The sequence below is a fragment of the Lolium perenne genome, chromosome 1 (genome assembly GCF_019359855.2).
Source record: "Lolium perenne isolate Kyuss_39 chromosome 1, Kyuss_2.0, whole genome shotgun sequence".
Classification (NCBI taxonomy): Eukaryota; Viridiplantae; Streptophyta; class Magnoliopsida; order Poales; family Poaceae; genus Lolium; species Lolium perenne.
The window spans coordinates 11,500,212-11,644,390 of record NC_067244.2 but is presented as its reverse complement, the minus strand read 5'-3'; the positions used below and the strand labels follow the sequence as shown (position 1 = coordinate 11,644,390).

General features: G+C 44.4%; 1 protein-coding gene across 1 annotated transcript; it reads left to right on the top strand.

The window, feature by feature from the left end:
* The first annotated feature begins 46,854 nt into the window (after positions 1-46,854).
* LOC139831400 (uncharacterized) lies at positions 46,855-48,138 on the top strand. The gene has a single exon (XM_071820669.1). The coding sequence runs from the start codon at positions 46,855-46,857 to the stop codon at positions 48,136-48,138; it is 1,284 nt and encodes a 427-aa protein (XP_071676770.1).
* The last annotated feature ends 96,041 nt before the right edge of the window (positions 48,139-144,179 follow it).

Here is a 144,179-nt window from a genome sequence, read left to right as displayed (position 1 = left end):
AGGAGTGGAAAAAAGGAAAGGCGGACAGGTCCGGAGAGGAGAGCAAGCGTCCATGGAACGTAGCTCTGTTGCGTCCTTTCTACTCTTGAAGTTGTGGTGTAAGAAGTTCCTTTTTGTACCTTAATTGCTATGAATAAAAGATGCCGGAACCTTGAATGAATCTCTGGGACTACCCCGATAAGGTTGCATGTAACTTGTTTATTTTTTTCAGTTTACCGGTTGCTTATTGAACATTTTTCTTTCCGGTTTAATAGTGTGCTAAACCCTACCGGAGTCTTCGACTCTGCTGCTGTCCGTAACCCGGCTTCATGGCAAGCAAGATAAACCGGTAGGGGATAAGCACATGAACTGCGGAGAGGGAGAGCAGGAAAGAACAATCCGGAAAATTTAACTAACCCCGGTTAAACCGGTTTTTTGCAAAATTTCGAAGTTATTTCTAAGTTCAAGAAAATGCTTGTTTGGTGAAAGAACCTTGTGCTCATACGCCAAAGAACGCCCAGAGAAGGCAGGCAGAGCCAAGGCAAAAGAACCAAGTGTGCATCGAATTGGATGCGGAAACAATTTAGAAATCTTTGCGGTGCAAGATAAAAGCAAAACCAGAAGCAAATATGCTAAGGCAAACTTAAGATAATTAACTACCGGTATAACTTACAGGCATAAAATGTTGTGCAGCAACCAAAAGTAGACTTTAAGTTTTACATCATAAACCCCGGCATACCGGGGTAGAATTTAATGGGACATTGTTTTGAGACACGCAGGACCAAATGGCATAGCACAGGTAAATCTTCAGGCAGTGGGGGCTTCGGGAGGGGCATCGCCAGCACCGGCATCGCCCAGAGGCTCCTCCTCGGCTTCATCCTCCTCCTCGTCGAGATAATCTTGGACGTCAGGAGGGGGAGGGATGAAGGTGCGCATATCGGCGTACTCCGCGATGTGGTACGCGCGATCCTGCCGCTTAGCGGTGAGAATCGGGTCCAGATCGGTTTCCGCGCCTTCGCGCACTCCGGTGAGGGCATCCAGGTTCAGCTCCGGGTACCATGAGCAGGCAACCCGGAGGGTAGAGTCTACTCCGGCGCGGGCAGCGGAGCACTGCCACTCGCGGATCCTCTTGCCGGCGCCCTTGAGACGGTCGCTGATGAGGGAGAAAGTATCCGGCACCTCCTCGCCAGGCCACAGAGTCCTGAAGAGCTGGGTAGCTACATCAGGAATATCAGATAAGTTGCAATCTATGGCGCGCATATGAGACACCCGCGCACTCAGCGCGACCAGATGGTCATAGGGGGTCCATGGCACGGCAAGATTCGCTTGGCCCTGGGCAGTGCGGCGCTCGTCAACCTTCTTGACAGCAAACCTCTGAGAGTCCGGGAAGAGGCCTATGCAAAGAAAGAAAAAGGCTAAGGAAAAGAATCCGGAAGAAAAGGAAACCGAAAGGAAAGATAACGAAAAGAAAATGCGGTCGGAAGAAAAAAGGCTCGTGTGCAGTAGTCAGAAAATGCAAAAGGAAAGGACTTACGGTAGGCAAGTGTATCAGTTTGCAGGACCAGCCGGTTGCACTCCTTCTGCTCCTCCTCCAGCCGTGCAGCTTTCTCCTCGGCACCCTTCCGGGCTTTGGCCAGCTCCTCCAGCTCAGCTCGCAATACCACGGTGGCATTGCTGGCATCTTCAAGAGCCTCATCCATCTTGGCCGCTGCATCAGCTTCAGCAGCTTTGAGGGCCTTGTCATGATCAAGCCCCAGATGGATGAGCTGGGACTTGAGCTCCTGGTAGCTGGTCTTGTGGGCGCTCAGCTCCTCCTGATGCTGCCGGATGAGCTGGTCCTTCTCCCCTGAAACCCGGAAAAGAGGAAGTTAACAAAATTGTGCTGGTTAAGATGAACAAGAAAATCAGGCCAACAGGAAAGAGGGAAAATTGTACGTTGGGCGGCGGCGAGCTGCTCCTTGAGAGCATCGATGGAAGCTTCCGGGATCACTGTTAAGCAGAAATTACAAATGTTAGGAGGAAAAAAGGTTTCCGGTAAGAAAATGCCGGTAGAACAAAAACTTACCTTGGCACTTATCATGTGCCTCAGCAAGCTCCCGATGTTCCCATAGAAGCTCCTCAAAGAGGGCCTTCCGAGCGTCAGCCGTGAGCTGTTCAAGAAAAAGAGATTAGTTAAGTTTTGCGCTAAGAACAGGGTTCTTAACCCGAAACTCGGGGACTGGCAGTGCTAGTTTCGCGCGTTTCAAGCTAAGTTTTGTGCTAAGAACAAGGTTCTTAACCCGAAACTCGGGGACTGGCAGTGCCGGTTTCGCACTAAGTTTTTAAGTTAAAGTTTTGTGCTAAAAGCTGCGCTCTCACCACAAAACTCGGGGACTGGGAAGATAGACAAGAGAGAAACCAGCATCAAACTAAAGAAAAGATAGAAAAAACCCGGGAGCAAGGAAACCAGAAAAAGTTGAAAAAAGTTAGTAAAACGTACCATCAAGTTGTTCGTGGCGTCGTACCACGCGCTGTCGAGCTCCTTCACGGCGCTGCGGAGCCGCATGAAGTGCTCCTCGGAAGACCGGTCCCCAACAGGGTCAGGTGCCGGCAGCCTGTCCTTGCCCAAACCGCGGGTCGCCGGAGTCATATCTGCGGCGTTCCACTTCTGTGCGTAGGGCAGTAGATGCCCCAGGTCCCGGCCCCTGCGCTGGAACTCAGTGATACGGCCAAGCAGGCCGGTGGCCTTCGTGGCGGTGTCCCTGGCAGCCTTAGAGACGTGCAGCACTGATACGTCTCCGACGTATCGATAATTTCTTATGTTCCATGCCACATTATTGATGTTATCTACATGTTTTATGCACACTTTATGTCATATTCGTGCATTTTCTGGAACTAACCTATTAACAAGATGCCGAAGTGCCAGTTGCTGTTTTCTGCTGTTTTTGGTTTCAGAAATCCTAGTAACGAAATATTCTCGGAATTGGACGAAATCAACGCCCAGGGGCCTATTTTTCCACGAAGCTTCCAGAAGTCCGAAGACGAAACGAAGAGGGGCCACGAGGCAGCCAGAGCATAGGGCGGCGCGGCCCCTGCCCTGGCCGCGTGGCCCTATGGTCTGGGCCCCTCGCGCCGCCTCTTGACCTACCCTTCCGCCTACTTAAAGCCTCCGTGACGAAACCCCCAGTACCGAGAGCCACTATACGGAAAACCTTACTGAGACGCCGCCGCCGCCGATCCCATCTCGGGGGATCAGGAGATCGCCTCTGGCACCCTGCCGGAGAGGGGATTCATCTCCTGGAGGACTCTACGCCGCCATGGTCGCCTCCGGTGTGATGTGTGAGTAGTCTACCCCTGGACTATGGGTCCATAGCTGTAGCTAGATGGTTGTCTTCTCCCCATTGTGCTATCATTGTCGGATCTTGTGAGCTGCCTAACATGATCAAGATCATCTATCTGTAATTCTATTTGTTGCGTTTGTTGGGATCCGATGAATAGAGAATACTTGTTATGTTGATTATCAAAGTTATATCTATGTGTTGTTTATGATCTTGCATGCTCTCCGTTACTAGTAGATGCTCTGGCCAAGTAGATGCTTGTAACTCCAAGAGGGAGTATTTATGCTCGATAGTGGGTTCATGCCTGCATTGACACCGGGACAAGGATGTAAAAGTTCTAAGGTTGTGTTGTGCTGTTGCCACTAGGGATAAAACATTGATGCTATGTCTAAGGATGTAGTTGTTGATTACATTACGCACCATACTTAATGCAATTGTCTGTTGCTTTGCAACTTAATACTGGAAGGGGTTCGGATGATAACCTGAAGGTGGACTTTTTAGGCATAGATGCAGTTGGATGGCGGTCTATGTACTTTGTCGTAATGCCCAATTAAATCTCACTATACTCATCATGATATGTATGTGCATGGTCATGCTCTCTTTATTTGTCAATTGCCCAACTGTAATTTGTTCACCCAACATGCTGTTTGTCTTATGGGAGAGACACCTCTAGTGAACTGTGGACCCCGGTCCAATTCTCTTTACTGAAATACAATCTACTGCAATATTGTTCTACTGTTTTCTGCAAACAATCATCTTCCACACAATACGGTTAATCCTTTGTTACAGCAAGCCGGTGAGATTGACAACCTCACTGTTTCGTTGGGGCAAAGTACTTTGGTTGTGTTGTGCAGGTTCCACGTTGGCGCCGGAATCTCTGGTGTTGCACCGCACTACATCCCGCCGCCATCAACCTTCAACGTGCTTCTTGGCTCCTACTGGTTCGATAAACCTTGGTTTCATACTGAGGGAAACTTGCCGCTGTACGCATCACACCTTCCTCTTGGGGTTCCCAACGGACGCGTGTTGAACGCGTATCAAGCACCAGGGGCTGCTGGCCGCCGGAAGGAGCGTTGGAGGCCGTCGCCTTCCCCTTGATAAGCTTGGAGATCTTGGGCGGCGGCGCAGTCGGAGCGGCCCCGGAGGGCTTGGTGCGAGGAGCACCTGGCGGTGGCATGAGAATGGTTCGTGGAGAAGGGGGAGCGCTAGGCGCGTCACCCAGGTTGGAACTTTCCGGCGCGGAAGACTCCGGCGCGGAAGTTGTCGTCTTTTCAAGGACGGGAGGAGCCGAACGCTCCGCCCGCCCGGTAGCTTCTTCTTCTTCGGCGCCGATGTTGCTGGCGCCGGTATCCTGTTTCTCCGGAAGGAAGGAAAGATCCTCCTCCGTGCGGTGATTTGGAGATGTAGGGGCCGCACGCCCCGAACTTGTTGTGCCCCCGAAGGGGAGGCAGAGATGTTGCCGGCACCAGATGATGCTGGGCTTGCGCGAGGAAGAGAGGTTGAGGTCCTTGGAGAACCTTCAGAGCCCGCTGGCCCTGAGCCAAGCTTGAGTGCAGGGCTGAGAAAAAGAAAGAAAAACAGTTGGAGAAAAGCAACCGGAAAAAGAACTTGGCAAAAAGAGGCAAGCAAGAAAACAAGAAATTTACCCGGAGGCAGTCGGCATCTGCTTGCGCTTGTAGCGACGCATGCCCACTTCCTTCTCCCCCAAGGGCTCAGTCCGGAAGCGCTTGGAGGGAGGGGCCTGGCTGGAACCGGCATCAGATGCCGGCTGCTTGTTCTTTTGGCCCTGGGCCATGAGTTTGTCCACAAACTCGGAGCCGGCCTCGGCGCGCAGGGGCGGCACGTGCTCATGGATCTGTGAGTTGAATATGGCTAAGAACCAATTCGCGAGAGAGCAACAATGAAAGAAGAAGAAGAGGCCGGAAAAGAAAAAATACCTCAAGCATGGTCAGATCATCCGAAGAACCGGTTGGCTTCGGCGGAGACCTGCCGAGGCGCGAGGCTGGGGTCTTGCCCATCTTCAGATCTTTCCAAAAAATGTAGGGGTCCGGGTCGACGGAGTCAAGGGCGCGCTTCCGGCAAGGGCCTCGCCGCTCTGCTTCGATGAGGGGGAAGCGGTCCTTGGCCTGAAACACGAAAAAAGAGGGTTAACAAGAGCAAAAAGTTACCGGCAAAACCGACCCTAATTGCGTAATCTCTTACTTCTTGGGTCGGAGGGTTAGTAGTGCTGAGGGGAAGGAGGCCCCATTCCCAGTGAAATGGCATAGCAGTTTGGCAGATCTGCTTAGCCTTGCGAACGACGTCCTTCTTGCTAAGGGGACGGCCTGTGATCTTGGTGGGATCGCCAGGACCGTACATCTCGCTCATCCTATGCATCCGGCGCTTGAGAGGAAGCACCCGGCGCGAAATAAACGTGCGGATGATATCATCCGAGCAGATGTTGGTCTCCTTCTTCAAAGAGGCCATGAAGCGTACCACCCGGTTGGTTTCGATATGATCAGTCTTCGGGTTGTAACTCCAATTGGCTCTACTGGGAGGCCCCACCTTGAATGGAGGAAGATCAATGAGATTTGCGCGGCCATTGTTCTTCACGTAAAAGAAAGTTCCCTGCCAGGCGCGACAGGACTCGAGGCCGGTAAACTTAAAGAAAGGACTCCCCTGACGGGAGCCAACGATGCAAGATCCGCACTCCACAGGCGGCTTGGGCTTAGGGATTTCCTTGCCCTGGACGGAATTAATCCGCAGAGAGAAGAAGCGAGCAAACGTCTCACGAGTGGGATGAATGCCGATGTAGGCCTCCATGAAGGTGGCATAGCAGGAAAGGTAAAAGATGGCATTGCCAGGAAGGTGGTGAGGTTGGAGTTCATAGAAATCTAAGAACTCCCGGAAAAAAGGAGAGGCAGGAAGGCCGAAGCCACGCTCAAAATGAGCAAGAAAAACAACATGTTCACCGGGCTGGGGCTCCGGTACAATTTCGTCACCGGGAAGCCGGCAGGTTACTCCTTCCGGAATCCTGCGGGACCGGTATAGCCAATCGATCTCATATTCAGTAATATTGGAGCCCATCCAGGCTCCACGAGTGATGGGGGAGGGCTCTCCGCCAGATGATTCGCCAGAACTACTCGTTTCTAGGTGGCTACCGGATGCTTGGCTAGAGCTACCGGATTCTAGATGGCCACCGGACTCTTGGCGGCTACCGGATCCCTGCTGGTTGCCGGAATCGGTATCCATCGGATCTGAAGCCTTAGATTCGCCGGGAGATTGTCTACGCCGGCTAACGGAAAGGGAAGAAGACGAAGCAGAGGAAGATTCCTCGCCAGACATTGGTTGGGAGGCGAAAAAACAGAAATCCCACAGTTGAACCCCGCGCGAAGATCTACGAGTAAGAAGAAAATCAAAGAAAAAGAGAAAATAAGAACACCATCGACCCAAGATCTAGAAAGCAAGCAGATGACAAGCAAAGTGAGATTGGCACTAACCTCGAGCGGCGCAGTCGCTAGGGAAGACGTTCGCCGGTGAAGGAGCGGACCTAGTGTCGCCGACGAGCACCGCCGACGGCGAGGCGAAGAAGGAAGCAAAGAAGCGAGAATGCTGCGGGCGCGACGGAGAAGTTGCGGAAGATTTCCGCACGGCGAAGTCCGGCGGAAATGCGGCGTAAGTTCACCGGGCGACGGAGCTCAAGCGGACGACGGTGGACGAAGAGCGGCGAAGGCGCAGAGGCGAGTAGCACTGTGCGCGAAGGTTGGGGAATGCGAGAAGAGGAAGAAGAAAGGGCGGTTGTCCTTATAAAGAAGAGAGGAGGTGGGCCGAAAACCGCCGGGCCGCGGCGGTTCGCCTCGCGGCCCGCAACGGTTCGCACCACGGACCGCCACGTGGCGAGGAAGTACACGCGAGAAAGTGAGAAGCCACACGGAGGCACACACAGGATCCAAAGTGGCTAGTGGGATCCGCAGTGGTGCATTTAATGAGCGCGCGGGAGTCGAAGCGAATTGACATCTGACACTGGCGCGCCAGTGGACAGTGCGCATGTCACTGACAGGCGCGGGGCCCGAAATATTCTCGACTTCGCCGAGGAAAGAGTAAATGCAAATGATACCGGAGAAAAGAGATGCCGGGAGATGCCTTGCAAAGAGAGAAGAGACGAACAAGGGAAAAGATGCCGGAACCAAGCTCAAAGTCGGAGAGATTAAACCGGTATCCTAAAAACATGAAAACCTGGCATAGTCTGTAGGATAGAATCCGCCAGACTATACCAGCTTCGGGGACTAATGTTGGGGGGATAACCCCCGGTATGCCAAAGGCATGCCAAACCGGATGGTTTGGGCCATCAAGATACCGGTTTAATATTCTTACCGGAACACAAAGGTAGGAGTTTGGGCTAAGTGAAGCTAAGCCGGTATCCCCAAGGGGGTATGCCGGAACCCGGTAAAGAAGATACCGGAGAGAAGGGCCTGTCGGCAGGACTGGTCAAAGATTCCCTTCAGAGCAAGAGGACAAGGATGAGCTAAGCAAAGCGGCTTTAATCAGAGCCCTGGCGCCAAAGAGAGAGATGACGCTGAAAGAAGCCGGAGGACGTCAGCGTCCCTGATTAAAGAAGACCCCGGCGTCATCTATGATTAAAGTAGCTTTGTAAAGTAGTTTGTCCAGTCAAAGATGCCATTAGGGTTTCTTGTTCTGTAAGCCACCCTCTCCCCTATATAAGGAGAGGGGGTACTGCCTCTTACATGCGCCTGTCCACAGAGGAGATTAGACGATAGAACCTGTATCCAAGAACCTGTAATCGTGTTGAGATCAATGAAGCAAGCGATCTAGTAAAGAGTTCTTCCTCTTGTCTCTCTTCTTGCATACCGGCCTTTGGTTGTGTTCTCGAGGAAAGCATCCGGAAGTTCATCCCATCTAGTCGCAAACCCTCCCCCGAATCCTCTAGCGTCCATTCGGCCCCAATCTAAGCCATCCTATGGCATCTATCTGTTCACCACGACGACAGCTTTGTTTGCTGCATTATATCAAAACACAAAAAAAATTAGTTACTATTTTTACTTTATTTACTGTCTTGTTCTCTATATCAAAAACACAAAAAATTAGTTACTTGCATTTACTTTATTTAGTTTGCTTTATTTACTACTGCTAAAAATGAGTAATCCGGAAGTTGAAGTTCGTTCCTTTAAGCAACAAGGGGGAGAAAGTTTTAAAGATGCTTGGTATAGAATTAGTGATGCTCATCATAGGTGCATTAAGAAACACTCCACTATTATACTACTTAGGAACTTTTATGTTGGTATCTCTAGCTGGAATAGATATGTTCTTGATACTCTTGCGGGAGGTAATTTCCTAGGCACTCCGGCTTTAGAAGCTAGTTGCATTATTGAGAGTCTAGTTGGAATACCACCTGTTAATGAAGCTAAAATTGAAATCTCTCTTGAAGATGTCATGAAAAAGTTGGAGGCCATAGAGAAAGATCTTCCAAGTATTGAGACTAAATTGGGAATATTACTTAATAGCACTGATAAACTTGATAAATCTCTAGGAGGAATTAATGAGAGAATTGCTGTTTTAGAAACTTGTGCTACTCATGATAATCGAACCCATAGGATTAGTGAACTTGAAGAAGCTATGGGAACCTTAGGTTCAACTTTTTCTTCTCTTAAGTTTAAGGAGAAAGCTTATGTGGGTAAGTGATGTCTACGCCCCCTCCTTTTCCTGTAGACAGTGTTGGGCCTCCAAGAGCAGAGGTTTGTAGAACAGCAGCAAGTTTTCCCTTAAGTGGATCACCCAAGGTTTATCGAACTCAGGGAGGAAGAGGTCAAAGATATCCCTCTCATGCAACCCTGCAACCACAAAGCAAGAAGTCTCTTGTGTCCCCAACACACCTAATAGGTGCACTAGTTCGGCGAAGAGATAGTGAAATACAGGTGGTGTAAATAAGCAGTAGCAACGGCACCAGAAAAGTGCTTTGCCCAGGACAGTAACGCAGCAGTAGTAACGCAGCAATAGTAACGCAGTAAAACAGTAAACAAGCAGCGATAGCAGTATTTAGGAACAAGGCCTAGGGATCATACTTTCACTAGTGGACACTCTCAACATTGATCACATAACAGAATAGATAAATGCATACTCTACACTCTCTTGTTGGATGATGAACACATCGCGTAGGATTACACGAACCCTCAATGCCGGAGTTAACAAGCTCCACAATTCAATGTTCTTATTTAAATAACCTTAGAGTGCATGAAAGATCAACACGACTAAACCAAGTACTAACATAGCATGCACACTGTCACCTTCACACTATGTAGGAGGAATAGATCACATCAATACCATCATAGCAATAGTTAACTTCATAATCTACAAGAGATCATAATCATAGCCTACGCCAAGTACTAACACGGATGCACACACTGTCACCATTACACCGTGCAGGAGGAATAAAACTACTTTAATAACATCACTAGAGTAGCATGCAGATAAATTGTGATACAAAACACATTGCAATCATAAAGAGATATAAATAAGCACTTCACTATGCCATTCATAACAGTGAATAAGTATTCTGTGAAATATAGCCTAAGAGGCCCACACGGTGCACACACTGTCACCTTTACACACGTGGGACAAGGAGTCTCCGGAGATCACATAAGTAAAATTCACTTGACTAGCATAACGACATCTAGATTACAAGCATCATCATATGAATCTCAATCATGTAAGGCAGCTCATGAGATTATTGTATTGAAGTACATAGGAGAGAGATTAACCACATAGCTACCGGTACAGCCCCGAGCCTCGATGGAGAACTACTCCCTCCTCATGGGAGACAGCAGCGTTGATGAAGATGGCGGTGGTGTCGATGGAGAAGCCTTCCGGGGGCACTTCCCCGTCCCGGCAGCGTGCCGGAACAGAGACTCCTGTCCCCCAGATCTTGGCTTCGCGATGGTGGCTGCTCTGGAAGGTTTCTGCGGGTTTCGTCGAACGTGATAGGGTTTTCGCGACGGAGGCTTTAAATAGGCGGAAGGGCAGCCTCGGAGGGGGCCTGGGGCCACCACACCATAGGGCGGCGCGGCCCCCCCTCTGGCCGCGCCAGGGTGGCGTGTGGGGCCCCCAGGGCTTCCCTCTGGCGGCTCTCGGGTGTTCTGGATGGTTCCGGGAAAAATAGGGACCTGGGCGTTGATTTCGTCCAATTCCGAGAATATTTCCTTACTAGGATTTCTGAAACCAAAAACAGCAAAAAACAGGAACTGGCACTGCGGCATCTCGTCAATAGGTTAGTTCCAGAAAATGCATAAATATGACGTATAATGTGTATAAAACATGTAGGTATCATCAATAAAGTAGCATGGAACATAAGAAATTATCGATACGTCGGAGACGTATCAGCATCCCCAAGCTTAGTTCCTGCTCGTCCCGAGCAGGTAAACGATAACAAAGATAATTTCTGAAGTGACATGCCATCATAACCTTGATCATACTATTGTAATCATATGTAATGAATGCAGCGATCAAAACAATGGTAATGACATGAGTAAACAACTGAATCATAAAGCAAAGACTTTTCATGAATAGTACTTCAAGACAAGCATCAATAAGTCTTGCATAAGAGTTAACTCATAAAGCAATAAATCAAAGTAGAGGTATTGAAGCAACACAAAGGAAGATTAAGTTTCAGCGGTTGCTTTCAACTTATAACATGTGTATCTCATGGATATTGTCAATGCAAAGTAATATAACAAGTGCAATATGCAAGTATGTAGGAATCAATGCACAGTTCACACAAGTGTTTGCTTCTTGAGATGGAGAAATGGGTAAACTGACTCAACATAAAAAGTAGAAGAATGGCCCTTCGCAGAGGGAAACAGGGATAAATCATGTGCTAGAGCTTTTCAAGTTTTGAAATCATATAGAGAGCATAAAAGTAAAATTTTGAGAGGTGTTTGTTGTTGTCAACGAATGGTAATGGGTACTCTAACTACCTTATCAACCAGACTTTCAAGAGCGGCTCCCATGAAGGATGTTATCTCTACCAGCAAGGTAGATCATCCCTCTTCTCTTTTGTTTACACATGTACTTTAGTTTTTATTATGGGTGACACTCCTCCCAACCTTTTGCTTACACAAGCCATGGCTAACCGAATCCCCGGGTGCCTTCCAACATTCACATACCATGAAGGAGTGTCTATTTGCAAAATTAAGTTGCTTACTGATGAATCAGAGCAAAATATGTGAAGAGAATTATTAATGCAAGTTGTAATTAATTGGGGCTGGGAACCCCATTGCCAGCTCTTTTTGCAAAATTATTGGATAAGCGGATGAAGCCACTAATCCATTGTGAAAGTCTGTCAAAAGTAAATGACAAGATCGAAAGATAAAACACCACATACTTCCTCATGAGCTATAAAACATTGACAAAAATTAAGAAGCATTTTGAATTGTTTAAAGGTAGCACATGAAGTATTTACTTGGAATGGCAGAAAAATACCATGTAGTAGGTAGGTATGGTGGACACAAATGACATAGTGGTTGGCTCAAGTATTTTGGATGCATGAGAAGTATTCCCTCTCGATACAAGGTTTAGGCTAGCAAAGTTATTTGAAACAAACACAAGGATGAACTGGTGCAGCAAAACTCACATAAAATACATATTGTAAACATTATAAGACTCTACACTGTCTTCCTTGTTGTTCAAACTCAATACTAGAAAATATCTAGACTCTAGAGAAACTAATCATGCAAACCAAATTTTAACAAGCTCTATGTAGTTCTTCACTAATGGGTACAAAGTATATGATGCAAGAGCTTAAACATGAGCACAACAATTGCCAAGTATCACATTATCAAAGACATTATAGCAATTACTACATGTATCATTTTCCGTTTCCAACCATATAACAATTAACGAAGCAGTTTCAACCTTCGCCATGAACATTAAAGATAAAGCGAAGAACACATGTGTTCATATGCAACAGCGGAGCGTGTCTCTCTCCCACACAAGCATTTATTCAAACAAAAACAAAAACAAAAACAAAAACATACAGACGCTCCAAGTAAAGTACATAAGATATGACCGAATAAAAATATAGTTTCAGGGGAGGAACCTGATAATGTTGTCGATGAAGAAGGGGATGCCTTGGGCATCCCCAAGCTTAGATGCTTGAGTCTTCTTGAAATATGCAGGGATGAACCACCGGGGCATCCCCAAGCTTAGACTTTTCACTCTTCTTGATCGTAGTATATCATCCTCCTCTCTTGACCCTTGAAAACTTCCTTCACACCAAATTTCTCATAAACTTCATTAGAGGGGTTAGTACATAATCAAAAACTCACATGTTCAGAGGTGACACAATCATTCTTAACACTTCTGGACATTGCTCAAAGCTACTGGAAGGTAATGGAACAAAGAAATCCACCCAACACAGCGAAAGAAGCAATGCGAAATAAAAGGCAGAATCTGTCAAAACAGAACAGTCCGTAAAGACGAATTTTTAATAAATACTTCCGTTGCTCAAATCAGAAAACTCAAAACTAATGAAAGTTGCGTACATATCTGAGGAACACGCACGTAAATTGGCATATTTTTCTGAGTTACCTAGAGAGAAAACAGCCCAGATTCGTGACAGATAGAAATCTGTTTCTGCGCAGAAATCCAAATCTAGTATCTTACTTCTATTAGAGACTTTACTTGGCACAACAATGCAATAAAACTAAGATAAGGAGAGGTTGCTACAGTAGTAAACAACTTCCAAGACTCAAATATAAAACAAGGTACTGTAGCAAAATAACACATGGGTTATCTCCCAAGAAGTTCTTCCTTTATAGCCATTAAGATGGGCTCAGCAGTTTTAATGATGCACTCATAAGAAATAGTATTTGAAGCAAAAGAGAGCATCCAGAGGCAAATTCAAAACACATTTAAGTCTAACATGCTTCCTATGAAAAGGAATCTTGTAAATAAACAAGTTCAAGAAGCATAATGCAACAAGCATAGAAAGATAAAACAAGTGTAGCTTCAAAAATTTCAGCACATAGAGAGGTGTTTTAGTAACATGAAAATTTCTACAACCATATTTTCCTCTCTCATAATAATGTCCAGTAGCATCATGAGCAAACTCAACAATATAACTATCACATAAAGCATTCTTATCATGAGCCTCATGCATAAAATTATTACTCTCCACATAAGCATAGTCAATTTTATTAGTAATAGTGGGAGCAAATTCAACAAAGTAGCTATCATTATTATTCTCATCATCAAATATAGGAGGCATATTGTAATCATAATCAAATTTATCCTCCATAACAGGCGGTACCAAAAGACTACTATCATTATAATCATCATAAATAGGAGGCAAAGTATCATCAAAGTAAATTTTCTCCTCAATGCCCGGGGGACTAAAAAGATCATGCTCATCAAAACCAGCTTCCCCAAGCTTAGAATTTTCCATAGCATTAGCAACAATAGTGTTCAAAGCATTCATATTAATAACATTCCCATTAGCATGCATATAAAGTTCCATGGGTTTTTTAATTCTTTCTTCAAACACATCATGTCCTAATTCAAGATAAAGTTCATAAAGATCTCTCATATTTTTGTTGTTTTCCATTATGCCTAACTAGTGTAAACAAGAAACAAAAAGTTGCAATTGCAGGATCTAAAGGAAATAGCTTCGAGCACAAACACAATGGCACCAGAAAAGTATCATACACTGAACCGGAGTATGAGTGCCTTTTACCTTTCCTCCCCGGCAACGGCGCCAGAAAATAGCTTGACGCGTAGTTGACGAGGGAGGAAAAGTGCTTAGTTGCCGGGGTTGCCAGTGTGTGAGTGCCGTTTACCTTTCCTCCCCGGCAACGGCGCCAGAAAATAGCTTGATGTCTACGCCCCCTCCTTTTCCTGTAGACAGTGTTGGGCCTCCAAGAGCAGAGGTTTGTAGAACAGCAGCAAGTTTTCCCTTAAGTGGATCACCCAAGGTTTATCGAACTCAGGGAGGAAGAGGTCAAAGATATCCCTCTCATGCAACCCTGCAACCACAAAGCAAGAAGTCTCTTGTGTCTCCAACACACCTAATAGGTGCACCAGTTCGGCGAAGAGATAGTGAAATACAGGTGGTGTAAATAAGCAGTAGCAACGGCACCAGAAAAGTGCTTTGCCTAGGACAGTAAACAAGCAGTAGTAACGCAGCAGTAGTAACGCAGTAAAACAGTAAACAAGCAGCGATAGCAGTATTTAGGAACAAGGCCTAGGGATCATACTTTCACTAGTGGACACTCTCAACATTGATCACATAACAGAATAGATAAATGCATACTCTACACTCTCTTGTTGGATGATGAACACATCGCGTAGGATTACACGAACCCTCAATGCCGGAGTTAACAAGCTCCACAATTTAATGTTCATATTTAAATAACCTTAGAGTGCATGAAAGATCAACACGACTAAACCAAGTACTAACATAGCATGCACACTGTCACCTTCACACTATGTAGGAGGAATAGATCACATCAATACCATCATAGCAATAGTTAACTTCATAATCTACAAGAGATCATAATCATAGCCTACGCCAAGTACTAACACGGATGCACACACTGTCACCATTACACCGTGTAGGAGGAATAAAACTACTTTAATAACATCACTAGAGTAGCATGCAGATAAATTGTGATACAAAACACATTGCAATCATAAAGAGATATAAATAAGCACTTCACTATGCCATTCATAACAGTGAATAAGTATTCTGTGAAATATAGCCTAAGAGACCCACACGGTGCACACACTGTCACCTTTACACACGTGGGACAAGGAGTCTCCGGAGATCACATAAGTAAAATTCACTTGACTAGCATAACGACATCTAGATTACAAGCATCATCATATGAATCTCAATCATGTAAGGCAGCTCATGAGATTATTGTATTGAAGTACATAGGAGAGAGATTAACCACATAGCTACCGGTACAGCCCCGAGCCTCGATGGAGAACTACTCCCTCCTCATGGGAGACAGCAGCGTTGATGAAGATGGCGGTGGTGTCGATGGAGAAGCCTTCCGGGGGCACTTCCCCGTCCCGGCAGCGTGCCGGAACAGAGACTCCTGTCCCCCAGATCTTGGCTTCGCGATGGCGGCGGCTCTGGAAGGTTTCTGCGGGTTTCATCGAATGTGATAGGGTTTTCGCGACGGAGGCTTTAAATAGGCGGAAGGGCAGCCTCGGAGGGGGCCTGGGGCCACCACACCATAGGGCGGCGCGGCCCCCCCCTCTGGCCGCGCCAGGGTGGCGTGTGGGGCCCCCAGGGCTTCCCTCTGGCGGCTCTCGGGTGTTCTGGATGGTTCCGGGAAAAATAGGGACCTGGGCGTTGATTTCGTCCAATTCCGAGAATATTTCCTTACTAGGATTTCTGAAACCAAAAACAACAGAAAACAGGAACTGGCACTGCGGCATCTCGTCAATAGGTTAGTTCCAGAAAACGCATAAATATGACATATAATGTGTATAAAACATGTAGGTATCATCAATAAAGTAGCATGGAACATAAGAAATTATCGATACGTCGGAGACGTATCAGTAAGGAGCAAAAATTCATGTATGCCTCTAAAGTGCCTAAGCCAAAAAGCTATTATAGGCCTAAAATTGACAAAGCCCTTAGCACCACTGTGGATGGGGGAGCATCTAAGATACCTATTGATGTTGATGCTTCACCTTTTGATAATACTTGATTCACACTTTCTGCGCCTAGCTGAAAGGCGTTAAAGAAAAAGCGCTTATGGGAGACAACCCATTATTTTACTTCTGCACTTTATTTTATATTTGAGTCTTGGAAGTTGTTTACTACTGTAGCAACCTCTCCTTATCTTTATTTTATTGCATTGTTGTGCCAAGTAAAGTCTTTGATAGTAAAGCCAATACTAGATTTGGATTACTGCGCATGAACAGATTTCTTGCTATCACGAATTTGAGCAGTAGTCCCTGTAGAAAAATAAAAAAAATCTGCCAATTTATGTGCGTGAACCTCAGATATGTACGCAACTTTCATTAAATTTGGGTATTTTCATCTGAGCAAGTCTGGTGCCACTTTAAAATTCGTCTTTACGAACTGTTATGTTTTGACAGATTCTGCCTTTTATTTCGCATTGCCTCTTTTGCTATGTTTGATGGATTTCTTTGATCCATTAACTTTTAGTAGCTTTGTGCAATGTCCAGAAATGTTAAAAATGATTATGTCACCTCTGAATATATGAATTATGCACTGACCCTCTAATGAGTTTGTTTCGAGTTTGGTGTGGAGGAAGTTTTCAAGGGTCAAGAGAGGAGGATGATGCAATATGATCAAGAAGAGTGAAAAGTCAAAGCTTGGGGATACCCCCGTGGTTCATCCCTGCATATTTTAAGAAGACTCAAGCATCTAAGCTTGGGGATGCCCAAGGCATCCCTTCTTCATCGACAACTTATCAGGTTCCTCTAGTGAAACTATATTTTTATTCCGTCACATCTTATGTGCTTTACTTGGACCGTCTGTTTGTTTTTGTTTTTGTTTTTGCTTGAATAAATCAGATCCTAGCATTCTTTGTTTGGGAGAGACACACGCTCCGCTGTTTCGTATGAACACATGTGTTCTTAGCTTCATCTTTAATGTTCATTGCGAAATTTGAACTACTTCGTTCATTGCTATATGGTTGGAAACGGAAAATGCCGCATGTGGTAAATGGTATAATGTCTTGAATAATGTGATACTTGGCAATTGTTGTGCTCATATAGATCATGTTTAAGCTCTTGCATCATGTACCTTGTACTCATTAATGAATAACTACATAGAGCTTGTTAAAATTTGGTTTGCATGATTGATCTCTAGAGTCTAGATATTTTCTGGTTGAGGTGTTTGAACAACAAGGAGACAATGTAAAGTCTTATAATAGTTACAATATGTTCATATGTGAGCTTTGCTTCACCTTTTATACTTGAGTTTGCTTCAAACAACCTTGCTAGCCTAGCCTTGTATTGAGAGGAATTCTTCTCGTGCATCCAAATCCTTGAGCCAATAACCATGCCATTTGTGTCCACCATACCTACCTACTACATGGTATTTATCCGCCATTCCAAAGTAAATTACTTGAGTGCTACCTTTAAAATTTCTATTCTTTACCTTTGCAATATATAGCTCATGGGACAAATAGCCTTAAAAACTATTGTGGTGAAGAATATGTACTTATGTGTCTTATTTCTTAATAAGTTGCTTGTTGAGCGGTAACCATGTTTCTGGGGACGCCATCAACTTTACCTTTGTTGAATATCATGTGAATTGCTATGCATGTTCGTCTTGTCTGAAGTAAGAGCGATTTTCATGATCATATGGTTTGAGTATGCATACTGTTAGAGAAGAACATTGGGCCGCTAACTAAAGCCATGATTTATGGTGGAAGTTTCAGTGTGGAATACCAATCCTCAATCTCTTATGAGAATATTAACTGTTGTTGAATGCTTATGCATTAAAGAGGAGTCCATTATCTGTTGTCTATGTTGTCCCGGTATGGATGTCTAAGTTGAGAATAATCAAAAGCGAGAAATCCAATGCGAGCTTTCTCCTTAGACCTTTGTACAGGCGGCATAGAGGTACCCCTTTGTGACACTTGGTTGAAACATATGCTATGCAATGATAATCCGTGTTAATCCAAGCTAATTAGGACAAGGTGCGAGCACTATTAGTATACTATGCATGAGGCTTGCAACTTATAGGATATCTTATACATAACACATATGCTTTATTACTACCGTTGACAAAATTGTTTCTTGTTTTCAAAATGAAAAGCTCTAGCACAAATATAGTAATCAATGCTTCCCTCTGCGAAGGGCCAATCTTTTACTTTATTGCTGAGTCAGTTTGCCTATTCTTTCTATCCCAGAAGCAAACACATGTATCAACTGTGTGCATTGATTCTTACATGTTTACTTATTGCACTTGTTATATTACTTTGTGTTGACAAATATCCATGAGATATACATGTTGAAGTTGAAAGCAACTGCTGAAACTTAATCTTCCTTTGTGTTGCTTCAATGCCTTTACTTTGAATTTATTGCTTTATGAGTAACTCTTATGTATGTCTTATTGTTGCTTGTCTTGAAAGTATTATTCATGAAAAGTCTTTGCTATATGATTCATTAGTTCACTCATTATCTTCATCATTGCTTCGAATCGCTGGATTCATCTCATATGCTTTACAATAGTATGATCAAGTTTATAATAGCATGTCACTTCAGAAATTATCTTTGTTATCGTTTACCTACTCGAGGGCGAGTAGGAACTAAGCTTGGGGATGCTTGATACGTCCCAAACGTATCTATAATTTCTTATGTTCCATGCTACTTTTATGATGATACTCACATGTTTTATACACATTATATGTCATTATTATGCATTTTCCGGCACTAACCTATTGACGAGATGCCGAAGAGCCAGTTGCTGTTTTCTGCTGTTTTTGGTTTCAGAAATCCTAGTAAGGAAATATTCTTGGAATTGGACGAAATCAACGCCTAGGGTCCTATTTTTGCACAAAGCTTCCAGAAGTCCGAAGAGGAAACGAAGTGGGGCCACGAGGTGGCGACAAAACAAGGCGGCGCGGCCCAAGCCCTGGCCGCGCTGGCCTATTGTGTGGGCCCCTCGTGACGCCCCTTGACCTGCCCTTCCGCCTACTTAAAGCCTTCGTCGCGAAACCCCCAGTACCGAGAGCCACGATACGGAAAAACCTTACAGAGACGCCGCCGCCGCCAATCCCATCTCGGGGGATTCAGGAGATCGCCTCCGGCACCCTGCCGGAGAGGGGAATCATCTCCCGGAGGTCTCTTCATCGCCATGATCGCCTCCGGATCGATGTGTGAGTAGTTCACCCCTGGACTATGGGTCCATAGCAGTATCTAGATGGTTGTCTTCTCCTCATTGTGCTATCATGTTAGATCTTGTGAGCTGCCTATCATGATCAAGATCATCTATTTGTAATCCTGCATGTTGTGTTTGTTGGGATCCGATGAATATTGAATACTATGTCAAGTTGATTATCAATCTATCATATATGTTATTTATGTTCTTGCATGCTCTCCGTTGCTAGTAAAGGCTCTGGCCAAGTTGATACTTGTGACTCCAAGAGAGAGTATTTATGCTCGATAGTGGGTTCATGCCTCCATTAAATCTGGGACATTGACAGAAAGTTCTAAGGTTGTGGATGTGTTGTTGCCACTAGGAATAAAACATCGATGCTTTGTCTAAGGATATTTGTGTTGATTACATTACGCACCATACTTAATGCAATTGTCTGTTGTTTACAACTTAATACTGGAAGGGGTTCGGATGATAACCTAAAAGTGGACTTTTTAGGCATAGATGCATGCTGGATAGCGGTCTATGTACTTTGTCGTAATGCCCTGATTAAATCTCATAGTACTCATCATGATATATGTATGTGCATTATTATGCCTTCTTTATTTGTCAATTGCCCAACTGTAATTTGTTCACCCAACATCTGCTATCTTATGGGAGAGACACCACTAGTGATCTGTGGACCCCGGTCCTATTCTTTACATCTGAAATACAATCTACTGCAATTGTTCTTTGCTGTTCTTCGCAAACAATCATCATCATCCACACTATACATCTAATCCTTTGTTTACAGCAAGCCGGTGAGATTGACAACCTCACTGTTACGTTGGGGCAAAGTTCTGTGATTGTGTTGTGCAGGTTCCACGTTGGCGCCGGAATCCCTGGTGTTGCGCCGCACTACACTCCTCCGCCATCAACCTTCAACGTGCTTCTTGGCTCCTCCTGGTTCGATAAACCTTGGTTTCTTTCTGAGGGAAAACTTGCTACTGTACGCATCACACCTTCCTCTTGGGGTTACCAACGGACGTGTTGACTGCACGCATCAAGCTCTTTTTCTGGCGCCGTTGCCGGGGAGATCAAGACACGCTGCAAGGGGAGACTTCCACATCCAATCTCTTTACTTTGTTTTTGTCTTGCTTTACTTTATTTACTGCTTTGTTTGCTTCTTATATCAAAAACACAAAATAATTAGTTGCTAGTTTTACTTTATTTACTGTCTTGTTCTCTATATTGAAAACACAAACAAATTAGTTAGTTGCATTTACTTTATTTACCTTTAGTTTATTTCATCATGTTTCCTCCTAAGTTCACTCTGAAAGACATACCGGTAGGACGAGGGTCTATAATTGGGAGAGATAATATAGAAGATTTTTTCACTCATGTTAGTACCGCTGAAGATTTTGAAGATAGACACTTGGTAGAACTTGCTCCTACTTATGAAATTGCTGTTGCTTCTTTAGTACACATGTTGGAAACTAAATTTGTTAATCTCAATCCTATAATACAACACATGTTTCTTACACTCGGTGATATGGAAGAGGGAGAAAAGAAAGATTTTGTTTTAGAAACCCTTCTTAAAGAATTTGGTGGTGTAGCAAGAGAGGCTAGAAAGGTCTTTATTAAATATAAGATGCTTGGCTCTTATACCAACTATGCTAGTATCCTTGAAAAGATGGACATGGAGAGAGTAAGGTACACTAATAATATTAATGATGGTGGGGAGATTAAGACAACAATACCTTGTAAGCTCCTAGGAATGAATGACGCTCTAGAAAATAACTATGGTTGACTTGTTCCTGAAAATTTGTTTGACGAGGATAGCAAACCTAAGAATAATGAAAAGGGAGCCTCTGAAACTCACATAGATAAGATAAAATGCATAGTTGAGAAAACTCCCAACACCTATGTTGATGCTTCATCACTCAATAATACTTGATTCACACTTTCTGCGCCTAGCTGAAAGGCGTTAAAGAAAAGCGCTTATGGGAGACAACCCATTATTTTACTTCTGCACTTTATTTTATATTTGAGTCTTGGAAGTTGTTACTACTGGAGCAACCTCTCCTTATCTTTATTTTAATGCATTTTTGTGCCAAGTAAAGTCTTTGATAGTAAAGCCAATACTAGATTTGGATTGCTGCGCAGGAACATATTTCTTGCTGTCACGAATTTGAGCAGTAGTCCCTGTAGAAAAATCAAAAAAATCTGCCAATTTACGTGCGTGATCCTCAGATATGTACGCAACTTTCATTCAATTTGGGCATTTTCATCTGAGCAAGTCTGGTGCCACTTTAAAATTCGTATTTATGAACTGTTCTGTTTTGACAGATTCTGCCTTTTATTTCGCATTGCGTGTTTTGCTATGTTTGATGGATTTCTTTGTTCCATTAACTTTCAGTAGCTTTGTGCAATGTCCAGAAGTGTTAAGAATGATTATGTCACCTCTGAATATATGAATTATGCACTGAACCTCTAATGAGTTTGTTTCGAGTTTGGTGTGGAGGAAGTTTTCAAGGGTCAAGAGAGGAGGATGATACAATATGATCAAGAAGAGTGAAAAGTCAAAGCTTGGGGATGCCCCCGTGGTTCATCCCTGCATATTTTAAGAAGACTCAAGCGTCTAAGCTTGGGGATGCCCAAGGCATCCCTTCTTCATCGACAACTTATCAGGTTCCTCTAGTGAAACTATATTTTTATTCCGTCACGTCTTATGTGCTTTACTTGGAGCATCTGTTTGTTTTTGTTTTTGTTTTTGTTTGAATAAAATCGGACCCTAGCATTCTTTGTTTGGGAGAGAGACACGCTCCGCTGTTTCTTATGAACACATGTGTTCTTAGCTTTATCTTTAATGTTCATTGCGAAATTTGAACTACTTCATTCATTGTTATATGGTTGGAAACGAAAAATGCCGCATGTGGTAAATGGTTTAATGTCTTGAATAATGTGATACTTGGCAATTGTTGTGCTCATATAGATCATGTTTAAGCTCTTGCATCATGTACCTTGTTCCCATTAATGAATAACTACATAGAGCTTGTTAAAATTTGGTTTGCATGATTGATCTCTAGAGTCTAGATATTTTCTGGTTGAGGTGTTTGAACAACAAGGAGACAATGTAAAGTCTTATAATAGTTACAATATGTTCATATGTGAGCTTTGCTGCACCTTTTATACTTGAGTTTGCTTCAAACAACCTTGCTAGCCTAGCCCTGTACTGAGAGGAATTCTTCTCGTGCATCCAAATCCTTGAGCCAATAACCATGCCATTTGTGTCCACCATACCTACCTACTACATGGTATTTCTCTGCCATTCCAAAGTAAATTACTTGAGTGCTACCTTTAAAATTCTATTCTTTGCCTTTGCAATATATAGCTCATGGGATAAATAGCCTTAAAAACTATCGTGGTGAAGAATATGTACTTATGTGTCTTATTTCTTAATAAGTTGCTTGTTGAGCGGTAACCATGTTTCTGGGGACGCCATCAACTTTACCTTTGTTGAATATCATGTGAGTTGCTATGCATGTTCGTCTTGTCTGAAGTAAGAGCGATTTTCATGATAAATGGTTTGAGTATGCATACTGTTAGAGAAGAACATTGGGCCGCTAACTAAAGCCATGATTCATGGTGGAAGTTTCAGTTTGGACAATCAATCCTCAATCTCTTATGAGAATTTTAGCTGTTGTTGAATGCTTATGCATTAAAGAGAAGTCCATTATCTGTTGTCTATGTTGTCCCGGTATGGATGTCTAAGTTGAGAATAATCAAAAGCGAGAAATCCAATGCGAGCTTTCTCCTTAGACCTTTGTACAGGCGGCATAGATGTACCCCTTTGTGACACTTGGTTGAAACATATGCTATGCAATGATAATCCGTGTTAATCCAAGCTAATTAGGACAAGCTGCGAGCACTATTAGTATACTATGCATGAGGCTTGCAACTTATAAGATATCTTATACATAACACATATGCTTTATTACTACCGTTGACAAAATTGTTTCTTGTTTTCAAAATGAAAAGCTCTAGCACAAATATAGTAATCAATGCTTCCCTCTGCGAAGGGCCTATCTTCTACTTTATTGTTGAGTCAGTTTGCCTATTCTTTCTATCCCAGAAGCAAACACTTGTATCAACTGTGTGCATTGATTCTTACATGTTTACCTATTGCACTTGTTATATTGCTTTGTGTTGACAACTATCCATGAGATATACATGTTACAAGTTGAAAGCAACCGCTGAAACTTAATCTTCCTTTGTGTTGCTTCAATGCCTTTACTTTGAATTTATTGCTTTATGAGTAACTCTTATGCAAGTCATATTGATGCTTGTCTTGAAAGTATTATTCATGAAAAGTCTTTGCTATATGATTCATTAGTTTACTCATTATCTTCATCATTGCTTCGAATCGCTGCATTCATCTCATATGCTTTACAATAGTATGATCAAGATTATGATAACATGTCACTTCAGAAATTATCTTTGTTATCGTTTACCTACTCGAGGGCGAGTAGGAACTAAGCTTGGGGATGCTTGATACGTCCCAAACGTATCTATAATTTCTTATGTTCCATGCTACTTTTATGATGATACTCACATGTTTTATACACATTTTATGTCATTATTATGCATTTTCCGGCACTAACCTATTGACGAGATGCCGAAGAGCCAGTTGCTGTTTTCTGCTGTTTTTGGTTTCAGAAATCCTAGTAAGGAAATATTCTCGGAATTGGACGAAATCAACGCCCAGGGGCCTATTTTTCCACGAAGCTTCCAGAAGACCGGAGGACTTATGAAGTGGGGCCACGAGGCGCCGCCACAACAGGGCGGCGCGGCCAGCAAGGGGACCGCGCGACCCTGTTGTGTGGGGCCCCCGTGGCACCTCTTGACCTGCCCTTCCGCCTACTTAAAGCCTCCGTCGCGAAACACCCAGTACTGAGAGCCCCGATACGGAAAACCTTCCAGAGACGCCGTCGCCGCCAATCCCATCTCGGGGGATTCAGGAGATCGCCTCCGGCACCCTGCCGGAGAGGGGAATCATCTCCTGGAGGTCTCTTCATCGCCATGATCGCCTCCGGATCGATGTGTGAGTAGTTCACCCCTGGACTATGGGTCCATAGCAGTAGCTAGATGGTTGTCTTCTCCTCATTGTGCTATCATGTTAGATCTTGTGAGCTGCTTATCACGATCAAGATCATCTATTTGTAATCCTTCATGTTGTGTTTGTTGGGATCCGATGAATATTGAATACTATGTCAAGTTGATTATCAATCTATCATATATGTTATTTATGTTCTTGCATGCTCTCCGTTGCTAGTAGAGGCTCTGGCCAAGTTGATACTTGTGACTCCAAGAGGGAGTATTTATGCTCGATAGTGGGTTCATGCCTCCATTAAATCTGGGACAGTGACAGAAAGTTCTAAGGTTGTGGATGTGCTGTTGCCACTAGGGATAAAACATCGATGCTTTGTCTAAGGATATTTGTGTTGATTACATTACGCACCATACTTAATGCAATTGTCTGTTGTTTACAACTTAATACTGGAGGGGGTTCGGATGATAACCTGAAGGTGGACTTTTTAGGCATAGATGCATGCTGGATAGCGGTCTATGTACTTTGTCGTAATGCCCTGATTAAATCTCATAGTACTCATCATGATATATGTATGTGCATTGTTATGCCTTCTTTATTTGTCAATTGCCCAACTGTAATTGTTCACCCAACATCTGCTATCTTATGGGAGAGACACCACTAGTGATCTGTGGACCCCGGTCCTATTCTTTACATCTGAAATACAATCTACTGCAATTGTTCTTTACTGTTCTTCGCAAACAATCATCATCATCCACACTATACATCTAATCCTTTGTTTACAGCAAGCCGGTGAGATTGATGATACGTCCCAAACGTATCTATAATTTCTTATGTTCCATGCTACTTTTATGATGATACTCACATGTTTTATACACATTTTATGTCATTATTATGAATTTTCCGGCACTAACCTATTGACGAGATGCCGAAGAGCCAGTTGCTGTTTTCTGCTGTTTTTGGTTTCAGAAATCCTAGTAAGGAAATATTCTCGGAATTGGACGAAATCAACGCCCAGGGGCCTATTTTTCCACGAAGCTTCCAGAAGACCGGAGGACTTACGAAGTGGGGCCACGAGGCGCCGCCACAACAGGGCGGCGCGGCCAGCAAGGGGCCCGCGCGGCCCTGTTGTGTGGGGCCCCCGTGGCACCTCTTGACCTGCCCTTCCGCCTACTTAAAGCCTCCGTCGCGAAACCCCCAGTACCTTAAGCCACGATACAGAAAACCTTGTAGAGACGCCACCGCCGCCAATCCCATCTCGGGAGATTCAGGAGATCGCCTCCGGCACCCTGCCGGAGAGGGGAATCATCTCCCGGAGGTCTCTTCATCGCCATGATCGCCTCCGGATCGATGTGTGAGTAGTTCACCCCTGGACTATGGGTCCATAGCAGTAGCTAGATGGTTGTCTTCTCCTCATTGTGCTATCATGTTAGATCTTGTGAGCTGCCTATCATGATCAAGATCATCTATTTGTAATCCTTCATGTTGTGTTTGTTGGGATCCGATGAATATTGAATACTATGTCAAGTTGATTATCAATCTATGATATATGTTATTTATGTTCTTGCATGCTCTCCGTTGCTAGTAGAGGCTCTGGCCAAGTTGATACTTGTGACTCCAAGAGGGAGTATTTATGCTCGATAGTGGGTTCATGCCTCCATTAAATCTGGGACAGTGACAGAAAGTTCTAAGGTTGTGGATGTGCTGTTGCCACTAGGGATAAAACATCGATGCTTTGTCTAAGGATATTTGTGTTGATTGCATTACGCACCATACTTAATGCAATTGTCTGTTGTTTACAACTTAATACTGGAGGGGGTTCAGATGATAACCTGAAGGTGGACTTTTTAGGCATAGATGCATGCTGGATAGCGGTCTATGTACTTTGTCGTAATGCCCTGATTAAATCTCATAGTACTCATCATGATATATGTATGTGCATTGTTATGCCTTCTTTATTTGTCAATTTCCCAACTGTAATTTGTTCACCCAACATCTGCTATCTTATGGGAGAGACACCACTAGTGATCTATGGACCCCGGTCCTATTCTTTACATCTGAAATACAATCTACTGCAATTGTTCTTTACTGTTCTTCACGAACAACCATCATCATCCACACTATACATCTAATCCTTTGTTTACAGCAAGCCGGTGAGATTGACAACCTCACTGTTACGTTGGGGCAAAGTTCTGTGATTGTGTTGTGCAGGTTCCACGTTGGCGCCGGAATCCCTTGTGTTGCGCCGCACTACACTCCTCCGCCATCAACCTTCAACGTGCTTCTTGGCTCCTCCTGGTTCGATAAACCTTGGTTTCTTTCTGAGGGAAAACTTGCTACTGTACGCATCACACCTTCCTCTTGGGGTTCCCAACGGACGTGTCGACTGCACGCATCAAGCTCTTTTTCTGGTGCCGTTGCCGGGGAACGAAGAAAAGGTACACCACAAAGATTTTCAACTCCCACGTCAACAGCTCTTTTTCTGGCGCCGTTGCCGGGGAGATCAAGACACGCTGCAAGGGGAGTCTCCACTTCCAATCTCTTTACTTTGTTTTTGTCTTGCTTTACTTTATTTACTGCTTTGTTTGCTGCATTATATCAAAATACAAAAAAATTAGTTGCTAGCTTTACTTTATTTACTGTCTTGTTCTCCATATTAAAAAACACAAAAAAATTAGTTACTTGCATTTACTTTATTTAGTTTGCTTTATTTACTACTGCTAAAATGGGTACTGTTGAGAATACTAAGTTGTGTGACTTCACTAGCACAAATAATAATGATTTCCTATGCAGACCTATTGCTCCACCTGCTACTACAGCAGAATTCTTTGAAATTAAACCTGCTTTACTGAATCTTGTTATGAGAGAGCAATTTTCTGGTGTTAGTTCTGATGATGCTGCTGCCCATCTTAATAATTTTGTTGAACTATGTGAAATGCAAAAGTATAAGGATGTAGATGGTGACATATAAAATTAAAATTGTTTCCTTTCTCCTTAAGAGGAAGAGCTAAAGATTGGTTGCTATCTCTGCCTAGAAATAGTATTGATTCATGGACTAAATGTAAGGATGCTTTTATTGGTAGATATTATCCTCCCGCTAAAATTATATCTTTGAGAAGTAGCATAACGAATTTCAAGCAATTAGATAATGAACATGTTGCTCAAGCATGCGAGAGAATGAAATCTTTGGTAAAGAATTGCCCAACCCATGGACTGACTACTTGGATGATCATCCAAACCTTTTATATAGGATTGAATTTTTTTTCGCGGAACCTATTAGATTCAGCTGCTGGAGGTACCTTTATGTCCATTACTTTGGGGGCGGCAACAAAGTTTCTTGATGATATGATGACAAATTACTCTGAATGGCACACGGAAAGAGCTCCACAAGGTAAGAAGGTAAATTCTATTGAAGAAACCTCCTCCTTGAGTGATAAGATTGATGCTATTATGTCTATGCTTGTGAATGGTAGATCTAATGTTGATCCTAATAATGTTACTTTAGCTTCATTAGTTGCCCAAGAAGAACATGTTGATGTGAACTTCATTAAAAATAATAATTTCAACAACAATGCTTATAGGAATAATTCTGGTAACAACTATAGGCCATATCCTTCTGCTAATTGTAATAGTTATGGTAATTCTTATGGGAATTCTTACAACAATAATAGGAATGTACCCCCTGGTCTTGAATCCATGCTTAAAGAATTTATTAGTACACAAACTGCTTTTAACAAATCTGTTGAGGAAAAGCTCGATAAAATTGATATTCTTGCTTCTAAGGTTGATAGACTTGCCTCTGATGTTGATCTTTTAAAATTAAAAGTTATGCCTAATAAGGATATTGATAATAATATTGTTACTACAGCAAATGACATCCAAGTTCGAATTAATGAGAATATTAGATTGATGGCCGAATTGCATGCTAGGTGGGAAAGAGAAGAAAATGAAAAACTAGCTAAAGAGAATAATGTAGCTAAAGTTTGGACTATTACCACCACTAGTAATGTTAATGATTCACATGTTGCTACACCTCCTACTATCAATGGTAAAATAATTGGTGTTGGCAATATTACTACTCCTAGTGCAAAGCGTGCAAAATTGCCTGAAACTGCTAAAACTGCTGAAATTGATAAAACTGCTGAAATTTTTCAAAATATTGGGGACAATGATCCCATTGCTGTAGATCATAATGGTTTAGACTTTGATGATTGTCACATCTCTGAAGTCATAAAGTTCTTACAAAAGCTTGCTAAAAAGTCCCAATGCTAGTGCTATAAATTTGGCCTTTACAAAACATATTACAAATGCTCTCATAAAAGCTAGAGAGGAGAAACTAAAACTTGAAACTTCTATTCCTAGGAAGTTAGAAGATGGTTGGGAGCCTATCATTAAGATGAGGGTCAATGATTTTGATTGTAATGCTTTATGTGATCTTGGTGCAAATATTTCTGTTATGCCTAAGAAAATTTATGATATGCTTGACTTGCCACCATTGAAGAATTGTTATTTGGATGTTAATCTTGTTGATAATGCTATAAAGAAACCTTTGGGGAGGATTGATAATGTTCGTATTATGGTTAACAATAACCTTGTCCCCGTTGATTTTGTTGTCTTGGATATTGAGTGCAATGCATCTTGTCCCATTATATTGGGAAGACCTTTTCTCCGAACTGTTGGTGCTACCATTGATATGAAGGAAGGTAATATTAAATATCAATTTCCTATCAAGAAAGGTATGGAACACTTCCCTAGAAATAGAATTAAGTTACCTTATGATTCTATTATAAGAACAAATTATGATGTTGATGCTTCGTCTCTTGATAATACTTGATACACACTTTCTGCGCCTAGCTGAAAGGCGTTAAAGAAAAACGCTTATGGGAGACAACCCATTATTTTACTTCTGCACTTTATTTTATATTTGAGTCATGGAAGTTGTTACTACCGTAGCAACCTCTCCTTATCTTTATTTTATTCCATTGTTGTGCCAAGTAAAGTCTTTGATAGTAAAGCCAATACTAGATTTGGATTACTGCGCAGGACCAGATTTCTTGCTGTCACAAATTTGAGCAGTAGTCTCTGTAGAAAAATCAAAAAAATCTGCCAATTTACGTGCGTGATCCTCAGATATGTATGCAACTTTCATTCAATTTGGGGATTTTCATATGAGAAATTCTGGTGCCACTTTAAAATTCGTCTTTACGAACTGTTCAGTTTTGACAGATTCTGTCTTTTATTTCGCATTGCCTGTTTTGCTATGTTTGATGGATTTCTTTGTTCCATAAACTTTCAGTAGCTTTGTGCAATGTCCAGAAGTGTTAAGAATGATTATGTTACCTCTGAATATATGAATTATGCACTGACCCTCTAATGAGTTTGTTTCGAGTTTGGTGTGGAGGAAGTTTTCAAGGGTCAAGAGAGGAGGATGATACAATATGATCAAGAAGAGTGAAAAGTCAAAGCTTGGGGATGTGACACGTCTCCAACGTATCTATAATTTCCGATGTTCCATGCTTGTTTTATGACAATACCAACATGTTTTGTTCACACTTTATATCATTTTCATGCATTTTCCGGAACTAACCTATTAACAAGATGCCACAGTGCCAGTTCCTGTTTTCTGCTGTTTTTGGTTCCAGAAAGGCTGTTCGGGCAATATTCTCGGAATTGGACGAAATCAACGCCAAACCTCCTATTTTTCCCGGAAGCGTCCAGAACACCGAAGAAGAGTCGGAGAGGGGCCAGGGGGCCACCACACCACATGGCGGCGCGGGCCAGGCCTAGGCCGCGCCGGCCTAGGGTGTGGCGCCCCCAGGTGCCCCCCTGCGCCGCCTCTTCGCCTATAAAAGCCCTTTCGACCTAAAAACGCTGTACCAATTGACGAAACTCCAGAAAGACTCCAGGGGCGCCGCCGCCATCGCGAAACTCCAATTCGGGGGACAGAACTCTCTGTTCCGGCACCCTGCCGGACGGGGAATTGCCCCCGGAGCCATCTCCACCGCCGTCTTCACCGCCATCTTCACCGCCATCGCTGCCTCCATGATGAGGAGGGAGTAATCCACCCCTGAGGCTGAGGGCTCCGCTGTAGCTATGTGGTTCATCTCTCTCCCATGTACCTCAATACAATAATCTCATGAGCTGCTTTACATGATTGAGATTCATATGAGTTTTGTATCACTATTCATCTATGTGCTACTCTAGCAATGTTATTAAAGTAGTTCTATTCCTCCTGCACGTGTGTAAAGGTGACAGTGTGTGCACCGTGTTAGTACTTGGTTTATGCTATGATCATGATCTCTTGTAGATTGCGAAGTTAACTATTGCTATGATAATATTGATGTGATCTATTCCTCCTACATATGCATGAAGGTGACAGTGTGCATGCTATGTTAGTACTTGGTTTAGTCTATTGATCTATCTTACACTATAAGGTTACTTAAATATGAACAAATTGTGGAGCTTGTTAACTCCGGCATTGAGGGTTCGTGTAATCCTACGCAATGTGTTCATCATCCAACAAAAGTGTAGAGTATGCATTTATCTATTCTGTTATGTGATCAATGTTGAGAGTGTCCACTAGTGAAAGTGTAATCCCTAGGCCTTGTTCCTAAATACTGCTGCGTTACTACTGCTTGTTTACTGTTTTACTGCGTTACTACTGCTGCAATACTACCACCATCAACTACACGCCCGCAAGCTATTTTCTGGCACCGTTGCTACTGCTCATATATATTCATACCACCTGTATTTCACTATCTCTTCGCCGAACTAGTGCACCTATTAGGTGTGTTGGGGACACAAGAGACTTCTTGCTTTGTGGTTGCAGGGTTGCATGAGAGGGATATCTTTGACCTCTTCCTCCCTGAGTTCGATAAACCTTGGGTGATCCACTTAAGGGAAAACTTGCTGCTGTTCTACAAACCTCTGCTCTTGGAGGCCCAACACTGTCTACAGGAAAGGAGGGGGAAAGTAGACATCAAGCTACTTTTCTGGCGCCGTTGCCGGGGAGGAAAGGTAAAAGGCACTCATACTTCGGTTCCAGGTAAAGTACTTTTCTGGCGCTATTGTGTTTGTGCTCGAAGCTATTTCCTTTAGATCCTGCAATTGCAACTTTTTGTTTCTTGTTTACACTAGTTAGGCATAATGGAAAACATCTGTGAGCTCTTTGTACTATTTCCTGAGTCAAGACATGAATGGTTTAGTGCGAAAATTAAAAAACCCATGGAACATGTTAGCATGAATACTTTGAACACCATTGTTGCTAATGATATGGAAAATTCTAAGCTTGGGGAAGCTGGTTTTGATGAGCATGATCTTTTTAGTCCACCAAGCATTGAGGAGAAAATTTTCTTTGATGATACTTTGCCTCCTATTTATGATGATTATAATGATAGTAGTCTTTTGGTGCCACCTACTATGGAGAGTAAATTTTGTTGTGATTATACTATGCCTCCTACACTTGATGAGAATAATAATGATAGCTACTTTGTTGAATTTGCTCCCACTATTACTAATAAAATTGATTATGCCTATGTGGAGAGTAATAATTTTATGCATGAGACTCATGATAAGAATGCTTTATGTGATAGTTATATTGTTGAGTTTGCTCATGATACTACTGAAAGTTATTATGAGAGAGGAAAATATGGTTGTAGAAATTTTCATGTTACTAAAACACCTCTCTATGTGCTGAAATTTTTGAAGCTACACTTGTTTTATCTTCCTATGCTTGTTACTTTGCTCTTCATGAACTTGTTTATTTACAAGATTCCTATGCATAGGAAGCATGTTAGACTTAAATGTGTTTTGACTTTGCCTCTTGATGCTCTCTTTTGCTTCCAATACTATTTCTTGCGAGTGCATCATTAAAACTGCTGAGCCCATCTTAATGGCTATAAAGAAAGAACTTCTTGGGAGATAACCCATGTGTTATTTTGCTACAGTACTTTGTTTTATATTTGTGTCTTGGAAGTTGTTTACTACTGTAGCAACCTCTCCTTATCTTAGTTTTGTGTTTTGTTGTGCCAAGTAAAGCCGTTGATAGAAAAGTAAGTACTAGATTTGGATTACTGCGCAGTTCCAGATTTCTTTGCTGTCACGAATCTGGGTCCACCTCCCTGTAGGTAGCTCAGAAAATTAAGCCAATTTACGTGCATGATCCTCAGATATGTACGCAACTTTCATTCAATTTGAGCATTTTCATTTGAGCAAGTCTGGTGCCATTTTAAAATTCGTCAATACGAACTGTTCTGTTTTGACAGATTCTGCCTTTTATTTCGCATTGCCTCTTTTGCTATGTTGGATGAATTTCTTTGATCCACTAATGTCCAGTAGCATTATGCAATGTCCAGAAGTGTTAAGAATGATTGTGTCACCTCTGAACATGTGAGTTTTTGATTATGCACTAACCCTCTAATGAGTTTGTTTCGAGTTTGGTGTGAAGGAAGTTTTCAAGGGTCAAGAGAGGAGGATGATATACTATGATCAAGAAGAGTGAAGAGTTTAAGCTTGGGGATGCCCCGGTGGTTCATCCCTGCATATTTCAAGAAGACTCAAGCATCTAAGCTTGGGGATGCCCAAGGCATCCCCTTCTTCATCGACAAATTATCAGGTTCCTCCCCTGAAACTATATTTTTATTCCGTCACATCTTATGCACTTTACTTGGAGCATCTGTATGTTTCTTGTTTTTGTTTTTGTTTGAATAAATGCTTGTGTGGGAGAGAGACACGCTCCGCTGGTTCGTATGAACACATGTGTTCTTAGCTCATAATATTCATGGCGAAGTTCTTCGTTAAATTGTTATATGGTTGGAATTGGAAAATGATACATGTAGTAATTGCTATAAATGTTTTGGGTAATATGATACTTGGCAATTGTTGTGCTCATGATTAAGCTCTTGCATCATATGCTTTGCACCCATTAATGAAGAAATACATAGAGCATGCTAAAATTTGGTTTGCATATTTGGTCTCTCTAAGGTCTAGATAATTTCTAGTATTGAGTTTGAACAACAAGGAAGACGGTGTAGAGTCTTATAATGTTTACAATATGTCATTTATGTGAGTTTTGCTGCACCGGTTCATCCTTGTGTTTGTTTCAAATAAGCCTTGCTAGCCTAAACCTTGTATCGAGAGGGAATACTTCTCATGCATCCAAAATACTTGAGCCAACCACTATGCCATTTGTGTCCACCATACCTACCTACTACATGGTATTTTCCGCCATTCCAAAGTAAATTGCTTGAGTGCTACCTTTAAAATTCCATCATTCACCTTTGCAATATATAGCTCATGGGACAAATAGCTTAAAAACTATTGTGGTATTGAATATGTAATTATGCACTTTATCTCTTATTAAGTTGCTTGTTGTGCGATAACCATGTTCACTGGGGACGCCATCAACTATTCATTGTTGAATTTCATGTGAGTTGCTATGCATGTCCGTCTTGTCTGAAGTAAGAGAGATCTACCACCCTATGGTTAAGCATGCATATTGTTAGAGAAGAACATTGGGCCGCTAACTAAAGCCATGATCCATGGTGGAAGTTTCAGTTTTGGACATATATCCTCAATCTCATATGAGAAAATTATTAATTGTTGTTACATGCTTATGCATAAAAGAGGAGTCCATTATCTGTTGTCTATGTTGTCCCGGTATGGATGTCTAAGTTGAGAATAATCAATAGCGAGAAATCCAATACGAGCTTTCTCCTTAGACCTTTGTACAGGCGGCATAGAGGTACCCCTTTGTGACACTTGGTTAAAACATGTGCATTGTGATGATCCGGTAGTCCAAGCTAATTAGGACAAGGTGCGGGCACTATTAGTATACTATGCATGAGGCTTGCAACTTGTAAGATATAATTTACATGATACATATGCTTTATTACTACCGTTGACAAAATTGTTTCATGTTTTCAAAATAAAAGCTCTAGCACAAATATAGCAATCGATGCTTTCCTCTTTGAAGGACCATTCTTTTACTTTTATTGTTGAGTCAGTTCACCTATCTTTCTCCACCTCAAGAAGCAAACATTTGTGTGAACTGTGCATTGATTCTTATATACTTGCTTATTGCATTTGTTATATTGCTTTGCATTGACAACTATCCATGAGATATACATGTTACAAGTTGAAAGCAACCGCTGAAACTTAATCTTCCATTGTGTTGCTTCAATGTCTCTACTATGAATTTATTGCTCTATGAGTAACTCTTATGCAAGACTTATTGATGCTTGTCTCGAAAGTACTATTCATGAAAAGTCTTTGCTATATGATTCACTTGTTTACTCATTGCATTTACATTGTTTCGAATCGCTGCATTCATCTCATATGCTTTACAATGGTATGATTAAGATTATGTTGGTAGCATGTCACCTCAGAAATTATCTTTTATCGTTTACCTACTCGAGGACGAGTAGGAACTAAGCTTGGGGATGCTGATACGTCTCCAACGTATCTATAATTTCCGATGTTCCATGCTTGTTTTATGACAATACCAACATATTTTGTTCACACTTTATATCATTTTCATGCATTTTCCGGAACTAACCTATTAACAAGATGCCACAGTGCCAGTTCCTGTTTTCTGCTGTTTTTGGTTCCAGAAAGGCTGTTCGGGCAATATTCTCGGAATTGGACGAAATCAACGCCAAACCTCCTATTTTTCCCGGAGCGTCCGTAACACCGAAGAAGAGTCGGAGAGGGGCCAGGGGGCCACCACACCACATGGCGGCGCGGGCCAGGCCTAGGCCGCGCCGGCCTAGGGTGTGGCGCCCCCAGGTGCCCCCCTGCGCCGCCTCTTCGCCTATAAAAGCCCTTTCGACCTAAAAACGCAGTACCAATTGACGAAACTCAGAAAGACTCCAGGGCGCCGCCGCCATCGCGAAACTCCAATTCGGGGGACAGAACTCTGCTCCGGCACCCTGCCGGACGGGGAATTGCCCCCGGAGCCATCTCCACCGCCGTCTTCACCGCCATCTTCACCGCCATCGCTGCCTCCATGATGAGGAGGGAGTAATCCACCCCTGAGGCTGAGGGCTCCGCTGTAGCTATGTGGTTCATCTCTCTCCCATGTACCTCAATACAATAATCTCATGAGCTGCTTTACATGATTGAGATTCATATGAGTTTTGTATCACTATTCATCTATGTGCTACTCTAGCAATGTTATTAAAGTAGTTCTATTCCTCCTGCACGTGTGTAAAGGTGACAGTGTGTGCACCGTGTTAGTACTTGGTTTATGCTATGATCATGATCTCTTGTAGATTGCGAAGTTAACTATTGCTATGATAATATTGATGTGATCTATTCCTCCTACATATGCATGAAGGTGACAGTGTGCATGCTATGTTAGTACTTGGTTTAGTCTATTGATCTATCTTACACTATAAGGTTACTTAAATATGAACAAATTGTGGAGCTTGTTAACTCCGGCATTGAGGGTTCGTGTAATCCTACGCAATGTGTTCATCATCCAACAAAAGTGTAGAGTATGCATTTATCTATTCTGTTATGTGATCAATGTTGAGAGTGTCCACTAGTGAAAGTGTAATCCCTAGGCCTTGTTCCTAAATACTGCTGCGTTACTACTGCTTGTTTCTTGTTTCTTTGCGTTACTACTGCTGCAATACTACCACCATCAACTACACGCCCGCAAGCTATTTTCTGGCACCGTTGCTACTGCTCATATATATTCATACCACCTGTATTTCACTATCTCTTCGCCGAACTAGTGCACCTATTAGGTGTGTTGGGGACACAAGAGACTTCTTGCTTTGTGGTTGCAGGGTTGCATGAGAGGGATATCTTTGACCTCTTCCTCCCTGAGTTCGATAAACCTTGGGTGATCCACTTAAGGGAAAACTTGCTGCTGTTCTACAAACCTCTGCTCTTGGAGGCCCAACACTGTCTACAGGAAAGGAGGGGAAAGTAGACATCAGGATGCCCCCGTGGTTCATCCCTGCATATTTTAAGAAGACTCAAGCGTCTAAGCTTGGGGATGCCCAAGGCATCCCTTCTTCATCGACAACTTATCAGGTTCCTCTAGTGAAACTATATTTTTATTCCGTCACATCTTATGTATCCACCATACCTACCTACCACATGGTATTTCTCCGCCATTCCAAAGTAAATTACTTGAGTGCTACCTTTAAATTTCTATTCTTTGTCTTTGCAATATATAGCTCATGGGACAAATAGCTTAAAAACTATTGTGGTGAAGAATATGTACTTATGTGTCTTATTTCTTAATAAGTTGCTTGTTGAGCGGTAACCATGTTTCTGGGGACGCCATCAACTCTTTTACCTTTGTTGAATATCATGTGGGTTGCTATGCATGTTCGTCTTGTCTGAAGTAAGAGCGATTTTCATGATCATATGGTTTGAGTATGCATACTGTTAGAGAAGAACATTGGGCCGCTAACTAAAGCCATGATTCATGGTGGAAGTTTCAGTTTGGACAACTAATCCTCAATCTCTTATGAGAATATTAATTGTTGTTGAATGCTTATGCATTAAAGAGGAGTCCATTATCTGTTGTCTATGTTGTCCCGGTATGGATGTCTAAGTTGAGAATAATCAAAAGCGAGAAATTCAATGCGAGCTTTCTCCTTAGACCTTTGTACAGGCGGCATAGAGGTACCCCTTTGTGACACTTGGTTGAAACATATGCTATGCAATGATAATCCGTGTTAATCCAAGCTAATTAGGAAAAGGTGCGAGCACTATTAGTATACTATGCATGAGGCTTGCAACTTATAAGATATCTTATACATAACACATATGCTTTATTACTACCGTTGACAAAATTGTTTCTTGTTTTCAAAATGAAAAGCTCTAGCACAAATATAGTAATCAATGCTTCCCTCTGCGAAGGGCCTATCTTCTACTTTATTGTTGAGTCAGTTTGCCTATTCTTTCTATCCCAGAAGCAAACACTTGTATCAACTGTGTGCATTGATTCTTACATGTTTACCTATTGCACTTGTTATATTGCTTTGTGTTGACAACTATCCATGAGATATACATGTTACAAGTTGAAAGCAACCGCTGAAACTTAATCTTCCTTTGTGTTGCTTCAATGCCTTTACTTTGAATTTATTGCTTTATGAGTAACTCTTATGCAAGTCATATTGATGCTTGTCTTGAAAGTATTATTCATGAAAAGTCTTTGCTATATGATTCATTAGTTTACTCATTATCTTCATCATTGCTTCGAATCGCTGCATTCATCTCATATGCTTTACAATAGTATGATCAAGATTATGATAACATGTCACTTCAGAAATTATCTTTGTTATCGTTTACCTACTCGAGGGCGAGTAGGAACTAAGCTTGGGGATGCTTGATACGTCCCAAACGTATCTATAATTTCTTATGTTCCATGCTACTTTTATGATGATACTCACATGTTTTATACACATTTTATGTCATTATTATGCATTTTCCGGCACTAACCTATTGACGAGATGCCGAAGAGCCGATTCTTTGTTTTCTGCTGTTTTTGGTTTCAGAAATCCTAGTAAGGAAATATTCTCGGAATTGGACGAAATCAACGCCCAGGGGCCTATTTTTCCACGAAGCTTCCAGAAGACCGGAGGACTTATGAAGTGGGGCCACGAGGCGCCGCCACAACAGGGCGGCGCGGCCAGCAAGGGGACCGCGCGACCCTGTTGTGTGGGGCCCCCGTGGCACCTCTTGACCTGCCCTTCCGCCTACTTAAAGCCTCCGTCGCGAAACACCCAGTACTGAGAGCCCCGATACGGAAAACCTTCCAGAGACGCCGTCGCCGCCAATCCCATCTCGGGGGATTCAGGAGATCGCCTCCGGCACCCTGCCGGAGAGGGGAATCATCTCCTGGAGGTCTCTTCATCGCCATGATCGCCTCCGGATCGATGTGTGAGTAGTTCACCCCTGGACTATGGGTCCATAGCAGTAGCTAGATGGTTGTCTTCTCCTCATTGTGCTATCATGTTAGATCTTGTGAGCTGCTTATCACGATCAAGATCATCTATTTGTAATCCTTCATGTTGTGTTTGTTGGGATCCGATGAATATTGAATACTATGTCAAGTTGATTATCAATCTATCATATATGTTATTTATGTTCTTGCATGCTCTCCGTTGCTAGTAGAGGCTCTGGCCAAGTTGATACTTGTGACTCCAAGAGGGAGTATTTATGCTCGATAGTGGGTTCATGCCTCCATTAAATCTGGGACAGTGACAGAAAGTTCTAAGGTTGTGGATGTGCTGTTGCCACTAGGGATAAAACATCGATGCTTTGTCTAAGGATATTTGTGTTGATTACATTACGCACCATACTTAATGCAATTGTCTGTTGTTTACAACTTAATACTGGAGGGGGTTCGGATGATAACCTGAAGGTGGACTTTTTAGGCATAGATGCATGCTGGATAGCGGTCTATGTACTTTGTCGTAATGCCCTGATTAAATCTCATAGTACTCATCATGATATATGTATGTGCATTGTTATGCCTTCTTTATTTGTCAATTGCCCAACTGTAATTTGTTCACCCAACATCTGCTATCTTATGGGAGAGACACCACTAGTGATCTGTGGACCCCGGTCCTATTCTTTACATCTGAAATACAATCTACTGCAATTGTTCTTTACTGTTCTTCGCAAACAACCATCATCATCCACAATATACATCTAATTCTGAGGGAAAACTTGCTACTGTACGCATCACACCTTCCTCTTGGGGTTCCCAACGGACGTGTCGACTGCACGCATCAATTGACAACCTCACTGTTACGTTGGGGCAAAGTTCTGTGATTGTGGTGTGCAGGTTCCACGTTGGCTCCGGAATCCCTGGTGTTGCGCCGCACTACACTCCTCCGCCATCAACCTTCAACGTGCTTCTTGGCTCCTCCTGGTTCGATAAACCTTGGTTTCTTTCTGAGGGAAAACTTGCTACTGTACGTATCACACCTTCCTCTTGGGATTCCCAACGGACGTGTTGACTGCACGCATCAGTCTACCAAAAATAATAGGACAATACTTACTAGCAGCAGAACCAAGTACCAAAAAGTCAGCAGGATATTTAATCTTACCGCATAGAACTTCCACATCTCGAACAATACCAATAGGAGAGATAGTTTCTCTATTAGCTAGCCGAATAACCACATCAATATCTTCAAGTTCACAAGAACCAATTTCATGCATGATCTCCGTATAAAGCTCATAAGGAATGGCGCTAATACTTGCACCAATGTCACATAAACCATAATAACAATGATCACCAATTCTAACAGAGAGCATAGGAACACTAGCTTTCCTAGACTTATTAGGATGCGAAACAATATTAGAAGCATCTTCACAGAAAATAATATGACCATCTTCTACATTTTCAGTCACAAGATCTTTAACTATTGCAACAGCAGGTTCAACCTTAATTTGTTCTTCAGGTTCTATAGGTTTCTTTGCACTTTTATTAACTGCACTAGATATAATAGAGTACTCCTTCATTTTAGCAGGGAAAGGAGTTTTCTCAATATAAGCTTCAGGAAGAGTATGATCAACAGTTTCAATTATAGCACATTTATTTATAGATGAATCAATTTTATCTTTATACGGTTCATGATACTTATCAAAATTCTTCCTAGGCAATTCAAAGTGAGATGCAAAAGGTTTATAGAAATTTGCAACGACTTGAGAATCAAGACCATAAGTAGCACTCATATTACGAAATTTATCAGTATCCATAAAAACTTCAATGAATTTATAATCATAGTTTATACCTGACTCTCTATCTTTGTTGTTCTCCCATCCTTCAGTATTCTCCTGGATCCGATCAAGAAGGTCCCTTTTAAACTCTTCTTTGTTGCGTGTAAATGATCCAGAACAAGAAGTATCCAGCAAAGTCTTACCTTGAAAAGACAATGTTGCATAGAAATTATCAATAATAATATTACCAGGAAGCTCATGAATGGGGCATTTGAGCATTAAAGACTTCAATCTCCCCCATGCTTGGGCAATACTCTCTCCATCATGAGGCCAGAAATTATATATGCGGTTCCGATCTTTGTGAATTTCACTTGGAGGATAGAATTTGGAATAAAATAAAGGCACAATGTCCTCCCAATCAAGAGAATCCCTATTCTTCGGCAATTTATACCAGTGCGCTGCTTTACCAGACAGCGATATAGAGAATAGTTTCTTCCTAACTTCATCCATAGCAATACCTGCACATTTGAATAACCCGCATAATTCATGTAAAAACAGTAAATGATCACCAGGATGGACAGTTCCATCCCCTTCATAGCGGTTATCCACAACACGTTCAATAATTTTCATAGGTATTTTGTATGGAACCTCTTTCTCACCTGGCGCCTCATCCACTAACTTTGCAGTAGTAGTAGATTTTCCAAAGAGGAATTCAAGAGAAGACCTCTCCATAATGAATTATAGCAGCAGGCAGAAATAAAAACAGCACGTATAGTAAAAGTTTACCTTACCAATTCCACTTACCAATAGCGCTTCACTCCCCGGCAACGGCGCCAGGAAATAGTCTTGATGACCCACAAGTATAGGGGGTGTATCGTAGTACTTTCGATAAATAAGAGTGTCGAACCCAACGAGGAGCAGAAGGTGTTGACAAGCAGTTTCAGGGGGTTTTGATATAGCAGATGAATAAAGTACAAATAAGTAAAGTGCGAGAGAAATAATTGCAGCGAGTGGCCCAATCCTTTTTAGCGCAAAGGACAATCCGGTTTGTTTACTTATAATAACCAAACGTTCTTGAGGACACACGGGAATTTAGTCTAGTGCTTTCGCTTCATATAGCTGATTAATCTTCATTGTTTTGATAAGTGTTGTGTGGGTGAACCTATACTAATGCACCGCCCTTCCTAGGGCTAATGCATACTTGTGATTATACCCCTTGCAAGCATCCGCAACTACAAGAAAGTAATTAAGATAAATCTAACCACAGCCTTAAACTCTGAGATCCTGCTATCCCTCCTGCATCGATATACCAACGGGGGCTTAGGTTTCTGTCACTTCGGCAACCCCGCAATTGGCAAACGAATACAAGATGCATTCCCCTAGACCCATAAATGGTGAAGTATCATGTAGTCGACGTTCACATGACACCACTAGAAGAATAACACCACAACTTAAATATCACAACATTGAATACTAACCAACATAATTCACTACTAACATTTAGACTTCACCCATGTCCTCAAGAACTAAACGAACTACTCACGAGACATCATATGGAACATGATCAGAGGTGATATGATGATGAATAACAATCTGAACATAAACCTTGATTCAATAGTTTCACTCAATAGCATCAATAACGAGTAGAAATCAACACCGGAAGAGTTTCCCCTATCAAACAGTCAAGATCAAACCCAAATTATTACAGCGGTGACGAGGTGCAGCGGTGGAGATGGCGGTGATGATGCACTACAAGAAATATGCTAACAAGTGACCCTCACTATTGGTCGTAGAAAAGGTCATAGTAGTTCTTTCATGACCTTTTTTTGACCAAAAATAGTAGGTCACATACCGAGGGTTAGTAATTACAAGTCACGACCTTTTTTTCTAATTAGTCATGGACTTCTTCGACCAAAACAAAAGGTCATGGACCTATGACCAACTATTTTGGTCAAAGGCTATCTCCAATGTCCATGTCAGCCAATCCTACGTGGCGATTCAGCTCGGTCGCTCGGTCCAATTCAGTTACGTGTCATCCAATTCAGTTACGTGGCGATTCAACTCGGTCCAATTCAATTAACTGACATGATATAGCCTGATATTGTCCCGTTTCCTTAATTTTTAATTTTTATATTTAAGTCTGAACTCACAGGATATTACAAAAAAATACAAACAATTTCTGAGCTATTACAGAGAAGTCAACCAGTTTCTGAACTTTGCAATCGACACCCTAAAAAACAAAAAACAAAGCAATCAGATCCCTGCATCTACATGGACAGAGCACGCCACCTTCCTGCAGGCCGCCGGTCGATGCCGGCTTCCCCCCGCCAGAAGGTCGACGCCGGCACAGGCGGGAGGGGCTCGGGCTCGCTTCATGCCCCGGTGCGCGACCTCGCGGCGGTGGCAGGCAGCGAGCGCAGAGATCGATGACGAGGTGGACGGCGTGCGCGTCTTCGAAGGCGACGCGGAGCGCGACCTTGGGAACTCCCCTGTGGCCACGGTCTAGCAGCTCCCGGAGACGCCGAAGGAGGCCATGAGGCGCATGATCCGGCAGGATTGAGGCGGACGCGCGGCCTAGCGGCGCTGTCCCAGGCTAGTGCCGCACCCGCGCGGGAAGCGCGGCCAGCAGATCCGGCGGGCTTGAGGCGGATGCGCGGTTTGGCGGTGCCGTCCTGACGGCAGACGGCAGCTCGTGATGTACGCGGCGGGGGAGAGAAGGAGAAAGGATAAGAGCAAGAATCGATGGGAGAGAGAAAGGATAAGAGCCAGGAAACTTGTCCGGAGCGGCACAGAGTGCTGGGAAAGTGGGCAACACATGGACTTGTCCATTATTGAGCGTCCATGTCTCAACCAATCGGAGACAAGTATCTATAGTGCCCTGGATTATGTGTTTCTTTTGGATCGCTGGGAGGCGTCGGATCAAGATGAAGGGCTCACGTTGGTTGTGCCAGATTTAGTCCTAAGGTGACACATCAGCGTGTTTGGTTGGGGTATAATAGAACTAGGGAATGGGAATTAATTGGCTGGAGACATAAAATTTACCGTTTGGTTGGAGGACATGGGAATTGATTAGGAATAGGAAAGGGAATTAAGGAAGCTAACTCCCACGTATCTCTTCCCATGAGGCGTCTTGGGAATTAATCTGGGAAAGGGAATTGGAAGGAAAACTTTCCGTTCCTTATACATGTCGCGCGATCGAAAATAATAGTCTGGCATGGTTGGGTACGCAACGTTCACGCTTGACCAATACATATGGTACTTGTATTTCACCTGTATCCTCAAGACACCTCTGTAACTTATACACGGTGATAAAAAATTAATCAGTAGATCTAATCCAGTGAAAAAAATATTGGCCCAATAAGTAGATATAGCCTATCAATAGGTCCCACATGTCAGTGGGTTTAAAGCAAGTCTATATGGTGACACATATGCAAAAAAAGACACATAGGCAGTGACACATAGGCGAGATTTTTGAGGCGTCTGCTTAGTCATGGCAACACATTACAATTTAAGACATTATTATTTAGTAATGCGGTCATGACCAATTAGATTGGTTGAAATAGTCTGGAATTAAGGTCGTGGATTACTTCTGTGTATGTTAAGACCAATTGGTGTAGGCAAATTATGTCCTTCTTGATAGAGAAGGTCATAATGCTGCAGGGATTGGACTCTCCCATATGGCTTATGACCAACTGGCTTGAGATGGTCGTAAATCTATGACCAAGACTATCATGGTCCTTAAGATAAAGGTCGTTAGTCAACAAATTTCTTGTAGTGATGATGATGATGATGGTGGTGATGATGAAGATGATGTCCAGCTCGATGACGGTGACGATGGCGTCGATTTCCCCCTCCGGGAGGGAATTTCCCCGACGGATTTTAGCCTGCCGGAGAGCTCTTTTCTCCCTGGTGTTCTCCGCCCCGCAGAGGCGGCTGTGACTCTTCGCGACTATCCTCTGGAGCTTAGGTTTTCGGGACGAAGATGTACGCGAAGGAGAGGAGGCCAGACGGGACTGTGGGCCCCCTCTTCACAAGGCGGCGCGGCCAAGGCCTGGCCCGCGCCGGCCTATGAGGTGGGCCCACGGCGGCCCTCCTCGGCTCCCCCTTCTGGCTCCCTTCGTCATCTGGAAAAATAGAATTTTTCATATAATTTCCGTCAATTGTTGATCTTCCGAAATATTGCATTCTGACGGTGCTTTTTCCAGCAGAATCCTGACTCCGGTGCGCGATCCTCGAATAATCATGAAACATGCAAAATAGAGGAAATAACATAAGTATCATCTCCAAATATGAAATATATCAATGAATAACAGCAAATTATGATATAAAATAGTGATGCAAAATGGACGTATCAAGCCCACGCCCAAAAATTTGGGGGAGAAGATGTTTATTTTGTTGTTGTGTGGCTGACAGGCAGCTCCCACGCTAAAAAATTTCAGCCTCGCGAGGTGCCGGCGCGCCCGATTCGCGCCCTTGGTGGATGGGCCGGCACGGGATCGCCGGCGCTTCTATTGGGCTCCAAAAATCGCCGACGCCGTTTGGGGCGCGCTGGTGCGAGCCCATTTTTGCCCCCGGCCCCAAAAAGCTATCGGGGCCGCTATCCGCGGTGTAGTTGCTCTTAGGATACGACGGTGGCAATTCATCCGCTCCAGCCTCCATGGGATTAAATTTCTCACGTGCGGGCCATACCTGTTTTGCTCGGAGATGTATATATATATATAACAATCCTATCCTCCAAGTGATTTCTGGTCCAGCTTTTCTATGCAAGGTGGATCTTCGTGCTTTGTCTACGATAAACGAGGCCGAGCCGGCAACGTTTGATTTAATAATTAGGTCAGAGTACGGGACACAATCGGGAACATGTATTCCATACATATATAGGCCTCTATCTAGGGCAACGTTTATAGGGTAACAGAACCGTTTGGCCCCAATTCACGTGTCTCCTTCGTCTTCCTCATCTCAGGCAAGGCAATTTGAGCGGCAACGAAGCATCCACGTACAGATCCACCACCGCGGGCCAGCCGCTCGTTTGGTCCAGCGATGGAAGACGAGTCGGACTTGAAGGTCATAGGCCAAAACGTCATGTTCATCTTGTGCAAGCAGAAGGAGGACGCTGCGTTTGCTGCGTGCCGGAAGACGAAGAAGGCGACCACACCTGCGAAGAAGGAGACGTGCGACAAGGCGGTCAACGAGCTGCGCAGCTGCCTCATGGCGCAACGCCTACTTTATGTCTTGACTATGTAGAAGCTCCGGCTGAGGTCAATATTGGTCGTGGATACGCTGCATCTGCGTACGGAGGCCGGCCTAATTGGATCTCAATAATCTATATTTTTTCATGGTCTGCACTTCATCTTGTCAAACTCTAGCTAGAGATGCATATTTGGATACTTGTAAGATATGGATTATGGTTCAGCTTCCAGCAAGGCAGGCGACATTTTTTTTATCGATTTATTATTTGTGAGATAGGCAGATAGTTGAGGAGACACTGGTGGAAAAACAGGCTTCGGGTGAGCCCCATAAGTCGCGATGCTGCAGGAACCGCGACTAATGGTACCTTTAGTCGCGGTTCGGGAGGCGAACCGCGACCAAAGGCCTGGGCCCAGGGCGCTCGGTGGCCAGCCGGTGCACGTGGGGGTCTTTAGTCGCGGTTGGCCAGGCCAACCGCGACTAAAGGTGCCCGAAGGCCTTTAGTCGCGGTTGGCCAGGCCAACCGCGACTAAAGCCCCCTCCCTATATATACCCATCCAGCAGCCAACACTTAGCCATTTGGTGCCATTCTCTTCACAAGCTTCACAAGTGGGTGTTAGGTTTGCTTTTGGTTCCTCTTATGCACATAAGGTGTTTGATGAAATGCCCCAAGAGCATGAAACAAACATGATATGAAGTGTTGGAGCCACACTTGAGCTTTCTCATTTATTTTTTCCTCCTCGATCACGGTTAGCAACTTGAACCTTTGATGTGTCGTTGATAAAATGTGCATGTGTGTGTAGTTCATTGTTTAATTTATATTGTTTGTAGCTAGTTAGTTTAACAAATGCATGATGGTTAATTATATATTTTATATTATAATAATGCAGATGAATCGACAATGGATGTACGGTAACCGACTCTCCGGCGAGTTCAGTGCGGGTTTGAAAGATTTCCTCGTAGTGGCTAATGCGAACAAGCAGGGGGGTTTTGTTATCTGTCCATGTGTTAAATGTAAGAATCAGAATGGTTACTCTTCCTCAAGAGATGTTCACATGCACCTGCTTCGGCACGGTTTCATGCCAAGCTATAATTGTTGGACCAAGCATGGAGAAAGAGGGGTTATAATGGAAGAAGATGAAGAAGGGGATGATTTCATCGATGAAAGCTATCTTGCTCATTTCGGTGATACTTTCATGGAGGATGCTGAAGGTGAAGGGGAAGGTGAAGGGGAAGGTGAAGAAGAGGCACGTGATGATGATCCCGTTGATGATCTTGGTCGGACCATTGCTGATGCACGGAGACGCTGCGAAACTGAAAAAGAGAGGGAGAATTTGGATCGCATGTTAGAGGATCACAGGAAGGCGCTGTACCCCGGATGCGATGATGGTCTGAAAAAGCTGGGCTGCACACTGGATTTGCTGAGATGGAAGGCACGAGGCAGGTGTAGCTGACTCGGCATTTGAAAACTTGCTGAAAATGTTGAAGAATATGTTTCCAAAGAATAACGAGTTGCCCGCCACTACGTACGAAGCAAAGAAGGTTGTCTGCCCTCTAGGTTTAGAGGTTCGAAGATACATGCATGCATCAACGATCGCATCCTCTACCGCGGTGAATACGAGAATTTGAATGAATGCCCGGTATGCACCGCATTGCGTTATAAGATCGAGGCGATGACCCTGGTGACGATGTTGAGGGCCGAGAAACCCAGGAAGAGGGTTCCCGCCAAGGTGATGTGGTATGCTCCTATAATACCACGGTTGAAACGCCTGTTCAGGAACAAAGAGCATGCCAAGTTGTTGCGATGGCACAAAGAGGACCGTAAGTCGGACGGGGAGTTGAGACACCCCGCAGATGGAACGCAATGGAGAAAGATCGAGAGAGAGTTCAAAGATTTTGCAGCTGACGCAAGGAACATAAGATTTGGTCTAAGTACGGATGGCATGAATCCTTTTGGCGAGCAGAGCTACAGCCATAGTACCTGTCCATTGACTCTATGCATCTACAACATTCCTCATTGGTTGTGCATGAATCTGAAGTTAATTATGATGCCATTGCTCATCCAAGGTCCGAAGCAACCCGGCAACGATATCGATGTGTACCTAAGGCCATTAGTTGATGAACTTTTACAGCTGTGGGGCAGACCTGGTGTCCGTGTGTGGGATGAGCACAAAGAAGAGGAATTTGACCTACGAGCGTTGCTTTTCGTAACCATCAACGATTGGCCTGCTCTTAGTAACCTTTCGGGACTGTCAAATAAGGGATACAATGCATGCACGCACTGCTTACATGAGACTGAAAGTGTACATTTGCCAAATTGTAAGAAGAACGTGTACCTTGGGCATCGTCGATTTCTTCCGAAAGGTCATCCAGTAAGAAAGAAAGGCAAGCATTACAACGGCAAGGCAGATCACCGGCCGAAGCCTGCGGAACACACTGGTGCTGAGGTATTTGATATGGTCAAGGGTTTGAAAGTCATCTTTGGAAAGGGTCCTGGCGGACAATCAGTTCCGAAGGGAGCTGACGGGCACGTAGCCATGTGGAAGAAGAAATCTATATTCTGGGAGCTAGAATATTGGAAAGTCCTAGAAGTCCGCTCTGCAATCGACGTGATGCACGTTACGAAGAATATTTGCGTGAACATCCTAAGCTTCTTGGGCGTGTATGGGAAGTCAAATGATACAAAGGAAGCACGGCAGGACCAGCAAAGTTTGAAAGACCCTGATGACCGGCATCCGGAACGGTTTCAAGGTCGTGCCAGCTACGCTCTGACCAAAGAAGAGAAGGTCATCTTTTTTGAATGCCTGAGCAGTATGAAGGTCCCGTCAGGATTCTCGTCCAATATAAAGGGAATAATCAACATGGCGGAGAAAAAGTTCCAAAACCTGAAGTCTCACGACTGCCACGTGATTATGACGCAATTGCTTCCGATTGCTTTGAGGGGGCTCCTGCCGGAAAATGTTCGAGTAGCCATTGTGAAGCTATGTGCATTCCTCAATGCATCTCTCAGAAGGTAATCAATCCAGAAGTTCTACCACGGTTACAGAACGATGTGATCCAATGTCTTGTCAGTTTCGAGTTGGTGTTCCCGCCATCCTTCTTCAATATTATGACGCACCTCCTGGTTCACCTAGTCGATGAGATTTCCATTCTCGGTCCTGTATTTCTACACAATATGTTCCCCTTCGAGAGGTTCATGGGAGTATTAAAGAAATATGTTCGTAACCGTGCTAGGCAGAAGGAAGCATCGCCAAGGGCTATGGAAATGAGGAGGTAATTGAGTTTTGTGTTGACTTTGTTCCTGACCTTAAGCCGATTGGTCTTCCTCAATCGCGGCACGAGGGAGACTAAGTGGAAAAGGCACGATCGGAAGGAAATCAATGATATGTATGGACGGCCATTCTCTGACTGAAGCACACCACACAGTTCTGACCAATTCCAGCTTGGTGGCTCCGTACTTTGAGAAACACAAGAATATTTTACGCTCGGACAACCCTGGGAAGCCTGAATCCTGGATTAGGAAGGCCCACATGGAGACTTTCGGCAGTTGGTTGAGAAAACATTTAATGAGTGACAATAAGGTTGTAGATCAGCTGTACATGTTGGCCAAGACACCATCTTCGACTATAACGACTTTCCAAGGGTACGAGATAAATGGGAATACATTTTACACGATCGCCCAAGATAAAAAGAGCACCAACCAAAACAGTGGTGTCCGCTTTGATGCAGCAACCGAGAATGGGCAAAAGGTCACATATTATGGTTACATAGAGGAGATATGGGAACTTGACTATGGACCCTCCTTTAGGGTCCCTTTGTTCCGGTGCAAATGGTTCAAGCTAACAGGAGGTGGGGTAAAGGTGGACCAGCAATACGGAATGACAATGGTGGATTTCAACAATCTTGGTTACCTTGACGAACCATTCGTCCTAGCGAAAGATGTCGCTCAGGTTTTCTATGTGAAGGACATGAGTAGCAAACCGAGGAAACGGAAAGATAAGAAAACGATTAGTACATCATGCGATGATCCAAAGCGCCACATTGTTCTTTCAGGGAAAAGAAACATCGTGGGAGTGGAGGACAAGACAGACATGTCAGAAGATTATAATATGTTTGCTGAAATTCCGCCCTTTAAAGTGAACACCGACCCAAGCATTAAGTTAAATGATGAGGATGCTCCATGGATACGGCACAATCGTAAGCAAGCAGGGACACAAGGGAAGAAATGATGTGTAATAATTTATTGTACCAAACTTTGTTGAATGAATCATGTGAATTATATTACCCGTGATGTGTTTGGTGTCCATTTTCGAATCATTCAATTGACTCGAGATAGCACTGATGATACATGAAATTTGGAGTGACTAAGTCATACTCCTGCATACATGAAATTTGGAGTGACTAAGTCATACTCCTGCATATAGGAAATTTGGAGTGACTAAGTCATACTCCTGCATACATGAAATTTGGAGTGATTTAGTCATACTCCTGCCTAGGCGTATAATATGCATACTCGTAGTCTTCATAGCCGCCGCCGTTGTACTGGTAGTCGTCGCCTTCTAAGTTGCCGGCGTCGTCGTCGCTGCTGTCGTCGCTGTCGTCGGGCGGCGCTCGTGGCTCGAACTGAGGGTAGCGCAGGCGGGGGATATCGCCGGCCGTGATGTAGTCCATGACGCTCTGCAGAGTCCGGCCGTACCACCATAGCCGACGGCCGGCCTCGTGGAAGTTTCCAGGAGGCAGACCGTCCTCCTCATACCTGGCGAGCGCCCTCTCACGCCGATTGATGAAGAAGGCGTCCCAAGTATGCTGGTTATCGGGATGCCAGCGGGGATTCATCCGCTGCTCCGGCGTGAGGTCGAGGTAGTAGTGGTTCGTGATGGCCGCCGGCGCGCGGTACTCGAGGGACGGGAGGGACCGGCACGCCGCCGGCGCTAGGCTCCAGCCGGCAGGGACGCGGCAGCCCGGAGGGCAAGGGTAGTTCGAGGCGCAAAGCTCCTCCACCTGCTGGTAGGTTAGAGTGGGTGCGGTGGAAGCCATGAGAGAGTGATGAGAGATTGTAGAGATGTGATGCTGGCCAAGCCGGGCTACCTATATGTAGTGACAAATGGCGGGAAAAATGGGAGCGGGAAGACAGGAGGCGGGAAGAAAGAGGCGGGGAGAAAGTGGCGGGAAGAAATTGGCGGGAAAAAATTGGCGGGAAGAAAGAGGCCGGAAGAAATTGGCGGGAAACAATTGGTGGCGGGAAGAAAGAGGCGGGAAGACAGGGAAGAAATGGCGGGAAGACGAGGAGGGAAGAGGGGGTCGGCGGAAAGAGGCGGGAAGAGGGGGCCAACGAACTTTTGAATTGAATTATTTTTATTTTTATGAATTTTTTGATATATTATATGTATTTTTAACATATTGAATTGAATTAGTTTTATTTTTCTTAATTTTTTGATATATTATTTGTATTTTTAACATATTGAAATGAATTAGTTTTATTTTTCTGATTTTTTTGATATATAATTTGTATTTTTAAAATTTTGAATTGAATTAGTTTTATTTTTCTGATTTTTTTGATATATTATTTGTATTTTTAAGAATTTGAATTGAATTAGTTTTATTTTTCTGATTTTTTTGATATATTATTTGTATTTTTAAGAATTTGAATTGAATTAGTTTTATTTTTCTGAATTTTTTGATATATTATTTGTATTTTATGATTCTGAAATGAATTAGTTTTATTTTCTGAATTGAAAAAGAAAAGTAATTCGAAAAAAGACCTTTAGTCGCGGTTGGCCTCGCCAACCGCGACTAAAGGGTCCTTCAGCGGACCAACCGCGACTAAAGGGTACCCTTTAGTCGCGGTTCGCGTCCCCAACCGCGACTAAAGGGTCCTCCCTATAAAAGCTCGCGGCGCGAACGGCCCGCTCATCTTCTTCCTCCGCCGAACAGACCGCCCAGATGAACCGACGAAGACGACGCCCACCAGACGCCGTCAGGCTGCCCGACGCGCCCTCGCCGACCGCCGACCGCCGACCGCCGACACCGCCGTACGTCGCCGCGCCGTCGGCCGCCGCCTCCTCTTCGATCTTTCCCGCGCGCGTCGCTCTCCGAAAGAAAACCGCCGCCGCGCCTGTGCCACGCCCGCCCCGATCGTGCCACCCCGGCCCACTTCTTCGATCCCTCTCGCCACGCCCACGGCGCCGCGCCGCCTAGCTCGCTCGCCCGCCGGCGCCGGCGCCTGTGTTGCCGCGCGCACGCGCCCGGCCGGCCCTCTCTCTGTTGACAGAGAGATCGTGCAGATGGGGGCGCCGGCCGCCTTTTTTTTTTAGTTTTTTAGTTTTTTTTTTTAATTTTAACTAGTTAATTAGTTTTAGAAAACGGTAAAATTTGATAATTAACAAAAAAAACAGTAAAATTTGATAATTAACAAAAACGTATATAAAACTTGATAATTAAGAAAAAAAGTAAAACTTTGACAAAAAAGTAAAACTTGACAAAAAAGTTAAAAGTTAAAAAATATAAACTTGACATGCACCCCGCGCGTATACGGAGAGTCGCCGCCCCCCTCGCCGCCCCCTCCGTATATGTGCGGGCTTTTTTTTTGTTCGCAGCGACGGGGCGGCGCCACCGCCACCGCCGCCCCCCTTTCGCCACCGCCACCGTGCCGGTCTCTCTCTCACCGTCCGTGCTCCTTGCCGCCCTCCTCCTCTCCCCTTCCCGCGCGCCGCCGGCCGGCCCTCTCTCTCTCACCGCGCACGCGCCGGCCTCGCGTGTAATATGTAACAAATATGTAATATGTAACAAAATTTAACTTAAGAAAAATTAGACTTAATGATCAAAATTTTAACTTAAGAAAAATTAGACTTAATGATCAAAATTTTAACTTAACATTTTATTTGGGATCGAGAGGGGGCGGCGAGGGTTATGTGTCCTCGGCACCGCCACCGCCCTCTCGGTCACCGCCACACCGGTCTCTCGGTCACGCGGTCACTGCGTCCCCCTTTCGCCACCGCCACCGGTCTCTCGGTCACGCGGTCACTGCGTCCCCCCTTTCGCCACCACCACCGTTCTCTCGGTCACGCGGTCACTGCATGCGAGGCGAGGTCGATCGTCCGCATATACACATCTAATACACGCGTCCCCCCTCTCGCCTCCCTCGTCGCCCTCTCTCTTTATATGTAGAAGAGATGTGATAATGCTGGCATATACACAATTAATTTGTTTTTACTACATGTTTTCAGGACTGACATATGGCGGACGATAGAGCTGACCCGATTCTGGACAACTATGATCCGGACGCTGAAGACCATATGTTCGGCATCATAAAAGGCGATATTCCATATGTGCCGACCGGAGAAGAAGAAGATGATATCTCTTCTTATCTGAACCTTGAGTGTGAAGATGAAGGGCGCCGTCAGCAAGCAGATGATGCCGAAGAAACGTCGATAAACGACGATCTTCAATTGGAAGTAGCAACCACCTCCGGCGCCGAGGTATATATATATACATATTGAGCGTCTGGTGATACAAACTAACTGATTTGAATAAATGTGTGTGTACTAACGCGTGCGACTCTCTTTCTTATTTTAGCCCTCGGCCGGATCGTCGAAAAAATCGAGTACGTCGTCAAAGCGTGGCGCAACCAAGACGATGAAACCAGGAGAAACATGCACCATCGATGTTGTCGACGAAGCAACCGGCAGGCCGCTGGAGCCCAGCAAGAACGCCACCAAGTTTGTCAGCCAATGCGGAGCCGTTGTTAGAGACAACGTCTCGATCACCCGCCAGGAGTGGAATGAGCCAAAGAAGGCACGTGTTGGTTTCACTTTTGTCGATAAGAGAGAAAAAAAAGATTGCTTCAACAAGCTTATGGAACATTTCGTTCTACCTCCGGAATACCGCAAATACGATGAGGAGGGTAACAAGATTGCGGAAAACAAGAAGAGGCGCAAGCTAGTCAAACAGTTCGCTCTTTCTAGGATGGCCAACGCATTCCGGAAATACAAGCAAAATCTAGCCCATGACTTTGTCAACCAGGGCAAGACTCCGGATTTCAAAGGACAATATGAGAAACTGCAACATGATTGGCCAGAATTTGTGAAGCAAAAGAAATCGGAGCAGTTCCTTGAACTATCGAAAAAAATAAGGAAAATGCGGCCAAGAAGGAGTACAATCATAAAATGGGGCCAGGAGGGTATCGCTTTTGGCAGCCTAAGTGGGAGAAGATGGAGAACGAGCTAAGGGCGCGAGGAATCCGTCCAGGTACGGAGGGATGGGACCCAAGGGCCAAAAGCTGGTGGTACGGGCATGGGGGATCGCTGAACCCATAGACAGGGGAGTGTGTTTACCAGGGCAAAATAATTACACCCACCAAAAAGCTTATTGAGGCAATGAGGGAGGCTCAAGAGGGGAGGATCAGGTTCAACAGAGAGAACGACGCCCTGACAAAAGCCCTCGGGAATCCTGAACACGGAGGACGTATACGAGGCATGGGGCCCATTCCGTGGAAAGTAGGGTTCCCCGTAACGATGACCCGTACGGTTACGAAGCCGTAAGAGAAAGATGGATCGGGATGCAGATGTTGTGGCGAAGTTGGTAACGGAAATGGATGTGATGAAGAAAACCGTGAGTGTACTAGTCGCCGAAAGAGATGCAGCTCGGGCGCAGCATGCTGAAGATCATCCAATGGATCTCGGAAGCCAGCAGCGGAGAAGAAGCAGCGTGGCTTCCACGGAGGCCTCACCGGCTGGTGCACCGACGATAGAAATTACTGCACCGGAGCCTCTGGTGGTCGAAATTACTGCACCGGAGCCTCCTCGCTACCCCGTGGACGATATAAAGGAGATGAAAGCATGTCATCTGTATTATCCTATCGGGAACATGTCCATGAAGGTAGCCATCGGCAGTGCTTTACCACCTGGAGCACTCCACCACAACAACCCCATTCAAGATGGCTATGCTCGTGTGACGGTGGAGGAGATAGTCCAAGGGTTTGAGGACCTGGACATTGACATTGCTACACCTGAAGGGGTGAAAAGACTTGGAGATGTCAAGCGCCAGTTCATTCTATGGCAGAAGAAGTTTATCAAGTTTCCAGGCGAGGCGCCAACAAGTCCACCCCCGTACGGTGGTGGTGGTGGCGGTGGCGGTGACGGTGGCGGTGGCGGTGGCGGTGACGGTGGCGGTGGCGGTGACGGTGGCGGTGGTGCTTCACCTAATACACCTCATTCACGTCAGCCGACGCCGCCCCCCAGTCCTCGTCCGGCGGGTGATCAGACACCGGTACCGCCCCCCAATCCACCTCCGGCGAAGAAGCAGAAGCAGTCCTGGGTTATTAACCCGGACCCTTATGTACCTAAGAAAACAAAGATACCAGAGCCATCACTGAAGCCTCTCATCCCGAGGCCTTGGGAACTTAGTGTCGAGGAAAATGCAGCGGCCGTGGCTGCTCAGCATGAGAAATGGAAGGAGGAGTGCAAGAAGAAAAGAGAGGGCGAGCCCAAGCCAGTATTTTCTGATGAGCAAAAGAAGTGGGCTATGTCATTTTTGAACACACCGTCCCAAGCCGCGAAGAATCTGCCTGACGACTATTTACGTGAACTTCGTAGGCAAGCACTCGAGTTCAAGAGGAACAAAGAGTTGGCGGAGAAGAAAGCCTTGGAGGACGAGGCCGAGAAAAAATTAGAAAGGGGGAAAGAAGTTGCCCAGCTCGGGGAACAAAGTAAACAATCGATCGCCCCGCTCATAGTGCAAGCCGCCGGTCCGGATGCCCCCGATATCATAGCAGCTGCGGCACATGGATTGACTGTAACGAGTGCCAGAGAACAAGCGGCCGAGTTAGGTATCACTCTTCGTGCAATCGTTAGGCCTTGATGAGGCGCCAATGAAGGACGTAGTATTTACATATGTGAAGAATGGCCCTCTCATCGAGCCTGCGCAGGAAGAGGATCTACCTCGACAAATGAAAGGTCTGCTAAATTGGTACAAGGGTTACATAAAACATAAAAACGCCAAAGACTATATCTATGCGGAAGTTAAATATGAGCATCACTTCAAACATTACTGGGTACAAATTCCTCTGAGTGAATTGTTCCAGCTGTTCAATCTGCGCGACCTCGACAAATCTATCATCAGTTGCTACGTTCTGTAAGTGATTTATTAATTTCTACCCCATCTCGTTCATTGCCGGCCTGCACTATATATATATATATATTGTCCTAACTATCTTGTTGTGTACGCTATATATTATGCAGAATGAAGAAGCGGGAAATGCGAATAAGGAACATCCATGATGTTGGGTTCATTGACCCACACATCGTTAATTCACATGTGTTAGAACACCACCCCGCCGACGTGGAGGATGACCTGTGGCGGTTTATTAGAAAACAGCAACAGAAAAGTGATATTCTATTTCCTTACCATTTTGGGTGAGTGTTTCTGTCTTGAGCACATTCTCTTTTGTTTACTCCATGCATGGTATGTGGCTAATCGATGAGTTATGCATGACTGTGCATGTATCGTGTCCGCAGGTTCCACTGGATTCTTATGGTAATTCAAGTTCAGACCTCCTCAGTTCTCGTCCACGACTCTCTGAATATGGATCCGGCGCTTTGGGCCGACATGAGAAAAATGATGCAAAAGTAATTATTTTCATTCATTTGCGCTCTATATCGATCGGCCTATTTCGTTCATCATTTCCTAATATCAAGTAACTAATTAATAACTCTCTTGTTTATTTAATTTTCTTTGCCTCGTAGGGTTTGGAGACGGTTCGTAGATACCAAGGTCGGTGAATTCAAAAAAGAGCTACATTTTAAAATGGCAGTGCGGACGACTGGGGATATTCAGCCACCGGGGACCAATCTATGTGGATACTATGTTTGTGAGAGGATCCGGAGATACTGCAATGAGCGGGACCAGAAGTGTGAGAACAACATCCTGAGGAATAACCTCCGGAAGACGCTTAGTCCAGAAGCTTGCTTCCGACCACTTCAAGAGGAACTAGCTGGATGGTTGGCGAGGGAAGTCATCGATCCTAGAGGAGAACACTATTACGATGACGTAGAACTTTATATGCACCAGAATTTGTAACTAACTTGTTCAAAATTGAATATGGTCATCCAATATTGAATATATATTGTATATGGTCATCCGATATTGAATATATATTGTATATTCCTCTTGAATTCTTTTTGGTTCTAATTTCAAATTTGTTTGAAATTGTACATTCATATGCATGTATGTAGTACCGTAGAATATGTGAAACTCCTTCAAAATTAAAACCCAAAAGAAATAAAATAATACAAATTAAAAAGAAACCAGATTTAGGGGGAGGGGGGGCTAAACCCTAAACCCTGCGGAGGCCTTTAGTCGCGGTTGGCCAGAAGAACCGCGACTAAAGGTCCTCCGCCCTGGCGCTCGCCTGCGGCCCACGTGGACGGGCCTTTAGTCGCGGTTCGTAAGGAACCGCGACTAAAGGGGGGGGCCTTTAGTCGCGCTACTTTGGTCGCGGTTGCGCCACCGCGACTAATGGCAGTTGCCAACCGCGACCAAAGCCCCTTTTTCCACCAGTGAGAAACCCAGTAGTTCTACTAGTTTGTCTGATCTTCACGAGCTAAATGGATGTGAGGAGAAACCGATCTGCATTAAGATAATCAAAACCCTAATTTCGAGTGCGAGAATTTTTGCAGCAACGGGTTACTTTTCCGGTCTTTTTTCATTGCTTTACATAGGGGATACAAGCCGGCCTAAGCTTATTTTTGTAACATATGCTCCACCAGTTCGTCGTAGACATATATATACTTACTTTCAAATTACTGTTTGTTGTTGTAATGTGAACCTGTAACTGCCCGATGAGCACAAGAAGCCGAAATAATAGTACTACTGGCGAAACATTCCTCCAGAGAATGAAAAAAAAGTTGCGACCTAGGGTTCCACCGTAGAAGCCACCTACACCTGTCTCGCTCTGCCCATCTGGTTGTTCGACTGGTGGATGTCAGAAGATCGAAAATAAATCAAGAGTTCAATGGCGAAGACTTCAGCTGTAGGGCGTAGGGGCACGTGCAAAAAGACTTCACAGTTGTTATCAACAACATCAGGGGGGACTCCGGTAGGGGAGAGATGATGGTGTCACCGAAGGCAATAATAACCTGCATAAATGAAATATTTTTATCATTAAAAACCATGTCATTTCTACATAGCCATAGCGACATACCAAATAACAACAATTGCCCCCACCCTAATAAGTATCTTGAACCTAGGATCTACACCAATTAGACAATTCCCGAACATATCCGTAATGCTTCGTGGTGGATATAAAGTAGTACACGCGTTTTCGGAAATATTAAATAGGAAATTAAGCCATTTAGTCTTTGGCACGGAAATTAAAGATTGCATATTGAGGAAAAAACGCATTAGGTTTGGGCGAGACTATCATTGAATAATTGGCGTGAGAAAATTGAGAGCTTTGCATATGATAAGAAAACGTAAACCAATTCCTTAGAAAGTTGTCGACACAATTGGTGCAACGCATTACACCTTTTGTTCTACATTTTTTCTCAAAAAACTACATTGCTTATATCAATGAACGGAGGGAGTATTATTTTTGCTACAAATGGATTTACAATAGAAAACACCAACGAAGGCAGCAAAAATCACAAGCGACTACAACACAAATCATGTGTTTTGCATCAATTAAAAGTGGTTAAGCGGCAACTTTTTTTCTTGCAAATTTATTTAAAATAAAAATCAGCATCTATTTAAACAATACTCAAAATTATTTGCAGCAAACAAAACATGCATTTGCACCATTTTGAAAAACACGTGTTTATCATGGAAGAATCTGAAAGAGAACACGAACTTTCAGCAAGCGTCCAGAAAATGTTATGATATCTTGTTTGTGCTTTCGTAACAAAAACTGTAAGTTTGTTACAATTTAAAATGATGTACGTAACATGGATAAATCAGAGGAAAACAAACTTTGTAGCAATCCCCAAGAACAATACAATATCTTAAGTATGCTTTCCCAAGCAAACTCATACAAGTTCATTACATTTTGCAACCACTTACCAACATCGAACAAAAGGTGAGGAAAACACAACTTGCACCAAATGCGCTAGAAAACATTGCAATATCTAGTGTGTGCTTTCACAATATTGGTCATGTGCTCCGTAACATATGAGGTGAATGTATACAACATCACACATATCACTAACTTCAAATCGTCGTCCATGGCAGAGGACTGTAGGGTGCTAAATGGTAACTCCGGGAGCGTCCCCTCTTATCTAGTGTTCCCTCAGAGAAGTAGGCTCGAAGATCTCCATCTTCGGGTAGGGTAAGTGTCTACTTGATTGAGACAGTCGCAGACATGCCCAAACGGAAAAGCCTAGCGAACTAGTGAACGCCATGACGAGTGGACGGGCTAAGCGAACCAACGAACAGCTAGCCATGCATGCATTTTGGTGGCACGCATCGGCCAAATTAGACTACATGCACATACTAGCATGCATTGTGGAGGCCCTGCAACTCGCTAACTATGTGTGTCCATAAGGTGGTCCACGAGGGAAGCACACACGATAGACGGATCGACGGATCCGTGCACGCGATCGGTCAACCGATTATAAGTATTTTTATTTCATATAAGGGGCACCGAATAATATTCTTATGATAAATATGGTGGTTGATGACCGAGCTGGAATATCTTGGTCAGGAAGGTCGAACAAGCAAAAATTGTTAGGTCAAACTAAGCCTTTGCCCCTGTTTCAAGATCTTACAGAAAAGAAAATTATTAAGCTGATATAACAAGAGCCTGCTGGAGGCCGATCCATAGTTAATCTTAGGAGAATCCACACTACTAGGGTATAGAGTTTGAAGAGACAAAGTGTTAAAATGAAATAAAAACTGACTAATAATAGATCAATGGGAAAACTTCAATGGAGCAGGTGCGCCTGCGCACCTTCACATTTTCACTTTGTCTTTTTTGTATCTTCCAAATTATGTAACATTTTGATTTTATTTTTTTGCAGGTCATTCAAAAATAACAAATAGAATGGAGGAAAAATAGATCTGGATTTTTTTGTGCAAATTTATTTCAAATTATTTAAATTTCAAAATAAATTCTTGAAATACATATATACATAATGACATAAAAATCCAAAATATTTTTCTCACATTCCAATTGTTATGTTTAAGTGATCTGCAAATTTTCGAGTTCAAAAAATGTGTGGTGTGAGAGGTACAAAAATGAGAAATTGTTTGAGAGGGGAACAAAAGAACTTGCACGAATCTTGATGCAACATAGGTGGTGTGGATACGGGTGCTCACCAAGCACCTGCTCTAAAAGTCCACTCTCTAGATCAATAGTTAGGCCTCCCTGATGAAGCCGACGAATTGGCCTCATCCAGAGTTTCCACATGAAGACGACGAACAGCACGAAGAGGCCTTAATTACTTCCCAGCAGGCTATATTCCTCGTCGTGCGTGTCGCGTGCCTGTGCTGCGAGGGCCCTGATCATGGCGAGGTTGGCCCTCAGGCAGCCGCGCAGCTCCTCCGCCGCCTTGTCGCACACCTCGTTCTTCTCAGGTGTGATTGCCGCCTGGTCATCGCATGCACCAAACGCAGCATCCTCCTTCTGCTTGCATCCGATGAATACGGCATCTAAGCACATGGCCTTCGACGCCGACTTGCCATTGTTCCTGGCGTCCCATATAAGACATCCAATACCGAACCATACATGGGGGTGCTGGATGCTCCGTTGCCCATGGTAGTTGGGATCGGTTTTGGAGTATCTATATTGCCCTAAATTTTCCCTCGTATGGATGAGCCTGACATCCAATACCGAACCATACATGGGGGTGCTGGATGCTCCGTTGCCCATGGTAGTTGGGATCGGTTTTGGAGTATCTATATTGCCCTAAATTTTCCCTCGTATGGATGAGCCTGTATATGGGACTCGTATGCTAGGTACTTGCTCCGTCCGACCTCTTAACTTCCGTTAGATATGCCAGCACCAAGAGGCCGTGATTCCCCTCAACTCTATAAACCCTCATATCTCAAGTTTATTATTTTCATCTAGGGCACACATGGAAGGTCCACATCACATCTGGAATGATATGAGGGCCTACATGTCACACACGCTGTGCTCTCCATCTTCCTCAATTTGGCACCTCCTTCTTCCCCTTACAGGTCTAGTGCCTGGGCGTGGCACTTCTCCGGAAATATGACTTTTTTGAGCTCCATTCGATCCATATAACTTGCCACTAAAATGATGTATCTATAATTAAATTGTGTCTACGTACATCTATACCAGTGTCAAGTAATATGAATCGGAGTGAGTATTATCTATTTTATTATGTGATATAAACTTAGTTTATATTGTTATTTACATCACCTATGCACAATTTACTAGTTTTTAGATCATTTATAGGATTTCCTCAAAATTCCTATTTTTATTATAAACATCATGTTCAATATTTCCTAAAATCTTCGGAGGGACGTCCCGATGGCAAGCATTGCACCAAAAGCGAACTGTAGCAGGCGAACTAAGCATACCCCTTCTCCTAGAAAAGAAGACTATCCCATTTGGATCGAGGAATCGGTGGAGATCCGTATCCATCCGTGCCACGGCCAGCACTCAAGCTGGGCGCTGCTCACGGTGTGCATAAAACCCAAGGTTTTAAATAGCGCGCAATTTCGCCGGTTTTAGCGCGCAATAGCGGATTTGGACCCTCAACGCTATATTTGACAGAAAATGGTCGCTGTAGTGCTAAACACGAAATAACACGCTAAATCGTGCTAAATCACGCTAAAACACATAACACGTAGCGGCGCTAAAACGTTTAGCTGCAAAAAACAAAGGTCCAAAACTGCATGCCAACCCATCCGCCCAAAAGTCCAATTTCCCCAACAAAGCTAAATACCTAAAACCCGTATACGTACGGCAAAACCTAGCCTAAATTCCGGTTTAGCGGTTAGATGTATTAAACTATTGATGGTGTAGTTCTTCCGATTCTGAATAAGTGATTTCACCTTTGTTGTTGCCTCCTTGGCTCTAATCATAATGTTAGTATGTGTTAAAAAATGTTGTCTTTAATTTGATATTGGAAATCTACTTTGAACGATCTGGTTATGCAATTTGTCAGCTGGACAAGATTTTAGTTACCGAAATCCTTAACATTTGCATGTCTTTTTGCAAAACGCTATTTTATATATAGCGCGTTATAGCGCGCTATAACGTGCATAGCGTTTGGAGAAGGTCCTCGCTAAATGAAATAGCGTGCTATTTAAAACCTTGATAAAACCCAAAACCCAAAGCTCGAACAAAAAAATCCGACACCCGAACTTTTTGGGTGCCAAATCTGAGATTTGAACTCTACTGAACTGGGGATGCCACTTCCCTCCTAAGCATCCAACCAAAGGTTGGTTCTCAATCTAATTGCTTCTCACGGCTCTCTACATGCACTTGGACTTGCCTACACCTACTGCATGAACTAATTAACAAAATTACTAGACATGCGGCGTGTACACATGCACTCTTAGACTCCCCTAATTCATAGTCCAAATCTTTTGACAAGATTAACTCTAACAATACCTCGTTGAAAAACAATGATGTTTCTCGTGAAGGGCTGCTTCTTCGGCAAGATGGTCCAGTCGGGAAAGCTGGAGAGCTCGGCCCTCAAGGAGAGCCACTGCCGCCACGCTCGGGGCAAAGGAGGCAGCTCCTTCGGTCCTTCCCAATGGAGGAGAAGGCCGCTGCTCGATCGGCCATCCCGCGCCCCTACCCCCTCCTCCATGTCCTTTGCCATCGAGACACACACGTCTGGACGCCGCAAGATGATTGGGGAGGAGGTTGGGGTCTAGGTCGGGGTTGAGGAGGCGACGACTATGTAGAACGAGCGGCGGTTGCTAGGGTTTGGAGAGGGGATGCGGGAGGCACTCGGAGATGGATGAGGAGGCCGCCGTGGTTGCTCCCATGTCGCTAGCCTCCACCATCTTCAGCCGTCTGCCACCACACCTCGGGATACACGAGGGGGAAAGGAAGAGGATAGGGTTTTAGGGGATGGATGCGACGAGGGACACCTAGAGGGGCCTCTCTACCCATGGCGAGGCCGACGCTATAGCTAGCGTACCCGACGGTGTCTCGCTGTCAATTTTCCATGAGCGTACGGGTTGTTGAGGAAAGATGAAATGAGATGCAGATTGTCAATTTGGCTCCTGGTGCGCTTGCTGAACCAGAGGGGAGCCACCGCACCATACTGTTAGTTTGGAGACACACGCCTAAGCGGGACCCAAAAGAGCAGGCCCACAATTCAGTGGGGATGGCTAGCATGCGGGTAGATGAGGAAGGGCAACATAGGGGCTCGGGGAGCGAACTATCAAGACCATGTGAGCAGGCCCACAGTTCAGAGGGGATGGCTAGCATGCGGGTAAATGGGTGATGCAGGCCCAACCGGGTGATGCAGGCCCAACCGGGTAAATGGGTAAATGGGTAAATGGGTGATGCAGTAGAGGGCTCGGGGAGCGGACTATCAGGACCGTGTGAGCAGTGTCTAAACCGGGATCGGATTGCTAGGATTACTCGATCGGAAAAATGGGTGATGCAGGCCCAACCACGTTAGTTGGATGGACGGTCATGATTTAGAGGGCCTGTCTGGAGCCAGTTTCCCTAGCTCTTTTTCTTTTAGATTTCTCAGAGCATCTACATGTGGTGAAGAAACTAAAATTAGTAGTGTCAATTAAACTCCCTCGGGATCTTATGAAAAAGAAGAAGAAAATTCATACTACCTCTGTCCATTTTTTATGTCAAAATTTGTCTATATTCAAATGTATCTACACTTTTTAGTACATAGATACATCTGAATTCAGACGAACCTTCTGACATCTATTAATAAACGAAGGGAGTACTTTAACAGCCTGCTGGAGGCCGAACCATAATTAATCTTCCGAGAATTTCTCATTAACAATATTAACCTTACTGATAGGAATAGACAGCATGTATTACCAGGGGGCCAAAGATCACAATATATAGTACATGTACAGGCGCAAATATGCAGGAAGCCCCCTAACATATGGGGAAACTACAATATACATACATATACTCTAACACCCCCCCCCCCCCCCGCAAACTCATGGTGGGTCCACAACACTGAGTTTGGAGAGTAAGAAGTCATGCTGCGCTCGAGTTTGTGCCTTTGTAAAGAAATCCGCCAACTGCAAATCTGAAGGCACATAATGAACCGCAACAACCTCATCCTGCACCTGAGCACGTGTATAAAAAGCATCAACACCAATATGCTTGGTCAGCTCATGCTTGACCGGATCACGTGCAATACTGATAGCACATGTACTGTCAGACAAAAGGGGAGTGGGTGTCGTAACAGAGACCCCAAAATCTGGAAGCAACCACCGTAACCAGGTCACCTCAGTAATCAACAAAGCCATAGCCCGCAACTCAGCCACGGGAAACCGCTACCTGTTTCTTCGTCTTCCAAGCAACAAGTGAACCACCAAGAAACACACAGTAAGCAGAAAGTGAACGACGATCCGTAGGATCACTCGCCCACGTAGCATCCGAGTAGCACTGGAGCTGGAGAGAGCTGGAACTAGTAAAGAAGAGGCGACGAGTAATCTTGCCACGAAGATAACGGAGAAGATGGAGGAGATGACTGTAGTGAACGGTGGTGGGAGTGGAGACAAACTGACTCAGAATATGAACAGGATAAGAAATATCTGGACGGGTGACAGCAAGATAAACAAGACTCCCAACAAGATGGCGATAACGAGTAGGATCAGGAAGAGGATCACCATCAGTAGGACGAAGCTTAACATTAAGCTCCATAGGAGTATCAACCGTGCACTCATCCCCAAGAGCAGCACGAGAAAGAAGATCCTGAATGTACTTTCCCTGAGAGATAGAAAAGCCATCAGAAGTGGAAGAAACCTCAATCCCAAGAAAATAGCGAAGAGGACCAAGATCAGTCATAAGAAACTGATCACGAAGACGAGTCTTGACAAAAGCAATATACCTAGGATCATCACCAGTAATGATCATATCATCAACATAGAGAAGAAGAAGAGTGCGTCCACGAGGAGAAGTGTGAACGAAAAGCGTTGGATCATGAAAACTAGGAGAGAAACCAGCAGCAGTCACCACAGAGGCAAAGCGCTCAAACCAGGCACGAGGGGCCTGTTTCAGGCCATAGAGAGAACGTCGAAGTCGACAAACCATCCCATCGGGAACAGAATACCCAGGAGAAGGCTGCATGTAAACCTCCTCACTCAACTCGCCATTAAGAAAAGCATTCTGAACATCAAGCTGAGACACAGACCAACGTCGAACAGAAGCAACAGCAAGAAGAGTATGCACAGTGGTCATATGAGCCACAGGGGCAAAAGTCTCATCATAGTCACGGCGGACAGGAGACCTCGCCAGAAAGCACACCCCAAAGACGAAGACCGCGCATGTGGACGTGCATGAAGGCAGCGAAATCAGGGTAATTCGCGCCATCAAAGATCACCGGGCAGCGAGGGATCGCAACATAGCCCGAGGAAGACATAGCTGTATCTTTTTTTTCGCTTTTTTTTTCGTTTTTTTACACACGATCTGGTCAACGAACTGGCCAAATCAGAGAAAAACCAGGGAATCGATCGGGGCGAGCAGATCAGCAGGGCAGCACGGGCCAGCAGGCAGCACGGGCCAGCAGGGAACGACCGGGCGAGGAGAGCGGGCGATGGCCTGGCGGGCGACGGCCTGGCAGGAGGCGTTCGACGACCTGGCGGGCGACGGCCTGGCAGGAGAACGGGGCGCGCGGAGAGCGGAGGGAGGCCTGGCGGGCGACGACCTGGCGGGCGAACGAGCGACAGATCGAGGTGTGGGAGACTCGGGGCGATCGATCTCCTGGCGGGAGGCGGGCTCGATGTAACATCCCAAATTTAAAAACAAAGAGAAAATGAATTTCCCTTTTTCCAAATTTTGGAACCAACAAAAACTTTTCTTGATTAAGGTGATATACCTAGTGCTCTTGCTTGATAATTATGTTCTTGCCAAAATTCTTTTGTGAACTACTTTGAAATGTTCTTAAACCCTAAATCTCACCCTTCTCTTTCCTCTCCCAAAAGAAAACAAAATAAAAAGGTTTTAATTTAAAAAGAAAAGGCCTATGTAAGCCTAGGGATATTTTTGAAAATGGTGAGTTAGGCCATGTGCTACCTTGTTGGATGAGTTGAAGTACCTCAACAAAATCAATCTAGAGCTTACTCACCAATTTCCCTTGTGAAACAAAAAGAAAATAAAAAGGTACATAAAGGCATATGTGGCACTTAGCCATAATGTCAAATTTTTCCCTATACCCTCGTACCCTACCCAAATGGTTTGGAACTCTTATCAAACTCAATCTAACCCTAAATAGATCCTCACAACATGCCCAATTGGATCAAGTGAACCAAAATAGAAAAAAATAGGAAAAATCCATTTCAACACACACATATGCTTATGGACATTTTGCAAAACTTTGACCTAGGCCAATTTGGCTTGTGCCATTGTTTGTAGAATGTTACTAAACACTTATAAGTACTTTTTGAACCAAAGAAACCCAAATCAAATCAAGAGAAAATCAAAAACCTAGTCACATATGATAATGGTCATGTGTGACATTTTTAACATCTTACCCACTTTGAGCCTTTTTATTAAGAGATTTTAAAACCAAACTTTGTCAACTTTTTGCACCTCATCCAAGACCACATCAAGGTGAACAACTTTGCTCAAGACCATCCCTGAAAATTCCTCTCCAATTTCAAACTAGGATCAAGCAAAGTAGGCACTTCAAAGCAGATTCTAGTTTCTACCCAATTTGACATTTTGCAATTCTTTTTAATTTTGAAAATCACCACCACCTTTGTGTGTCTCTGGTCATATGAAACTTTTCCAACCAATCCATTATCAGAATTTTCAAATTATATTGCATGAGACAAAGGGGACAAACACATGTGATCAAATCTACCCCAAATTCCAAAACACTATTCTCAATAGTGTTGGCCAACCTTTGCACACCACTTGCTTCACACATGTCCCCTGGTTCCCTGTCAACCCAACCCTGGCATAGCAACCCTAGAGATAAGCCCAACCTGGCCATGCCAAGCCATGCCGGCCATGGCTCATCTAGCCCTTGCAACCCTAGCTCCCTCACTTCTAGCCCTTGCCACCATGTCTCTCTGCTCTCCCTGGATCCCCTGAACACGCTGACGCAAGCCATTTATCGAAAGGAGCATGACACGGCCCGGACATGAACGCACCCGCGACGCCCTGTGTCGCCAGGATCGGCATGGCCATGTCGCCGTGCGCACGACGACGCGTGACATGGGCACGCGTCGCCACGGCGATGCCGACCTTCCCCGGACCCCATTCCTTCGCCTTGAGCTTCGCCACGATGCCACGGACCCGCCAGACACGCTCCCTTGTCTGCGCGAGCGCCGCAGCCGTCGCCATCGTCGACACCTTCCGCCACGGCCGCGCAGTGCACCACCTTCCCCCGACCGAATTTGGCACCGTCCCGCCCCGCAGTTGCCGCCAGAAGGTCCGCCAGGAACCGCAGCACAGTGCCGCGCCCTCGCTTAGCTCCCTACGCCGCCGTAACCCCCGCGCCATGCTCGACCTCGCAGCACCCCACGGCCACCTCTCGATTCTATTAAAGGAGAGCTCCTCCTCCTCCATTGCTCACACCACTCAACTCCCCTCCTCTCTCTGATCCTCCTCCGCCCACTACCTCTCCACATTATCGCCGGTAGACCTCCAATCGTCAGCTCGAGTCCGCGGCGGAGCTTGATGGCGTGTAAGACACACGTCCGTTGGGAACCCCAAGAGGAAGGTGTGATGTGTACAACGACAAGTTTTCCCTCAGTAAGAAACCAAGGTTATCGAACCAGTAGGAGTCAAGGAACACGTGAAGGTTGTTGGTGGCGGAGTGTAGTGCAGCGCAACACCAGGGATTCCGGCGCCAACGTGGAACCTGCACAACACAATCAAAGTACTTTGCCCCAACGTAACAGTGAGGTTGTCAATCTCACCGGCTTGCTGAAAACAAAGGATTAGATGTATAGTGTGGAAGATGATGTTTGTTTGCGAAGAACAGTAAAGAACAGAGTTTGCAGTAGATTGTATTTCAGATGTAAAGAATGGACCGGGGTCCACAGTTCACTAGTGGTGTCTCTCCTATAAGAAATAGCATGCTGGGTGAACAAATTACAGTTGGGCAATTGACAAATAAAGAAGGCATAACAATGCACATACATATATCATGATGAGTACTATGAGATTTAATCAGGGCATTACGATAAAGTACATAGACCGCTATCCAGCATGCTTCTATGCCTAAAAAGTCCAACTTCAGGTTATCATCCGAACCCCTTCCAGTATTAAGTTGCAAACAACAAACAATTGCATTAAGTATGGTGCGTAATGTAATCAACACAAATATCCTTAGACAAAGCATTGATGTTTTATCCCTAGTGGCAACAGCACATCCACAACCTTAGAACTTTCTGTCACTGTCCCAGATTCAATGGAGGCATGAACCCACTATCGAGCATAAATACTCCCTCTTGGAGTCACAAGTATCAGCTTGGCCAGAGACTCTACTAGCAACGGAGAGCATGCAAGAACATAAACAACATATATGATAGATTGATAATCAACTTGACATAGTATTCAATATTCATCGGATCCCAACAAACACAACATGTAGCATTACAAATAGATGATCGTGATCATGATAGGCAGCTCACAAGATCTAACATGATAGCACAATGAGGAGAAGACAACAATCTAGCTACTGCTATGGACCCATAGTCCAGGGGTGAACTACTCACACATCAATCCGGAGGCGATCATGGTGATGAAGAGTCCTCCGGGAGATGATTCCCCTCTCCGGCAGGGTGCCGGAGGCGATCTCCTGAATCCCCCGAGATGGTATTGGCGGCGGCGGCGTCTCTGGAAGGTTTTCCGTATCGTGGCTCTCGGTACTGGGGTTTTCGCGACAAAGGCTTTAAGTAGGCGGAAGGGCGGAGTCGGAGGGCTGACAGGGGGGCCACACCATAGGGCGGCGCGGGCCCCCCTTGGCCGCGCGGCCCTGTGGTGTCGGCGCCCCGTCTCCCACTTCGTTTCCCTTTCGGTCTCCTGGAAGCTTCGTGGAAAAATAGGACCCTGGGTGTTGATTTCGTCCGATTCCGAGAATATTTCCTTTGTAGGATTTCTGAAACCAAAAACAGCAGAAAACAACAACTGGCTCTTCGGCATCTCGTCAATAGGTTAGTGCCGAAAAATGCATAATAATGACATAAAGTGTGTATAAAACATGTGAGTATCATCATAAAAGTAGCATGGAACATAAGAAATTATAGATACGTTTGAGACGTATCAAGCATCCCCAAGCTTAGTTCCTACTCGCCCTCGAGTAGGTAAACGATAACAAGGATAATTTCTGAAGTGACATGCTATCATAATCTTGATCAATACTATTGTAAAGCATATGAGATGAATGCAGCGATTCGAAGCAATGGTGAAGACAATGAGTAAACAAATGAATCATATAGCAAAGACTTTTCATGAATAATACTTCCAAGACAAGCATCAATAAGACTTGCATAAGAGTTACTCATAAAGCAATAAATTCTTAGTAGAAAGCTTTGAAGCAACACAAAGGAAGATATAAGTTTCAGCGGTTGCTTTCAACTTCAACATATATATCTCATGGATAATTGTCAACACAAAGTAATATAACAAGTGCAATAGGTAAACATGTAGGAATCAATGCACACAGTTCACACAAGTGTTTGCTTCTAAGATAGAAAGAATAGGTAAACTGACTCAACAATAAAGTAGAAGAATGGTCCTTCGCAGAGGGAAGCATGGATTACTATATTTGTGCTAGAGCTTTTCATTTGAAAACATAGAAACAATTTTGTCAACGGTAGTAATAAATCATATGTGTTATGTATAAGATATCCTATAAGTTGCAAGACTCATGCATAGTTTACCAATAGTGCTCGCACCTTGTCCTAATTAGCTTGGATTAACATGGATTATCATTGCATAGCATATGTTTCAACCAAGTGTCACAAAGTGGTACCTCTATGCCGCCTGTACAAAGGTCTAAGGAGAAAGCTCGCATTGGATTTCTCGCTTTTGATTATTCTCAACTTAGACATCCATACCGGGACGACATAGACAACAGATAATGGACTCCTCTTTAATGCATAAGCATTCAACAACAGATAAAATTCTCATAAGATATTGAGTATTAATTGTCCAAACTGAAACTTCCACCATGATTCATGGCTTTAGTTAGCGGCTGATACGTCTCCGACGTATCGATAATTTCTTATGTTCCATGCCACATTATTGATGATATCTACATGTTTTATGCATACTTTATGTCATTATTATGCGTTTTCCGGAACTAACCTATTGACGAGATGCCGAAGGGCCAGTTGCTGTTTTCTGCTGTTTTTGGTTTCAGAAATCCTAGTAAGGAAATATTCTCGGAATCGGCGAAATCAACGCCCAGCATCTTAGAATCCCCGGAAGCATCCAGAACACCCGAGAGTCGCCAGAGGGGGCCACAGGCCACCCAGATGATAGGCCGGCGCGGCCCAGGCCCTGGCCGCGCCGCCTTATGGTGTCGTCGCCTCGTTGACCCTCCGACTCCGCCTCTTCGCCTATATAAAGGTCCCTGACCTAAAACATCGATACGGAAAAGCCACGGTACGAGAAACCTTCCAGAGCCGCCGCCATCGCGAAGCCAAGATCTGGGGGACAGGAGTCTCTGTTCCGGCACGCTGCCGGGACGGGGAAGTGCCCCCGGAAGGCTTCTCCATCGACATCACCGCCATCTCCATCAACGTTGCTGTCTCCCATGAGGAGGGAGTAGTTCTCCATCGAGGCTAAGGGCTGTACCGGTAGCTATGTGGTTCATCTCTCTCTCTCTCTATGTACTTCAATACAATGATCTCATGAGCTGCCTTACATGATTGAGATCCATATGATGATGATTGTAATCTAGATGTCGTTATGCTAGTCAAGTGAATTTTACTTATGTGATCTCCGGAGACTCCTTGTCCCACGTGTGTAAAGGTGACAGTGTGTGCACCGTGTGGGTCTCTTAGGCTATATTTCACAGAATACTTATTCACTGTTATGAATGGCATAGTGAAGTGCTTATTTATATCCCTTTATGATTGCAATATGTTTTGTATCACTATTCATCTATGTGCTACTCTAGTGATGTTATTAAAGTACTCTATTCCTCCTTCATGATGTAATGGTGACAGTGTGTGCATCATGTAGTACTTGGCGTAGTTTATGATTATGATCTCTTGTAGATTATGAAGTTAACTATTACTATGATGGTATTAATGTGATATATTCCTCCTCTCATAGTATGAAGGTGACAGTGTGCATGCTATGTTAGTACTTGGTATAGTTGTGTTGATCTATCATGCACTCTAAGGTTAATTAAGCATGAATATCGAATGTTGTGGAGCTTGTTAACTCCGGCATTGAGGTGCTCTTGTAGCCCTACACAAATAGCGGTGTTCATCATCCAACAAGAGAGTGTAGAGTGGTTTTATTATGTGATCAATGTTGAGAGTGTCCACTAGTGAAAGTACGATCCCTAGGCCTTGTTTCCAATACTGCTATCGCTGCTTGTTTACTGTTCTGCTGCATCTTTACTTACTACACGCCAGCAAGCACTTTTCTGGCACTGTTACTACTGCTCATGTATATTCATACCACCTGTATTTCACTATCTCTTCGCCGAACTAGTGCACCTATTAGGTGTGTTGGGGACACAAGAGACTTCTTGCTTTGTGGTTGTAGGGTTGCATGAGAGGTATATCTTTGACCTCTTCCTCCCTGAGTTCGATAAACCTTGGGTGATCCACTTAAGGGAAACTTGCTGCTATTCTACAAACCTCTGCTCTTGGAGGCCCAACACTGTCTACAAGAATAGAAGCTCCCGTAGACATCAAGCACTTTTCTGGCGCCGTTGCCGGGGAGGAAAGGTAAAAGGCACTCATACTCTGGTTCCAGGTAACAGTACTTTTCTGGCGCCATTGTGTTTGTGCTCGAAGTTATTTCCTTTAGATCCTGCAATTGCATCTTTTTGTTTCTTGTTTACACTAGTTTGGCATAATGGACAACAATGAGCTTCTTATTCTATTTCCTGATTTAAGACATGGATGGTTTGATCCGAAAATTAAAAAACCCATGGAACATATTAGCATGAACACATTGAACATTATTGTTGCTAATGATATGGAAAATTCTAAGCTTGGGGAAGCTGGTTTTGATGAGCATGATCTTTTTAGTCCCCCGGGCATTGAGGAGGAAATTTTCTTTGATGATACTTTGCCTCCTATTTATGATGATTATAATGATATTGGTCTTTTGGTTCCACCTGTTATGGAGGATAAATTTGATTATGATTACAATATGCCTCCTATATTTGATGATGAGAATAATAATGATAGCTACTTTGTTGAATTTGCTCCCACTACATCTAATAAAATTGATTATGCTTATGTGGGTATTAATAATTTTATGCATGAGACTCATGATAAGAATGCTTTATGTGATAGTTATATTGTTGAGTTTGCTCATGATACTACTGAAAGTTATTATGAGAGAGGAAAATATGGTTGTAGAAATTTTTATGTTAGTAAAACACCTCTCCATATGCTTAAAATCTTAAAGTTGCACTTGTTTTATCTTTCTATGCTTGTTGCATTATGCTTCTTGAACTTGTTTATTTACAAGATTCCTATGCATAGGAAGCATGTTAGACTTAAATGTGTTTTGAATTTGCCTCTGGATGCTCTCTTTTGCTTCAACTACTATTTCTTGCGAGTGCATCATTAAAACTGCTGAGCCCATCTTAATGGCTATAAAGAAAGAACTTCTTGGGAGATAACCCATGTGTTTATTTTGCTACAGTAAATTTGTTTTATATTTGAGTCTTGGAAGTTGTTTACTACTGTAGCAACCTCTCCTTATCTTAGTTTTGTGTTTTGTTGTGCCAAGTAAAGTCTTTGGTAGCAAGGTTGATACTAGATTTGGATTACTGCGCAGAAACAGATTTCTTTGCTGTCACGAATCTGGGCAAAATTCTCTGTAGGTAACTCAGAAAATTATGCCAATTTACGTGAGTGATCCTCAGATATGTACGCAACTTTCATTCAATTTGAGAATTTTCATTTGAGCAAGTCTGGTGCCTCAATAAAATTCGTCTTTATGGACTGTTCAATTTTGACAGATTCTGCCTTTTATTTCGCATTGCCTCTTTTGCTATGTGGGATGGATTTCTTTGTTCCATTGACTTCCAGTAGCTTTGAGCAATGTCCAGAAGTGTTAAGAATGATTATGTCACCTCTGAACATGTGAGTTTTTGATTAAGCACTAACCCTCTAATGAGTTTGTTTCGAGTTTGGTGTGAAGGAAGTTTTCAAGGGTCAAGAGAGGAGGATGATATACTATGATCAAGAAAGAGTGAAAGGTCTAATCTTGGGGATGCCCCGGTGATTCATCCCTGCATATTTCAATAAGACTCAAGCATCTAAGCTTGTGGATGCCCAAGGCATCCCCTTCTTCATCGACAACATTATCAGGTTCCTCCCCTGAAACTATATTTTTATTCGGTCACATCTTATGTACTTTACTTGGAGCGTCTGTATGTTTTTGTTTTTGTTTTTGTTTGAATAAATGCTTGTGTGGGAGAGAGACACGCTCCGCTGGTTCGTATGAACACATGTGTTCTTAGCTTTTAATTTTCATGGCAAAGGTTGAAACTGCTTCGTTAATTGTTATATGGTTGGAAACGGGAAATGCTACATGTAGTAATTGGTATGATGTCTTGAATAACTTGATACTTGGCAATTGTTGTGCTCATGTTTAAGCTCTTGCATCATATACTTTGCACCTATTAATGAAGAAATACATAGAGCATGCTAAAATTTGGTTTGCATAATTGGTCTCTCTAAGGTCTAGATAATTTCTAGTATTGAGTTTGAACAACAAGGAAGACGGTGTAGAGTCTTATAATGTTTACAATATGTCTTTTATGTGAGTTTTGCTACACCGGTTCATCCTTGTGTTTGTTTCAAATAACCTTGCTAGCCTAAGCCTTGTATCGAGAGGGAATACTTCTCATGCATCCAAATCCTTGAGCCAAACACTATGCCATTTGTGTCCACCATACCTACCTACTACATGGTATTTCTCTGCCATTCCAAGTAAATACTTCATGTGCTACCTTTAAACCTTCAAAATGCTTCTCAATTTGTGTCAATGTTTTATAGCTCATGAGGAAGTATGTGGTGTTTATCTTTCAACCTTGTCATTTACTCCTGACAGACTTTCATAATGGACTAGTGGCACATCCGCTTATCCAATAATTTTGCAAAAAGAGCTGGCAATGGGGTTCCCAGCCCCGATTAATCAAACTTCATTAATAATTCTCTTCACATGTTTTGCTCTGATTCATCAGTAAGCAACTTAATTTTGCAAATAGACACTCCTCCATGGTATGAGATTGATGGTAGGCACCCGAGGATTCGGTTAGCCATGGCTTGTGTAAGCAAAGGTTGGGGGGAGTGTCACCCATAATAAAAACTAATGTACATGTGTAAACAAAAGAGAAGAGGGATGATCTACCTTGCTGGTAGAGATAACGTCCTTCATGGGAGCCGCTCTTGAAAGTCTGGTTGGCGAGGTAGTTAGAGTACCCATTACCATTCGTTGACAACAACAAACACCTCTCAAAATTTTACTTTTATGCTCTCTACATGATTTCAAAACTTGAAAAGCTCTAGCACATGATTTATCCCTGCTTCCCTCTGCGAAGGGCCATTCTTTTACTTCTATGTTGAGTCAGTTCACCTATTTCTCTCCACCTCAAGAAGCAAACACTTGTGTGAACTGTGCATTGATTCCTACATACTTGCATATTGCACTTGTTATATTACTTTGCATTGACAATATCCATGAGATACACATGTTATAAGTTGAAAGCAACCGCTGAAACTTAATCTTCCTTTGTGTTGCTTCAATACCTCTACTTTGATTTATTGCTTTATGAGTTAACTCTTATGCAAGACTTATTGATGCTTGTCTTGAAAGTACTATTCATGAAAGTCTTTGCTTTATGATTCATTTGTTTACTCATGTCATTACCATTGTTTTGATCGCTGCATTCATTACATATGCTTACAATAGTATGATCAAAGTTATGATGGCATGTCACTCCAGAAATTATCTTTGTTATCGTTTACCTGCTCGGGACGAGCAGAAACTAAGCTTGGGGATGTTGATACGTCTCCGACGTATCGATAATTTCTTATGTTCCATGCCACATTATTGATGATATCTACATGTTTTATGCATACTTTATGTCATTATTATGCGTTTTCCGGAACTAACCTATTGACGAGATGCCGAAGGGCTAGTTGCTGTTTTCTGCTGTTTTTGGTTTCAGAAATCCTAGTAAGGAAATATTCTCGGAATCGGACGAAATCAACACCCAGCATCTTAGAATCCCCGGAAGCATCCAGAACACCCGAGAGTCGCCAGAGGGGGGCCACAGGCCACCCAGATGATAGGCCGGCGCGGCCCAGGCCCTGGCCGCGCCGCCTTATGGTGTCGTCGCCTCGTTGACCCTCCGACTCCGCCTCTTCGCCTATATAAAGGTCCCTGACCTAAAACATCGATACAGAAAAGCCACGGTACGAGAAACCTTCCAGAGCCGCCGCCATCGCGAAGCCAAGATCTGGGGGACAGGAGTCTCTGTTCCGGCACGCTGCCGGGACGGGGAAGTGCCCCCGGAAGGCTTCTCCATCGACATCACCGCCATCTCCATCAACGCTGATGTCTCCCATGAGGAGGGAGTAGTTCTCCATCGAGGCTAAGGGCTATACCGGTAGCTATGTGGTTCATCTCTCTCTCTATGTACTTCAATACAATGATCTCATGAGCTGCCTTACATGATTGAGATCCATATGATGATGATTGTAATCTAGATGTCGTTATGCTAGTCAAGTGAATTTTACTTATGTGATCTCCGGAGACTCCTTGTCCCACGTGTGTAAAGGTGACAGTGTGTGCACCGTGTGGGTCTCTTAGGCTATATTTCACGGAATACTTATTCACTGTTATGAATGGCATAGTGAAGTGCTTATTTATATCCCTTTATGATTGCAATATGTTTTGTATCACTATTCATCTATGTGCTACTCTAGTGATGTTATTAAAGTACTCTATTCCTCCTTCATGATGTAATGGTGACAGTGTGTGCATCATGTAGTACTTGGCGTAGTTTATGATTATGATCTCTTGTAGATTATGAAGTTAACTATTACTATGATGGTATTAATGTGATCTATTCCTCCTCTCATAGTATGAAGGTGACAGTGTGCATGCTATGTTAGTACTTGGTATAGTTGTGTTGATCTATCATGCACTCTAAGGTTAATTAAACATGAATATCGAATGTTGTGGAGCTTGTTAACTCCGGCATTGAGGTGCTCTTGTAGCCCTACACAAATAGCGGTGTTCATCATCCAACAAGAGAGTGTAGAGTGGTTTTATTATGTGATCAATGTTGAGAGTGTCCACTAGTGAAAGTACGATCCCTAGGCCTTGTTTCCAATACTGCTATCACTGCTTGTTTACTGTTCTGCTGCATCTTTACTTACTACACGCCAGCAAGCACTTTTCTGGCACTGTTACTACTGCTCATATATATTCATACCACCTATATTTCACTATCTCTTCGCCGAACTAGTGCACCTATTAGGTGTGTTGGGGACACAAGAGACTTCTTGCTTTGTGGTTGCAGGGTTGCATGAGAGGGATATCTTTGACCTCTTCCTCCCTGAGTTCGATAAACCTTGGGTGATCCACTTAAGGGAAACTTGCTGTTGTTCTACAAACCTCTGCTCTTGGAGGCCCAACACTGTCTACAAGAATAGAAGCTCCCGTAGACATCAGCAGCCTAATGTTCTTCTCTAACAATATGCATACTCAAACCATTTGATCGTGAAAATTGCCCTTACTTCAGACAAGACGAATATGCATAGCAACTCACATGATATTCAACAAAGGATAGTTGATGGCGTCCCCAGAAACATGGTTACCGCTCAACAAGCAACTTATTAAGAAATAAGATACATAAGTACATATTCTTCACCACAATAGTTTTTAAGGCTATTTTCCCATGATCTATATATTGCAAAGACAAAGGATAGAATTTTTAAAGGTAGCACTCAAGTAATTTACTTTGGAATGGCAGAGAAATACCATGTAGTAGGTAGGTATGGTGGACACAAATGGCATAGTTTTTGGCTCAAGGATTTGGATGCACGAGAAGAATTCCTCTCAATACAAGGCTAGGTTAGCAAGGTTGTTTGAAGCAAACTCAAGTATAAAACGGTACAACAAAGTTTACATATGAACATACTGCAAGCATTATAAGACTTTACATTGTCTCCTTGTTGTTCAAACACCTTAACCAGAAAATATCTAGACTCTAGAGAAACCAATCATGCAAACCAAATTTTAACAAGCTCTATGTAATTCTTCATTAATAGGTACAAAGTACATGATGCAAGAGCTTAAACATGATCTATATGAGCACAACAATTGCCAAGTATCAAATTATTCAAGACATTATACCATTTACCACATGCAGCATTTTCTGTTTTCAACCATATAACAATGAACGAAGCAGTTTCAACCTTCGCCATGAACATTAAGAATAAAGCTAAGAACATATGTGTTCATACGAAACAGCGGAGCGTGTCTCTCTCCCAAACAAGGAATGCTAGGATCCGATTTTATTCAAACAAAAACAAAAAATAAAAACAAACAGACGCTCCAAGTAAAGCACATAAGATGTGACGGAATAAAAATATAGTTTCACTAGAGGTGACCTGATAAGTTATCGATGAAGAAGGGATGCCTTGGGCATCCCCAAGCTTAGATGCTTGAGTCTTCTTAAAATATGCATGGATGAACCACGGGGGCATCCCCAAGCTTAGACTTTTCACTCTTCTTGATCATATTGTATCATCCTCCTCTCTTGACCCTTGAAAACTTCCTCCACACCAAACTCAAAACAAACTCATTAGAGGGTTAGTGCATAATTAAAAATTCATATATTCAGAGGTGACATAATCATTCTTAACACTTCTGGACATTGCACAAAGCTACTTAAAGTTAATGGAACAAAGAAATCCATCAAACATAGCAAAACAGGCAATACGAAATAAAAGACAGAATCTGTCAAAACAGAACAGTCCGTAAAGATGAATTTTTCAGGGGCACTTAACTTGCTCAGATGAAAATGCTCAAATTGAATGAAAGTTGCGTACATATCTGAGAATCACGCACGTAAATTGGCAGATTTTTCTAAAATGTTTACAGCAGGGGCTGCTCAATTTCGTGATAGCAAAAATCTGTTTCTGCGCAGTAACCCAAATCTAGTATTGACTTTACTATCAAAGACTTTACTCGGCACAATAATGCAATAAAATAAAGATAAGGATAGGTTGCTACAGTAGTAACAACTTCCAAGACTCAAATATAAAACAAAGTGCAGAAGTAAAATAATGGGTTGTCTCCCATAAGCGTTTTTCTTTAACGCCTTTCAGCTAGGCGCAGAAAGTGTGAATCAAGTATTATCAAGAGACGAAGCATCAACATCATAATTTGTTCTAATAATAGAATCATAAGGTAACTTCATTCTCTTTCTAGGGAAGTGTTCCATACCTTTCTTGAGAGGAAATTGATATTTAATATTACCTTCCTTCATATCAATGGTAGCACCAACAGTTCGAAGAAAAGGTCTTCCCAATATAATGGGACAAGATGCATTGCATTCAATATCCAAGACAACAAAATCAACGGGGACAAGGTTATTGTTAACCATAATGCGAACATTATCAATCCTCCCCAAAGGTTTCTTTATAGCATTATCAACAAGATTAACATCCTAATAACAGTTTTTCAATGGTGGCAAGTCAAGCAAATCATAGATTTTCTTAGGCATAACAGAAATACTTGCACCAAGATCACATAAAGCATTACAATAAAAATCATTGACCCTCATCTTAATGATGGGCTCCCAACCATCTTCTAACTTCCTAGGAATAGAAGTTTCAAGTTTTAGTTTCTCCTCTCTAGCTTTTATGAGAGCATATGTAATATGTTTTGTAAAGGCCAAATTTATAGCACTAGCATTGGGACTTTTAGCAAGTTTTTGTAAGAACTTTATAACTTCAGAGATGTGACAATCATCAAAATCTAAACCATTATGATCTACAGCAATGGGATCATTGTCCCCAATATTTTGAAAAATTTCAGCAGTTTTATCAATTTCAGTTTCAGCAGTTTTAGCAGTTTCAGGCAATTTTGCACGCTTTGCACTAGGAGTAGAAACATTGCCAACACCAATTATTTTGCCATTGATAGTAGGGGGTGTAGCAACATGTGAAGCATTATCATTACTAGTGGTGGTAATAGTCCAAACTTTAGCTACATTATTCTCTTTAGCAAGTTTTTCGTTTTCTTCTCTTTCCCACCTAGCATGCAATTCAGCCATCAATCTAATATTTTCATTAATTCGAACTTGGATGACGTTTGCTGTAGTAAATTTTTTATTATCATTAGGCATAACTTTCAATTTTAAAAGATCAACATCAGAGGCAAGACTATCAACCTTAGAAGCAAGAATATCAATTTTATCAAGCTTTTCTTCAACAGATTTGTTAAAAGCAGTTTGTGTACTAATAAATTCTTTAAGCATGGCTTCAAGACCAGGGGGTACACTCCTATTATTGTTGTAAGAATTCCCATAAGAATTACCATAACCATTACTATTAGCAGAAGGATATGGCCTATAGTTGTTACCAGAATTATTCCTATAAGCATTGTTGTTGAAATTATTATTTTTAATGAAGTTCACATCAACATGTTCTTCTTGGGCAACCAATGAAGCTAAAGGAACATTATTAGGATCAACATTAGATCTACCATTCACAAGCATAGACATTATAGCATCAATCTTATCACTCAAGGAGGAGGTTTCTTCAACAGAATTTACCTTCTTACCTTGCGGAGCCCTTTCAGTGTGTCATTCAGAGTAATTTATCATCATATCATCAAGAAGCTTTGTTGCCGCCCCCAGAGTAATGGACATAAAGGTACCTCCAACAACTGAATCCAATAGGTTCCGCAAAGAAAAATTCAATCCTGCATAAAAGGTTTGGATGATCATCCAAGTAGTTAGTCCATGGGTAGGGCAATTCTTTACCAAAGATTTCATTCTCTCCCATGCTTGAGCAACATGTTCATTATCCAATTGCTTAAAATTCATTATGCTACTTCTCAAAGATATAATTTTAGCGGGAGGATAATATCTACCAATAAAAGCATCCTTACATTTAGTCCATGAATCAATACTATTCTTAGGCAAAGATAGCAACTAATCTTTAGCTCTTCCTCTTAAGGAGAAAGGAAACAATTTTAATTTTATAATGTCACCATCTACATCCTTATACTTTTGCATTTCACAAAGTTCAACAAAATTATTAAGATGGGCAACAACATCATCAGAACTAACACCAGAAAATTGCTCTCTCATAACAAGATTTAGTAAAGCAGGTTTAATTTCAAAGAATTCTGCTGTAGTAGCAGGTGGAGCAATAGGTGTGCATAGGAAATCATTATTATTTGTGCTAGTGAAGTCACACAACTTAGTGTTCTCAGGAGTATTCATTTTAACAGTAGTAAATAAAGCAAACTAAATAAAGTAAATGCAAGTAACTAAGTTTTGTGTGTTTTCAATATAGAGAACAAGACAGTAAATAAAGTAAAACTAGCAACTAATTTTTTTGTGTTTTTCATATAGAAAGCAAACAAAGCAGTAAATAAAATAAAGAAAAGCAAGACAAAAACAAAGTAAAGAGATTGGATGTGGGAGACTCCCCTTGCAGCGTGTCTCGATCTCCCTGGCAACGGCGCCAGAAAACTGTCTTGATGGCGTGTAAGACACACGTCCGTTGGGAACCCCAAGAGGAAGGTGTGATGTGTACAGCGACAAGTTTTCCCTCAGTAAGAAACCAAGGTTATCGAACCAGTAGGAGTCAAGGAACATGTAATATCCCAGGTTTAGAGGCAATGAAATGAGAGAACACCAAAGTGTGCATTGCATTCATGCATAGAAAATCCGGGGAATTTTCGCGCTTTCAAATAAAACTTACCACAGTAACTGAAGTTTCACTTGACTTGCTGGAATTGAAGTAGATCATCAAGTCAAGCGCTATAAACTTCACTGTGATCTTTACTAAAACCTTGTTTTGGGTAGAGATGATTTGATCTATGGATTAGATCAAATAGAATTAGATTTATATCAACACATTCTTTAAGAATCGAAGCCTAACTTATTAACACTTAAAAGTTAGCAACTACCTTTGTGTGTAAATTAATTCAATTCTAAACTTATTACCAAATAAGGTAAACCACAGGGTCTAAAGTGCATAAAAGGCACACATTCTTATTTAAATCATAACTTATTAAGTATATGGAATATCATAAAACTAAATCCATTTGCATTACAATTTATAGTTCAAACTATTTGAATCAAACTGACTATGAGTATTTTGAAACTCATATGATCATGCCTTGGTGAAATCAAACACCAACTATCCAAATTTGAGGAATAACCTTCAACCTTGATCTTTTGATCAATATTATAATATAAATCCAATCCAATATGATATAGTGACTCATCCACAATAATAAAACCATCCACAAGATATTTAGTAAGAAATGCCACTTGGCTATCCAAAAATAAATCATATGAGAGGATAATGATCTTGCCACATAGGATGAAAATATCTACATGACTTGCTTTCCAAGCTATGCCACCTCATGCTCAAAGGATTGCTATGGATGAGGGCATGACAACCAAGCACCTTACTCATCAAACCAACACAAGAGTCACCACCTATGTGTCATGATACTAGAGCTTGCCCAAGCCTATAAATAGAGCCACACCTTTCATCCATTTGCTCATCAAGTACCATGATACATGGGAACAAACACATAGAGCCACTCCATGTGAATTAGCTAGGATCAAGATGAAGAAGCTAGGAGGTGGAGGCATACCACAAGATGAAGGTTTATCAGATTTCCTGAAGAACAAGCTACAGAATATTACAAGGTAGAACTCCTAGGCAAACCATATATTTAGAGAATCATATCATCATCTCTTGAATAGGATCTTAGGATATTCCAAGATATTGAGAAGTGAGAGAAGTTATAATACTAACCATAGCCATGTTCATACAAGAATATTAGGGAAGTACTAATCCTAGTTGTTCAAGTCAATATTTAATCTTGGAGGTGAGAGCCATGTTCCATTAGTAAAACATAACCCAAGCTTAGTGGTGTATCATATTGGTGATCACAACTTAAACCCTTAACTACATGTGAATTCCAACCCATGGACTACTTTGGATTATAATTATAACCCTGCCATGCTTCATGCCTATTTTATACTTCAATTAGTAAAGCATCACTAAAGCTCTAAACCTTTTCAAATAGAATCCACCCCACATAAAATATTATGTCCTAACTTGTGTATCATAGATCACAAGTATAAGCCAAGCCATACATACTTTAGGCCTAAATGTCATTTGGTGATTGTAAAGTTTATCAAACTATTTTCTTAAACCCTAAGAACCATTATTCACATGAAATCATGAACCAATCCCATTCTGAATACCATTTAACTTAAAACCCTAGCCATAATTATAAACATTGAAACAAATCATATTGTTGAGTACTAGCTCAACCTAATCATGTGTTCATTATGCACAGGTTATAGATTTCAAACCATTTAAACAGATTTTGTTCCTAAATGAAAAAGGAATTGAGATAAAAATCTAAACCTATTTCTATGTTAATTAAACCCCACAACATATCAATCCAATCAAAAATTCAATGTTTATTTAAACAACAAAATAATACAGTAAGCATTATTATCAATTTATTTTGATATTCAAATATTTTAGAACCTGCAAAACAAAATAAAAGTCAGATTTGAATTCAAATAACAAAATTCAAAACAGAAAATAAAAACAGAAAATGAAAAGGAAAATAGAAGAAAGAAAGACTTACCTATTGGGTAGTGGCAGCCCAGCACCGCAGCAGCCCGAAGCCAACCAGCTGAGCCCCAAGACCAACCCACACCACGGCCCAGGAGCAGTCCAGCCCAAAGCAAATACCGCTTCGGTCGCTTTAATATTCGTGCGAGGAGAAAAGCTTCGTCCTTCTTCTTCCCCGGCGTCGACAGCGCGTTGGAGACAATAGGCCATGACCTCATCGGCGATAAGGACGACCCTGGACGTCGCAGGCCATCTCAGAACCGCGCCCAACTCTTCTCGCGTCCGAGCCTATCTAGAAACATTTTGATTCATGCTCGTTTGCAGTATCAATGTCACCGCCACATCTCGGCCGTCGCCGGCGGTGAACTTACCAATTTGACCTTGCCGAGCTTTATAAATAGGCCCAGAGCTTCTCCAGGAAACCCTAGAACCTCGCCGCCCATCCATTCCCTCTCAGTCATCCTCAATCTCTCGCATTCTTCCATTCTCTGTCGCCGGCGTCGATCAAGAACACGGCGGTAGGAGCCACCTCAGCCTCCGGCGTGTGGACGAGGAGGTGCGCCTTGGCGTGTAGATCATCTGGGAAGAGCCCAGCATCAAGGGGAAGTCGCACCAACGCAAATTTGAAGATTCCCTTTTGCAGTACCTCGCCGGTAATGGTGAAATCGAGCTCGTCTCCGTCGGCAATCGTCGTCTTCGACCACACCATCAACTTCACGGTGAGCTTGCGCATCTATAGAGCCAACTTTCGCTTCCCAGCATCATTCCTAGCTCGGGTTAGCCGTTTGGCCGGAGCAGCGCCGCCGCAGATGTCTTCTCCGGCGATGCTCCGGTGAGTATTTCGGTATACCGCCACCACCATCGTGCTCAGCAGGTCGAGGGGGTCCAGAAACATGTAGTAGACCATCTCGGGGAGCCCGAAATCGGCGTCGCCGTCGCATTCTGACTCGCCGGCGTCAAGCCGCCGGTGATGTCGACGTGGCAGTGGGGCCGATGACCTGTTTGACCCAGTCAACTGCCAACGAGGCAGCTGACCTGGACCAGACCCCACCAGTCAGTAGCAGTAGCTAGGTTTAGCCCGGTACATTTAGTATTTAGGTTTAATTTCAAATTCCAGTAAATAGCTAAAACTTTGCAAAATTGTATAAAATTCATTTCAACTCAGAAAAATATGAATAATATATCAAAATATTCACAAAAATAAACTCCATTCAAATAAAATATAAAACAAAAATGTGTGTCAAAATAAAAATTCACTTATTTTTATCTTTATTAATTATGTCTTTCTAATTGTTTAAAATGCAAATTGAATTCAATAATTAGTGAAGTTTACAAATTTAAATTTTAACTATTCTGTAACTAATTAAATTGTTAAGATTAATTTTCTTTATCATATTTGCATTAACTTAAATATTAGTGGTAATTCATAAACCCTAAATTGCATATTACAATTTCCTATTTTTTGTAAATAATAATAACTCAAGAAAATATCAAAAGCCAATATTATTTTGATAGACCAACAATTGTTTAATTAAACATCTTAAGTCAACAAGTTAAATACTTTAAGCCTAATAACAATTATTAAACCCTGATTCTTAATTAAACCTAAATAATAATTACTCTACTTCTTAATTCTTGTGAAAATTACTAAATGTCAAACCATTACTAATGTTGTTTCAAGGTAATTAGTGACCACATCTTTATTGTCAATTACTAGTTCAAGAATTGTATCAATGTAGAAACCCTAGTTCTAATATTAATGGGGACCTTGATCTTAATATTTCATGTGATCATTCCACTTTAGTAGTAAATCTAAAATCCTAGTTATGTGTCACATGTGATCATGGGAGATTCATCTATACCTATAGAACCCTAATAAGAAACAATTGAATGCATGCTTATGATCCACTAACATAAAAACCAAGTCACATGAGATTATCATTTCATGTCCCTATTCTTAATTAAAACCTATATGATCCACTAGTGCCACCTAAGTATAAACCCTAGCTTGTTACCACATGTTAGCACCATTGATCATCAATCCTATATACCACACCATTAGGATCGACCTCAACCATCAAACCCTAGTAGAACTATAATGATGAACCTTAGTACCAACCTTATGTAGTAATGCACATCACATGCTCCTAGTCCACTAAACCTTACTTAGAAATGATAAGCCACTTAGCTTAGAAACCATTAGAGACTATTTAGTAAAGCAATTGTGAAACCATAGTAAACCCTAATAGCTAATTTATAGAATCATCTTAAATAACCATCCTTTGATATGATGTATATGGGAAACCATGGTAATAACCCTATCCATACTTGCTACATATAAACCCATTCTACTTAAAGAACCCAACTACTTTCTAATAGTGAACTAAATGAACTCAATAGTAAACCCTAGAGTTACATAGCTCTTATGTATAGTAGTTCATATTCTTATTTAACCTGTTCTTCAAAATTTATTCTTTTGAAGTACAAATGTCAATCAAACCTTAGAAGCCCTAATCCTTCTTTGCAATACTCATTATTTCTTAAACAACATGTTCTTCAAAAGTTATTCTTTTGAAGCATAGTATAAGTAATCATCAACCGTGTTCTGTAGAACCTAAAAAATTACAACTGTTCTTTATATATTATTCCACCACTATTCTTTATGTGTATGATTGTTATGATGTCTTATATTACTTGGTTATGATGATAATATAATCAAACCCTAATAAGAACCTTGTTTGAGAACCATTCTAAAAGTGCAACAAACCCTAAAGAAATATTTACCACTCATACATTCTAAATCATTAAGGTCAGGTTACGCTCGGGACGATTGCATCTCATACTATGCATTATAGCATCTTTGTCAGTTCTTTAAACATTGTCCTTACCGGACGATGATGGTATTTCAGAATTGGAGTTATCACGTATCGAAGCTTTTGCCTGCATAATCTTGCAGTCAAGAAAGGCAAGTTCATCGCTTGCTCATGTCATTTGATTATTTGTATCAAACTATATGCAAAGTACTATACTTATCACTCATGCATTGAAAAGCAAAGTATTATTTTACAATTATGAATATGACTATGTGGTGGGCAATGGAACCATGGTATGTGTTGATATGGTGGAGGTTCCATTGCATGGGTACTACTCATCTAGGACTAAGTACCAATGCCGTCCAGTGATTCTAGCGCCGTACATATCGCGTTATCCATGAGATCTATAATGGCTCTGGGGAAGTCAGCTGTATCTTTTCCCTTCTGCACGCCAACGGATTGGTAGAGCCGGTGGGGTGTTGGAAGGCCTTTGCCAGTAGGTTGGGATAGCCTTTTAAATCCCCATCCATTAGTGATGATGGCTCTACGATCTATGATGGATTGTCCGGAGTACACCATGAGTAAAGCCGTATTATCGGGGAAGTCTCACGGAGGTGTACGGTTGGACAAAAGGGTGGGTTTGCAGGGTCGCGGAGAAGGCAGTGATTGGCTTGGATCTTATACTGGGCCTCACACCAAAGGAAGTGTGGACGGGGACATACTCTCGGCCGGCAACATGGTTAAGATCTCTTGTGGGGTAAAGTAACGCACCTCTGCAGAGGGTATCAAGAATTGTGACTGTCACTCCCTGTTCCGGGAAGGGAACTGCGAACGCGGCAGGAAAGGAACTCCACGAAGTTCTAGTCAACCTGTGAAGACTGACGGGCATAGTTTTCGGAATAAAATAAACCTTTTGAAGAAATGATTACGAAAACTTGCATTGGCCTATGACTTTCTGGTCTATGGCTGTAGCTAGTGCATGATACACCTATTTCCTAATATGAACTTGCTGAGTACGCTTGTACTCATTCTATCCCATTTGAACCTCCTTCTTAGATCAAGGCACCGAAGGAGAAACTACCGTGGAACTCGAAGACAACGGAGTCAACTGCATTAAGATGAAGAATCCAATCAAAGAAGTCAATCGAGTCAACTTCTGCATCAGCTATAATGGAAACCTAGACTAGTAATAGAAGGGAACCTTTCCCTAATCCTAGCACCTAAGTAGCTAGATTTCTATAGCCAGCCAAGTAGCTCTTGAACTTGAGTTAGCAACAAGTTAGACTACGAGTCGTTCTTCTAGAGCTTTATTTGAAGTTTTACCTCACTGTAAAGTAGGAGGCTATGTTGATCTTATGTAAACAGTTCGTGTGTACTTCTATAGACATACCTTGGACTCGCATATGTTTCTGTTGTACCACTCTGAGAGATGTAATATGAGTGGAACGGTGTTTCACTTGTGTTATGTCAACGACTTGTGTACTACACCATGCAGTGGTACGCTGGGTCACCGCAGCTGGTATCAGAGCAAATGCTTTGACCCTAGGATTAAAACCCTTTAAAGGAGACCTATAGGTTTTGGTAGTGTCTATAGGAAGATGTCTTAGTTAAACCAACTATTCTTATGAATTGAGATGGGTATTCACTTGAGAATAATCCTGACACACTTGAGTCAATCTTTCTTATCTATCTTTCTTTAGTAAAGTTAATTAGTTATCTTGCTTCATTCCAAAATAACTAGAACACCCATGGAGCTCAAGATAATGGGTGGTAGTAGACCACAGTTGGTATACAACACATGGTAGTCCAAAGAGAGGATACAACCATAAGGAAGATATCCTATTGGAAGAAGTATACCAATGCAAGTTATAGTTAAGTAAGAGTCATTAAAAATGTCAAATGAATGATGTTAAGTAAGGGAGATAAGTTATATAAGGTAGTATATGTCTATGATGAGTCAATCATAGGAGGTAAGGAAGAGTGATAGGAGTATTTAAGTCTACTTTCCATGGTAAAGTTGGTAATCATATATGATTCACTTGAGAATCATGATGTGAGGGAGTAGAACATCATAAGTGAGTTAACAGAAGTATGATGAGGAGTAGGATTTAGGGAATAGTTCGAAAGCTTAGGCCTTAAAATCCTAATAATTGTACCAAGTATGTTAGAACCATAGTCCTTAAGATTAAGAAGTCTTATTTAGAGCATATTACATAGAGAAATCCTGGAGTTATAGGTGGTATATTCTAAACAATCATGTGTTTAGAGTAGACATGTTAGAACTAATTGTATAATAGAAAGTAATCCTCAATAGAACATAGATATGGTATACTATTTTGTAAGTACTTCCAAAGAAAACTAGGTTAACTCCAACTATTCCAGACCATTTTGTTTCAAGTTTGTCTCATTGCAAATGTGCAATTAAGACAAATGTTGAGACAAATAGTAGAAATTCACGTATTCATGCTAAGTATCACGACCTAAACCTATCTTATGTGGTGTTATATACTACACATCTGATCCTGATGTTTAGGGATGTCTTACCCAACTACTATATTCAGGCATATAAGGATGTGTATTATAAGCACAAAGCTGAATCTTCTTGGATTTTCTTGAATCTTCATTGATTGACTAGATCCATACATGAAGTTTGACTTTGATATGCAAATGCATGTTGCAATATCAAGCTCTTACTTGATGTTATAGGTCTAGAGGGTAAAGGTATTCGTGTGAGGAAGTGACGAATTCTGAAGATTTTGAAGACAAGATGAGGGTTCACTTAAAGAAGGAAGTCAAATTGTGGGAAGAAACCACAATACTCTAAAGGAAAGACCAATCAAAACTCACTTCTATCCTTAATCAAGGAGTACTTCAACATGGAAGTATCATGACAGTGAGAAAAATAGTGATTATGGAGCAGTAGAAGTAGAACCATATTCAATATGGAAGAAGGAAGTGCAAGTGAAGTCACTTACAATACTATTTTCATAGTGTCAACAAGTGGTTTTCTTGCAAGACAAACCCTAGAAGAAGGAAAATAGACAAGTGAAGTCGTAGCTGGTATAATAAGACCACAACTAATATAGGATAATGAAGAGAAAGAATGTAAAGTGAGGTATATCTTAACCAAAACTATGTAAGTAGCCACAGCTGGTAGGTAGATATTGCCTAAAACCATAACATAGTCACAACTGGTATCCAATAAGCCACATCTGGTGCTAGATAGTCTGCAGCTGGTACCAGATCGCCCGCAGCCTGAACATTTCTTTACCCTAAAAGAAAGGGGGATTCCACAGCTGGTATTCCGTAGTTGGTAAATATTTAGTCGAAAGATTCACATCGGATATCCACAATTGTGTGGATACACCGCAAAGAATTCTTCGTGAGACTTTAGAAAGGTACAAAATATAAACCAAACTTAGACCAACTACCTAACCTTGGAGTTTAATGATTAGAAGAAAGGAAGCTGGAAGATCATTAGTAAACTCCAAGGGGGAGAGGAAGGCTGAAGGAGAAGTATTAAGATATTATTGGTAGTGTGATAGATGGAGAAAAAGGTCTGAACTAAAAGGAAATTCAATCTTATTTTCATAAGGTTGTTGGGAAGTATACATATCACAATACTCTCAGGAAAATGTCAGAGCAGAAGCCGAGATTCATATCTCCAAGAAGTAAGGGTTAGACCCTCACTTGAGTGGGTAATTACTAATTACTCAGAAGTAAAAGAGCTCAAGTAAGTCTAAGCTAATGAAGTTGGAGGAAGTAGATATCGGAGGACAATCAAGTCCAAAGAAAACAAAAGACCGAAGGGTTTGACCATACCCAAGACATAAGCCTATTAGAAAGATTCCTTTCATGGAACCTAAAGAAACCAAAAGGAAGATAACTAGCATAAACTAGAAGCCATGATTGGATGGACTAAAGGAGTCTAATTCATTCGTAGGACTCAACCACCAGGACCATGCCTATTGTAAATACCTTACTAAGTACCATTACTTTCGTTATGGTAGTAAGGGAAAACAATACTCTACCTTAAATGAATCTTTTAGAATTAAGGTTTGGACATCGCAGCTGGTACACCATAGTGCCATATTACATCGCAGCTGGATTACCGCAGCTGGTAGAACCAAGCTTTGAGTACCCAAATAGGAAGATGTCACCACGACCATTAGTAAAGGCCATTAACACAATAAGATGTCCTAATCCAAGAATCTTTGGAGAGTAAGCCTATAAGCTTAGAGTGTTGGAAGAAATCATAGAATAGAAGAAAGTATTAGTGCCAGACATCAGAAGACTTCCAGAAGGATCTGGACAAGGGATATAATCAATTATATCTAATGTGATCACCATGGAGTTGAAGGATGGTGATCTGTTCAAGACATTTCAACATTCCGAAACTTGAGAGCGTTCGAACTTCGGGACAAAGTTCAGTTTAAGGGGGAGAGGCTGTAATATCCCAGGTTTAGAGGCAATGAAATGAGAGAACACCAAAGTGTGCATTGCATTCATGCATAGAAAATCCGGGGAATTTTCGCGCTTTCAAATAAAACTTACCACAGTAACTGAAGTTTCACTTGACTTGCTGGAATTGAAGTAGATCATCAAGTCAAGCGCTATAAACTTCAGTGTGATCTTTACTAAAACCTTGTTTTGGGTAGAGATGATTTGATCTATGGATTAGATCAAATAGAATTAGATTTATATCAACACATTCTTTAAGAATCGAAGCCTAACTTATTAACACTTAAAAGTTAGCAACTACCTTTGTGTGTAAATTAATTCAATTCTAAACTTATTACCAAATAAGGTAAACCACAAGGTCTAAAGTGCATAAAAGCCACACATTCTTATTTAAATCATAACTTATTAAGTATATGGAATATCATAAAACTAAATCCATTTACATTACGATTTATAGTTCAAACTATTTGAATCAAACTGACTATGAGTATTTTGAAACTCATATGATCATGCCTTGGTGAAATCAAACACCAACTATCCAAATTTGAGGAATAACCTTCAACCTTGATCTTTTGATCAATATTATAATATAAATCCAATCCAATATGATATAGTGACTCATCCACAATAATAAAACCATCCACAAGATATTTAGTAAGAAATGCCACTTGGCTATCCAAAAATAAATCATATGAGAGGATAATGATCTTGCCACATAGGATGAAAATATCTACATGACTTGCTTTCCAAGCTATGCCACCTCATGCTCAAAGGATTCCTATGGATGAGGGCATGACAACCAAGCACCTTACTCATCAAACCAACACAAGAGTCACCACCTATGTGTCATGATACTAGAGCTTGCCCAAGCCTATAAATAGAGCCACACCTTTCATCCATTTGCTCATCAAGTACCATGATACATGGGAACAAACACATAGAGCCACTCCATGTGAATTAGCTAGGATCAAGATGAAGAAGCTAGGAGGTGGAGGCATACCACAAGATGAAGGTTTATCAGATTTCCTGAAGAACAAGCTACAGAATATTGCAAGGTAGAACTCCTAGGCAAACCATATATTTAGAGAATCATATCATCATCTCTTGAATAGGATCTTAGGATATTCCAAGATATTGAGAAGTGAGAGAAGTTATAATACTAACCATAGCCATGTTCATACAAGAATATTAGGGAAGTACTAATCCTAGTTGTTCAAGTCAATATTTAATCTTGGAGGTGAGAGCCATGTTCCATTAGTAAAACATAACCCAAGCTTAGTGGTGTATCATATTGGTGATCACAACTTAAACCCTTAACTACATGTGAATTCCAACCCATGGACTACTTTGGATTATAATTATAACCCTGCCATGCTTCATGCCTATTTTATACTTCAATTAGTAAAGCATCACTAAAGCTCTAAACCTTTCAAATAGAATCCACCCCACATAAAATATTATGTCCTAACTTGTGTATCATAGATCGCAAGTATAAGCCAAGCCATACATACTTTAGGCCTAAATGTCATTTGGTGATTGTAAAGTTTATCAAACTATTTTCTTAAACCCTAAGAACCATTATTCACATGAAATCATGAACCAATCCCATTCTGAATACCATTTAACTTAAAACCCTAGCCATAATTATAAACATGGAAACAAATCATATTGTTGAGTACTAGCTCAACCTAATCATGTGTTCATTATGCACAGGTTATAGATTTAAAACCATTTAAACAGATTTTGTTCCTAAATGAAAAAGGAATTGAGATAAAAATCTAAACCTATTTCTATGTTAATTAAACCCCACAACATATCAATCCAATCAAAAATTCAATGTTTATTTAAACAACAAAATAATACAGTAAGCATTATTATCAATTTATTTTGATATTCAAATATTTTAGAACCTGCAAAACAAAATAAAAGTCAGATTTGAATTCAAATAACAAAATTCAAAACAGAAAATAAAAACAAAAAATGAAAAGGAAAATAGAAGAAAGAAAGACTTACCTATTGGGCAGTGGCAGCCCAGCACCGCAGTAGCCCGAAGCCAACCAGCTGAGCCCCAAGACCAACCCACACCACGGCCCAGGAGCAGTCCAGCCCAAAGCAAATACCGCTTCGGTCGCTTTAATATTCGTGAGAGGAGAAAAGCTTCGTCCTTCTTCTTCCCCGGCGTCGACAGCGCGTTGGAGACAATAGGCCACGACCTCATCGGCGATAAGGACGACCCTGGAAGTCGCAGGCCATCTCAGAACCGCGCCCAACTCTTCTAGCGTCCGAGCCTATCTAGAAACATTTTGATTCGTGCTCGTTTGCAGTATCAATGTCACCACCACATCTCGGCCATCGCCGGCGGTGAACTTACCAATTTGACCTCGCCGAGCTTTATAAATAGGCCCAGAGCTTCTCCAGGAAACCCTAGAACCTTGCCGCCCATCCATTCCCTCTCACTCATCCTCAATCTCTCGCATTCTTCCATTCTCTTTCGCCGGCGTCGATCAAGAACACGGCGGTAGGAGCCAACTCAGCCTCCGGCGTGTGGACGAGGAGGTGCGCCTTGGCGTGTAGATCATCTGGGAAGAGCCCAGCATCAAGGGGAAGTCGCAGCAACGCAAATTTGAAGATTCCCTTTTGCAGTACCTCGTCGGTAATGGTGAAATCGAGCTCGTCTCCGTCGGCAATCGTCGTCTTCGACCACACCATCAACTTCACGGTGAGCTTGCGCATCTATAGAGCCAATTTTCGCTTCCCAGCATCATTCCTAGCTCGGGTTAGCCGTTTGGCCGGAGCAGCGCCGCTGCAGATGTCTTCTCCGGCGATGCTCCGGTGAGTATTTCGGTATACCGCCACCACCATCGTGCTCAGCAGGTCGAGGGGGTCCAGAAACATGTAGTAGACCATCTCGGGGAGCCCGAAATCGACGTCGGCGTCGCATTCTGACTCGCCGGCGTCAAGCCGCCGGTGATGTCGACGTGGCAGTGGGGCCGATGACCTGTTTGACCCAGTCAACTGCCAACGAGGCAGCTGACCTGGACCAAACCCCACCAGTCAGTAGCAGTAGCTAGGTTTAGCCCGGTACATTCAGTATTTAGGTTTAATTTCAAATTCCAGTAAATAGCTAAAACTTTGCAAAATTGTATAAAATTCATTTCAACTCAGAAAAATATGAATAATATATCAAAATGTTCACAAAAATAAACTCCATTCAAATAAAATATAAAACAAAAATGTGTGTCAAAATAAAAATTCACTTATTTTTATCTTTATTAATTATGTCTTTCTAATTGTTTAAAATGCAAATTGAATTCAATAATTAGTGAAGTTTCCAAATTTAAATTTTAACTATTCTGTAACTAATTAAAATGTTAAGATTAATTTTCTTTATCATATTTGCATTAACTTAAATATTAGTGGTAATTCATAAACCCTAAATTGCATATTACAATTTCCTATTTTTTGTAAATAATAATAACTCAAGAAAATATCAAAAGCCAATATTATTTTGATAGACCAACAATTGTTTAATTAAACATCTTAAGTCAACAAGTTAAATACTTTAAGCCTAATAACAATTATTAAACCCTGATTCTTAATTAAACCTAAATAATAATTACTCTACTTCTTAATTCTTGTGAAAATTACTAAATGTCAAACCATTACTAATGTTGTTTCAAGGTAATTAGTGACCACATCTTTATTGTCAATTACTAGTTCAAGAATTGTATCAATGTAGAAACCCTAGTTCTAATATTAATGGGGACCTTGATCTTAATATTTCATGTGATCATTCCACTTTAGTAGTAAATCTAAAATCCTAGTTATGTGTCACATGTGATCATGGGAGATTCATCTATACCTATAGAACCCTAATAAGAAACAATTGAATGCATGCTTATGATCCACTAACATAAAAACCAAGTCACATGAGATTATCATTTCACGTCCCTATTCTTAATTAAAACCTATATGATCCACTAGTTCCACCAAAGTATAAACCCTAGCTTGTTACCACATGTTAGCACCATTGATCATCAATACTATATACCACACCATTAGGATCGACCTCAACCATCAAACCCTAGTAGAACTATAATGATGAACCATAGTACCAGCCTTATGTAGTAATGCACATCACATGCTCCTAGTCCACTAAACCTTACTTAGGAAATGATAAGCCACTTAGATTAGAAACCATTAGAGACTATTTAGTAAAGCAATTGTGAAACCATAGTAAACCCTAATAGCTAATTTATAGAATCATCTTAAATAACCATCCTTTGATATGATGTATATGGGAAACCATGGTAATAACCCTATCCATACTTGCTACATATAAACCCATTCTACTTAAAGAACCCAACTAGTTTCTAATAGTGAACTAAGTGAACTCAATAGTAAACCCTAGAGTTACATAGCTCTTATGTATAGTAGTTCATATTCTTTAACCTGTTCTTCAAAAGTTATTCTTTTGAAGTACAAATGTCAATCAAACCTTAGAAGCCCTAATCCTTCTTTGCAATACTCATTATTTCTTAAACAACATGTTCTTCAAAAGTTATTCTTTTGAAGTATAGTATAAGTAATCATCAACCATGTTCTATAGAACCTAAAAATTTACAACTGTTCCTTATATATTATTCCACCACTATTCTTTATGTGTATGATTGTTATGATGTCTTATATTACTTGCTTATGATGATAATATAATCAAACCCTAATAAGAACCTTGTTTGAGAACCATTCTAAAAGTGCAACAAACCCTAAAGAAATATTTACCACTCATACATTCTAAATCATTAAGGTTAGGTTACGCTCGGGACGATTGCATCTCATACTATGCATTATAGCATCTTTGTCAGTTCTTTAAACATTGTCCTTACCGGACGATGATGGTATTTCAGAATTGGAGTTATCACGTATCGAAGCTTTTGCCTGCATAATCTTGCAGTCAAGAAAGGCAAGTTCATCGCTTGCTCATGTCATTTGATTATTTGTATCAAACTATATGCAAAGTACTATACTTATCACTCATGCATTGAAAAGCAAAGTATTATTTTACAATTATGAATATGACTATGTGGTGGGCAATGGAACCATGGTATGTGTTGATATGGTGGAGGTTCCATTGCATGGGTACTACTCATCTAGGACTAAGTACCAATGCCGTCCAGTGATTCTAGCGCCGTACATATCGCGTTATCCATGAGATCTATAATGGCTCTGGGGAAGTCAGCTGTATCTTTTCCCTTCTGCACGCCAACGGATTGGTAGAGCCGGCGGGGTGTTGGAGGCACTGCCGTAGGTTGGGATAGCCTTTTAAATCCCCATCCATTAGTGATGATGGCTCTACGATCTATGATGGATTTTCCGGAGTACACCATGAGTAAAGCCGTATTATCGGGGGAAGTCTACTGGAGGTGTACGGTTGGACAAAAGGGTGGGTTTGCAGGGTCGCGGAGAAGGCAGTGATTGGCTTGGATCTTATACTGGGCCTCACACCAAAGGAAGTGTGGACGGGGACATACTCTCGGCCGGCAACATGGTTAAGATCTCTTGTGGGGTAAAGTAACGCACCTCTGCAGAGGGTATCAAGAATTGTGACTGTCACTCCCTGTTCCGGGAAGGGAACTGCGAACGCGGCAGGAAAGGAACTCCACGAAGTTCTAGTCAACCTGTGAAGACTGACGGGCATAGTTTTCGGAATAAAATAAACCTTTTGAAGAAATGATTACAAAAACTTGCATTGGCCTATGACTTTCTGGTCTATGGCTGTAGCTAGTGCATGATACACCTATTTCCTAATATGAACTTGCTGAGTACGCTCGTACTCATTCTATCCCATTTGAACCTCCTTCTTAGATCAAGGCACCGAAGGAGAAACTACCGTGGAACTCGAAGACAACGGAGTCAACTGCATTAAGATGAAGAATCCAATCAAAGAAGTCAATGGAGTCAACTTCTGCATCAGCTATAATGGAAACCTAGACTAGTAATAGAAGGGAACCTTTCCCTAATCCTAGCACCTAAGTAGCTAGATTTCTATAGCCAGGCAAGTAGCTCTTGAACTTGAGTTAGCAACAAGTTAGACTACGAGTCGTTCTTGTGGAGCTTTATTTGAAGTTTTACCTCACTGTAAAGTAGGAGGCTATGTTGATCTTATGTAAACAGTTCGTGTGTACTTCTATAGACATACCTTGGACTCGCATATGTTTCTGTTGTACCACTCTGAGAGATGTAATATGAGTGGAATGGTGTTTCACTTGTGTTATGTCAACGACTTGTGTACTACACCATGCAGTGGTACGCTGGGTCACCGCAGAACACGTGAAGGTTGTTGGTGGCGGAGTGTAGTGCGGCGCAACACCAGGGATTCCGGCGCCAACGTGGAACCCGCACAACACAATCAAAGTACTTTGCCCCAACGTAACAGTGAGGTTGTCAATCTCACCGGCTTGCTGAAAACAAAGAATTAGATGTATAGTGTGGAAGATGATGTTTGTTTGCGAAGAACAGTAAAGAACAGAGTTTGCAGTAGATTGTATTTCAGATGTAAAGAATGGACAGGGGTCCACAGTTCACTAGTGGTGTCTCTCCGATAAGAAATAGCATGCTGGGTGAACAAATTACAGTTGGGCAATTGAAAAATTAAGAAGGCATAACAATGCACATACATATAGCATGATGAGTACTATGAGATTTAATCAGGGCACTACGACAAAGTACATAGACCGCTATCCAGCATGCATCTATGCCTAAAAAGTCCACCTTCAGGTTATCATCCGAACCCCTTCCAGTATTAAGTTGCAAACAACAGACAATTGCATTAAGTATGGTGCGTAATGTAATCAACACAAATATCCTTAGACAAAGCATTGATGTTTTATCCCTAGTGGCAACAGCACATCCACAACCTTAGAACTTTCTGTCACTGTCCCAGATTCAATGGAGGCATGAACCCACTATCGAGCATAAATACTCCCTCTTGGAGTCACAAGTATCAACTTGGCCAGAGCCTCTACTAGCAACAGAGAGCATGCAAGAACATAAACAACATATATGATAGATTGATAATCAACTTGACATAGTATTCAATATTCATCGGATCCCAACAAACACAACATGTAGCATTACAAATAGATGATCTTGATCATGATAGACAGCTGACAAGATCTAACATGATAGCACAATCAGGAGAAGACAACCATCTAGCTACTGCTATGTACCCATAGTCCAGGGGTGAACTACTCACACATCGATCCGGAGGCGATCATGGTGATGAAGAGTCCTCCGGGAGATGATTCCCCTCTCCGGCAGGGTGCCGGAGGCGATCTCCTGAATCCCCCGAGATGGGATTGGCGGAGGCGGCGTCTCTGGAAGGTTTTCCGTATCGTGGCTCTCGGTACTGGGGTTTTCGCGACGAAGGCTTTAAGTAGGCGGAAGGGCGGAGTCGGAGGGCTGACAGGGGGGCCACACCATAGGGCGGCGCGGGCCCCCCCTTGGCCGCGTGGCCCTGTGGTGTCGGCGCCCCGTCGCCCCACGTCGTTTCCCTTTCGGTCTTCTGGAAGCTTCGTGGAAAAATAAGACCCTAGGCGTTGATTTCGTCCAATTCCGAGAATATTTCCTTGGACCAAAAACAGCAGAAAACAGCAACTGGCTCTTCGGCATCTCGTCAATAGGTTAGTGCCGGAAAATGTATAATAATGAGATAAAGTGTGTATAAAACATGTGAGTATCATCATAAAAGTAGCATGGAACATAAGAAATTATAGATACGTTTGAGACGTTCAGAGCTGCAGAAGACGTTGTCGATTTCGGCCACCATCGGAGTCGCCGTCTGTACCAGCCGCCTCGCCATCGTCCGCAATGTCACCCTGCACCAACGCCGCCGCTCGCCGGAGCCCAGGATCGCCGCCGACCCCCTTCCTCCGCCGTGCCAGAGCTTGCTTCTCGTCGACGACGATGACGACGCTCGACCGTCGATCGTCTTTCTAATCTGACGGCTTACGTTAAAAGGTACCGCTTCGGGGTGTAAACGTCGCTGACATACGGGTCCCACCCTGTCAGGCGGCCCGCGGCATGAGAAGCGCTAGTGGGCTGGCTTTCACCGTTTCAACCCATTTCGGCCCGTTTACTTTCCCGCCAAGCCCACGAATTCATATTCGTTTTTCCAGTTTGATTTAAATTTCAATACTGGCCCTGTTTTCAAAATTGAATAGATTCAAATTGGCTTAGCCAAATTTGGTGAATTTCATATTGTTAGAAAGCTAGAGAAAATATCTACACAACCCCACTGGTCTCATCTTGAGATTCATTGCAGAACTAATGTGACAAAAAAACAAGTCAGAGACTTTTGCAACTCCAAACAATTATTAAAAATCAACCAAAAATACTTTTGAGTTGATTTCAACTGTCATAAATCACATTTCACTTACTCTAATTTTTTATGCAAAAATATGGCATGGTTACTTTGTGTGATCATGGCCTAGTTTAAAGAAAGGACTCTATGGCTATTTTAGTTAGTTGATATTGTCCAAAACTAATAGGTAAATTTTATGAGGGGTTTTACCTCATTTAAATCGTGTCTCAAGTAACTTAATATGAGTTAGTACCCCTGGTTTACATAATCTCATATTGAGTTAGTTGGTGATATTAAATCATAATGATGGTAGTGTTAAATTGTATGAGGTACTTTACCTCATTTAAATCATTTTCCCAAATGATGATTATGAATGGTTGACCTTGGTCTCCCAAATGAGGAGATTAAATCTTAACAAGATTCAATGAGAGGAAATTATTTCCTCAAGGACTTAAATAGAAACCCTAAGGTAATAATTGTAATGAGGGGAAATTATTTTTCTCTTAAGAAGAAAACAAAGTCAACCAACATTTTTGTAAGTGTGGAATGATAGATTAGTTTGTGTGAACCTTGAGTGTGCTTAGAATAGCTCCTCAGCTTGTTTGGTGAATATTACCTCGTATCCGTTTTTAGACGCTAGCACAGAAGGGTACCATGAGGAGGAGGTCTACTACCAAGAGGAGGAAGACCACTTTGACCAGTACACCAACCAAGGCAAGCTAATATTCTTGCAAGTGCAAAGCTCTCTTGAGCAAGGCACCACTCCACTTTACTTTATGTCAATGATCCTATCCCAAGTTTTACATTGCAAGCTTTTACTTGGTTTATTTAAAGCTTACTTTTATAGTTAACTTTGGTCTAAGTTTAGAGTAGAGCAAGAGTATCAAACTTAGCCTAAGGAGCTTATGAGTTAAGTAGCACCCCTCATGACTAGTTGCTAGTGCTAACAAATAAAATTTGACTACTCTAGATGGGAACTTGTGAGTTGAAATGACTTTAAAAACCTTGGAATGATGAGTCATTCTATTGAAAGATTTTTGAAGGTGAATATGACTTGTGAATGATATGGTGAACTTTGACAAAACTGATGGTTGGTTTGAATGCGATACCTTTCCAATATTTGAGTACCCCCACAATACCTGATTATGGGTAGGGCTTAACTGGAAGTTTATGCATCTTAGTATGGGTTCCCTCTGAACAAGCATCATAGGGGTTATGCCGAGGCTGCCTCCGTTAAAAGTGATATGATGTGAAATGAGGTGAATTGTCCGGCCCAAGCCCTGTGCAGTTCCCAGGCTGACGGTTTGTCTTCACTGGGAGGCCAAGCTCATGGGGAGAGGTACCTATACTAGGATATATAAGTGAAAGGTTATGGTTGATGATCCGCGTACTGAGTTACGATGATTCGGGGTTATCCCCGACGGATGTAATCAAATGTTGTGGCACAAGTGTGCAACCTCTGCAGAGTGTAAACCTATTCGAATAGCCGTGTCCACGGTTACAGACAGTTGGAAAGGCCATACTGTTACCATTGTCAGATTTTCTTGAAAATGGTTGATGAATCGAATGGTGACTTAGCTTGATTCACAAATGAGTTGTGGGAATGACACTAATGTTCTCACTTGAATTAGTTCGCATCTGAAAGAGTCTTTTATCAAATGCTGGTGAACTACAATTGGCTTTATACAAATAAACTAGAGCTTAGCACCCCAATACTAGAATTGATAGTACTTACACTAGTATTAGTTTGCGAGTACGTTAAAAGTACTCACGGCTGTGTCCCTGGCTATTCCAATGGACAGACTATGAAGAGGAGCAGCAGTACCAAGACGAAGGACAGCAAGACGCCTACGACAACTAGGACTACTCCTGACGTCAAGCGTTGGCCTGTGGACTAGATAGTCCCCCTTCTATTACGCTTCCGCTATGTAATGTGTTCGTTGATCATTAGATCAACTATTTGTGTAATATTGGATCATATGATCTGAATTTGTAAGACGACTATGATTTGTAATGAATGATGACTTATGATATCGACTGTTATGTCTCGCAACAACAATCTTCCTGGGATTGCGATGTATGGCATAATAGGTATCTGGACTTAAAAATCCGGGTGTTGACACTCGATCTCCTGGCGGGAGGCGGGGCGGGAGGTGGTTCGGGAGAGCGGGCGACGGGGCCACGAGGAGAGCGGGCGATGGAGCCACAAGGAGAGCGAGCGACGGTGCGACGGGAGATCGATCTCGATCTCGATCCAGGAAGGAAGAGCGACCAGATCGGAACCGGCAACGAAGACTGGGACAAGGTGGCGGCTGTGACGAGGAGAGAAGAGGAGCTAAACCTTCAGCTTTGATATCATGATAGGAATAGACAACATGTATTACCAGGGGGTCAAAGGCCACAATATATAGTACATGTACAAGCGCAAATATGCAGGAAGCCCCCTAACATATGGGAAAACTACAATATACAGACATATACTCTAACACATACAAGATATAAATGTGTAAAACATAAGAGAAAACAGTCTTAGGGATCAACGAGATCCAGCTAAGCCTTCCTATTCGTGGACACGCTGCATATGTCCACGACCAATCTAAGTATGACTGATCAGCCAGAGCTTGGATCCCCGGCCCCGGTGGAGCTATATTCCTATTCTTTCATGGCGTGTGCGCTCTCTGCCAGCGCCTTGATCACGTCGAGGTTTGCTTGCAGGCACGCGCGCAGCTCATCGGCCGCTTTGACGCATGCCACCTTCGTCGCAGTTGTGGCCGTCCTCTCTTCGTAGCACGCATGAAACGCACCGTCATACTTCTGCTTGCATCCGATTAATAGGGCTTTTAATGCTATATTGTGATTCAAATTCATATACTAAAGGGAGGCTAACTTCTGACGAGCGGAGCGAGACCTCGCCGGTAGGTTTGGGCCGAAGCGTAGAATCGACGAATCAGTTTGCAACTTAACGTACACTAGTGGAAAACAGGGCTTCCGTGGGAGCCTTTTGTCGCGGGCGCGCCTGCACCCGCGACAAATGGCCTGGCCACGTCGCCCCGAAACCATGTGGAGCGCGCGGAGGCTTTTGTCGCGGCCTTTTGTCGCGGGCCGTATTACGACCCGCGACAAAAGGGGTAGGAGCGATGTGGCCACCCCTTTTGTCGCGGGTCGTAATACGGCCCGCGACAAAATGTCCCCCCCCCCTATATATATAGAAGCAGCCAGCCACCCCCCCCACCTCATTTTTTCCTTGGTGGTGAAGGTGGAGGTGTATGCTAGCTCATTTTTTCTACATGTGCACAAGAGGTGTTTGATGGAATGCTTGTGAGAGGGATGCCACTTGGTTTTATTTGATAAGATTTCTCCTCTTTTTGATCCAAAAAGGTTAGCAACTATTTTCTCGACTATATATATATGCATAGTCCGTACAATACTAATTTTAGCAAGGTGATTGCATCTGATACATATATAATTGTACTTATGATGCAGATGAGTCATCCATGGATGTACGGTAACCGATGTGCTCCCGCTTTCAGAGAGGGCGTGAATTCTTTCCTGCTTGTGGCCGAGGCCAACAAGTCGAAGCAAGGTTTTATGTGCTGTCCATGTCTAAAATGTAAGAACGAGAAGGATTACTCTTGCTCAAGAGATATTAAGAGCCACCTGCTTCGGTTTGGGTTCATGTCCAGTTATAATGTTTGGACCAAGCACGGAGAAGAAGGGGTTATGATGGAAGACGGCGATGAGGAAGAAGATAATGATGAGAAGTATCGATCTATGTTCTCTGAATGCTTTGATACCGCAATGGACGACAATGAAGAAGAAGGAGGTGAAGAACAGGCATCAGATGATCCTGTTGATGATGATCTTCGTCGGGCCATTTCTGATGCAAGAAGAGACTGTGACACGGATAAGGAGAGGTTGCAGTTCGACAAGATGTTAGAGGACCACCACAAATTGTTGTACCCAGGTTGTGAAGATGGGCATAGAAAGCTGGGTAGCATATTGGAATTGCTGAAATGGAAGGCAGAGGTCGGTGTGACTGACTCGGGATTTGAGAAATTGATGATAATATTAAAGAAGCTGTTTCCAAGAAATAATGAATTGCCCATCAGTACATATGAAGCAAAGAAGCTTGTCTGCCCTCTAGGATTAGATGTGCAGAAGATACATGCATGCATTAATGACTGTATCCTCTACCGCGGTGAGAAGTACGAGAATTTGAATAAATGCCCGATATGTGGTGCATTGCGGTATAAGATCGTAAAAGATGACCCTGGTGATGTTGAGGGCGCGCCACCCAGGAAGAGGGTTCCTGCGAAGGTGATGTGGTATGCTCCACTAATACCACGGTTGAAACGTTTGTTCGAAACAAAGAGCATGCCAAGTTGTTGCGCGGGCAGATGGAAGCACGGACGACAGACGCGGTGGTGAGGCTCCCCGCTGATGGTCGGCGGTGGAGAAACATCGGGAGAGAGTTTCCGGATTTTGCAGGTGAGGCAAGGAACTTATACTTTGGTCTAAGTACAGATGGCATGAATCCTTTTGGGGAGCAGAGCTGCAGTCACAGCACCTGGCCCGTGACTCTATGTATCTACAACCTTCCTCCTTGGTTGTGCATGAAGCGGAAGTTCATTATGATGCCAGTGCTTATCCAAGGCCCAAAGCAACCGGGCAACGACATTGATGTGTACCTAAGGCCATTAGTCGATGAACTTTTGGAGTTGTGGGCCAAACCAGGTGTACGTGTGTGGGATGAGCACACGGAGCAAGAATTTGACCTACGAGCGTTGCTATTCGTAACCATCAATGATTGGCCTGCTCTCAGTAACATTTCAGGACAGACGAACAAAGGATACAATGCATGCACACACTGTTTAGATGAGACTGAAAGTAAATATTTGGGAAAAAGCAGAAAAGTTGTGTACCCGTTCAATCGTCGTTTCCTTCCGCGCAAGCATCCCTTAAGGAAAAAAGGCAAGCATTTCGATGGCGAGGCAGACCGCCGTCCGAAGCCTGTCCCCCGTAGTGGTGCTGATATATTTGACATGGTCAAGGATTTAAATGTTATCTTTGGAAAGGGTCCAGGCAGTCGACCTGTTCCGAAAGACGATGACGGACACGCGCCCATGTGGAAGAAGAAATCTATTTTCTGGGAGCTAGAATATTGGAAAGTCCTGGAAGTCCGCTCTGCAATCGACGTGATGCACCTGACCAAGAATCTTTGTGTGAATATTCTAGGTTTTCTGGGCGTGTATGGAAAGACAAAAGATACAACAGAAGCACGGGAGGACCAGGAACTTCATAAAGGACGAAACGGCAATCATCCAGGGCAGTTTGTAGGGCCTGCCAGCTATGCTCTTACCAAACAAGAGAAGGAGATCTTTTTTGAAGCCCTATTCAGTATCAAGGTTCCGTCTGGTTTCTCGTCGAATATAAAGGGGATAGTAAATATGAAGGAGAAAAATTCCAGAACCTGAAGTCCCATGACTGTCACGTGCTTATGACACAATTGCTTCCGATTGCATTGAGGGGACTTCTACCAGAAAATGTTCGACTAGCCATTGTGAAGATATGTGCATTCCTGAACGCAATTTCTCAGAAGGTAATGGATCCAGAAACTTTGTCAGGATTACAGGAAGATGTGGTCCAATGTCTTGTCAGCTTCGAGTTGTTGTTCCCACCATCCTTCTTCAATATTATGACGCACCTCCTCGTTCACCTAGTTGAAGAGATTAGAATTCTCGGTCCTGTATTTCTACACAATATGTTCCCCTTCGAGAGGTTCATGGGAGTCTTAAAGAAATATGTTCATAACCGAGCTAGGCCGGAAGGAAGTATCTCAAAGGGCTACGGAACTGAGGAGGTCATTGAGTTTTGTGTTGACTTTCTTCCTGACCTTAAGCCGATTGGTGTTCCTGAATCTCGGTATGAGGGGAGGCTGACTGGAAAAGGCACACTAGGAAGGAAAGCAACGGTGTGGAGGGACAAGATTTCTTTCAATCAAGCGCACTACACAGTTCTATACAATTCCAGCTTGGTGGCTCCGTACATCGAGAAACATAAGAATGTTTTACGAGAAATAATCACCTGCCAGACAGAGTCCTTGATTACTCGTCAACACATGAATACCTTCGGCAGTTGGTTGCAAAGACATCTCATTAATGACCCATCTGCGGTGGAGCAGCTATACTTGTTGGCCAGGTTACCATCTTCAAACATATGTACATTCCAAGGGTACGAGATAAATGGGAATACATTTTACACGATCGACCAAGATAAGAAGAGCACCAACCAAAACAGCGGTGTCCGCTTCGATGCAACAGACGAGAATGGGCAGACCACCACATATTATGGATACATAGAGGAGATATGGGAACTTGACTATGGTCCCACTTTTAAGGTCCCTTTGTTTCGGTGCAAATGGGTGAAGCTCAGCGCTTATACATATTGACGATAAGTACGGTATGATAACAGTGGATCCCAACAATCTTGCGTACCCGGACGAGCCTTTTGTCCTAGCCAGCGAGGTGGCTCAAGTTTTCTACGTGAAGGACATGTCTAGCAAATCAAGAAAAAGAAATCAACAAAAGAATACATCAATCGAGGAGCCAAAGCGCCACATAGTTCTTTCGGGGAAAAGAAACATCGTGGGAGTGGATGACAAGACAGACATGTCAGAAGATTATAATAAGTTTAAAGAAATTCCGCCCTTCACGGTGAAAATTGACCCAAGCATCTTGCTAAATGATGAAGATTCTCCATGGCTACGGCGTAGAAGATCACAACACTAGATGGCGATGTAATAATGTATTCTTCATATATAGTTCCCAAGACAATCTCTACATTTATGTAATAATGAAGATTAAACTGTGCTTGGCTTGTTGATCTGCTTGGCAAGGCGTATCGATGCTCCTTTTATAGGCACGGCACCGCTTCTACTTTGTCTTATTCCTTCGACAGGCCGTCGTGCGCTACATGCTTTATCTCATCGAGCAGTGCGTCCACCCACGCGTCCTTATCATGCCGACACCTTTAGTCGCGGTTGTAGCCACCAACCGTGACAAAAGGTTACCGACACATCCTTATCCTGCCGACAGCTTTAGTCGCGGTTGCAGCCACCAACCGTGACAAAAGGTTACCGACACATCCTTATTATCCTGCCGACATCTTTAGTCGCGGTTGCAGCCACCAACCGTGACAAAAGGCCCTCCTAGATAAGCCTCCCCCAGTCTTTTGTCGCGGTTTGAGCCTCCACCCGGGATGAAAGTTTCGCGCGCCACTTCGTTCCCGCCTATTTTCTTCCCGCATTCCCGCCATTTTTCCACTATATATATGTAGGCTTGGACTCTCATATCTGCAAACCTCATCACTCTCTCCCATGGCTTCCATCGTATGTCTAACACCCCGGGAGGCGGAGGCGCTTTGCGCCTCAAACTACGCCTGCCCGCCCGGCTACCGCGTCCCGACCGGCTGGTTGCTGAGCGTCGGAGGCGTACCGGTCCCTCCTATCCCTGTAGGTGTGCCACGCGAGATGGCCATCACGAACCACTACTATTTCGAGCTCACGCCTGAGCAGCGGAGGAATCCCCAGTGGCATCCCGACTACAGCCTGACTTGGGACAGCTTCTTCATCAATCGGCGTGAGAGGGCGGTTGCCAGGTACGAGGAGGACGGCCCGCCTCCTTCGAACTTCAACGAGGCCGGCCGTCGGATGTGGTGGCGCGGCCGGACTCTCCAGAGCGTCCTGGCCTATCGTGGCCCCCGCCTACGCTACCCTCAATCCTAGCCCACGCGTGGTCATCCGCCGAGGTTCGACAACCGCGACCCCGATGCTAGCGACGATGACGTCGGCGACTTTGATGACTACAGTGGCGACGTGTATAGGACTAGGCACGACTATGATTGAATGGCTCCAACATTCGAATCTGGCCATGTATCTTATTTTTCAGTTGAGCTCTGTACTTTAATTTCAGTTCAATCGTAATAAATTTCGTGTCAACCACTTTATTGAACAAAAACAACCGACAACGACTTTATAAACTAAATTTAAACTAATAGAACCGACAACGACTTTATTGAAATTACAATAAAATAGATAAATTACTAGTCTAGTCTCTACTCGTCGTCGGAGGTTGTCTCCGTCCAAAGGTCATCCCACCGAGGGTCGTTTTCGGTCCAAGTTGTATTCGAGTTCTCGAGCTCGAAGGCGGCGACGGCCCGACGGTGGCGCCTGTTGGACCTGCGTTGTGCCCTAAGGTTAGCAAAGAACGCGTCGGGGGACCGCGCCCTCCACTGGCGCATCAACTGCTCGTCGCGCTCGGCGATGGCGATCCTGCGCTGCACCTGGCGATGCCGGCGACGGTCCTCGTCGGTGACGAGGCACGGCGGTGGCGCGAGGAACTCCGCCTCCTCTAGCGATTCAACATCCGGGAAGTTCATGTCGTGCCCTGGCCGCCGAAAGCGCCACGCCGCCGCGTCGTAAGCGCGCGCCGCCTCTTCCGGCGTGTTGTACGTGCCGAGGGTGAGGCGGAAGCCACCGGCGCGTATCTCGGCGGTGAACCTACCGCTCGGATGCACTCGAACACCACGGAAACCGGACGCCCCTCGACGACATGGAGGCATCCCGGAGATGAATGAGCGGAGGCGGTGGCGACGTGTGGTTGCGCCCGCACTCGTCGCTCTATATAGCGCACGCGGGGCATGGTACGTGTAAGCGGTGGCTACACGTCGCACGCCGGCGTCGGCGGGGCGCGGCACGTGGAAGTGGTGGCGACACGTCGCACGATGGCGTCGACGGGACGCGACACGTGGCACAGGGACGCGACACGTGTGGCACGGCGGCGGTGCACAGAGGCACGTGGAATAGGTATATGGATGTCATATTCATGTTCATTAGCTTTTTCTGATCAATATTCATATATAAGACATTTGTATTTGAGTTACCATTCAAAAGTTATTGAAATAATAGTTTTATTAATTTAAAATAGAAAAAAGAAAAGGGGTGAAGAGGGTGAGATGAGCTGATCCGTGGCACAGCCCATCCAACGGCTCTAGGCCGTTGGATTCAAACGGCCGAGCCGTTGGATGGGCTGTGCCACGGATCAGCTCCTACCCCCTTTTGTCGCGGGTCGAGCCACGGCCCGCGATAAAGGACCCCCTTTTGTCGCGGGTGGTGGCACGACCCGCGATAAAAGGGGGGCCTTTTATCACGGGTCATGCCACCACCCGCGACAAAAGGGGTAAGGTATAAATACCTACCGCCGCGGGCGGAGCCCCCACCCGCGACACCCGGAGGCCAATCCTTAGCAAAATTTGCGCCGCCAGGCTGCCCAATTTCACCGCCGCCGCCGCCGGCCATCTTCCTCGCCTCCGGCCGCCGCCCCTGCCACTTCTGAGCCGCCTCTTCGCCGCCCCGCCCTTCGCGCCACCTCCGCCACTCTGCGCCGCCTGCGCGCGCCGGCCGCGCCCTCTACGCGCCACCTCCGACGAGATCTCGCGCGCGCCACCTCCGCCGCCGCCTCCTCCGGCCGCCGCCTCCTGGGACACCCCGGCCGCCGCCGCCTCTCGTGCCACCCTCGATCTGCAGGTAGCCGCCACCCTCCGCCGCCCCGCGCTCGCGAAGCCGGCCGGCCATGCCCCGGCCTTTTTTTCGTTAAGTTTTTTCATTAAGTTTTTTAATTAAGTTAGTTAGTTTAGTTTAGTTAGTATTAGTATTTAGTTTTAATTAGTATTAGTTAGTTAGTATTAGTATTAGTATTTAGATTAAATTTAGTATTAGTTAGTTAGTTTAAATTTTTGTAGATAGTTAATTCAAATTTCGTAGTTACTTAGTTTAAATTTTGTATTAATTCAAATCTTGTAGTTAGTTAGATTAAATTTTGTATTAATTTAAATTTTATATTAGTTAGCTTGTAAACAACCGACGCAAACACTCTCGCGAACAACACTCGCCGACACCGCTCTCCCTCTCGCGAACAACACTCGCCGACACCCCTCTCCATCTCGCGAACACTAGCCGACACCCCTCTCCCTCTCGCGAAAACCATCGACGCCGCAACTCCCCTCTTCTCTCCCTTCTCGCGAACAACCGACGCCGACACCCTCTCTCTCTCTCTCTCTCTCTCGCAAACACGCGTCGCCGACACCCTCTCTCCCTCTCTCGCAAACACGCGTCGCCGACACCCTCTCCCTCTCGCAAACACGCGTCGCCGACACCATCTCCCTCTCGCAAACACGCGTCGCCGACACACTCTCCCTCTCGCAAACACGCGTCGCCGACACCCTCTCCCTATCGCAAACACGCATCGCCGACACCCTCTCCCTCTCGCAAACACGTGTCGCCGATTAGGGTTAGGGTTTGGTTTGTGTTTGATTAGGGTTAGGGTTTGGTTTGTGTTTGAACATTTACTTATCGATTTAATTCTTTTGCAGAAACAATGGATCAATTCGAACGGGACTTGGAACAGGAAGACATATTCGCGGACATAATCCGCGATGGTACAGAAGCCGACCGAGCCGGCTCCGGTGATGGAGAAGCCGACGGCTCCGGTCATGGAGAACCCGACGGCTCCGGTGATGGAGAAGCCGACGGCTCCGGTGACGGAGAAGCCGACGGCTCCGGTGACGGAGAAGCCGACGACGGCTCCGGTGACGAGGTATTAATGGAATTCTATATGTACATATGTATTGAGGCATTAGTATAGAGGCATTAATGCAATTCTATATGTATTCTCTTAGGCCTCCGAAGATAAGATAGAGAAACGAGGCCCGGCAAAGAAGTTGACCAAGAAAGACCACTTCACAATTGAAGCTATATCACCGGAAGGCCAACCGGTGGTACCCGAGAATGTCGGAGTGAAGTTCAAAAATCAGTGCGGAGTTGTGGTTAGAGATCGTGTCCCGATCACTGTCAGAGAATGGAACAAGACGAAGAATGTGTCCGAAAATCAGGTTGCCGATAGGTACAAAGACACACTTTTCAGAGACCTGATGGCACATTTCACTTTGCCAGATTTGGGATCGGAGTCTGAGAATGCTAAGCAGCGAGAGCTAGTGAAGAAATGGGCTCTTAAGAAGATGGGGGAACTTTTCCGGGCGTATAAGAACCGGTTATGGAAAAATTATAAGAAAGACAAGAAGCCTCCATTATTCGAGAACTACCTAGCGAAGCAGGAGCATAACTGGGAAGAATTTGTGAGGTACAAAGAATCAGAGGAGGCTGTGAACCTGTCAGCGAAAAACAAGAAGAATGCAAGCGAGAAGAAATATCACCATCATACGGGGCGAGGGGGCTACGGAAGAGCCATGCCTAAGTGGGATGCACAAGAGGCTGAGATGGAGCTGAACGGGATCACTCCAGAACCCACGCGAGAAGGATGGGACATAAGGGCTCGAAATTGGTTCCTCGCGCATGGCTGTGAGTATGACATGAAGACAGGGAACATTGTTGAAAGTGACACCAGGGTTAGGGTACCCAGGCAAAAATGGATTGAAGTGACGACAGATATAAAGGCGGGAAAACTAAAGTTTGCTCCCGATAGAGAGAAAGACTTGCTGACGCTTGTCCTCGGTAATCCTGAGAAGGGAGGACGAACAAGAGGCTTCGGCCCTAGTGTTCCGTGGTCGCTTGGGTTTCCGGCCGACGCGGAGACTTATAGAAGCCGAGCGAGAGCTAAACAACGCCAGCTTGAGGTGCAGAATGACCGGATGGCCGAGTTCCAACGCCGACTTGACCAGCAGCAGCGGGAGCTTCAGCAGCAGCAGCGGGAGATAAATGAACTAAAAGGACAGCGCCCGCCAGATAATACCGCTGAAATATCTCAGCGACGAGACAGCAGCGTGGCCGACTCGGAGGCCCCTCCTACACGGATGATGATAGATGCCGGTCCTGGCGACCCCTTGGATGGAATCAAGGAGACAACACCTTGTGATCTCCATGAGGTGTTCAGGAAGGTTTCTGTTAAGGTGGCGGTCGGCTATGTCTTACCGGCATTTGGACCTGAAGGTGAGCCGGCAACATGGCATGGCAATGCGATTCCAGCTGGCTATGCTCGTGTCGGGGTGGATTCAGTTGTCCCGTCGTGGGAGACATTGGAGCTCGATATCCCTGGAGGTGATGGGGGGCTTACACTCGAGAGCGGTGCTGGGAGAAATCATTCTCTGGGAAAAGAAGAACATCAGGCTGCCAGGCTGGGTAGCACCTAGTACCGGTCGTCCCAGCAGGTCACCATCACCTCCTCCAGGTGATCGCAGGCCACCATCACCTCCTCCTACTGATCACATGTCGCCACCATCACCCCGTGGGTACGACGTCGACCACGACATCGGTAGTCCATCTCCATCTCCAGCGCCGCCGCCTCCGCCCACTAAGACTCGGAATGCACCCAGCCGGAAGCGTTTCAAGAGTCCTGTCCCCAAGAAGTCGCCCCTCCCAAAAGTACCAAAGGTTCCTCCCCCCCGTCCTTGGGATCTTACTGTCGAGGAAAATGCGGCCGCTGTTGCGAAACACAACTATGATCATTTCCATAAGCCAAAACCTCCAGCGCCAGAGCCATACACAGAGAAGCAAATAGAATATGCTACTAGTTTTCTGAACACACCATCGCAGTATGAGTTACACGAGAAGAAGGATGACTATACACGCACTCTTGCGAAGGTAATTGACCAAAAGAAGGATGAAAAGGCTAAGGAGAAGGACAGTGCTGGCACGAGCAAATCATCAGCTAGAAGTGCAGATGAGAAAAGGTCAAGTTCAATAAGTGCACCCCTCAAGGCCAAGCAAACGACAAAAGGCAAAAAGAGAAAGGAAGTTCCCCTCCTCGGTGCTCAGCCCAAACAATCGATCCCAGCACTCAAAGTGTTTAATGTTCCCAAGGTGTACGAGGAACATGGTGGTGGTGTCAATATGGATGAAGCTGCAACTCTAGCGGCTCAATGTGGAGTTACCGTGGAGGAATTGTTTGGTGCCGCAGATGCTGCACTACCCACTGCTGATATAGCTCCTAAATTTGTCTACGGGGCCGACTTGGTCAGCAGAGAGCAGCTGCATAAACTGCCAACACATATGCGGAATTTGCATCAGTGGTACCTTGATGCATGCAAGGAGAAAAAAATGTACATCGTGGCGAGTATACCATGGGAATATTACTACCGAAAGGAGGAGATCCATATTGAGATAAATGAACTCTGGCAGTTATTCAATCTAGAAGCCCTCGACAAATCTCTCATGAGTTGCTATTGCTTGTAAGTTGTTAACTACATATAAGTTCATTTTCATTCAGTTCATGTTCGTTTTCATTGCATATATATACTCATTATATCTTATGGGTTCTCTTTTGCAGACTGAAGATCAGTGAGTGCAAAAGTAATAATATTATCAATGTTGGGTTTGTTGAACCAGATAAAATACATGTTGAAACGGTGAAGCATAAACGCGAAGAAACGGGGGGAAACCTACTAAGGTTTTTGGGGCAGCAATATTTCTGTGATTCAATATTGTTTCCTTACAACTACGAGTGAGAGTCTTAATGATCTTTTATGCACATTCAATTTTTCTTACTCGATGTTAAGTGTAATTCCTGACGTATATGCATAACATGTGCAGCTTCCACTGGATTCTACTAGACATTCAACCTGATAAGGGAATAGTTGAAGTAAAAGACCCACTGAGTAGAGGCCTGGACGGGTTCCAGGACTTGCGTGTTGCTCCAAGTGTAATTTCCTTCATCGCCGCTTTATCTTTCGTGAGATATCAATTAATTATCCACTCATTCAATCATTCTTTTGCCTGGCAGGGCTTGGCAAGCTTTGAAGAATGTTCATAAGGAGATTACCTTTGCAAAGAAGCTAACATTTAATCCTGTACCGTGCCCCCAGCAGCCACAAGGGACGAATCTATGTGGATACTACGTTTGCGAGTCCATTCGCATGTTAACCACTGAGAAGCAGAACAATAATAAATTCGACGTAAGCAATAACATTCACAACTTTATTTATTATCATCAATATTTCGTTATCAAGACTGATATAGTCATACTCATCTCATTTTCGTATATAGGTCGACTTCATGCGGGACAGACTCCAACCAAAGGAACACGCACTAGGAATCGCGGAGGAACTGGCGGGACTTTTGGTTAGAGAAGTAATAAACAACAAAGGCTTGTTTAGTCCAGATAGTTGTTCTACCTCCAAATAGACGGTCGTTAGTACCGTTTGTCGATCGTGAGCTCCATGTATATATGTAGGGAACCTACGAATATGTGTAAGGGGAATCGACTTCTGCTTCCAATATTTGTTTGATCGATCTATATATATATATAATGAATGAATGTGTACAACTTCTAGTAGCGTACAAATATATGCAACTTTTATTTTCGGACGAAAAAAATGAAATAACAGGCGGTCGGTGGCGGGGGGGAGGGGTGCTGCACCCCTCAAACCCTAAAGCAGAAGCGTTGTGCGCGCGCCACGTAGAGGGCCTTTTGTCGCGGGTGGTAATACCGCCCGCGACAAAAGGGCCTGTGCCCTGCGCGCCCCGCGGCTGCCACGTGGTGGACCTTATGTCGCGGGTCGTAAGTGACCCGGGATAAAAGGCCACCCTTTTATCGCGCCTTGCTTGTCGCGGCTGGCCGCCCGCGACAAAAGGCCCTAACCACCCGGATCAAAAGGCCTGTTTTCCACTAGTGGTATTAAACTGTTTCTACGTGCCAAGTTTTTAGGAAAACAAATCGGCGAACACTGCACACCATATTGTTGGATACCAATTGTTGTTGACGGTACATCGTATTGACGTACAAGTTCACACCTACATGAACACAGATCTAGGGAGTTGTCGGAAGAGACGTCCTGACTATTCGGGATTTAGAAAAACACCGGCTCTTAGGTATCACCTAGTAGCAATATCACATATACAAAGGTTATCTTCTTAACATAGGTATAAAATGTGAGACCCACCTAGCAGGTTCTCATCAGATGGTTATTTTTTCGATAAAGAATATATATTAATATCGCAAAGATATCAATTACACCTAGCCTCTACAACAACGCATTGCCTAGCGACACTATGGATGCACACAGCCAAAAAAGAAAAAAAGAATTACAAAAAAAAGTCCCACTACAGTGATTCATTCATTGCAACAGCAGTACTAACACCACCAAGATAGCATCTGAAGTTCAGCTTCTTCAAAAGCGACGCCACCGATATGGAAACAGTGCACAAATACCAGCATCGCTCGATCATAGATATTAGGTTTTTACCCTGAAGAAATCCTCGCACTCAAAACAATGCCTCCAACAAGACCATTGTCAGGCACAAGCAACTAAGGCTAGACGTTGGGTTTTCACCCAGAATGGTCGGACTATGACCTTCTCCTGTGCAGTCGCCCCCGCTTGCATGTCATTCTTTGCCAGCATCACGGAACGAGAACATGCTCCATGATATTAATAGCCGGCAAAGCTTCGAGACGCTCCCTCTGAAACTAAACGGTCAGAGTAAAACACGAGTGCGCACGACCGAATCCCACCCGTTCCGGCAAACTCCAAGCATAGAACGCCTCATGGCGCGCCAGTGGATCCTTCCGGAACACGTCACTTCCGCCAGATCGATGGGGACAAGCAGCAACATATCAACAACTTGGTGATAGGAGGAATCCTAGGACCACCTCCATTATCCGTGAGACTAGCAGCCCCCCACGCCGCCAGTCCCTCCATGCCGAAGTGACAAGAGAGGATGGAGGCAGACCTAGCGCAAGACTGCAGGTACCGGCGATCGGAGGAACCACCAGCAACCTCCGCCCCCGGCCATGGCTGGCCATTTGGCCAAATCAGCGTTAGCCCAGATCATGGCCCGACGACCAAGCTCGCCGTCAAGCACGTCGAAGACGTGCTGAGGGCGCCGCACTATCTCCTTAGCCGCGCCGCCCTGCGCATCCAAGGAAAACCAGCAGTAGCACAACGCCATCCCTGCCGCCGTCTTCGATGCGGAGGGGGCCGCTACCGCCACGGGGGAGGCAGCGGGGGCGGTCAGGTGTGGGGGTGGAGGCGCCGCCTTGGGTTTTGGGGTGGAGGGCACCGGCAGAGACGCTGCTGATATGTTGTTGCTTATCCCCATCGATCAGGGGGCAGGTGTCTAGTGTTCAGGGCGACGACACAAAGCAGGAGTCCAGACGAGGGAGGCCATGGGTGGCCGTGCACGGGGTGGAAAAAGGGAGACGCGGGACAGTTGCAAGATGGCGTGAGGATGAAGCTTAAGTTTAGGTTTCTAATTAAGCTCGAACAATCCTAAGTGACTGATTGCTTGAGAAACATTCATGCATAGCAACCATCAATAATTATCCTAACTAGAGATATAACGGAAACTGGATTAAAATAATGGAACACATGGAGAGTATAATTGAGAACTGTCCAATACAAGAGATCACTTTGAAAATCAGGAAAGATCTACAGAAGTACAAGGCCAAAAAATCGCGTCTAATCAAAGTATTCCCTCCAACTCAAAATAATTTGTTCAACTTTTTCTACACATAGAAAATATAGTTTTTATATTTTCATATATAAATAAAGTTGAATAAGTTATTTTAGAAGGAAGGAAGTACTCCCTCCGTCCATAAATAGATACCAAAAATTTGTCCAAATTCGGATGTATCTATACACTAAATCGTGGCTAGATACATTCAAGTTTAGATAAACTTTTAGCATCTATTTATGGAAAGAGGTAGTACTAATAATAAACCTACTATCGGCTTGCTCAGTTCGAGTTCCCGTGGTGCTCCTCCGAGCCATGGATGTGTGTCTCGTGTACGCCAGCCTTGAACTGCATCTGCATGCAGTTGCGCAGCGCCGCCCCCGCCTTGGCGCACGCCTCGACGTCGGGCTGTGGAGGTGCCGCCGCCTTGTCGTCGCTCTCTGGGTAGCACGCCATCATCGCCGCTACCTCATGGTTGCATCCGACGCTGCATCGGAGAAACTTCACGACCTCGTCGATTACCGGATCTGGGGACGGCGACGCGGATGAGTTCTTCATGGCCACGATCGATGATTGATCGAACTAGAAGAAGAACAGTACGTGGGACGTGGGTGCGAAGGCTGTGTCGTAGCTCTGGTCGGGACTCGATGATACTTTCGTTCGTTCCTCTTCCCTTGAATTAATATAGGCGGATGTAGGGAGAGTAGTATGTATACGAGTCGAACTGATTATCTATACGAATACGACATGGACTAGTACGTCTTTGTTTTGGACTAGGAAATCTGACAACCAGTAGTACCTTGGCCGTACGTCTAAAATTACATGAAAAAGAGGAAACAAACTATAGATCTCGATCGTAGTCGTGCATCATGTTTCAGTTATACGGACTTTGTTTGTTCTAGACTTTTGAAATTCCTAAATCTTGTGCAGGGTGTTTCTGCACCCGGGTGCATATGCACCCTTTATTTCAAATACATATTAAGCATATTTATAAATGTTAAAAAATATAAATAAAAAAAATCTCGTGTATATATACCTTTTTTTTGCGAAACACAGTACAATCAAAGACGCTCATACATACGCGCACACACTCACCCCTAAGAACGCACACACGCACACCCTACCCCTATGAGCACCTCCAATAGACTGCGTTGAAGAATTGATCCAGCGGATCTTGAGATTGACGAAGTCACCACCTTGACATGTTACATGCTCATAAAGTTGTTTAAGCAAAACCCGATTTGTTTTATGTCCCGTACAAAAAAGACAAAATTTTGGTGCAAAGTAGTCTATTTTTTGAGGTAATATTTGTCTTTTTTACAAGGGTACACAAATTGTCGTTTTTATGTGAAATTTTAAGTGCACACATAGAACATATCCCTCTACATGCTAATTTTTTTTCTAATTTTTTTATATTTTTTAAATATGTTTTGTGCATATAGGGTGCATATGCACCTCGGATCAGTTTTGGTTTTCCGCTAAATCTTAGTCAACTTTCTGGTCCTGCTATTGTCTAGTCTAGTGATTTGCAATGATGTTGGAATCTTGTCTTATGTGGCCCAGATCATTTAGCCTTTTTAAGTTTTGCATGTCCTAAAGACCCAATTTACACATTTACTACCGGAAATCACGGCTTTACCGTGTGGGCAAAAGACACGGCAAAGCCTACGTAGAACACCATAAATGCTTTGTCATGTGCCGACAAACGGCAAATGGTACATAACACAGGTCGCCATGGCATTGCAACTTCGCAGTGTGTTTTTCTACCTAGGCTTGACAAAGGACATTGCCATGCGTAATTCAGTTTACTCTGTCAAAAAGAGTACAATGGCGGAAACCTTGGACTAACGGTGGTGGCGTGGACATTGCCTAGTCGCTGAACATGCACTACAAGAAAAAGCCTTAGTCAACATTATGGTCCTCCTGTTCTCTAGTGTGAAATGACATTGGAATCAAACCTGTGTAATGTGGCCCAGGTCAATTAGCCTTTTTCAGTTTTGGAAGTCCTGGAGACTCAATTTGCCCATTCACTAGGCTTTTCCGTTTGGGCAAAAGACACAGCAAAGCTTACATAGAAAACGATATGCTTTGCCGTGTGTCGACAAACGGCAAATGGTACACCACACAGGTTGCCATGGCATTGCAACTTCGCCGTGTGTTTTTCTACTTGGGCTTGCCAAAGGGCATTAACATGTGTAATTCAGTTTACTCGGATAACAAAAGTACCCTGACGAAAACCTTGGACTGATGGCGGTGTGGAAATTGCCGATACATTGAACACACACTACCAGGAAAAGACTTATAAACACAAATGCACCCGTGACGTAAAACCGGAGGTCCACCGTTGGTAACCCATACCGGTGACACCAACACCCATCTACATTATTGCATATAATATTTACGACTAATAGGTATCTGATACCTACGGACATCATGTACAATTTGTATCCAACATCCCTGCATTTATCTATTACATAACATTAGCAAGATCAAGGCACAGAATATTCAGAGAGAAAAGGATAATTTTACTAATATTATTTAGCCAGAACACAAATTAATCTGCAAGGTACAACGAAATAGTTCAGCAAAGAACCTAAAATCACAGATGCAAAGTTTTAACTACCGGAAATGTATTTTACAATATATCTACAATTCTACCTATTATGATTCAATTTCTAGGTAATATTTCCTATCCCTTACTTGCTTCCGGGCGATTCTCCGGAATTCGATATCGAATTGTTAGGTGACAATTGAATCCTCTTCCTGACAACCACCTGCCATTCAAAGGAAAAAAATTAATTTTTTTTTCTGATTTGTTATGTGCAAGAAAATAGGCACTTGCATATAAGAGCATAAAAATACCATGTGATCCCTTCCTCGATTGGGACCCCAACCTTTCAAGAAGTTGGAGTAATTGCGGGTAACAAACTGCAACATGTCAATGCTACACCTATGCGGACCAAGGTTGTCGAGGAAGTTGGCAATCTTCACTTTGACCAGTTCCCCTAACCCCCATTGACCTGGAACCACCAGGTATGGAAGAAGAACCTAGGTTGTTTAAAGACCGTCTGGTCCCCAATATTTAGGAGTGGGTTTTGATCTGACCCAATCCTAGTGATCGATGTCACAAAACACCACGGGAAAACATGTCTGCCACGTTAAAGCTACAAAATACTCTACCAAGGACCCATCGAATGAAAGAATCAGTTTATTTGTCCAGCTGAAGCATGGCCCCAATGGGCTGACTTCCCTGAGAAAGGGCTACGGCAGCATCATTGAACCGGTGCGCCCTAGGCTAGTGAATGTTGTCATTGCTTTTATCCCGATTGAAATCTCCGCCGGTAACAACAAGTAAGGTGCATGCACCTCCCTCCCGAGCTCCCCAAAGAACTCCGTACCGACTATGGTCATATTGGTGTTCCGTCGCAGAATCGTGGCGCTGATAAAAAAAAAGATCCCTTTCTTCCATACGTTCACCTTGAAAATGTTCTCCCGCCTAGAAGCATACCCCCATTCTGGCCGGTCGATGTAATCCAATTCCAGACAAATTGGCTGGCCACATTCTAGGCCGCGAAGCTTCGATATAGAAAAATCATGTTTCATGGTCTCCTTGAATATGTCCAGCCGGTTTTGCTTCATGTAATTCCTAAGCTGGGTTCGTTGCACTGCTATCTGAACCCGCTCATGTTGTAAATACGGGCTATTTCATTTGGTTCCCTATGTCCTTCCTAACAGTCAACAATCTTATTTTGCGCCCTCAGTTATCATGTAATTTTACCCGGCCCTGTCGGTAGTCAAATAAGTATTTGAAAGGTATAACTATATACTCCCTCCGGTCGGATTTAATCGACGCGGAGGGAGGTATGGGCATGTACGTTTTTGGGCGGTGGGTGCGTCGATCTTTTAAGTCCGGAGGTAGTATATGTTATGATTCTGGACAAATTAAAAGAGTACATTTGTAACTCGAGTATGATATCTAGAGGTAGGACATGCCTGAAAACACGCAAATTAATCTATCTATAAGAGAAACTAGTAGCTAATTAGGCAAAGGCAATTCGGTAGATTAATTGCCAGATCGATCAGCTGGATTCCTCCCCCTGCTTGTCCGTGTCGCGGAGGTAGGAGTCGTACACGTCGCCGACGGCCTGCATGCAGCTGCGCAGCGCCGCCGTCGCCTTGCCGCACTCCTGGGCGTTCGCCGCCTGGTCGTCGCTCTTGGGGTGGCACGCGGCCATCACCGCGTTGAACTTGTCCTCGCATGGGGCGGCGCAGACGACAGACTTGATTACTCCGTCGATGGTCGGATCCGGAGACGACGAAGTGGATGGTGATGCGCTCTCCATGAAGACGACGACGATCGACGACGACGAAGTGGATGGGTGCGTGCGTGCGTGGAACGTCAAAGTCGCTCTTGCAGGGACGAGTCGATGATTTCCGGAACTACGCTCTCTTTTTCCCCTTGAATATGTATTTATAGGCGCACGCACCGACCGTGCCGCATACGAATTCGACTTCAACTAGCATTGAGTATGTTTTGATTTCTGAACTAATCTATGTATCGTACTCGGCCGATCGAAACGTACATGAACAAGGAAACACAAGTGCATCTCAAAAAAAGGAAACACAAGTGTTAGTATCTCGATCCTAGTACTGTTTTACTCTAATATATAGTTGCCAAAAAAAAGGTACTGTTCTACTATCAATCGGTTAAAGGACTCTTTGACTCGAATGATTCACTACGGGAAAATCAGGCGCTGCCGTGCAGCGTTTCATTGCCGTGAGGCACCGCACGGCAAAGATTTCTTTGCCGTGCTGCGTGAGAGGGACGCACGGCAAAGAAATAAAGCACGGCAAAGTTTTGTGGTGGCGCACGACATAGTATCGCCGCACGGCAAAGTTAGAAGTGCCTCACGGCAACGCGTTGGCGCACGACAAAGCCCTCCAGAAGCGCACGGCAAAGAAGCCAGGACGGCAAAGATCCTTCCCCGTGCGTTCATTCTTTGCCGTGAGTTGCATTCTTTGCCGTGGTGCTCCCTTTGCCGTGCGGCCAGGAATAGTGCACGGCAAAGCCTCCTTTACCGTGCGTTGCATTCTTTGCCGTGCGCCAACAACCATTTAATTTGTTTTTCTAACTATTTTATTTCATCTAATACTTATATTTATTTTGTTAATTAGTTTTTATTTTTGATGACTATTTATTAGACAATGTGCAATACAAAATTACTCTCCATGTTCATCCCCCACATATATCAGGGTTCCGGTGCTCCGGCGGCCGTCCCCCTCCTTCCCCCAAAAACAGCGGGACGGCGGGTCTACCCCCGTAGATTTCTCCGTGCGAGGGTGCACAATGTACTTTTTCATTCTTTTAGGTTTGTTAGGGTTAGGTTTTAGGTCCAGTTGCAAGTTTTGGTGGCATTCCGGTGCTCCGGGGGTCATTCCCCCCTAAAAACGGCTGTCTGTGGGCCTCAGATGGTCTACCCCCTAGATTTCTCCGCGCGAGGTTCCACCAATATACCTTTTCATAGGTTTAGGTTTGTTTAGTCCATGGACCTATGGAAAACCATGTGTGGCACCCTTTAGCACAGTCTAGCCCCCGATATACCCGCGGTGGGACACTTCACCGTACACGTCCAGGAATCTATTAAGTGTTATCGCCCGAAGGTGAGGGATGTCAGACCGGGGATCCATGCCATGCACCATTTGGTGAATCACACCTTGCACCACACTTTCACACATAGCATAGGTCCACATGCAAGATTTGGTGGGGTTCCGGTGCTCCGGCGGTCGTTCTCCCCCTCCTCCCCCCAAAACAGCGGAACGTGTGCCCCGGCGGGTCTACCCCCCTAGATTTCTCCGCGCGAGGGTGCACCAATGTACTTTTTCATTCTTTTAGGTTTGTTTAGGACATATACACATGGAGAACCAAGATTGGGACCCTTTGGCACATACACCCGCAGCTCGAGCCATTATCACACGATCGACGGTGTGCCTGATCTACTGGTTAGGGTTAGGTGTAGGGTTAGGGCTAGGGTCTAGGGTTTAAGGGAGCTACTTTTGCACCATTACACCTTGCACCACACTTTCACACATAGCATAGGCCCACATGCAAGATTTGGTGGGGTTCCGGTGCTCCGGCGGTCGTTCTCCCCCTCCTCCCCCCAAAACAGCGGAACGTGTGCCCCGGCGGGTCTACCCCCTAGATTTCTCCGCGCGAGGGTGCACCAATATACCTTTTCATTCTTTTCGGTTTGTTTAGGACATATACACATGGAGAACCAAGATTGGGACCCTTTGGCACATATATACCCGCAGCTCGAGCCATTATCACACGATCGACGGTGTGCCTGATATACTGGTTAGGGTTCGGCGTAGGGTTAGGGCTAGGGTCTAGGGTTTAGGGGAGCTACTTTTGCACCATTACACCTTGCACCACACTTTCACACATAGCATAGGCCCACATGCAAGATTTGGTGGGGTTCCGGTGCTCCGGCGGTCGTTCTCCCCCTCCTCCCCCAAAACAGCGGAACGTGTGCCCCGGCGGGTCTACCCCCTTAGATTTCTCCGCGCGAGGGTGCACCAATGTACTTTTTCATTCTTTTAGGTTTGTTTAGGACATATACACATGGAGAACCAAGATTGGGACCCTTTGGCACATACACCCGTAGCTCGAGCCATTATCACACGATCGAGGGTGAGCCTGATCTACTGGTTAGGGTTAGGTGTAGGGTTAGGGCTAGGGTCTAGGGTGTAGGGCTAGGGTTTAGGTTAAAGCTAAGTATTTATGGTTAGGTATAGGTTTAGGGTTTAGAGTTAGGGATAGGGTTTATGATGCATGGTTCTGCAGCTCCGGTGCCGTGGTTTAGGGGTTTAGAGGGGTTTTGGGCTCGAAGCCTCCCCAATTTAGGGTCTGGGGTTTAGAGGAGCTACTTCTGCACCATTAGACCTTGCACCACACTTTGACACATGTCATAGGTCCACATGCAAGATTTGGTGGGGTTCCGGTGCTCCGGCGGTCGTTCTCCCCCTCCTCCCCCCCAAAACAGCGGAACGTGTGCCCCGGCGGGTCTACCCCCCTAGATTTCTCCGCGCGAGGGTGCACCAATGTACATTTTCATTATTTTAGGTTTGTTTAGGACATATACACATGGAGAACCAAGATTGGGACTCTTTGGCACATACACCCGCAGCTCGAGCCATTATCACACGAGCGAGGGTGTGCCTGATCTACTAGTTAGGGTTAGGTGTAGGGTTAGGGCTAGGGTTTAGGGGCTAGGGCTAGGGTTTCGGTTAAAGGTAAGTATTTATGGTTAGGTATAGGTTTAGGGTTTAGGGTTAGGGCTAGGGTTTATGATGTATGGTTCTACAGCTCCGGTGCCGTGGTTTAGGGGTTTAGAGGGGTTTAGGGCTCGAAGCCTCCCCAGTTTAGGGTTTAGGGTTTAGGGGAGATACTTTTTCACCATTAGACCTTGAACCACACTTTGACACATATCATAGGTCCACATGCAAGATTTGGTGCGGTTCCGGTGCTCCAGCGGTCGTTCTCCCCCTCCTCCCCCAAAACAGCGGAACGTGTTCCCCGGCGGGTCTACCCCCTAGATTTCTCCGCGCGAGGGTGCACCAAATTACTATTTCATTCTTTTAGGTTTGTTTAGGACATATACACATGGAGAACCAAGATTGGGACCCTTTGGCACATACACCCGCAGCTAGAGCCATTATCACATGATCGAGGGTGTGCCTAATCTAGTGGTTAGGGTTAGGTGTAGGGTTAGGGCTAGGGTCTAGGGTGTAGGGCTAGGGTTTAGGTTAAAGGTAAGTATGTATGGTTAGGTATAGGTTTAGGGTTTAGGGTTAGGGCTAGGGTTTATGATGCATGGTTCTGCAGCTCCGGTGTCGTGGTTTAGGGGTTTAGAGGGGTTTAGGGCTCGAAGCCTCCCCGGTATAGGGTCTACGGTTTAGAGGAGCTACTTCTGCACCATTAGACCTTGCACCAAACTTTGACACATGTCATAGGTCCACATGCAAGATTTGGTGGGGTTCCGGTGCTCCGGCGGTCGTTCTCCCCCTCCTCCCCCCCAAAACAGCGAACGTGTGCCCCGGCGGGTCTACCCCCTAGATTTCTCCACGCGAGGGTGCACCAATGTACATTTTCATTCTTTTAGGTTTGTTTAGGACATATACACATGGAGAACCAAGATTGGGACCCTTTGGCACATACACCCGCAGCTCGAGCCATTATCACACGAGCGATGGTGTGCCTGATCTACTGGTTAGGGTTAGGTGTAGGGTTAGGTCTAGGGTTTAGGGGCTAGGGCTAGGGTTTAGGTTAAAGGTAAGTATTTATGGGTAGGTATAGGTTTAGGGTTTAGGGTTAGGGCTAGGGTTTATGATGCATTGTTCTGCAGCTCCGGTGCCGTGGTTTAGGGGTTTAGAGGGGTTTAGGGCTTGAAGCCTCCCCAGTTTAGGGTTTAGGGTTTAGGGGAGCTACTTTTGCACCATTAGACCTTGCACCACACTTTGAAACATATCATAGGTCCACATGCAAGATTTGGTGGGGTTCCGGTGCTCCGGCGGTCGTTCTCCCCCTCCTCCCCCCAAAACAGCGGAACGTGTGCCCCGACGGGTCTACCCCCTAGATTTCTCCGCGCGAGGGTGAACCAAATTACTTTTTCATTCTTTTAGGTTTGTTTAGGACATATACACATGGAGAACCAAGATTGGGACCCTTTGGCACATACACCCGCAACTAGAGCCATTATCACACGATCGAGGGTGTGCCTGATCTACTGGTTAGGGTTAGGTGTAGGGTTAGGGCTAGGGTCTAGGGTGTAGGGCTAGGGTTTAGGTTAAAGGTAAGTATTTATGGTTAGGTATAGGTTCAGGGTTTAGGGTTAGGGCTAGGGTTTATGATGCATGGTTCTGCAGCTCCGGTGCCGTGGTTTAGGGGTTTAGAGGGGTTTAGGGCTCGAAGCCTCCCCAGTTTAGGGTCTAGGGTTTAGAGGAGCTACTTCTGCACCATTAGACCTTGCACCACACTTTGACACATGTCATAGGTCCACATGCAAGATTTGGTGGGGTTCCGGTGCTCCGACGGTTGTTCTCCCCCTCCTCCCCCCCCAAAACAGCGGAACGTGTGCCCCGGCGGGTCTACCCCCTAGATTTCTCCGCGCGAGGGTGCACCAATGTACATTTTCATTCTTTTAGGTTTGTTTAGGACATATACACATTACTAAATAATACAAATGCTGAAAAAACAGGTTTAATATAATTTTCAAATAATACTAAATGTTGTTAAGAATTAAAATGGTAAAAAAAAGGTTTCCGTGCATAAGCGCACGGCAAAGAATCCTGCCGCATGGCAAAGCCACAATTGCGCACGGCAAAGGCTTGGCCGCACGGCAAAGTGCACTTTGCGCACGGCAAAGTGTTTTCCGCACGGCAAAGCCATTCTGCCGCACGGCAAAGACCTCCGCACGGCAAAGGTGCGGACATAACCTAATCTGTCGATCCGACCAGTGACTTTTGCCAGATCAAACACGCGCCCGTGCCACCCTCCTCCTCCCGCACGCGCCCAGCGCCGCTGCCCACCTCCTGCTCCTCTGCCCCTCCAGCCAGCCACCGCCGCCAGCCCCCACCGCCGATGCTGCTGGCCCCACCCACGCCTCCGCTGCCCAACCCAGGCCTTCGCCCTCTCCTCCAGCCGGCCACCCGCTGCATCCGGTCTGCCCCTCCTCCTCCGCGCCATGGCCGCTGCGGCCGATCGAGCTCTGTAGCTAAGCCGCCGCCGCCCCTGGTCCGTCCCTCGTTGCCGCCGCCCCTGGCTCTCCCTCATCGCCATCGCCCCTGCCCCTGCCCCTGCCGCTGCCCTACCACCCTTGCCCCCGTCGAGCCGCCCTGCCCTGCATCCGATCCCGCGTCGCTGCAGCCATGCCCTGCCTCTGATTCCTCCGATCCCGCATCGCTGCTCAAGGTTAGTGGTAATGTTAGTGTAGTATATATGATTTAGTTAATTTAATGTAGTATAAATTAGAAATAGGATTTTAGTTTAGTATAAATTAGAAATAGGATTTTAGTTTAGTATAAATTAGAAATAGGATTTTAGTTTAGTATAAGATTTTAGTTTGTAGTATAAATTGGAAATAGGAATTTAGTTTTGAAAAAGGTGTTTATGATTCCGATATGTTAAAACTAGGCAAAGAGATGAAGTCAGAGCTAAGAAAAATTGCTAGGGGCTTTGACCATTCCGTAGAAGCGTTCAACTCCTATGACGTGAACGGGTATCGCTTCCAGACCCATCAATACACAACAAGCCGGCCCAATGCGAAGACAATAAATAGCGGGGTGGTATGTCAAGGTGATGATGGGCTCTATTACTATGGAAGAGTCGAGGGTATATACGAGCTGAATTACGGGTTTCACAAAGGGCTAAATCCCGTCGTCTTCAAATGCCATTGGTTTGACCCACGTCGGGTGAGATGGGATCCTGAAATTGGGTTGGTCGAAGTTGAAAGGAATTCCGTTTATAAGGGAGAGGATGTGTACATCTTGGCTACCCAGGCCTTTCAAGTATTCTATCTCCCGTACGCGTGCAAAAACCCGACAAAATGTCTATCCAGATGGGATGTTGTGATGAGGGTGCCTTCACGCAATAGGCCGCCCCCGCCAAACAAGGACGATTACCGCCGCGTAGACCCCTCAGCAAGGAGTGTCGAGTTTTATCAGGAAGAAGGGCTCCCCGGCCATTTCACAATCGGCTTGCCGACTATCGATGACATGGTCGTAGACGATGAACAAGAAGACGCGGGCATGGATGGAGACAATGCAGAAGATGAAGCTGAGGATGTTTGTGCCCCGGAAGACCTGAGTTTGCTCGAAGCGTTCAAAGCAGGGATTGACCTCGATGCAGATGGACCACCTCCAGGTTTCATTGATGATTATTGGTTCGCCGAGCCTGATGACGATGAGGAGACACGCGGTCCAATCACGGATGGCGACACAGGCTACTGATCTATGTAGTAGTAATTGTGAGGCTAGCCTATTTGTAATAACTCTGTGTAACCGTGATTGTCTAGCTAGGTTATTTGTAAGAACTCCGTGCTATGTTTGAGAGAACTCTATGCTAGCTATTTGTTGCTTCCACTAATTAATGTTCATCTATTTGCATTATTGTTGCTTTCATTAATGTTCATCTACTTATATTTCTGTTGCTTTCACTAATATTTATCTCTTTACAATATTGCGTACTAATAAACCACTCTCTTCATTTGTGTTTGTAGGTGATTGAAGCATGCCACCAAAAAAAGGGTGGCGGTCTTACAAAGAAGCTCAAGGACTTGGTAGGGACTTCGAGGCGGGGCCGAGCTACTACCCCCCTCCTAGCCCCCCTCCCGTCGCTCCCGCAGTGCACGTGCGACCGCGTAGGAAGAATGCGACGCGGGTACTCACTCCTAGTCCTAGCCCCCCTCCCGCAGCCGATGATGATGGTGAGGTGGAGGACCAGGAGCACCACGGGGGTGGGGAGGACCAGGAGGAGGAGGAGGGCGTTGGGGAGGACCAGGAGGAGGAGGGGGGTGGGGAGGACCTGGAGGAGGAGGGGGACGAGGAGGACCTCTCGGAGGATGAGGGGTTGGGGAACTTACCATTCGATCCTGATCCAAACCTAGTTTGGAATGCGCCGCCGGATTACGAGTACGTTCCAGCTTTGGAGAGGTTGAAGCCACGTGATAGGAGGCCATATCGGCATGGGATAACACAGCTCCCCGCGCTGAAGCACTGGCGCTACAACCATGTTGTTCTAGTGCCCTATGGAAGGAGGTACATGTTAATTTTTGGCATTTCGTTATCGCAATTTTGTCATTATTAAAATTATTATCACATACATATTGATGTTGTCGTTTCATGGTGCAGCTCGTTCACGTATGAAGACCCGTCGCAGAAGCCGCCACGTGGGTACTCGAACATCCTTGGGGGCCTACTTAGAAGGTATTTCCCTGGGATAGTCAATCTCCCTAGTGGTGGCTGCGACGTAGCTTGGAGGTGGTGGCACTACAGCCTCGCGGAAGATGCTCTTGGCCGCGGCACCTTGGCGGACTGCGTTGTTGGCAAATTTTGGGTACGTGACTTTTGACTTCTTACCATTCATACACTCTCCTTGGTTGACAATAATTGCACTAATGCCCCTTGTTTTACCTATGTGCATGGTTGCAGAAATACTTCAAGAAGGCCGAGGGCAAGGAAAATGCATGCGATGATGTCCTTCACCAGCTTGCAAGGAAGAGGGTGACTGGCATGCACTACGAGGCACATGTTCAGTGCGTCCACGACTGGCACGCCGACCGCTTCGTCCACATGACTAAGGAGGACGCTCGCGACACGCTCATGCAGCCGTGGCAGTACATGCAGGTATTTGCATTTGTGTGTTATTGATTTCTTTATCATCATGTAGTTTATTTTACCATAATGGGTTTATCTTGTGCATGTAGAACCCTCCTCAGTACGTCGGCGCAGACGACATGTGCTTCCTTGCGATGGTCATGTGGTGGACATGCCCCCAGTACCTCAAGAAGCACGAGGAGGGCAAGAAGAAGCGGGCAGAGATGCGAGGTGGATCGCATATCCAAGGCAGCCTCCCCATCTGTCTTCACCTACAGAAGGAGGTGAGAAAATTAATGGTTCCTTCATTATTTGAATTCATGTTATATATTTGCTAACTCTGCAAGGGTGTGCCACTTCACTTTATTACATGTTCTCTTTTGCAGGAAGTGAGGACAGGAGCGAAGCCTAACGTCTTTGTCGTGCTGAAGAAGATGAAGCAAAGGAAGACGCCGCATCCTGAGACGGGGTCCGTGTGGGTTAACCCGCAATCCGAGACCCAGTGCACGTCCTATGTCTCCAAGTTCAAGCAGAAGTACGGCGAGGACGCCAACCCAGAGGCCGAGGACTTTGACCCTGAGGTTGCGGTGCTTGCGGGAGAAGGCTTGAAGCATGACCGCCTATGGTTTGGTGACGGGGTTGTCGACCCAGCGACGGTTCCCTCTCTCCGCCAGATCCGTCGTGGTCGTAAGAGCGGCCAGCCTGAGGTAGAGCCCCGGCCACGGGCTTCAGATCTAGCCGTCGAGCGGTTACGGGTATGTTCTTCCTCCGGCCTCTACCTTTCCTTTCCATGCACATGCTTTCCATTGAAATGTTAATGACATCGCGGACACATCGTAGGCGGAGATGGCAGAAAAGGAGCAGGCGGCCCAGGAGCACGCACGGAACTTGGAGCGGCAGGTTCTGGAGTATCAGTAGCAGCAGACACAAATGATGCTGCAGATGCAATAGCAGCAGCAGATGATGTAGCAGCATCAGGCACAGATGAGCTGGCTGATGAGCCAGATGGCTCTGTCTTCTCCACCGGGGAGTATTCCTGCTCCTCCACCTTACTCCATGCCGTGGATGCCGCCACCGCCCACTCAGAGCCCGGGGACACCTTTCACCGTGAACAACATGAACATCATCCGGAGCATGAACCGCGGTGAGTCCTCTTGTGCCCAACCCGCTACTTGTACTTGTCCAAGTGTTCAATATGCAAATGCAAATGTTCATTCCATCAACCTTATAGATTATATGTCACAAGGAAATGACGATGAGGCCGGCGGAAGCGGAGGAGGACAAGGTTGATGGCATGGTCTTCGTGCACTTTGTCGGATTGTATGCTTGCAATGGATTGTAATATTGGACATTGCACTATGGACTCTATGTAACTTGTGTGGATGGACTATGGACTCTATGTAACAGATTGTATGCATGAACTATGTGTGCTCGACGTATTTGTGGTGTTGTTGATGTGTTTGGTGATCATATGTTGATATATATGCTATATTTGTGAAATGCAATATTTGAACTGCAGGGATAAATGAAAAACAACAAAAAAATGAAAAAATCAGGCCCCTTTGCCGTGTGTGTGCACACGGCAAAGGACTTTTGGTCACTTTGCCGTGTGCACACGCACGGCAATGGGGCCACGTGGCGCAAGCATGTGCTCCTGGGAGCTCCTGGAGGGTCTGCTGGCAAGGCCTTTGCCGTGCGGGCTGGCCTGCTGCCGCACGGCAAAGCCAGCTTCACGGCACAGAGTTCGCGCACGGCAATGTTGCCACGCACGGCAAAGGAGGCGCCGCACGGTAACATTACCGTGCACGGCAAAGGTGAGGATGCACGACAAAGCTCTGCCGCACGGCAAAGAATCGCACGCACGACAGAGATTAGGACGCACGGCAAAGGTCTTTGCCGTGCAGATCGGCGACGCGCACGACAACGTTGGCTTTGCCGGCGCTCTCTTTGCCGGGCAGCCTTTGCCGTGCGTGCACGCACGGCAAAGCCTTTGCCGTGCATATAGCGGCCTTTGCCGTGCAAAGTGCCGCACGGCAACGTCTTGTTTTCCCGTAGTGATTTTTACAAAATTTAATTATTTGATATCAGGTTGTTTGATTTTTAAGATTGAAACTTACACTTGTAGAAAAAGAGGCTTCCGTCCAGCCCCATTAGTCGCGAAAATATAGGAACCGCGACTAATGGAGTCTTTAGTCGTGGTTCGGGAGGCGAACCGCGACCAAAGGCCTGGACCTGTGGCGCTCGGTGGCCAGCCGGTGGATCAGGAGCTTTAGTCGCGGTTGGCCTGGCCAACCGCGACTAAAGGTGTCCAAAGGCCTTTAGTCGTGGTTGGCCAGGCCAACCGCGACTAAAACCCCACCCCTATATATACCGTTCAGCCCACTGCACTTAGCCATTTGGTGCCACTTCTCTTCACAAACTTCACAAGGGGGTGATAGGTTTGCTTTTGGCTCCTCTTATGCACACAAAGTGTTTGATGAAATGCCCCAAGAGCATGAAACAAACATGATATGAAGTGTCGGAGCCACACTTGAGCTTCCTCATTTATTTTTTCCTCCTCGATCGCGGTTAGCAACTTGAACCTTTCATATGTGTCATTGATAAAATATGCATGTGTGTAGTTCATTGTTTAATTTCTATTGTTTGTACCTAGTTAGTTTAACAAATGCATGATGGTTAATTATATATTTTATATTATAATAATGCAGATGAATCGGCAATGGATGTAAGGTAACCGACTCTCCGGCGAGTTCACTACGGGTTTGAAAGATTTCCTCGTAGTGGCTAATGCGAACAAGCAGAAGGGTTTTGTTATCTGTCCATGTGTTGACTGTAAGAATCAGAAGGGTTACTCTTCCTCAAGAGAAGTTCACCTGCACCTACTTCGGCACGGTTTCATGCCAAGCTATAATTTTTGGACCAAGCATGGAGAAAGAGGGGTTATAATGGAAGAAGATGAAGAAGGGGATGATTTCATCGATGAAAACTATCTTGATCATTTCGGTGATACTTTCATGGAGGATGCTGAAGGTGAAGGGGAAGGTGAAGAAGAGGCACGTGATGAGCCCGTTGATGATCTTGGTCGGACCATTGCTGATGCATGGAGACGCTGCGAAACTGAAAAGGAGAGGGTGAATTTGGATCGCATGTTAGAGGATCACAAAAAGTCGCTGTACCCCGGATGCGATAATGGTCTGAAAAAGCTGGGCTGCACACTGGATTTGCTGAAATGGAAGGCACAGGAAGGTGTAGCTGACTCAGGATTTGAAAACTTGCTGAAAATGTTGAAGAATATGTTTCCAAAGAATAACGAGTTGCCCGCCAGTACGTACGAAGCAAAGAAGGTTGTCTGCCCTCTAGATTTAGAGGTTCCGAAGATACATGCATGCATTAACGACTGCGTCCTCTACCGCGGTGAATACGAGAATTTGAATGAATGTTCGGTATGCACTGCATTGCGTTATAAGATCAGAGGCGATGACCCTGGTGATGATGTTGAGGGCGAGAAACCCAGGAAGAGAGTTCCCGCCAAGGTGATGTGGTATGCTCCTATAATACCACGGTTGAAATGTCTGTTCAGGAACAAAGAGCATGCCAAGTTGTTGCGATGGCACAAAGAGGACCGTAAGTCGGACGGGGAGTTGAGACACCCCGCAGATGGAACGCAATGGAGAAAGATCAACAGAGAGTTCAAAGATTTTGCAGCTGACGCAAGGAACATAAGATTTGGTCTAAGTACAGATGGCATGAATCCTTTTGGCGAGCAGAGCTCCAGCCATAACACCTGGCCCGTGACTCTATGCATCTACAACCTTCCTCCTTGGTTGTGCATGAAGCGGAAGTTCATTATGATGCCAGTGCTCATCCAAGGTCTGAAGCAACCCGGCAACGACATTGATGTGTACCTAAGGCCATTAGTTGATGAACTTTTACAGTTGTGGGGCAGACCTGGTGTCTGTGTGTGGGATGAGCACAAAGAAGAGGAATTTGACCTAAGAGCGTTGCTTTTTGTAACCATCAACGATTGGCCTGCTCTTAGTAACCTTTCGGGACTATCAAATAAGGGATACAATGCATGCACGCACTGCTTACATGAGACTGAAAGTGTACATTTTCCAAATTGTAAGAAGAACATGTACCTTGGGCATCGTCGATTTCTTCTGAATTTTCATCCAGTAAGAAAGAAAGGGAAGCATTACAACGGCAAGGCAGATCACCGGCTGAAGCCTGCGGAACGCACTGGTGCTGAGGTATTTGATATGGTCAAGGATTTGAAAGTCATCTTTGGAAAGGGTCCTGGCGGACAATCAGTTCCGAAGGGAGCTGACGGGCACGCACCCATGTGGAAGAAGAAATCTATATTCTGGGAGCTAGAATATTGGAAAGTCCTAGATGTCCGCTCTGCAATCGACGTGATGCGTGTTACGAAGAATATTTGCGTGAACCTCATAAGCTTCTTGGGCATGTATGGGAAGACAAATGATACAAAGGAAGCACGGCAGGACCAGCAACGTTTGAAAGACCCTGATGACCGGCATCCGGAATGGTTTCAAGGTCGTGCCAGCTACGCTCTGACCAAACAAGAGAAGGTCATCTTTTTTGAATGCCTGAGCAGTACGAAGGTCCCGTCTGGATTCTCGTCCAATATAAAGGGAAAAATAAACATGGCGGAGAAAAAGTTCCAAAACCTGAAGTCTCATGACTGCCACGTGATTATCACGCAATTGCTTCCGATTGCTTTGAGGGGGCTCCTGCCGGAAAATATTCGAGTAGCCATTGTGAAGCTATGTGCATTCCTCAATGAAATCTCTCAGAAGGTAATCAATCCAGAAGTTCTACCACAGTTACAGAACGATGTGGTCCAATGTCTTGTCAGTTTCGAGTTGGTGTTCCCGCCATCCTTCTTCAATATTATGACGCACCTCCTGGTTCACCTAGTCGAAGATATTTCCATTCTCGGTCCTGTATTTCTACACAATATGTTCCCTTCGAGAGGTTCATGGGAGTATTAAAGAAATATGTTCGTAACCGTGCTTGGCCAGAAGGAAGCATCGCCAAGGGCTATGGAAATGAGGAGGTAATTGAGTTTTGTGTTGACTTTGTTCCTGACCTTAAGCCGATTGGTCTTCCTCGATCGCGGCATGAGGGGAGACTAAGTGGAAAAGGCACGATCGGAAGGAAATCAACGATATGTATGGACGGCCATTCTATGACTGAAGCACACCACACAGTTCTGACCAATTCCAGCTTGGTGGCTCCGTACTTTGAGAAACACAAGAATTTTTTACGCTCGGACAACCCGGGGAAGCCTGAATCCTGGATTAGGAAGGCCCACATGGAGACTTTCGGCAGTTGGTTGAGAAAACATTTAATGAATGACAATGATGTTGTAGATCAGCTGTACATGTTGGCCAAGACACCATCTTCGACTATAACGACTTTCCAAGGGTACGAGATAAATGGGAATACATTTTACACGATCGCCCAAGATAAAAAGAGCACCAACCAAAACAGTGGTGTCCGCTTTGATGCAGCAACCGAGAATGGGCGAAAGGTCACATATTATGGTTACATAGAGGAGATATGGGAACTTGACTATGGACCCTCCTTTAAGGTCCCTTTGTTCCGGTGCAAATGGTTCAAGCTAACAGGAGGTGGGGTAAAGGTGGACCAGCAATACGGAATGACAATGGTGGATTTCAACAATCTTGGTTACCTTGACGAACCATTCGTCCTAGCGAAAGATGTCGCTCAGGTTTTCTTTGTGAAGGACATGAGTAGCAAACCGAGGAAACGAAAAGATAAGAAAACGATCAGTACATCATGCGATGATCCAAAGCGCCACATTGTTCTTTCAGGGAAAAGAAACATCGTGGGAGTGGAGGACAAGACAGACATGTTAGAAGATTATAATATGTTTGGTGAAATTCCGCCCTTCAAAGTGATCACCGACCCTAGCATTAAGTTAAATGATGAGGATGCTCCATGGATACGGCACAATCGTAAGCAAGCAGGGACACAAGGGAAGAAATGATGTGTAATAATTTATTGTACCAAACTTTGTTGAATGGATCATGTGAATTATATTACCCGTGATGTGTTTGGTGTCCATTTTCGAATGATTCGATTGATTCGAGATACCACTGATGATACATGAAATTTGGAGTGATTTAGTCATACTCCTGCCTAGGCGTATAATATGCATACTCGTAGTCTTCATAGCCGCCGCCGTTGTACTGGTAGTCGTCGCCTTCTAAGTTGCCGCCATCGTCGTCGCTGTTGTCGTCGCTGTCGTCGGGCGGCGCTCGTGGGTCGAACTAAGGGTAGCGCAGGCGGGGTATATCGCCGGCCGTGATGTAGTCCATGACGCTCTGCAGAGTCCGGCCGTACCACCATAGCCGACGGCCGGCCTCGTAGAAGTTTCCAGGAGGCAGACCATCCTCCTCATACCTGGCGAGCGCCCTCTCACGCCGATTGATGAAGAAGGCGTCCCAAGTATGCTGGTTATCGGGATGCCAGCGGGGATTCATCCGCTGCTCCAGCGTTAGGTCGAGGTAGTAGTGGTTCGTGATGGCCGCCCGGCGCGCAGTACCCTGAGGGACGGGAGGGACCGGCACACCGCCGGCGCTTAGGCTCCAGCCGGCGGGGACGCGGTAGCCCGGTGGGCAAGGGTAGTTCGAGGCGCAAAGCTCCTCCACCTGCTGGTAGGTTAGAGTGGGTGCGGTGGAAGCCATGAGAGAGTGATGAGAGATTGTAGAGATGTGATAATGCTGGCCAAGCCGGGCTACATATATGTAGTGAGAAATGGCGGGAAAAATGGGAGCGGGAAGACAGGAGGCGGGAAGAAAGTGGCGGAAAGAAAGAGGCGGAAAGAAAGTGGCGGGAAGAAAGTGGCGGGAAGAAAGAGGCGGGAAGAAATGGCGGGAAGAAGAGGAAGCCAGAGCTGGTCATCTAATCTTTAGTCCCGGCTGGTGAGTGCAACCGGGACTAAAGGTGGTTTTGTATCATCTAATAAAACTGTCGGTGGGATAAGGACGTCTGGGTAAGCTTTAGTCCCGGATGGTGGGTGCAACCGGGACTAAAGGTGGTTTTTGTGTCATCTATGAAAACTGTCGGTGGGATAAGGATGTTTGGGTAAGCTTTAGTCTCGGCTGGAGGGTGCAACCGTGACTAAAGCTGTCGGCAGGATAAGAACGCGTGGGTGGACGCACTGCTCGATGAGATAAAGCATGTAGCGCACGACGCCCTGTCGGAGGAACAAGCCAAAGCCGAAGCGGCACCGTGCCTATAAAAGGAGCATCGATACGCCTTGGCAAGCAGATCAACAAGCCAACCTAGTAGGTAGGGATAGTTTCATCCCCATGGATGAAGTAAAGGGTTGGAAAATCTCCCGTGGCGCAGCTTCTCGAAGATGTCGTCGGTGCACATGCCCTACGACATCTTCGGAAGTTGCTCCTCGGGAAAATTTTCCTGCAAGCCCGTGAAAGACTTCATCTCCTCTAACAGTGTTGGGTAAAGGGTTGGAAAATCCCCATGGCGCAACTTCTCGAAGATGTCGTTGGTTTACACGTCCTACGACATCTTCGGAAGTTGCGCCTCGGAATTTTTTCCTGCAAGCCCATGAAAGACAGAGGCGGGAAGACAGAGGCGTGAAGAAATGGCGGGAAGACATAGGCGGGAAAGAACTGGCGGGAAGACAGGCCGGGGAGAACTCGTGGGAAGACAGAGGTGGCCGGGAAGAACTGGCGGGGAAGCGGGGGGCAGGAAGACAGTTGAGGGAAGAAATTGGATTTTTCTGATTTTTTGATATATTATTTGTATTTTTAAGATTTTGAGTTGAATTAATTTTATTTTTCTGAATTTTTTATATATTATTTGTATTTTTAAGATTTTGAATTGAATTAGTTTTATTTTTCTGAATTTTTTGATATATTATTTGTATTTTTAAGATTTTGAATTGAATTAGTTTTGTTTTTCTGAATTTTTTGATATATTATTTGTATTTTAAGATTTTGAAATGAATTAGTTTTATTTTTCTGAATTTTTTGATATATTAATGGTATTTTTAAGATTTTGAATTGAATTAGTTTTATTTTTCTGAATATTTTGATATATTATTTGTATTTTTAAGATTTTTAAATGAACTAGTTTTATTTTTCTTTACTTTTTGATATATTATTTGTATTTTTCAGATTTTGAAATGAATTAGTTTTATTTTTCTGAATTTATTGATATATTATATGTACTTTTAACATTTTGAAAAAGAAAAGTAATTTGAAAAATACCTTTAGTCGCGGGAAACGAAAACCCGGCGAAAATACCCTTTAGTCGCGGCTGGGGTCGCCAACCGCGACTAAAGGTACCCCTTTAGTCGCGGTTGGGGTCCTGAACCGCGACCAAAGGTCGCCCAGTATAAAACGACGCGCCCGAACCGCCGCTGCCCCATTCTCTTCTTCTCCGATCGATCCGCGCGCGAATGAACTCTGCAGCGACGCCGTCCGACCGCCGCCGCGCCCTCGACGCTGTCTCCGTGCCAGACTGCCCCTCGCCGACCGCCGCCGCGCCCGGACGACGTTCTCTCGATCTCGCCGCCAATCGCTGCGCGCGCCGCCCCGACGCCATCGCCACGCACGCCACCGTCGACGTGTACGTGCTGCTCGTCTTCCCCGCCGGCGCTGCATGCTCTCGATCTTTTCCCCGCGGCGGCGAACCGCTCGTCTTCCCCGCCGGCGCCGGCGGCGCTGCCGCACGCTACACACACAGGGAGAGGAAGGCGGCCGGCCGGGGGCGCGCACCACACACACGCACAGTACACGTACTGGCGGCGCCCGGCCCCCCTCCATCTCCCTTTTTTTATTTAATTAACAAAAAATTTAACTTCACAAAAACTTTAACTTAACAAAAAAAATTAACTTCACAAAAACTTTAACATAACAAAATTTTAAATTAACAAGAAATAACTTAACAAAATTTAACAAAAATAACTTAACAAAAGTTTGTCAAAAAAATAAACTAAAATTTCACTTTTAAAAGAACTCAAAATTTGACATAAAATTTTGTCTTAAATTTTTTGACTTAACTAAAATTTGACTTAACCACGTCCGCGCGTATACGGAGGGGGCAGTGAGCCCCTCGTCGCCCCCTCCGTATACACGCGGTGTTTTTTTTTGGATCGAGAGGTGGCGGCGAGGGTTATGTGTCCTCGGCACCGCCACCGCCCTTTCGCCACCGCCACCGGTCTCTCGGTCACGCGGTCACTGCGAGGTCGATCGTCCGCATATACACATATCTAATACGCGTCCCCCTCTCGCCTCCCTCGTCGCCCTCTCTCTTTATATGTAGAAGAGATGTGATAATGCTGGCATATACACAATTAATTAGTTTTTGCTACATGTTTTCAGGACTGACATATGGCGGACGATAGAGCTGACCCGATTATGGCCAACTATGATCCGGACGCTGAAGAACATATAATGGGCCTCATAAACGGCGATATTCTTTATGTGCCGACCGAACAAGATAAAGAAGAGGATATCTCTTCTTATCTGAACCTTGACGGTCAAGATGACGGCCGTCAGCAAGATGATGACGAAGAAACGTCGATAAACGACGATCTTCAATGGGAAGTAGCAACCACCTCCGGCGCCGAGGTATATATATACATTGAGCCTCTGGTGATACAAACTTACTGATTTGAATAAATATGTGTGTACTAACGCGCACGACTCTTTTTCTTATTTTAGCCCTCGGCCGGATCGTCGAAACAATCGAGTACGTCATCAAAGCATGGCGCAACCAAGACGTTGAAACAAGGAGAAACATATACCATCGAGGTTGTCAGTGCAACCGGCAAGCCGCTGGAGCCCCACAAGAACGCCACCAAGTTTATCAACCAATGCGGAGCCGTTGTTAGAGACAACGTCTCGATCACCGTCCAGGAATGGAATGAGCAAAAGAAGGCACGTCTTGGTTTCACTTTTGTCGAGAAGAGAACAAAAAAAGATTGCTTGAGAAAGCCTATGGAACATTTCGTTCTACCTCCGGAATACAAAAAATCGATGAGGAGGGTAACAAGATTGAGGAAAACAAGGAGAGGAGGAGGGTAGTCAAACAGTTCGCTCTTCATAAGATGGCCGGTGCATTCAGGAAATCCAAGCAAAATCTAGCCCGTGACTATGTCAACCAGAACAAGACTCCGGATTTCAAAGGACAATATGAGAAACTGAAACATGCTTGGCCAGAATTTGTGAGGCAAAAGAAATCGGAGCAGTTCACTGAAATATCGAAAAAAATAAGGAAAATGCGGCTAAGAAGGAGTACAATCATATTATGGGGCCAGGAGGGTATCGCCTTTGGGAGCCTAGGTGGGAGAAGATGGAGAACGAGCTGAGGGCGCGAGGAATCCGTCCAGGTACGGAGGGATGGGACCCAAGGGCCAAAAGCTGGTGGTACGGGTTACATAGGCATCCCCAATGGGCCTGCCAAAGGTAGTACCCGGGGTCTACTGAAGGCCCACTACCCGAAGAATAAGAAGATTCCGAAGCCCAAGATATTATTAAGGAAAGCTAGAGTTGTAATAAGGAGTGTTATTTTGTAATCTTGCGGGATGAGTTAGAAACCTTCCCGGACTTTGTAACTTGTGTATCACGAATCCCTCGGCTCCGCCTCGTATATAAGGGGGAGTCGAGGGACAAAGAGAGGATCGAATCATTGTTTTAGCAAACCCTAGTTTTTACTTCGTCGAGTACTTTTCGGCTGAAACCTTCGAGATCTACTTGCCCTCTACTTCTAACTAAACCCTAGTCTACAATCCGTAGGCATTGACAAGTGAATACCTTGTCAATTGGCGCCGACCGTGGGGACTAGAGGCGACAAGGATCTGATCTCGATGGCACGTTCAGAATCGTCGATTTCGTCGGCAGCAAGCAACATCATGGACAAAGGTAAACAGATCGAAACTGGTCTTGTTGATTTTGTACCTCACCCGCCCTCCCGTTTGGATGCATATGCGTATATGGAGGAGCCCATGGAGATGATGTTCGGAAGGTTCCACTTTCGCGTCGGGAAGGAAGGAACATATCGTCTCGAAGTTCCGACCTTCTCGAGGTTTTCAGTGGTCCATACTGAATCTTCGAGCTCGGCATCATCGGTCAAGTCAGGCGACGAAGAAATCTCCTCGCCACGCTTCATCAGCACCAAGGCAAGCGAAAAACTCGCCAAGATCTTCAGTGACATGTCTTTCGAGTCGTCTGCGGACTCCTATATAAGCAGCGATTCCGATAGTGTCGACAGCTTCGACTTTATCGACAAATCTATTACTGTGGGAAAGGTCTTCGCCAATCTACATGATGGTGTCACCGATCTCGAAAAAATAGAAAAATAAGCATCATCAGATCTACGCGATCGGAGATTCAAGCAGACCTCAAGAACAGACATCAGAAACCTTCGACGAGGCAGGAAATCCGTTCGTTGATCCTACGGATCTTACGCGAGGACTGGGGAAAAAATATATCGGCACGGCAGCACGGGAGATGGTGCGATTTCCGCAGGCAGTATGGGATCGAGTGGAGAGAGCCTATCAATGGGACAGAACCAATGACTGTCGCAGCAACACCAGAGGAGTTACAGGCATATCAATATAAGCTCGCGCGTACGAGGAGAGAACTCGAGAAACGAAAGATAGAGCTCGATAAAAGGCAGGAAGCAGCATCAACGTCGAGTAGGCGAAGAGCAGACCTGAGCCGACAGTCAGGAACTTCGGGTAGCAGCCACAGAGAAGCTCGCAACAGGGCAAGGTCTCGACTAAACAATATACCGAAAGCTGAAAGAGAGAACCTAGTCCAGAATCTCGACATGTCCTTTATGTCAATAGACACAAGGGGGAACATTATCCCGAGAACGCCAGAAGCAGGATACATGGCGACGCAAGCTTTCATCCTCGCGTCCAAACCACCTGCCGGGGATCCTAGAGAGGCACTGTACAACATGGCCATGGTGGGAGTTGGAGCCATGGGAGCGGCGTTCGTAAATTCACCTCCCGAAGGATCAGCAAGGCAAAACAGTCCACGCCCTGCTGTCGTAGAAGCAGTTCCAGAAAGAACAGGTGAAGCAAGGGATACGGAAATCCAAGCAAGGGTAGACAGAGCACGACAACATAGAAGGGAACATCGATACTCTCCAGAGATAGCTGAAGAGGACATGTGTGGGCTGCCATGTTTTACGAGGAGGGTCCGAAAAACTCGGGTGCCTTCAGGGTTCAAGTTGCCTGATAATTTTAAAAAATTCGACGGATTGCAAGATCCTGAGGATTGGCTGGTAGATTATCTCGAGACAGTGAAGTTGATAGGCGGAACAAGGGCAACGGCGATGCAAAGTATTCAGGTGCACTTGAGTGGAGCCGCAAGATCCTGGATAAAGAAGCTTCCTTCAGGTTCCATCGACAGCTGGACGGACTTCGAGGACATATTCATCAAGAACTTCCGGTCCACCTGCAAAAAGCCTGCGACACTCGAGGAACTGAGGTCATGTCGACAAAAACATGATGAATCAATGAGGAAGTACATCCAAAGGTGGAACATCATCAAAAACTCGGCAGAGAATATATCGGATGAGAGAGCGATAGATGCGTTTGTGGCAGGAGTTCGACGAGGAGATTTTGTGGAGGACTTGGGAAGAACCAATCCAAGAACAGTATCAGCATTAATGGAGATAGCGAACAGATGGGCAGATGGCGAGGATGCTGTGCAGAATAAACGACACAGGTCACCTGAGGAGGACCGTAGTCGAAATTTGCAAAATAGACGACGATTTTCTCGATTCTCGAGTTATGATCCACCAGGCCAAATTTCGGCAGGGTTTCGAACAAACTTTGGAGGAAGCAATAGAGATAATTATCAACAAAGCAACGAGCAGCGAAGCGACAACAGAGATGATTCCCGAAATAACAGGCCAAATAATGGGCCCAGGTTCCAGAGGCCTTTCGTGTCCCCTGAGGATATGATGAACGGTCCGTGTCAGATGCATTTTTATGTCGACAATAATGGGAAGAGGCAGTCGGGACATTTGCAGAAGGACTGCCGAAATTTTCAAGCAATGATGAGGTTCGCTGGGCAAGCCAATGCCCAGGCAGCAAGTCGCAATCCCCAGGGACCTAGGAGTGAGATCCACCTGCCACCTCCTCCCGCAATTATGGATGAAAATCGACATCAGCTCAGAATAGCGGCAGCACCAGCACCGCCTCCTTATGTGGATCCTAACTCTCATGGAGCGGTGTCGATGATTCAGAAAGGCAGACCATCCAACAGAGCTCAGAAAGTAATCTCGCGACAGGTGTTCATGGAAGAGAAGATGCCTCCACCAACAGTCGAGTACCTCAATTGGTCGGGACAAGATATTGGCTTCACGATTGCGGATCACCCGCAGCAAGTTCCTCCACCAGGGCAATCAGCGCTTATTTTGCCAGCAGTAATCGCAGGATTCGATGTTTCCCGAGTTTTCATCGACGGAGGAAGCAGTCTAAACCTTATGTATGCAGATACACTAAGGAAGATGAACATATCCTTGGCAAACCTCAAGCCAACGGATACGCGTTTTCACGGCATCACGCCAGAAAAGCCAAGTTACCCATTGGGGAAGATCAATCTCGTCGTTCAGTTTGGTACCCGAGAAAACTACAGGATAGAAAGGCTGGAGTTTGAAGTCGTGGATTTCCCATCGCAATACCACGCCTTGCTAGGGCGCCCAACATACGCCAGGTTCATGGCGGTGCCGCATTACACATACTTGTTGTGGAGGATGCCTGGACCTAAGGGGCCAATCACAATTAAAGGCAGCTTCGCGCTGGCCGATAAATGTGATAAGGATTTTCATCGGCTCTCAGAAACCTTCGGGATGCAAGCAGAATACATGGAGTCGAGGCTTACAACCGATTACGATGTATTGCCAGATGTAGGGAGGCCTAATAAAGAATCAGCTTTCAATACTGCAAAGGATTCCAAGGAAGTACAGATCCACCCGACAGACCCAAAGAAAACGACGTCCATTAGAACAAACATGGACCTAGCATAGGAAAGCGCGCTCGTCAAGTTCCTCCGTGAGCACTGGAAAATCTTCGCATGGTGTCCAGCCGACATGCCAGGAGTACCCAGGGAACTTGCCGAGCACCACCTAAACTTGGATCCAATCGCAAAACCAATCAAACAACCTCTGCGGCGTTTTTCGGAACCAAACCGCAAGGCTATGTTGTCGGAAATCGATAGACTCAGAGAAGCTGGTTTTATCAAGGAATTACATACAGAAGCCACGTGGGTAGCTAACCCAGTGCTGGTGCCGAAGAAAAACACAAAAGTCCTTCGCATGTGCGTCGACTTCACGTGTCTCAACAAACATTGTCCAAAGGATCACTTTCCCCTCCCAAGGATCGATCAAATTATCGACTCCACGGCAGGATGTGAACGTCTTTCCTTTTTGGACGCATACTCTGGTTATAACCAGATCAGGTTAAAAGAAGAAGACGAGGTCAAAACAGCGTTCATCACACCGTACGGCGTGTTCTGTTATCGAACAATGCCTTTCGGTCTGAAAAACACGGGAGCAACATATCAGCGGATGATGCAGAAGTGCTTGGCAACACAGATTGGGAAGAACGTACAAGTGTACATCGATGACGTCGTCATAACAACAAAGAAGGGGGACACACTAATCGAGGATTTGAAGGAAACTTTCGACAATCTCGATGAGTTTTGTCTCAAGCTCAACCCGATAAAGTGTTCTTTCGGCGTCCCTGCAGGAGAACTTCTCGGGTTCTTAGTTTCAGCAAGAGGGATCGAAGCGAATCCCGAAAAAATCCAGGCCATCGTAACAATGAGGAAGCCAACAAAGTTAAAAGAAATACAGCAGTTAACCGGGCGAGTCGCAGCTTTAAGCAGATTCGTCGCCAGGTTGGGAGAAAAGGCGCTACCGTTCTACGCCTTGATCAAGCAGGGAGATAAGTTCCAATGGAGCGAAGAAGCAGACAGAGCCTTTGAGGATCTCAAGCGCAAAATTTCGACACCACCAATTCTGGTGGCGCCGAAAGAGAAAGAACCTCTGTTGCTGTATATTGCGGCCACACCTCAGGTGGTAAGTACAGTACTTGTCGTGGAAAGAGAGGAAGAAGGAAAGCTCCATGGAGTGCAAAGGCCACTATACTTCATCAGCGAAGTTTTATCGCCTTCAAAACAGAGGTATCCTCAGTATCAAAAGCTAGCATATGGAGTGCTCACAACAGCAAGAAAGTTGCGACACTATTTTTCGGCACACCCGATAATAGTGGTTAATGAGGCACCTTTGTCCAATATACTCAACAATCCAGAAGCTACGGGTCGTGTCTCCCTTTGGGGAATAGAACTTTCCCCTCGGGACATCACGTATGAAAAAGAAAGGCAATAAAGTCACAGATTCTACCAGACTTCATCGCAGAGTGGATGGAGCTACAAACCACGGGACCACCAGATTTATCGAGAACTTGGACTATGAACTTCGACGGGTCCAAGAGATTAGAAGGAGCTGGAGCAGGCGTGATACTAATCTCACCTGAGGGCGACAAACTGAAGTACGTTTTGAGGATGACTTTCCCAAATGCATCCAACAATGAGGCAGAATATGAAGCCCTCATACACGGGATGAAGATGGCGAAAGCTTGTGGCGCAACTCGATTAAAAATCTTTGGCGACTCGCAGTTGGTAGCTCAGCAAGTCATGAACCAATGTGATGCAGTCAATGATAGCATGATAGCATACAAGGAAGTCTACAATGAGCTTGAGAAGCTGTTTGATGGGTGCGAAGTAAATCATATAAGCAGGTTGAGCAATGATGAAGCCGACGTTCTCGCAAACATCGGGTCACAATGTCTTGCAATTCCACCAGGTGTATTTTGGGAAGAGATAGCGGAGAGGTCTACGAAGTCGACAAAATCAAAAACGAAGTTAAAGGACAAGAAACCCTCGGGGGCTCAAGAAACACCAAAGGATGAAGAAGAGGAACAGGACCTGGTTATGATGGTACAGATACCATGGATGCAGGTGTACATATCATACATCCTAAAGAAAGAAATACCCGACGATCCAGTTGAAGCAAGGCGAGTTATCAGACGATCTAAAGCTTTCACCGTGGTCAAAGGGGAGTTGTACAAACGAAGTATTTCGGGAGTACTTCAAAGGTGCGTCACACCCGAGGAAGGCAGGATGATCTTGAAAGATGTGCACGAGGGAATTTGCGGTCACCACGCAAGTAGTCGAACTATTGCAGCCAAGGTCTTTCGAGCTGGATTTTACGGGCTAACAGCAATCGAGGATGCGAAGGAGATAGTAAGAACTTGCGATGCGTGTCAGAGATTTGCCGCAAAACCGCACTCCCCGGCAGCAGAGCTGATGCCAATACCATTGTCGTGGCCTTTTGCTCAATGGGGCCTAGATATGGTGGGGAAACTACACAAGTCCTGGCCAGGTGGAAAGGAGTATATGCTCATAGCTGTCGACAAATTCACAAAATGGATAGAAGCAAAGCCGATAAATTCACCAGACGGGGCATCTGCCGTTAAATTCATAAAAAGCATCGTCTTCAGGTTTGGAGTGCCTCACAGCATCGTCACGGACAACGGTAGTAACTTCACATCCCATGAATTCAAGGATTACTGTGAAGAAGTGGGTATCAAGCTACACTTTGCGTCAGTTGCACACCCGCAAACTAACGGTCAAGTCGAGAAAGCCAATGGCATCATCTGCAACGGCATCAAGAAACGCTTGTTAGCACCATTGGAGAAGGCACGACACACCTGGCCAGAGGAGCTGCCCAGTGTGTTATGGAGTATACGAACAACACCAAATACAGCGACACAAGAAACGCCATTTTTCTTGGTCCATGGAGCGGAAGCGGTGTTGCCAATCGAAATAGAACATGATTCTCCACGAGTCGTGGAATATGATGAAGAGGCGTCGAGAAAAGCACTAGAGGATGACGTCGATGCACTCGATGAAGCTCGAGACGAAGTACTTTCACGGGTAGCCAAGTATCAGCAGGACCTGAAGAATTACCACAGCCGACGTTTACGACCAAGATCCTTTCAAGTGGGAGATCTAGTTCTACGACTCAATCAACAAAGCACTGAAAAACTCGAGTCACCATGGCTTGGCCCTTACGTCGTCACGGAAGTCATCGAAGGAGGAGCATACAGAATCAAGGACAAGAAGTCAGGGGCTCCCGAGAAAAACCCCTGGAACGTGGCACAGCTAAGGCGTTTTTACACCTAGTGTCGAAATATAGTCCTTCTTGTAAAAATACAATGTACTGAAACGCCCGCGAGTTTTCAGACGCGCTCTTTTCCTTTTTCGGGGCACCGAGTGGGGCCGGAAAAGG

What these genes read in the sequence shown, in the direction of transcription:
- LOC139831400 (XM_071820669.1), top strand. Translation starts at nt 46,855, where the DNA reads ATGTGGTATGCTCCTATAATACCACGGTTGAAACGCCTGTTCAGGAAC.